The sequence below is a fragment of the Hakea prostrata genome, chromosome 9 (genome assembly GCF_041222555.1).
Source record: "Hakea prostrata isolate BN-2017 chromosome 9, UWA_Hpros_2, whole genome shotgun sequence".
NCBI lineage: Eukaryota > Viridiplantae > Streptophyta > Magnoliopsida > Proteales > Proteaceae > Hakea > Hakea prostrata.
This window is the reverse complement of record NC_142608.1, coordinates 61,794,617-61,925,022: the sequence shown is the minus strand read 5'-3', so window position 1 is coordinate 61,925,022 and position 130,406 is coordinate 61,794,617. Positions and strand designations below refer to the sequence as shown.

General features: G+C 37.4%; 8 protein-coding genes and 1 pseudogene across 9 annotated transcripts; 5 read left to right on the top strand and 4 right to left on the bottom strand.

Annotated features, from left to right (window-relative positions):
- Nucleotides 1-13,725: 13,725 nt before the first annotated feature.
- On the bottom strand, nucleotides 13,726-15,428 carry LOC149006025 (uncharacterized). The gene has a single exon (XM_089168503.1). It carries the CDS (start codon nucleotides 15,410-15,412, stop codon nucleotides 13,979-13,981), a length of 1,434 nt encoding a protein of 477 aa, XP_089024629.1. The 5' UTR covers nucleotides 15,413-15,428; the 3' UTR covers nucleotides 13,726-13,978.
- Nucleotides 15,429-18,007: 2,579 nt separating this feature from the next.
- Nucleotides 18,008-29,486, top strand: LOC149006024 (uncharacterized). The gene is made up of 7 exons (XM_089169148.1): nucleotides 18,008-18,115; nucleotides 19,237-19,463; nucleotides 22,107-22,189; nucleotides 26,719-26,805; nucleotides 27,805-27,953; nucleotides 28,061-28,192; nucleotides 29,170-29,486. The coding sequence occupies exons 2-7, from the start codon at nucleotides 19,316-19,318 to the stop codon at nucleotides 29,357-29,359; spliced, it is 789 nt and encodes a 262-aa protein (XP_089025274.1). The 5' UTR covers nucleotides 18,008-18,115; nucleotides 19,237-19,315; the 3' UTR covers nucleotides 29,360-29,486.
- Nucleotides 29,487-31,135: 1,649 nt separating this feature from the next.
- On the top strand, nucleotides 31,136-36,031 carry LOC149006023 (uncharacterized protein At4g15545-like). The gene is made up of 10 exons (XM_089169126.1): nucleotides 31,136-31,518; nucleotides 31,637-31,705; nucleotides 32,990-33,043; nucleotides 33,249-33,315; nucleotides 33,421-33,495; nucleotides 33,586-33,828; nucleotides 34,592-34,637; nucleotides 34,736-34,814; nucleotides 34,923-35,069; nucleotides 35,211-36,031. Exons 1-9 carry the CDS (start codon nucleotides 31,225-31,227, stop codon nucleotides 35,019-35,021), a joined length of 1,026 nt encoding a protein of 341 aa, XP_089025252.1. The 5' UTR covers nucleotides 31,136-31,224; the 3' UTR covers nucleotides 35,022-35,069; nucleotides 35,211-36,031.
- Nucleotides 36,032-36,099: 68 nt separating this feature from the next.
- Nucleotides 36,100-39,024, bottom strand: LOC149006022 (disease resistance protein RPM1-like). Its single transcript, XM_089169125.1, is given in 2 exon segments — nucleotides 36,100-37,429; nucleotides 37,432-39,024. Coding segments are annotated over 2 exon segments (2,760 nt in total). The 5' UTR covers nucleotides 38,999-39,024; the 3' UTR covers nucleotides 36,100-36,236.
- Nucleotides 39,025-40,345: 1,321 nt separating this feature from the next.
- On the top strand, nucleotides 40,346-41,690 carry LOC149006021 (photosystem I reaction center subunit III, chloroplastic pseudogene; annotated as a pseudogene).
- Nucleotides 41,691-46,709: 5,019 nt separating this feature from the next.
- ASML2 (activator of spomin::LUC2) lies at nucleotides 46,710-47,952 on the top strand. Its single transcript, XM_089167632.1, has 4 exons — nucleotides 46,710-47,063; nucleotides 47,167-47,310; nucleotides 47,396-47,548; nucleotides 47,678-47,952. Exons 1-4 carry the CDS (start codon nucleotides 46,752-46,754, stop codon nucleotides 47,786-47,788), a joined length of 720 nt encoding a protein of 239 aa, XP_089023758.1. The 5' UTR covers nucleotides 46,710-46,751; the 3' UTR covers nucleotides 47,789-47,952.
- An 11,364-nt stretch (nucleotides 47,953-59,316) lies between these two features.
- LOC149006019 (LOB domain-containing protein 4-like) lies at nucleotides 59,317-61,788 on the bottom strand. The gene is made up of 2 exons (XM_089168493.1): nucleotides 61,356-61,788; nucleotides 59,317-59,954 (listed from the first exon to the last, which is right to left on the bottom strand). Exons 1-2 carry the CDS (start codon nucleotides 61,530-61,532, stop codon nucleotides 59,628-59,630), a joined length of 504 nt encoding a protein of 167 aa, XP_089024619.1. The 5' UTR covers nucleotides 61,533-61,788; the 3' UTR covers nucleotides 59,317-59,627.
- A 10,981-nt stretch (nucleotides 61,789-72,769) lies between these two features.
- Nucleotides 72,770-74,149, bottom strand: LOC149006018 (uncharacterized). Its single transcript, XM_089168819.1, has 2 exons — nucleotides 74,008-74,149; nucleotides 72,770-73,908 (listed from the first exon to the last, which is right to left on the bottom strand). Exons 1-2 carry the CDS (start codon nucleotides 74,013-74,015, stop codon nucleotides 73,344-73,346), a joined length of 573 nt encoding a protein of 190 aa, XP_089024945.1. The 5' UTR covers nucleotides 74,016-74,149; the 3' UTR covers nucleotides 72,770-73,343.
- A 2,216-nt stretch (nucleotides 74,150-76,365) lies between these two features.
- LOC149006017 (proteasome assembly chaperone) lies at nucleotides 76,366-111,879 on the top strand. Of its 2 annotated transcripts, none has more exons than XM_089169654.1 (6): nucleotides 76,366-76,593; nucleotides 110,166-110,349; nucleotides 111,108-111,176; nucleotides 111,280-111,355; nucleotides 111,434-111,498; nucleotides 111,616-111,879. In XM_089169654.1, the coding sequence occupies exons 2-6, from the start codon at nucleotides 110,209-110,211 to the stop codon at nucleotides 111,697-111,699; spliced, it is 435 nt and encodes a 144-aa protein (XP_089025780.1). In that variant the 5' UTR covers nucleotides 76,366-76,593; nucleotides 110,166-110,208; the 3' UTR covers nucleotides 111,700-111,879. The 2 variants fall into 2 exon arrangements, with proteins under 2 accessions (XP_089025780.1, XP_089025781.1); XM_089169655.1 differs by having other exon boundaries at nucleotides 110,160-110,349.
- The last annotated feature ends 18,527 nt before the right edge of the window (nucleotides 111,880-130,406 follow it).

Below are 130,406 nucleotides of genomic sequence, written 5' to 3'. Positions count from 1 at the left end.
AGATCTAGAATGATCTAAATCTGCAATTGCTAGACCCGAGAGAAAACGAATCTAAAAACTTGAAACTTGAACTTGAAACTTGAACTTGAATTGCATTACATAAAAATTAAATCTAAACATTAATCTAGAAATTTAAAATCTCACAACTGCAAGCAAAGAAAACTAGAGAAAACATAAATAAATTGAAGAGAGAAGAAAGAATGCTTCTATTAAGCTCTAAGACACGTTCTCCTTTTATGGAGTAGGCTCTCCTTTTATAGAGTTTACATGAGATATGAAGCACGGCTGAATTTGAATAAAACTCAGGGTTTCTATCTGACTCATCCAATTAGGGTTTTGACGTACTAATCGCGCCGACTTAGAGAGATCAGATGCATAATCCCACCGTTGGATTTGAGGTTTAAGTAGTCGTGAAGCTCTCCTCCAAAAATCAGCACGATCGGACATCGGATGACCGTTCGATGAAGGGTTTGATCGAAACTGGACTGAGGCATTCAAAAACGGGATTTTTGCTTCATCCTTATCTGAATATAATTATTTTTCCTCTTTTTCTTTCTTTAATCAAATCCTAAATAGAAAATAAGATATTGAGGTATGCAATGACTCTTTTCCATCTGGACTCTCTCAATAATATCTCTCAGAGATTTGATTTAAAATCTCAGCCGTAGATCAAATTTGCCTTCTTTATCTCTTCAATATTTCGGAGTTGGCCCGTAATCACACATCTCTAGCCCATCATGCTCCAGATCAGGCCCATTTTCGCATTTGAGAATTTGAATGGACTTCTTGACGAGTAAAATAGCATGATTCAAGCCCAAAACTCCAAATATTTGCTTAAATCTTGAAAAGTCCTAAAATCTGCAAAAACAACATAAAACCCAAGGTAACTCCATTCTAAGTGTATAAAATGCATGCTTTATGCCTTAAGATTTCACACATAAATGTGTTCATCAGGCAGCATTTACGCATAGCACTAAAGTTGAACCCCTGCATAAAGAGATTTTGACATTCCTAGGCTGTGCTAGTGTTATCAAAAAAATAAAAGAAAAAAAAAACATTTATGCCATTTTCTATGATATCTCCAACTTTTTGAATATCATATGTAATTATTTATATTTTTTTCCTTAATTATTGGGCTAGGTAACCTGTACTATTGTTAAGCATGATCGGAAATTTATTGACTTGTTTCATGATTTAGCATATATGTAGATTATACCATTACATTCTAAAGACGGGAAAACATCATCTTTGTGCACATCTCTCTGCTATGCACAGCTGTGCAATTTTGTACCAAATGTTTGACTAAGAAAACAAAGCAAATACAAGACTATTGAGGATTTTAAAATTTTAAAATTAAGCTTTTAAGTTTAGTATTCTATTTGGTACAAAAGTTCACCGTTGTATAGTAGAGAGATGTACACAGCAAAGGGTTTTTTTCTTCTAGGCTGCATTGGTTTGCAAAAGTGGGGTGAAAAGAAAAAAACATGTGAGCTCCATGTGTAGTGGGGTCAGGGAAAATGAAAGGAAAATTAAGGGTTTTGTGGAAAAGTGATAGTTGTGAGTCTTACATTTTACTTTTCTACATTTTTTCACAAATTCCCACATATTTTGTGGGGTTTTGAAAAAGCTTAAGGTGAGATAGTTAGGTTGCCACCTCCTCAGAGACAAGTTTTTTTGATTGTCTCTCACTTTCCCACCCCAAACAACCAAACAATTTATACTTTGATTGCATTTGTTTGCAAAGGTGGGGAGGGAAAAAAATGGTGAAAAAAAAAACATGTGGGCCTTATGGGTAGTGGGGTGAGGGAGAAAGAAAAGGAAAGGAAATGGTTTGGTGGAAAAGGGATAGAGGGTTTTGTGGAAAAGTGATAGTAGTGGGTTCCACTTTTTATTTTTTCAAACTTTTTTACAAAATTCTACCAAATTTATAGGATTTTAAAAAGCCTTAGGGTGAGAAAGTTGGGTTGCCATTTCTCTCACTTTCCCACTCCAAGCAACCAAACAATATACACGTTTAGGAAAATATAAAAAATTTGTTTTTTTAACAATTTTCCCACTCCACCTTTATTTCAGCAAACAAATGCATCATTTTAAAATTTAAAGGAAAAGTAAGAAAATTTTGCATGTTTCAATAATTTTCCCACCCTACCTTTGTTCCAACAAACAAACGCAACCCTAAAGAATTGTTGCTCTATTATTGTCGAATTTAACTTAAAAGCTCATTCAGTCACAATTTTCGGCCAAAAAAAAAAAAAGGATTTACCCCATTGTTCAACACCTTGATTTACAACACTGATGATTCTTGTTAAGGTAATTATATTACAAATTCTAAAAAATACAAAAAATGAAATTGCAACACAATTGAAAAATGAAAATCCTTAGCTAATCCAAAGAGCTTAATGTTGCAATTGAACAAACCACCAATCAATGAGGTTGAGTCACACTTCAAGTTTTGTCTTTAAAGTAATTGATGCACCCTACTACCAAGGGTTCTTTGCACCACTAAGGGTTCTTCGCACCACTACCTCCAAGATAAAGCAACATCTAACTAGAAGATGAGGTAGTTTTTCTAGTCCCTTCAAGGAGCCAAAAGCTAGAGTACAACACTTACACAAACTCAAAGCAAATACACTTTTAAAATAAGTAACAAATAATATAAGTGTGAGGAGTGTCTCTATTGCACACCACATGCAAGGAAGGGATGGTTGGGTTTATATAGACCCAAACCTCACCTTACACCCATTGAGATTCTCAAGGCAATGAATTGGATTTAATCCATTCAATAACCTTAACCTCATTCATGATAATGTCCATAAATGGTCATGAAATTGAAATGAGGATTAAAGGTTAAGAATTAGAATTCAAGTAAGCCCACCACATCACCATGATCAAGACCTTTAAAACCCATGATCAATGTCATGAAGAGCTTCATAACCAAGGTAAAGAAGAGCCTCATTTACTCATGGGTCCCTTATTACCACCATTACCTCATGGGTCCCACACACTAACAAAACACTTAAATAAAAAAAATACAAAAACTAATTTTAAAACTTAATAAAGATTTAAAAAAAAAAACCTTACATTGATCCGTTGTTCTAAAAATCTAAAGCTTCAATTTGCTAGCCCCAGCCAAAAATCAAGACAGTCTATTTTCTCACACTTCGTTGTTCACATTTTACTGTAAATGCAGAGACTATCCAACCAGTCAAAATACTGAACAAAACTCTATTTAATGTTTTCTTTTTAACTACCAATAGGATTCAGTCCAGAATCCTTTGCAGTTGTTGCACTTGGTTCAATCAATAAGAGTACTGCACACATAATTTCCAAAAACTCTATTCAAACTCTACTGTTTAATTCAAATACAGAGCATATCACCTCTTCCCAACCAATTTCAGCTTTCCTGAACTTGGGTCCGGTAAACTATAGTTTTACTTTTACCAAGACTCTGCTTCCATGTAGGTTTCCCACCTAAGTAAGTTTCATTTGGCCCTCACAACATGTCAAGAGCCACTACTTACGACTCTTCAAGTGAAGTTGGGTCTGAAACAACCATTTGAATGAGATGTGCTACCTCAAAATGACCTGGATTCAAATCTATATCTAATTTCTATTTTGGTGAATTTCGGCAAAATAACCGATATATCGACGAAATTCATGATATATTTTCAATTTTTTCGATATTTTGGAGATTTTTCGCGATTCTATATCAGAATCTTTGAAGTCAATAGACAATCTTACCAATTATGTCCTAATTATTCAAGCCTCAAAAGGCAATGTACCAAATGTGGTTAGTGAGGAGAATTTACGTATAATAATTCTTGGAAATAATTCAAATTATAAAGACATTTTATAGTAAAATCTTCAAGATAACGAGCAATCTTACCAATTATATTCAAATAATTTAGACCTTAAAAGTAAACGTGCCAAATGTGGTTAGTGAAGAGTATATACATCAACAAATTTATGGAAACAATTTAAATTATAAAGGAATCCTATGATGAAATCTTCAAGGTCAACATTAATCTTTCAAACTATGTCCGAATGATTTAGGCCTTACAAGGTAACATGTTAAATGTAACTAAAAATGATAATTTAAATGGAATAATTTATAAGAAATAATTCAAATTTATTAAATATTGGGATCAAATTAAGGTACACCAAATTTGACCAAAAATACTCCCTAAAATGGGGTCGAAATCTGCATATTTTTAGGTAAATTCTTGCCGAAATTTCAGTGAGATTTCGCCAGTTCACCCGATTCGCCAAGTAGCGAACCGGTGAACTGGAACGAAAAAATCGCAGCTTGCTTCATTCAATATGGGCTTCCAAAGTTTTGTAGTTCCCTTTCGGTTCGCCGTTCCTCTTTTTTATTTTTCTTTCTTGAATCTTCTTGTGTTTTTTTCCAGCCGCTTTAGTAGATATACCCATTTGGAACTGAAAAATGAGTTCAGGTGAGAGTAAACGCAGGGAGTCTATTTGAAAATTTGAAAAAAATTAAGTGAGGTTTGATAAAAAAATTAAAGAAACAAATTATACTTTTCTTCATCCCATGAGCAAAATGACAACCTCTTTTTGACATTTTTGCCGCCATGTTTCCATTTCCACGTGGCGGTGCCATGAGGGTGATCTCAAGAAAAAGTCACTTTTGGAAAGCATTCGCCAACTCATTTATTCGAAGTTCATTGAACTAGGTTAAAACAAGATGCATCAAAACGGAAGGTTCATTCCGGTTTGGTGGTTCAAGAAAATATGAGATAACATAAGGCCCTTAGTTCCTGGATGTGGTGAGCTGAGATCCGATTTGAGAAGTAGCTTTTCGGGCGCTTTTTGATCCATCATGTCGTGGACGATAACTTAAAGTCTTAAACCATCAAAACTGTTTTTTGAACGTGCTCAATTAATGCGTTGACGGTTATGTAGTAAGTCGCAACTTTTACGTAACCCGAGACGCCACCCAACATTCGCCCAACAACATAACATTATGAGGAAGGTAGCACGTTGCATTTATAGCAGGCGTTGATCCAAAATGATCTGGTGCGTCCATTCAAAAATTACCATGGTATAAATTAAGTGCCTACGTCTTCACCAGTTCTTATTTTTACCTCCCAATCGTTGATTTTCTCTTTTACTCTTTTATAGAACTTTGTCTTTTATGATTGTTGCCTCTATTTCATTGGCAAGCTCTCCCAAGTACAATTCCCATGTTTTTTTTTTTTTTTTTTTGTAAATCCAATTCCCATGTTATTAAGATGACTGTTACTCTTTGTTTTTGATAACAAGACTACTAAGGAAAGGGCGCCTAGGACAAAGAGAAAAGAATTTAAAACCAAGGAGCAGATCCCGAGGGCATCTTCCCAACCTCCCTAATGAGTCCTAAGAATCCGCAAGGATACAATGGACAAAGGCAAAACGCCAATTTGGTTGATCCCAGTCTTGTTATTCACTGTTCATAACCGCGTTCGTCTTCACCACACTGAGTTAGTCTGTTTCTTTATTTCTCATAACCGTCTTTATTTTTTTCTTTTCCGTGTCTTTGTTCTGATCGCTTTGCTTTGCGATTGAGTGGCACCTCATTTAATCTGATTTGGTCTTTTCGTTGAGAAGGCGAATGATAGTTTTGAAATCTTCAAATATGATCGATCTTACTTCCAGCGTCACCTTTGCAGAACACCGATGAAACAAAAGCGACATCTGAGAACACCGATAAAACGAAAGTGGCATCTGAGGACCCATCTGCATCGTAAACACCAAAATGAAATGACCATAAAGTATCAGGAGCCAATATGCATAATTAACATCCTATTTCTCATTATTCAATCTATTATATACACTAGTAACCAAATGATTATTATTTATAATTCATAACCTATTATCATAATCAATCATAAATATGTTACAAACATAAATATAAATTATGCCTAATAGGGCCTTAGTTAATTCTAATATAACAATACTTCGAAATTATAGTTTATAATAAAAATAACACATCAAGAACCACCTAAATATGTGTATTGAAATACATTAGATTTTGTAATTGAAGGATTTGGATAATCTTCAACTCATTAAAAATAAATGGTTTAGTTTTGTTTATATATATAAAAATTTACCTAATATTTTTTTCTTATTGGTTAGTAGTATTCAATTGCCTCAGTATATCAAACTTATTATTCAAAAATGATAAATTGAAATTCATTGTATTAAAAAATAACTAAATACATAAAATAACTAGAGACAATAGCCACAAACATTCCGAATGTTCATGTGAATTTTGTATGCTTATTTATTATCTACAATCATGCATAATGTATTTCTAAATAAAAATAAAAATAAATTCAAATACACTAACAATTGGCAAAAAAATATAGATACCCTAAAAATATATCAAATTAGCATAGCTACCCTAAAATGTCTCTCCATTTTTTACAATGGTACACTTCTTTTGCAAATTCTGTTGAGTCATGGTTAGATTATAACTCTTACATTATCTTTAATTTTTTATGACTTTACAATATTGTCTCTAAAAAAATCATAAGTTTCATCTTATTTCTATTTCCTCAATTTGTTATTTTATATTATAAGATATATAATAATATAATTTTGGGGTATCTATGCTTTTCACCAATTTATTGGAGAGTCCCTAAAATTTTTCCAACAAAAAATCATGTATAATGAGCAAATAGTCTAAACACGTGATACTATTAAATACTCTTTAAACATGTGATACCATTTTTAATAAACATTACGATTTTAAACATTTCAAGTGCCACTACTCAGGACTCTGCAAGCGATGTTGGGTCTGAAACAACCATTTGAATGAGATGAGCTACTCAAAATGACCTAGATTCAAATCTATGTGATCAAGTCATGTTTGAGGTTTTGGGCGGATATTTGGTTGATGGAATCAAGAACCTGCAAGTTCTTATTTTTCTTTATAGGTTATTTTTTGCCGTTGGAAAACCCTAGAATACATATAAAGTAGGGACTTGTTTAGGATTTTGGGATTGGAATCCTTGCCTTTGCATTGTAAAGGGTTTGAAGCAAAATAATGTTCCTGAGTTGTCATTACGGATGAAATATTTGAATCAGAATTGTTGTGTTTGTGCTTGTGCAAGCAAGTATTGAAGCATACAAGGTGTTCCTAATCTGTAAATTAACATCCTATTTTTGTTATTTAATATATTATATACACTATTAACCAAACGATTATTATTTATAATTCATAACCTACTATCATAATCAATTATTCATAAATATGTTATAAACATAAATATAAATTATGCCAAATAATGCTTAGTTAATTCTAATATAACAATACTTTCAAAATTATAGTTTATAATAAAAAAAAAATCACATCAAGAACCACCTAAATATGTGTATTAAAATACATGAGATTTAATCTTTATCATCAAAAAATAAAAAATGCATAAGATTTTGTAATTGAAGGATTTGGATAATCTCCAACTCTTAAAAATAAATGGACTTATTTAATTCATATTGTTATAAAAATATATATATAAATTTACCTAATATTTTTTCTTATAGGTTAGTAGCATTTCAATTGCCTCCAGTATATCAAACTTATTCTTCAGAAATGATAAATTGAAATTCATTGTGTTAAAATATAACTAAATAAATAAAATTACTAGAGACAATAGCCACAAACATTCCGAATGTCCATGCAGATTTTGTATGATTATTTATTATCTACAATCATGCATAATGTATTTCTAAATAAATAATTTTAAATACACTAACAATTGGCAAAATATATAGATATCTCAAAAAATATATCAAATTAGCATGGATACCCTAAAATATTTCTTAATGGTACATTTCATTAGCAAATTCTATTAAGTCATGGTTAGATCATAACTCCTACATTACCTTTAATTTTTTTATGACTTTACAATATTGCCCCTAAAAAAATCATAAGTTTCATCTTATTTCTATTTCCATAAATTCCATCTATTTCCTCAATTTGTTGTTTTATATTATAAGATATGGAATAATACGATGAAGGTTATACTCATCTTTTTCTTTAACTAATTAACATTTCTAACGGAAAGGAGGTGTGTATTGTAAATTTGGCATAGTTTCAGGGTATCTATGCTTTTCGCCAATTAAATTGGAGTGTCCCTGAAATTTTTTTGAACAAAAAATCATGCACAATGAACAAAATAATCTAAAATCACTCTGAAAAAATAAAAAATAAACGAAGTACTCTTAAATGCTTCATGTGATTACCATTTTTAATAAACATCACAATTTTAAACATTTCATTGTGTTTGTATAGGAAAAGGGGGGGGGGGGGTTGCCAATTTGGTATAGTTTCAAGGTATCTATGCTTTTCGTTAATTATATTGGGGTGTCCCTAAAGTTTTCTCAATAAAAAATCATGCATAATGAGCAAAGTAGTTCTAAATCATCATGAAAAATAAATAAAAAATGAAGTACTCTAAAATACTTCACATGATTAGCATTTTTGATAAACATTGCAATTTTAAATATTTATTCATGTTCATTTAATTCACTTGTGTTTTTTTTTTCCTTGGAAATAATTCACATGTATTTTTTTTTTCGGTTAGCATAATTCACTTGTATTCACTACTTCACATTATAACCTTAGAAATATTATTTGCATTCATAATACTTCAAATAACCTTATAACTAATGACCACCTACGAGTATTACTTGGGACTGGTTTGTCTAGTTGAGACCTTACCCAACCTAACTTTGATAAATTTTATCAAATGTTCATACTCCATATACAGAATATTATGAAATCTATTATTAATTTCATACATAAATTTGGAAACTAATTAAATATATATATATATTTTTTGTATAAATTAATGAGTAAGTCATAAACATAAATATAAATTATGCTAAAGAGAGCCTAATTTAATTACATCATGGATAATATCCCTAGATTGGAACATGATATTTATATCCAGGCCCATAAGAACATTAAAAAGGCCCAAACAGTTAGTTTGGATTTCCACCGAGTTAAGCTATTGTTCTTTGGCCCATAAAATTGCCACTCGTACTGCATAGGCCTCACCGGATTTTTACCAGGTCCATTTCTAAAAAAAAAAAAAGAGTAGACTATCCATTTCTCTCTGGATGAAGGACACATGTCTTTAGTTACATCCAAGTAAGATTTCAAAGATATATATATATATATATATATATATATATATATATATATATATATATATATATATAATTTTAATTTAATATGAACCTTTGGGTTTTACTGATAGACATATGTCATTCTTGACAAGGAAATGATGATCAATTTCTGAATAAAATTCCAAGCTTTACCTGTCAAATTGAGGGTAGAGACATTGGTTCAGGGCAAGCAACAACAAGTTTTTTTTTTGGTATTTGAGGTTCATCCGGGCCAGATTGCGTGCACCTTGATTACATCCTCAGGGGGGACGCTTGTCTTCCGCAAGGGTCGAACCCATGACCTTTCCACTAAGAAGTATGGATCTTACCACTCTACCAACCCTGCATTGACAAGCGACAACAAGTTCTTCACCCTAAATCCCACTAAAGCCGATTCCACCATTGCTTGAATAGAACAGAGCCACTTAATTTCAGGGGCAAATATTGATATTTTACACATAAAAGAAAATAAGAAAAGAAATTCAATAAATTGGAAAGCCCACATTCCCCTATAAAAAGGGCACTTAAACAAATGCACCACATACAAGCTTGTCTTCACGTGGTAGAAAAAAGAGGGCAATTTTCTTAATGGCTTCTTGCTCTATTGGGTCAAAGAGTTGTTGAAGTAATTGGGCGTTTCAAGTCCTGTTGACAAGGTCAACAAGGTCTTCAACTTAATGGATTTGACCATGTGAAGGCTTGTGCGAAGTAATTTGGTGTTGAGGTAGGTTGCTTTTGTTTGTGGGAATAAAGGTCGGGTGAGAAAAAAGAAGTGAGAGTAATTTGTTTGGTTGATGGGGTGAGAAAGCTGAAGACAAACTTTATTGTTAGCTGGAGAAAAAGAAGCTTGTCTGGTGAAGTGACATGCTAACTTTTACACTTGTGTCTTTTTAAAACCCTACAAAATATTTGAAATTTTATGAGAAAGTGTAAAAAATTAAACAGTGAGACCCATGTTTAACACTTTTCTATAAAATCTATTCATTTCCTTTCCTTCTCTTTCACCCCATTACACATGGGGTCCACATATTTTTTCTCTCACCTGAGTCACCTCACCTTTGCAAACAAATATAGCTGTAGGGGAAGGAACCTGGTTGGCCTCCCATATGGGAATGTAATCACCTCTCTACCCACTCGCCAAACATGACCAACTTGAATAATCTTGAGGCTCATCCACACACTTCTCCAAACCCATGAAGGGTAATTAGACACTCTAACTTGAAGGAACATTTTGGATTTCTTCCATTTAAGTGCTCGGTGCACCCAACTTTCTCTTCTCACAATTCACCAGATATATACCACCCCAGACCCACCTGTGTTAGGTGGACTATGAGAAAAAAAGTTGGGTACAATCTGCAGAGGATCTCAACAAAAGAAGGATTTGAATTTGCTACCAAGGATCACCTTGAAGGAAACCATTGGTAGTAAATGGCCTGCATAAAAAGTTTTTGACATCCCTAGAGCACCTATGATATTATTACCAAAAACACAAGGAAAGACAAAAAAAATCTATGCTATTTTCTTTGATATCTCCAACTTTTTGAATATCATCTGTATTTATTTATTTCCCCCCGCCCCCTCAACATTAGAGCTTTATTATTATCGAATTTAATAAAAATGTAGAGAATATTTATACGGTAACTTAAGAAAGTTTTTCATGTTTTTCATGTGCTATGAAGAAAACATTTGAAAATTGTTTGGTAAACAAGTTTGATTTTTTTTTTTTTTTTTGGTAAACTGCACTTCATTTAGAGAATTAAAAGAAATACAAACACACCTGCATGAATACACAAGGTTCAAATCGAACCAAGGAGCTGCAAAAGACCAAACTGTCGTACATGCAATGGACAGGGTCAGCCAGGGTAAGGGTTGGGGCAAGCCCAAAGTGGATCACGTCCACAAAACCCTTAGAACAAGAGCACAAAAAAAGCACCAACACCCTCAAAGGGGGACATACTACACGCCTCAAGGGCGGACATAACACCCTCATAGGGGGACAAAATACACGCCTCAATGGCGGACATAACACCCTCATAGGGGGACATATTACACGCCTCAAGGGCGGACCCAAAACTCCTACAGTTGTAACAATGGTAGTAGCAAAAGTGCGGATAAAGGTCGGGCCTCCCATCCAACAATGCGCATATCAAGCTCGACGCAGAAAAACTTGTTCCCAAGGCTGGAGTTGTTCTGCGATGTGCACCAAGTAAATGCTGTAACCAAAGGAGCTGTGAAAAAAAAAAAAAAAAAAAAAAAAACAATGGACAGGTGATAAGTCTAGTTCAAAAAACAATGATTGCCTTCTTGGGACTCCACTTTCCTTGTAATAACCAACCAAGACAATAGAGAGCAATAAGGTAAATGAGGAGGCGATGGGAGACCGCATCCTGACCTAAAGAAACCTTATTACGGGTTGTGCTTCAGTGCTGCGCATTAATGGTGAAGTCAATGGTCGATATTGAAATCTCGACAATCCGTCTCGGTGTAAAAATACTTCGAGACGGACGGTTGAGATCGAAATTTCGGTCGAGATTTCGATCTCGACCGTCCGTTGCATATGCTGCGCATTAAATGCGCAACATACAAGTCACAACGCCCTATTATATTCTGACGGATTCATATAATATCCTATCAATTTTTGAACGGATTCAGTTGGATTTGGATGATAATCGGATATTTATTTTATTAATTAAGTAGATTCTTCTATACAAGCATGTATACAGATTGAATATAAGTTTTTAATTACCTATTGACATTTTTACCATTTTATTTGTGATGTTAGATTTGAAATTTAAGAACTTAGCAATTTTTGTAGTCATGGTAGAAAGTCTATAAAAATAGTCACATATCTCAAATAAAAAAAATTATAGAATCAAGAAAAATAAATCAAAATGAGTAACTTAATCGGATAATTTATCAAACGGATAATAACTGGTAAGAAAGGGGTATACTATATCCGCATCTTATTAATCAGACGGATTCGATACTGCGAAATGGATGCGAATGCGAATTTGGGAGCGGATTTCAGTTATCCATTTACACCCCTACCTAAGATGAGGAGTCCAAGTCATATCGATAAGACGGGCTCAAAAATTAATTGGCATAATAAGTTGTAGGAAGTAATGGGGACACCATGGAATCAAAATCGATTTCAGGTATTCAAGATCATATAGCAAGTAATACAAATAACATTAAAGATGAAAAAAATCTCCTGTTGTGCACAGCAGTGCACATTTTATACCAATTTACCAAATAATAGGTTGAGATTTAAAGCTTGATTTTAAATTTGAAAAGTCCAAAATAGCATTGTAATTTCTTTATTTTCTCAGCCAGATATTTGGCATATATGTACAACCATGCACAACAGATGACATTTTTCAATTAAAGACCCAAGAGAGTTTAAATAGCTGCCTATTATGAAACTCACAAAAGTAATAGTAGACCCCACGCAGGAGGTGGAGAGTTTACAGCTAGGGACCCTGCCCATGTATGGTTAACCCATTGACATTGAAAGAAGAGGTGGAGAGCAGGAGAGGAGTACCTTTTACTAATGACGCTAACTTGACTGAAAGAACATTATTAAGAATGCGCCTGAAGGAAATCTTATGCATAAATAAAAATTTTAATTGATTACCCAAAAAAAATTTTTAATTTTTCAGAAAAATTTCCAACCTTAGATGAAATTTGGCTTGGTTGTATGTGTGGTAAATAACATATAGATATATATATTTTTTGAGTATAGGTACACATTTTTTTTTTATGTATTCTGAGTACTTCCATGGTATTCAAAAAATTAAAAAAAATAATAAAATAATCCATGGTCTAGAATAACGACAATTATTGTTACAATGCTCCAAAAATTAGTACATGATCTTACTGAAATGAGTCTAGTGAGGGTAGATTTAGATTCTTACGTGTATTTACATACCTTTTCATTAGTCAGGTGTTGATAATGGGTTTGCCGAGTAAATTGATGAAATTGAAACGTTACTAAATTTCAATGAGAAAGTTTCGGTTGATTATGCCTATAGAGACGCCAATGCTACTACCATTGGATTTCGATGATGTCTCTAATGTTAATGAGATCTTTGGTATTCTTTTCAAATCTTTCTTTAAAGTTAGAGCTCTGTTCCTTTGAATAGTTTTTCCTTTTCTTTGGTCCTTCACCTTGCTCATGTACCTAAAAAATAAAATATTCCACTGAGATCCTACCTCATCCAAATTTGACTATCTATGACTAAAGATATCATTTGCTACTTACTCTCCCTACTTGAGCTCAAAGTACTCAACTAGTTTGACCGGACTCTATTATCAAAAAACAGGTAAACAATCTAAAAATCTATATAAGGAAGATGAAGAGCTAGAAAGAGGTAAGTAAGAGTTGAGGCTTCATTCCTTAGCTTGGAGATCTACTTATTCCTTCTCCCAAATTGATCTCTTGCTAATTTGCTTGTCAGAGGTGCTTGTCAGAGGTATATCTAGCATGTTTGTGCAGGTCAGCATGCTCGAGCGATCAAGGATGATTTTTGCTGCAACAGTCTTATACTTAAATTATATGTGAAAACTTATCTCCTGAAAACGTAGTCAAATACACGAAACTGACCTTGGTGAAAAATCATACATATCTCTAAACCATTATATATATATATATATATAGTAGTTGCCACGTGGCAAATACACTAACAAGTTGTTACATGCACAGTTACAAGAGTCCTAAGGTGGCTTAGCCGTCACAACCTCTTACGGAAAAGGAAAATTAATGGAAAACAAACCGAATTTATTACAATTGTGCTTCTATAATTTCCTAAGCTTTGCATGGAGATAGTGGCGAGCCACATAGACAGTCATTGCCGACAAACGCCGATGCCGGAAACTTGTTCGCCGGAATCTTACCACACAGATGATTATAACTCACATCCAACTCATCCAGCTGTGAAATACTCGCCGGAACTTTCCCAAACATCTGATTTCGAGACAAATTCAAGTATTTCAGCGTTTTGGGCATTTTCAGACTATCCATCTTGAACTTCAATTGATTCCCAGAGGCCCAGAATCCGACCAAATAATTTGTGCTGTTCAACAAATGCACTGGACTGCCTGTGATTTCATTGTCTGATAGATCGATGTAGTCGTAGAAATAGGTCTCTGTTGGCTTCCAGTCGTCTAATTTCATCTTGATCCCACACCCAGCAAGCTTGAGAGAGTAAATAATGGTGGAGGAAGTGACCCATTTCGGAATCTGACTTAGGTTGAACTTGTTATAAGACAGATCGAGTGACTCGATCCCTTTCACGTACATTTCAGGAAAAGGATCAACAAGTTGATTATGAGAGAGGTCGAGGTTGAAGATCTTAGTGAGATTCTTGAAACTTTGGGGCACAACACCAGAGAATCTGTTCCTGGAGAGATCAAGTGTGTCTAACTGTTTGAAATTGGAAAGGAAATTTGGAATCTTGCCTGAAAGTTTATTGTGACCTAACTCAAGGTAGCTAAGCTTTGGTGCTAGATATGAAATTGAAGCCGGAATCTCGCCGGAAAATTGGTTGCGTGAGAGATTTAAGATTCGGAGATTGGTCAAAGAGGAAAAAAAATCTGGGATTTTTCCTGAAAGACTATTCCGTTCGAGACTTAGGTAGGTTAGGCTCTTGAGCTGCCGGATTCCGTTAGGAATTTCGCCGTAAAAAAGATTGCCGGCGAGTTTGAGCTGAGTCAACTGGGTGAGTTGAGAAATCGAGCTTGGGATCCGACCCGAAAACCGATTTCCGGAAAAACTAAAAGCACCCAGTTGAGATAACCGACTCAAGTTACTGGGTAGAGGACCCGAAAGTTTGTTGTTTTCAATGTAGACATATAACAACTTGGGAAGGTTAAAGAGTACCTTTGGGAAACCTCCAGTGATGTTTTTGAGGTCTTGGAAATAAATTCCATCCAGGTTTTGAACCTTTGATAGGGATGAAGAGATTGTGCCCGAAAGGTAGCTTTTCGGGTTGTCGGTTTGCCCGTATAGAGAGATAGTAGTGACCCGGTTGTTCTCTCGGCAATTGACCCCGTTCCATGTACAGCAATCGGTACCGGATTTCCAGGAGGCGAGAATGCCCGATGGGTCTTCGGTAATGCCAGATTTGAAACCTAATAATCCAGCTTCATCATCCACGTGGCATGATGCGGAGGTTACAAGTAAGCAATGGTGTGAGAAGAGGGAGAGGAGAAGAAGAAGAAGCGCCGAAGAGTATTTCATGATTTTCCGCTTGGTGAGAGACTGATAGAAGTGAGATGGGTGACGATTCGTCGCCTATTTATAGTTTTCAGAGGAGAAGAGATTGTTTAGTAGATAGAGTTGAATATCTGATAGTGGTAGGCAGACTGATAGTGTGAGAAGGTTGACCGAAGACTTATCTGTTAAACAGGCTGGACACCGGAGGTGGCGACTAGAGAGCCGTTGTGGATAAGGGTCAAGGGAGTCGGCTAAGGGATGCACGCACGGACGCGGCTCTGTGGCTGGATTTTTTACTATTTTTCGTGCCCTCTATTTAGCATCTGCTCTCAACAGTTGAGATTGAAATCTCGATTGACCAAAATCTTAGTTGAGATTTCGATCTCGACCGTTAGCAGTACAGTAAGTAGAACTCGTTTAATCTCTAAGAGTTCAAATGTGAGAACCAATGAGAGGGTCCTAATTGTAATCTCTTGATCTACATTTGTGTAAATCGGCTGATGGTTGTTATGTGATCAATGGGTACTGAATTGAATCAGTTCAATATGGGATAAATTAAATGATTTGATTCAGTTTGTTTCATTAGCTTCGAAGAATTTAATGCACTGATTAAGTACTTAATGTTTGATATCAGAGCTAACACCATGTCAATGATTTAAATAAAAAAAATGACGAGTTAAGAGAGAGGTTGTCTGAAATAAAATTATTCATACATTAAATTGGATTCCAATAATGGTGGTGATACAGATAACTCTCTCGGGTGATGACTTTCAAAATGCTTTGAAAGCGATGATTATCTTCGTCACCATTAAGCGTGAGAATGGAAAACACAAAAGCGAATGCGCAGATGGTGCTTCGAAGAATGGACATACACTTAACCCCTTCTCATGCACAGAGCAACAGCAAAAGTGTGAAGCAGGTATCCGATGGGCATTCTCTTCACTCTTCTTGGCCCTCGCTCTGTCTATGAGACCCGCATCCCTAAGACCGCCACCCTTGACACCTTCATCTCCCATGGGGCCTGGTCCCCTACCCCCCCCCCAACCCTAGTCTCACACATGTTTGGAATTCTTTCCCCCTATCTTGAACCTCCCCCATGATACTACCATTTGGTCCCCCTCGCCATCCAAATCCTTCACCACTTCCTCAGCATGGAGCTTTCTCCAATGTCCCCACCCCCTGTCCCCTGGTTCCATTTGGTTTGGTTCAAAGGTCACATTCCCCGCTATTCTCTCACCCTTTGGAGAGCTCTTAACCATGCTCTCCCTACCCAGTATTTCCTCATTAGCCTCCATATCCCACCAACCCTAATTGTACCATTTGCTGGAGTGGTTCTGAGGACATTGACCACCTTTTCTTCTCCTGCCCCTTTTCCTGTCCCCTTTGGGATAGAGCCCTTGCATCAATTTGGACTTGCTTAAGATGCTTGCACGGGTTTGTTCGTGATTGGTCTTGAATCTCTAGGAACTTTACTGGTCACTCCATTTGTGATTGCCTTGGCATGCTAGTCTTCAGTGCTGCCATCCATCACAATTTGGTGGGAGCGCAACCTGCGAAGATGGCATGAAACTAGTATCTACTCACTATTATGACCTAAATTATACGACACCCACTTTCAAAATTACAAGTTATCCATAGTTAAGATTTTTATTTTTATCTTTTAAGACTTAATTGAATTACATAATTCATTTGTGGTTTTGTGCATGAATGAACTTCAACAAAGTTCATGAATTCAAGGTTGGTCTAATAATTGATGGTCAATGATCATTTTCATGGATTTAGTTCTTTTTTTCTTTTTCTTTTTTAATGTAAACCATTTTTTTTTGTTCTTTTTGTTTTGGGGAGTTGGTGAGTTGATATTATGGGGGATGGGGGAGATATTACTAATATATATGCCGCCGGATGGGTGCGAACCCAAGACCTCCCCCATGAGAGTATGAGTTGTTAATTGTTCAACTAACCTACCATTGGCTCGTATAAGTAATATTCCCCACCCCCTAATATTTTAGTTATGAGTATAAGAGTAATAGAATTTGACATAATTTTAGGATGTAAATATTTTTGTTGTCAATTATACTGAGGTGTTGCCGAAATTTTAAGGGCAAATTATATATAAACTCTAGGTATTTGCAATTAATTATATTTACTATCCTGAATTACAAGTGCTCCTTACTGTTTAAGCAAAACTTTCCATTTATAGTGTTTCAATTTTAAAGGGTAATTTTCATCTGGACCCCCTGAGATTTGGTCCAAGTCACTTTTAGTCCAGTTTAAGTTTTCTTTTGCATATGGCTCCCTTGTAGTTTCAATAAATGATTAAATAAGGACAAGTTAAACAGAAACTGTTAATTTGTCACAAATTTAATTAAATTAACAGTTTCTGTTTAATTTGTCCTTATTTAATCATTTATTAAAACTACAGGGAGCCATATGCAAAAGAAAACTTAAACTGGACTAAAAGTGACTTGGACCAAACCTCAGGGGTACAGATGAAAATTACCCAATTTCAAAAGTAAGAGGTATCTTTAATTGATTTTTTTTAAGAGTATTAAATGTAATTGATTGCAAATACACCATGCGTAACTTGCCTAAACTTTAAACATGCAAAAAAAAAAAAAAAAAAAACTAACTACAGTGTTCGAACTTGTCCGTTTTCAGATCCATCTCGGCCGGGACTTCGAGACTCAAAACCCTAGTTGGCCAGCAAGTCTTCCTTCTCTCTCCATTGTAAGTCATTTCTCAACTTTTATGGTCTCTGTTGGCTAGTGTTTGATTACTTGGGTGCTCGATTTATGGAAATTAAAACCCCAATATTTTCCTTACGTTGCTCTGTGATTTTTGTTCAATGACCGTTCCGAATACGCTGAAGGAATAGAAGAGAAGAATGGAATAGAAATGGGATTTTTGTTTGAATCTTAGGAACTTTGAAATTGATCTCTCGAGCCAAAATTCATAGATTATAGGGGAACCCATGAAGGATTCATAGAGGAATTAGATACTTATATTTCAGCTTTCGTATGGGAGATTGGTTTGCTGATCTGTTCCACATTTGTAGAAGCTTCTGATTTTATAATCCATCTCGAGATCTTTCTCTTTGGACTTAACACAACCGCAAATGGGTTCAAGAAAGGGAAGTAACATTAGGAATTTTCTTGAATTCAGATTATGGTTGTGCAAGTCCAAAGTCTTCCTGAAGCCAGAGTTTCAAAATCTGCTAACAAGGCTTATTTCTTACCTTAAACTTTTCTGCTGGTTCCCAAAGTTTTACTGAACTCAGATTATGGTAAAGAAACCTGAGCTAAACTTTAGACTTTCAGATACAACTATAAGTGTGTTTAGTTTAGTCGAGGAAATATTAAACCGTCCGATTATATCAGTCCTGGTTGATGTTTAATTTAATAAGAATGCATTTAATCAATTTGAGTTTTGTCAAAACTTTGGAAAACACATTTTAGAGATACAACAATTTTTTTTAATCTCAAAAGAGATCTTTCAGACATGTGCATTCATGATGAATAAGAGAGTTACAACTTTGGAAACTGTCATGTGGACATGTGTGTCGTTTGTAGAATCTGATATGCATAACCTCTGACTCACAGTGCACTTAAGCTTAACCCAATGAATTCTAGACACTTAATACGATTGTTACAAAGGTTTTAACATGGTTAAGCACTTATGCCTCTTCCCACTTGATGCAGTTCGGGTAGATTTATGACATTGCTTTCTTTTCTCACATCTCTGTGATTTTGAATTTTATTTTATTATTATATTTTTTTAACATTTTAGCTGCTGATAGCCAAATGTGTATTAATTACTATTTTTGTCTCTTATGGCATGATTACCTCCAGAACACCAGTTGTTTCACGGTGACTATCTGTCTTCTTTTGGCCATTGATTGCACCATTTCAAAATACAGAAAGTAGGCAAATGGAAGGGATGGAAAAATGGACAGATTGGACAGATCAACTGCAACAATGGCTATCTCAAGTGGAGCACTGGATTCACCAGATTCCTGCTTCGCAGCTGTATGTTGCTGTTGGAGTTCTATTTCTAACATCTGTTATTCTGTTATTATGTAAGTATCTTCTACCACATAACTTCATGTCTTTAAATGCTTGCTGCGTGCTTATAGCAAAAGAAAGGGTTGTACGTAATAACTGGAAAATGTACTTGTTGGAGAGGAAGCTTGTTGCCTTGAAGAGGTGTTAGGGGGGGGGGGGGGAAGAAAAATGAAAAGGAAGGAAATGGTTGATTGGGTCATAGAAGTTCCCTTTTAAATTTTATCAGAAGCCCAGCCCAGTTTCCACGTGCTGATTCTTTATTCTCGTAGGACCTTTTTCTTTTTTTTGGAGGCGGGGGGTGGGGTGGGGGAGGGTCTCTTGATAATATTTACTGTATAGTATGTGACCATCTTCTTGAACTGTATGCTTCTAATTTATATTTACAGTTAAAAGTGATAAAAGGTGAAAATTTAGTAGTTCTTGAGGTTTTATTGGGTAATTTCTGCAAGTTAGTGATGGTTTATTTTTGATGATTTATTTGGCATGGCATGCTTTAAACCCAGGTTGTTCAAATGGTCGGTTGATGCCTGCATGTTTGGGTGCTCAAGGCAAACTGTTGACTTGTCCATTTGAAAACATGTCATTTAGTTTTTATAACAGGAATATCATTGATATGATTTTTATTCAGGAAAAGAACCATAAAATGCAATTTAATGTCTGATATGAAACATCAACGCTACCTCAGAAGTGGAACACAATATTAATGCATGCTGAAAAATTCCACTTGATAAAATTGAACAATGGCAGTTCTCTTTTTATTTTTGATTGCCAAAAGTAGCACAAAGCATAATGTTGAAGATTGGAGAGAATATTACTCTCTCTCATGTGACACAGTCCTTCTTTATCTTTAATATAGTGGGGAATCTATAATGGATAAAAGAGCAAAGTACCCCTATAAAACTATGAGTCAGTACTACCCTTGTACCCATTTACAGCACCCCCCTGCAAGTTAGTGCATAGATGTCAGTATGTCCAACTTGGAAATAGTCGAATGAAAAGTTCCATCACTTAGCTCCCCTGTGGATGCATCATCTAACTGACCATGAGAAGGAACAAGTGAAACACAAATTAGATCATACTCAGTCTTCTCCTTGATAAAGTGAGTCTATGTGTTTTTATCCTATCATCTTGAATGAGATTTTCAGCAATGCTGACGGTGGATTTGCAATCACAGTAGAGCATTATAGGAAGAGTAACATAGACAGTTAAAACTAAGTAGAAGTCCATGAAGCCATAGGGTTTCACAAATGCCATGTTTGATAACACGAAACTTGGCTTCAGCAGTAGAGCAAGCCACAGCAGCATGCTTCTTACTCCTAAAGTAACCAGATTACCTCCCACTAAAGTATTGTAACCTGTGCCAGCTCAATCGACATCAATAAAAGTCTCAACTGGAAGATAATCATGAGGAGAAAAGAATCCATGGCCTGGAGCAGACATCTAGGAATATAAAATACGGCTAATTGCCTCCGTATGTGTGGAATATGGTTCATACCATTTAATGACGTACAAGTCTGACTGCATGGGCATTGTTCAGACAGTTATGGACTGACTGCATGGGCATTGTTCAGACAGTTATGGACAAGGTAAATCAGTTGGAGAATCCAGCTTGATATCTTCCCTTATCCACAGGTTCACCTTCTTTCTTTGTAGATGGATGTTTGCATTGGAAGGATAAATTATAATCTAAGCAAAAAAAAAATGTATGAAGAAGAATAAAATAAAGTCCATCTTAAAGAAAAATACATGATATCCAAGCATATTACCCCAATATTAAGTGTGTTTCATATACATAGACTCAAACCATAAACTATAGGAACTGTAGGCACCATGTAACTGGGAATTATTTTGTATTGTTTCACAAAAAGCTCATCTAGTCTGCTACCACTATTTGGGTCTTGTTATGAACTCCGTGTTACAGAAACCATGACTTTGGAGTTGACAAAGTAAAAGATAATAAGTTTTTGAAAAAATGTGCAAGGTTCCTATTCGTGCTGTTTAGAGGGTGTATCCGGACTCGCACATGTTTGCTACATGGCTAGTCAAGCGTGGACAATGATCCATGGCTAGAAAGACCATGTTCTCTCCACACATATCAAGTTTCAGCCAAGTCCAATTGTTTAAGTGGTTAATAAAGCTTCCAGGACTATGGTGGGTGCTTGCTTACAAATGGGCTGCTGAGTGCTAGGAAAGATCGTATAATGCAAGGTATTTTCAGGTTTAGGTCTGCAATTGGAGACTTGCTATTCTGAACCTCTAGTGGTGGGATGGCCAAATCACCTTTGGAGATGTCACAGACTCACAATTGGTTGATAGTGTGTAGATTCTCATCTGAACCTACTTGTCTTGGAAACCTGTCTCCCCCCCCCCCCCCCCCAACGGGAGGGGAAAAAAAGGAAGCATGGTTTCATTTTATTCAGTGTTAAATATGGAAGAGTGTACTTAGAATGAACCAGCATTTATGAAAATTAAATGAATGATACCGAATAGTAAAATAAGAGTTATGGTAAAGTTTTATTTAGATAGGAATGTTAGATTTATTTGATGTGGCATATTAAATTGCTTCAACATGGCCAGATTTTGGTAAACTTTTCTGCCCCTTGATGAAGAAGAGGAAATTTGGTACTAATCTAAGTCTCGTTGCTTTCTTAATGCAGTTGGCCTGTTCAGGAGAACGAAATCCAATACCATTGTGCTTGCTGGTCTGAGTGGCAGTGGAAAAACTATTCTGTTTTACCAGGTTAGCTCTTAGATTATTAGTTTCACTTGTTGGGTGCATCAGTGTCTGCTATTATTATGTATTTTTTCAATCCTTATATCTGAATGCAGGCTTTCTAGATTTTGTTGTCCAATCTGTTTTCTGCCAACTATTTTATGACACTGAATGATATATGAATGGAGTCATGGTTGTTGAAACTTGAAACTTGAAGAAACAGGTACAGGCATGTCCTTGTCCAAAACAGGTTTGCTTTTGTGTTTGAAAGAGCTTTAACTGAGGTGGCTGTCCTTCTGTAGATGGTGTAATTGAAGACTTGAATTGGGGCTATAATATCTCTCTCTCTCTCTCTATATATATGTATAGGGATAGACTGCAGAAAGTACAGTTATACAGCACATGATAAGTTACACCAACAAAAGTAGAAGGCAAATGTCAAGAAACCCACAAAATGAATTGATCAGTGAGGTGAAGACCCAGTGTAGGAAAATACAAAGGGTTAACTCATCAGCTAAAAGTTACCAGAATGCATCCTTTTTATGAGGAAAATTTTCCCCTGAGAGTACAGAGATCTTGCTGTCTTTAGCAAATGCTCGTATCCTGAATCCACTGGAGAAGGCTTAAAGTCATTCTATGATCAGCATAAAGTTCTCTATGATCACTAAGTCCGCTTTTGATGACCACCATGACTTCAGTGTGTCAGTTGCGTCTTTTAAAGGTCCTGGAACATACCACAACTGCCTTGGATTCCCAACTGAACTCTCGTCAACATTGTAAGTGTAATGGTATTTGGAGACTTTGGGCAAAAAAAGAAAAGGTATTTGGAGACTTTAGAGTCTGCATATGTCAATAGGGTAAACCAAACAGCCCAGAGGGTTTGATGACAACCATGACTTCAGTGTGTGTCAGTCACATCTTTTAAAGGTCCTGGAACATACCACATCTGCCTTGGATTCCCAACTGAACGGTCATCAACATTTTAAGTGTAATGGTATTTGGAGACTTTGGGCCCAAAAAAAAGAGGTATTTGGAGAATTGAGAGTTCGCATATGTCAATAGGTTGAGGTATCAAAACCAAACAGCCCAGAGGCTGCGTCGTCTCACAAAGTAAGTAGCAGAGATGCCCTGAAGCATCTATTCAGTGAATGCCAACTTAATTGTCTTTGATGTCATAGTTTCTATGATATTATGAGAAAATCTGTTTCACTATTTAAACATTTTTTGATTCAATAACCCTCTGTACTTAACTTTCTCTATGGGGGCATGTGGTTGTTGTGCATGGCTGACATGAATTTCTACTAAAAGACTGGTAATGTAACCTAAATTGAATGAGGGCCAATCTTCCAAGATCTGTGAATTAGGGTTAACTCCTGCCCCTAAATTGCCAAGTTCAATTGTGGCTGTAGAGGTGATCTCCGAGTGGCGACCCCTAAGGTTTTGTGTGAATAACCTCTGAATCCTTTGGTTAGTGTTGTGGGATTGTAATTGGTTGATATGGGGGTACTTTTGGATTGATTTGGTGTGTATAGGGGATATCTCAAGTAATAGGGGGTAGGGGAAGAACTTGAGATAGCCTAAGGGGATCCAATGTTAATGAAGTGGGATGAAATTTTATCAAGTATAGAGTTAGTTGCCTAGTAGGTGCTCACCAAGTTACCATCAAATTTTGGTGGACAAACTTGGAGATACGTAGGATCTTGATATTGGAGGGAAAATTGGATATCTAATTCAAGAATTCATCTAATTTGGGTTTTGACTTGGTAGTTTTGGCTGAAAAGGGAATTGAAGGTAGGGGCTGTTGTGATGGTATGATGGCTGAATTTGGATGAAAGTGGTAGTGGCTTGTTAAGTGATAGGTTCATTGGAGGATGCCATGTAGAGGAGATAGAGGGTTACCATAACCAACTGCTTGGTGGGTTATAAAGGAGGGGGGGGGGGGTGGAGGGGTTAAGAGGAAAGGTATCAGTTGGTTTTTGAGTGTTTTGGGCAGCGCTTGGCTGAGGGGCAACAATGTTGTTGGTAGGGGGTGACTAGCACCATCAAAACCCATGTATCTTTCATATTTTTAGGTCATGCTTTACTAGTCTAGATAAGAGGTTCCTATCAAATTGGTGGCAGAGCGCATTTTGATCTGAGGGAAGGAAGATGGAGATTGGATCGTCCATATTTTCTAGTGAAGAGTGTGGATTCATGGCTCGAGGATGTTACATTCTTTTGTTTGAAACAGGAGATTGGTTATGGATACCGATTGGGGGGTGGCTCTCCAACACCTCGAATGGGATGGCTTGGATTGTGTGTTCTGGAAAAGTTGGCCAGAGTTTGATTGAACAAGCTTCAAAGATGCTCTGCAACTCGACTTTTGAGAAGGGAAGATAGTCGCGGGGGGGGGGGCATTGAACTTCTAAAACCAGAGGACATAGAGCAAGAAGAGTGCGTCGTAGGAATTGGAGTGGAATCTAAGTATTCGACCACTATCGTGGACCCCACAAATGAAAGGAGGTTACCAAAAGTTCCTACCACAGGTGAGAAATTCTTGTTTAGTCAAGGAGGAAAAATCTTTAGAGGCAATCTCATCTAAACTGGTGCACGACAACATATTGGACGCAACATGGAGAGTTATCAAATTGGTAGCTCCACAAGAAGAGTCGGAGAGGCACCATTGATTCAAGGGAGAGATTGGCAGGGTAGAGCTAGCTCCGACAAAGCCTTCTTGGGCGAAGGCGGCTGAGGTAAGGTATTGCCGGTCATAGTGTCGGTGATGGGGGGTTCTGTATGGCGACGTGGGGACAATTAATCTATAAACTCCGACATCCTTGTGCCCACGATCAAGAAAAGGTGGTGGCTACAGGATTGGTAGAGAGGATGGGGGGAAATTAGGGTTATTATTACAAACATTGTTTGGGAAGGACTTTTCGAGTAGCGTTTTCTGTTGGACTGGAGGCTGAGGTCTAAACCAGGGTTGGGTTAATCACTGCCCCAACTCTAGGTTGCTTGATGCATTTGGCCCAACATAGTAAAACCAAGAAGTGGGGCTTAAAGGGCCCAACTAAAACACACCCACTTATGAAGCGGGATTTGGCTTGTGAAAGAGGGTCACATTTGGGCTCTAATAAAAATTGGTATCCATGCAAGCAGAGACCCTGAAGTTATGAACCATTTGTTAAACCTCATGATGGGGTTATTTTTGAAAATCAATTGTTTCTTCTTCTTCTTCTTCCCCCCATCTCATTGAGCCGGTTTGCGAACCCAAACCAAAGGGAGCCGAAAGCGGTGGCGAAGGAGGTGACTTCAACTCCAGTGGTGGTGGTGGGGCTTGTTACCATCTAAGTCGACCTTGGAGGGAGGATTGGCAATGACGGCTTCACCAAGAGTTCCAATCCTAGGGAGCTCTCGACATTTTCCTTGATATAGGGATTCCGGCCGGGTAAAAATTTCCCTTACTTGTGGATCCATTCTTGAAGATATGCATGCAGGAGCGTTGTGGCTACTTTGTTCCGGAAGGAACAAGGGTTCTTGGTCTTGAAAGAGTAGTAGATGAATTCGTTTTGCAGGTGACATACATGGTTCAGTTAGAGACCCAGTCCTAGGTAGGTCAGCTCCAAACCTGATTTTATGGATCAGTAGTGCAGTTTAGGATATTTTTTACTCAATGGAATATTTTATCTGTTATTAGTGTCAGCTGTATAGGGTTGCCAGTTTAAATTAGGTTGGAACTCTTTTTTGTATTTTTCAAAAGCAGACAAAAAGCAACTATTGCCTTTGGCAATCTATTTTTGAAACTATTGGCACTCCTACGACTTATTTACACTTCACAACCAGGCGGTTTTGCATATGTAGGTTTTGTTTTTGTTGCAATGACCATCTGTAGTTGTTAATTCCACTGGATTTTTGACTTGTTAGCTTTCACATGATGATGCTGATAAAACATACGAATGGTTCTATTTTAGCGTAGATAAGTCATGGATTGGGTTACATATGTATTTGGCCTTTGATCCAATGAGTTTTCTTCGAATTGGGCCTATATTATGGGTCGGAGGTGAATACAAGATGTACTTTACTAGTTAGTTTTGCTGGAGTCGTATTCTTCATTCTATCTATTGTTAAGTATTTTAACTATTCTGTATTGTGTTCCTCTGAGTCCAGCCTTATCTTAAGCTGCTTTGTTTGTTTGTTTTTATTTATTTATCTATTTTTATTTATATTTTATAATTTTATTTTTTATAATCTTAATCACTATCATTTTCTTACAATTTTTCATTTTGACACCAAATTTATATTTCATTCCATAATTTATTTTGGACAAAATTTGCCAAACTATTTTCATTATTGACAAATAATGAATTCTTGTACTTATTTCTTTTAAATAGGCATAATAGAGAATGAGAATACCAAAAAGAGCCTTAATGTCCTCATCACCCTGAAATATCGTTGTATACTGTACTTATCAATGTTAGTTATTTTGTATATTATTTCTTATTCCTGTCATATATGTGTTTATGTTAACATTTTGATCTATTATTCTGAAATGGCTATTTAACTTGTTACCATGCCAGCTTCGGGATGGCTCTTCCCATCAAGGTACTGTTACATCAATGGAGCCAAACGAGGACAGTTTTGTGCTTCATTCAGAGTCTTCTAAGGTAAAGAAGTGTCTTCTTTTTGGGTAAAGTATTTCATGGACATTGTTGTACTGTTGAAATTTGGAAAATTTGTTCAGTGATATTCTATGATCCTTGATGGCTAATTTTTGTGTAGGCATTTGTATGAAGTCTCAGTGATATTATGACAACCTTCTGCATGTTGGGCCAAAAAAAAGACAACTTTCTGCATGCTGTTAGTTCTCAAATAATTCATGGATTTTATCCAAAAGATCAAGCAGTTAATGTCCACACCTTGTGTTCTGTGATGGAAGATGAGACCCTCCTGGATCTTCTTTGTAGCAATTTGATTTAATTGCTTGTCTGTGGCCATCTGTTTGGAGTATTTGTCGAAGTCTAAGTCTTGTGGATAACTTCAGCCTGACAGAGTTAACTGCAAGGACTCTTTGATGATTATATTCAGATACCATGACTAATTATACCCCTATAGACGGCCAGATTAGGCCTTACAATTTGGCACATAACAAATAAAACCCAAAGAATGAAAAGCACTTGTCCTGAAGAACAGGACCAGTTTTTGGACTGACTCTGCATCAGTAACACATGATTTAATATAGTTACACTCATCCTTATATGTATCTCCCAGAGTTTACCAAATAACTGTTGTAGTCTGTTGGCACATATGAAGTGTATGTATTCTTATGCAGAATGGCCAGGGAATGATGATTCCCTGAAGGACAATTGTTCATTGATATCTCTGCCCATGTTGATCTGTATATTGACTTTCAAAACCCTATGTTATCGACTACCTTATCAAATTATGATGTGCCCGTTATTCCTTATCACTTGTCCTGAAGGGAATGTCTGCTAGATTATCAATGTTTTCTTACTTTCCTCAAGGGTGAAAATTTCAAAACTGTCTTTTTCTTCTGTCTGTATGATTGCTCTTCCAGTAGAAAATAATTGATTAGTTTTTATTCTATATAAATGATAAGTAAACTAGTCTCAGCAGATGATTAATAGTTCTTGTCTCATGTGCAGAAGGGAAAAATGAAGCCTGTTCATGTAGTTGATGTTCCTGGGCATTCACGACTTCGACCCAAGCTTGATGAATACTTGCCTCAGACTGTTGGCCTTATTTTTGTTGTGGATGCTGTGGAGTTTTTACCAACTTGCCGTGCAGCTGCAGAGTACTAAAAGCTACAGCTTTGTGGTTCTAGCTATGCATTTTTTATGTACATAAATTTATACGTCTCTGTTCATGACAGTAAACATTTGTACTTTTTGAATGTCACAGGTACCTATATGATATCTTGACCAAGGCAAGCATTGTTAAGAGGAAAATCCCTGTACTCATACTATGCAACAAGACAGACAAAGTGACAGCACATACCAAGGAATTCATCAGGAAACAACTTGAAAAGGAGATGTAAGATCATTGCTTTTTCATTTGAACTTACTTAGCAATGTCAATCTGGTAATCTCTCTCTTTTGACCATGATATCCTGAAGGCAGCTACATAAGACTAAACTAGTCACCTCAATAATCACTTATGTGGCAGCTATCTCTCGTTACAAGGTCATCAGTCTTTAATGCTACACATACTTACATCCAGGATGGGAAACAACTGGCAAATGAAATGTGTGTTTTTCTGTGTTGGTATAGCATTGCTGTAGTCCTTAATGACCTGAGCTTTTTAGAATAAGAGGTTGTAATATGGTATCTAACCAGGAGGTTGGGTGTTGGATCCCTGGTAAGCGCAAGGCTATGTTCCCTACACTGTCTGCCCATTGGGGTGTCGTGCATAGCTTTGTGTCTGTGGTTTCCGCTTTTCTGTTGGAAGGGGGAGCTTTTACTTTACATTGAGCTTTTGCGATAAGCAGTTGTGACAGTAAAATTTAGGTTCCCCTTATTTTGAAGGGTGAGCAAGACAGAACAGGGTTATCTGCACAAATTGCTTTTTAACTGTACTAAGTTTATGCGATGGGGAACGAGCATGAAGTTACCTCAGATCCGATGTGATTGATAATTAGCTTGTGTTCCAGCAAAATTGGTAGATACAATGCCTTCCTGTGGTTGGTCTTAGAATTACTATTCTGTAGTTTGATATATTCTGATACACAAAACAAGTTATTATTTCGCGAGTAAAATTTGTTGTGGATGATCGTCTTCAGTTGTTATTCAAAATGGTAGGGTCTAGGGTGGTGTGAGAGCCTGCCTTCTAACTGTCTTGTAACACAGCCACCACCACACCTTTCCCTTTTTTATGTGTTGTTCTTTTTGTTTGTTTGTTTGTTTTTCTTCGGGGGAGAGTGGCTGAAGAAATACAATTTCATTACTTAAGTGGTTCTGATTAGTCTTCTGTGTGGTTGTTGATAAATCAATACATCTTATGTTATCCTACAGAGACAAGCTACGGACATCAAGAACTGCTATATCCGATGCTGACATTTCTAATGAATTTACGCTTGGTGTGACTGGAGAGGCATTTACATTCTCTCATTGTTATAACAAGGTGACACTTGCAGAAGCTTCAGGTCTGACCAGTGATATAGTGCAAGTTGAGCAGTTCATTCGGGAACACGTCAAGCCATAGAAGTGCTAATTTGCAAGCCTTGTGAATTTTTATGCTCTCTTAAAGAGTCTTTCTGGTTCAGCCTCCTTGAGTTGCCATTCCAGATGAAATAGCCCTTTGGGCTTGTCAAAGATTGTAGAAGTAGAAACCAAGATTGGTGGTCAACTGATTTCCTTGCTGGCCTCTTGTCTTTCAGCCATGACATGGAAGCCTCTTTGTTAGGTTATTAAGAAATGTGGTTTCAGTTTTATGTAGTTATTCATATTGTAAATCTCGTAGGATTGTTTTCTAAGTGGATTATGTCTTTTGAACTTCTTGATCATTTACAAAGAGAACGTATAGCATAGACGTAATTTGTTTTTTGGATTGAATAAAGAATTCATTAACCAGAGGAAACTTCTTGATCATTTACAATCGCCATGTCATAATCCTAGATACAAATTACAGGGAATTGTAGGAAATGATAATTGTTATTGATGTAAATCCAGTGTTGATTAGCCTACATTGTATTGTGCCTTTGTTTTTGGGCAGAATTATAACCCAATTAGGAATTAAATCTAATAAATTTTTAAAATTAAACCTCAAGAAAAGAGGAGACATGGACTTGACTTCTTAGTGGAGAAACCTGATTTCTCGGTGGAGAGGTCGTGGGTTCAACCCCCTCCTGGTGGCATATGTAATATCCCTAACCCCTCCCTAACCCCGATATATAAAAGCACTTTTGTTAAAAATAAAAAAAAAAAAAAAAAAAAAAGAAAGAAAGAAAGAAAGAAAGGGAGACGTGAAATTGAGAGAAATTTAAGGGATTCATTAGATTCAACTTTTAGTTGAGTTTTAATTGTTATCGTATAGCGATCAAAATTTGCCACTTGGACCCAATACTAGGTAAGACTCGGGCTTAGTAAAAGACTTAAATAAACTAAAGATCCTCAGATTGGAATGATGGGGTCTTTATATAAGAGTTTTGATCACCTTCTCATTGGGGGAGAACAATGTGCCCCTTTGACACTTTTCCACAACACGATGATAGTATGACTTATATGAGACCCATTGAAGGTATCGCCTATGATTTATTTTATTAATTCATTGGTGTGCCACACCACTATTGTGTAGTGCAGTAGCATAAGGGGAGCACAAGCAAGGTGATTTGGACTCCTCAAATCAGCTCTCCTCTACTAGGTCCGGCATGGGTTGTCACTTGCCACCTCAAATGTGAATTTATATTTATATTCCCCTAAAAGCTTGAAGAAGGTCCCAAGCGTTTGATTGTTCGATTCAAGTGATACCTTAGTTGGTCCAGAATGTTGTGAGATAGCTTCAGGGGCTTGAGAAGAGAACCTGAGTGAGATTAGAGCCTAGCAGTTGGATCATCTCCTCTTACGGTAGTACAACCACAAATTATGTGGGGACAACAAGTAAAAACTAATAAAAAAATTTAAAAAAGTAAACCCCATCACCCTAACCTTGTGGTCCTCCTATAATTCTTGGTCAACAGCCATCGGGAGAGCACAGAGATCCGGACTCCAGTTTCCATGGGTTTCATAAATGCCTCAAAACTTCTCTCATGTAATGTTAGAACTTCTAGATGATAGATCCATGCTTAGCCCAATAACCTAAGTTCATGGGCTTCGTGGTTGGACCATGGGCCAACGATGGTGGACCGAGTCTCATAGCCTACAATCAAAATCAATTACCCTGCTTCTTGGAGGGAAAGTTGTTCAAAAATTTTCACGTGGATTTAATTCGAATATTTAACACGTTTTATCTGAATTTTGAAGTCGTCAGATCTTAGTAATCTTCCTACAAGTCAATCTTGCTTCTGGGTTTGTTGGAATTCGCTTTTTTTTGCAAATTCGGTTTTTTGCCCTAACTAAGCGAAGAAGAAGATGACCCAAACAAGCAGCTATGGTAGTAGCGGAAGTGACACAGATTTCAATTTACCTGATGAGATCTTATCAGTGATTCCAACAGATCCATATGACCAGCTCGATTTAGCGAGGAAGATCACGTCGATGGCGATTGCGTCTAGGGTGTCGAAGCTTGAGATAGATTCTGGTCGGTTGAGGCAGAAGATTTTGGAGAAGGATCGGTTGATTGTTGAGCTTGAAGAGAAGATTTTAAGGCTGGAGGAGACTTTTCGGGATTCTGAGGAGCGCTTGAGGATTGCCTTGGAGGGGAACGTAAGGGTTTTTTTTTTTTAAAATTATTATTATTATTTTTTATATTTATATTTGGTTTCTGGTTTTAACGGAATGGGAAATTGAATCGGTGAGGTTTGGTTGTTTGTCTTCTATACAGGCTAAACTATCACAGGAGCGAGATTCTCTAGCTTTGACCACGAGGAAACTGAACCGAGATTTATCCAAGGTTGGATTTTTAATTTGGGTTTTCTGGAACCTGAGATCTTGAAATAGCGATACTTCTTAATTCTTCTTGTCAATAGGTCATAATTATCCAACTTAACTCAAAAAAAAGCCCTTTCCGGAAAAATGCGGTTAGCGCAATGTTTTCCGTTCTGTCATTTTACTCGTATTTAAGGTCATTCTAGTTGTCACGCGTAGCTCATTCATATATTTTCATTACCTTTTTCTATGTCAATATAGCTCATGTGTTGAAGAATATGATCTTCAGAGCTGAATTGTTATCAAATTTATTTGGAACGATTGCTATGCTATTGGGAAAACCCTGGTCTCAACAACGGTTTATCAATTACTTTGGAGCTAAAAGGGGCTAACATGACTCCTTTAATTTGAGTATAGCTGCTCACAACTATTTAAAGTCTGTGTGACCAGTATATTCTAGGTACAGGGTAATAAAACATATTTATTTTGATGTTGTCCAATCTTTGGAATGTTATGGGTGAAACTCTGGGAAAGAATATTTATTTGTGTTGATTAGTCTGATCTTTGGAATGCTTGCTAAGCATAAATTGATAACTTTTTTTTCTTGCTATTTTATTTTTTTATTCTTGAGTTGGAGATTCTAAATCAACGGAAACTGAACAAATACTGATGGTTGACTAGAAAGCAAAGGTGTGATGATTGGAGGAAGATATTATAAGAAGATGATTGAATTGGCGATTCATGATTTCATGGGTCTTCAAAATTTTTTGCAAGTGCATATTTTACTTGTCTTTTAAGCAACCTTCTATGGCAATCAGTTCTGCAACACTTACCAATTTCCTTTGAACATCATACAAGATTATGTATGATGGCAATGGAAACAAAAATATCAAAGCATGCTGCTGCAAAGTAGTAAAACCAAGGTTTACGATTTTCTGGCCCCCCAAAAATCCTGAAGTGTCTGCAAGCAGTGAAGGCAGAGACCTTTCCATGGTTCTGGTTAAACTGGCTGGTCTTTTGATGGGTTGGAGTTATTATTTCTTGGTTGAAATTGTAGAGAACCAACGACTGATTTAGCATTGCTGCTTTTGCATTCTTTCCATCAATACGGACGATATGGTAGTTAACTATTAGTGGTATATATGTCATGCATATTTTGTTTTCTAACCAGGATTAATTATCTATTTGATCATTCATGGCTTTTAATATCCTTTCTTTCTTTGGATCTGTAACACTGATCCTTCATTTCAGTTAGTCCCCCCCCCTCTCATTCTATTTAAAATTGACTAAATCTTTCATGTTTTTGCAGTTGGAGACATTCAAACGGCAGTTAATGCAATCTCTCAGTGAGGATAATTCATCTGTAAGATTACTGAATTAGTCTGTCACTTATAAAGTCTGGTCTGCATGTGTGTGTGTTTGTGTGTCTGCAAGAGTGTGGATGTGGATGGGTTGTATACATTGTTCTATGCATGTCTTTTGATCCCTATATGATTTGATTTATTTCTATGTCATATTATGCTTCAGAATATTAGATCAAAAGTTTGAGTTCTCTCATTTTGTTTTAGGAGCAAGCTGAGACTGTTGATATTGGAACGTGTGACCAGTTGGTTGCTAAACCTTATTCCTTCAAGGGTATGTTTACATGATGAATCTTTTATTCACTACAATATTTTTAGTGTTGTCATTATATATGTGGCTCTGCATATATAGTTTTGTTGATGCCATCTTCTGCTTCAGATGATGCAATGAATAGGTACATGACAAAAAATGTTGTTAGTGGCTCTACAGAGATGGGGAGCATGAACGAAGATGGTATGCTGGTAGACTTAATGTTAGTTGAACAATGTTGTTGAAATAATCTTTCTTACTCATCTATTTCTCATGCTGACTTCTGGTATGCAGCCAACAGGTATGCCAGGAACAAATACTCTTTGACTCCATATATCACACCACGCTTTACTCCTACTGGAACACCAACACCAATCTCACCAGGTTACTCTGCTGCTGGATCTCCAAAGATGACATCTGGCACAACTTCACCCAAAAAATACCACCTTGATAGAAGATCTACGTTTTCATCATGGTACCCATCAAGCCAGCAGTCCTCTGCTGCAAGCTCCCCACCTAGAGGAGGTCCATTGCCAGGTTTCTTACAACTTAAATTTTATATTCTTGTTACATCTGCTCTTGCTGTCATCATTGCATTTGAAAAGCTGCTATATAAATAATTGCAACTTTCTGCATTTGTAGGGTAGGGAAACATAACATTTGATGTCATGAAAAATGCTAAAGCAAAGTTCTTTGGTTCAAGGGGTGAGCCTTGGCAGTTGGCACAATGGTTGGTGGACCACAGTTGTAGCCTAATGTCAAGGTATCGGAGCAGTCTCTTGGCAAAGATTGCTGGGGTAAGACCATGTAGGAAAAATTGCCCCTCCGGACTTTGCTTGTGTAGAAGCCTTATGCACCGGCTTCACCCAAATTTCTTTGGTTCCTAGAACGTATGCTCATCAGTATTTCCAGTGCTACATGGTCATTTGCCCTCTGGAACGATCATGGCCAAACTACATGGTCCTGATGCTTGTTATGATCTAGACTTCTGATCATTTAACTTACTTTGAATGGTTAACACTAGATATAATACTAGTGGCACTTCAAGAAGCACTTGGTAGGATCATATATTTGGGTTATCTATGTGGTCTCTTTTGAGTACATACCCTGTCCCAGATGTACCTCATTAATTGGACGCGCTTCATTAAAAACCACAATAAGAAAATGGTATTCATGCCAGTGTTGCTAACTTATTATTCCGTCCTGTTCTTCCTTTACCATTTGTGGTCTATGTATCATACCTGGTTGGACTCCCCCCCTCTTGCATCTAATTACTTTGTATTTGGCTTGTACAACTTAGGACGAACTCCTCGAATTGATGGCAAAGAGTTCTTCAGGCAAGCCAGGTCAGTTTTCATGTCCAGTTTTCTGATGGATAACATTAAATGAAAATGATTTGTGGTTCTGAAGATTTTATTATTTTTATGTATTCTAATCCATCCAGGAGTCGTCTTTCATATGAGCAATTCAAAGCATTTCTAGCCAACATTAAGGAGCTTAATGCTCATAAACAATCACGAGAGGTATTCAGCCGTTTGAGTCATCCATCTGCAAGTCCCTTCTTTTCCTCAGTTAATTGTTTCTACTTTTGGATATTGGCTGAACAAAGCAATTGTTACTCTTCCATTCAGGAAACCTTAAAGAAGGCAGAAGAGATATTTGGAACAGATAATCAAGACCTTTACTTATCTTTCCAAGGGTTGATTAGCCGCAGCACACATCAGAACTGACGTGCATTTCTCAGAGATTGTTCATGGATCATGAATTCATGATATTAGGTATTCTCATCTCTTTTCTTTCTTGCCATTGGAATTTGTCAATTTTCTTATGTTCATATTTTAAGCTTTTATTTTATGAAGTACAGTTTGTAATTGTTGGATGGTGATCTTGATTGTCGAAATTCTGGTGGAATCTTGTAGTTGAGAATTGAGATGCTACTGGTGGGCTTCAAAAAGAAGTGGCGCTCCTTGACAGTTGACCCGACCGACACCTGCCTCTTGCCTGACTGGGTCATCTAATACATTGTCTGGTCTTCAGCATGGGAGAAGTCAGATTGTGTATTAAAATGGTTGGCATCAGCAAGGGTTGTGGATCTGATGGACAAAGTGTGGTCCATTGATTTAGCTCAAACCAGTTTAGCTTCCCCCAACATACTGTGCAAACCTTCTTGATAGTCTAGTTCAAATCTTTGTATTATGATTGACACTTCTTATTTTGTATGAAGGTTGGGGGAAATTTTCAGCTCAAGCTTTTTCGTTTCTTCCATTGTTCCTCAAAATTGCGCATCTGGTGCCTTTTACCTTGATAATTGCACTCATTCCCTTGCTTTTAGTTTCTCAAAGTCAAAGCAGAAAGAAATTTTACCTAAATGGTCTTAGTTGTTTCTTTGATCTTGAGGATTCTTTGTTAGTAATGACACCTACAATTAAATGGGGGCTCTGTTGATTAAATTTCTCCATAATGAACTCCTTATTCTGAAGATTTGAGACCTGAGGTCTTGGATTATTCAGTTTTACAGTTTATATCGGGATCTCATTCCGCATGCGTTTAATGTCCCTCCATGTTTCTTTGTCTTGATTGGGTTGTTATTGTGGTTGGCCGGTGATGTTTCATAATCAGATCTATACTTGGCTTTGTAAGATTATAGGTTGTAGAGGGTAACTTCTGACAAGAGATTTTGAGTAAATAGAATGTAAAGAAATGTCAACAAATTTCCCAACAATATGCCAGCATGATCATGTTGAACTCTGGAAAATGGTTGAGGTGTACTTAAACCGCTTGCCGATGCAAGATATGGTTTGGCTTGCATTACCACATTCCATTTTGTAGAGGTTTTACCACTGCAGAGAGTAATTTCACAAAAGATGAAACATTCAGGGGAGCTGTTACTGCAGATATTAATACATTTCTTGTTTCTACACTTACTAATCTATGAATCTCTCAAATCATTTTAGGTTTTGAACAAGCCAGCTTCCATTACTGTCATAAGCATGCTTGATTGTTGGAATGTGCTGAATTTTCCAGCCATCATCTCTTGGATTTTTCACTCTTTCCACGAATCTAAGGGGCATATCCCACAAACGTAGCTCTTCTAGATTGCATAGGTTTTCAACACCAAGTGGTAACATCTCCAGTACTGCACATTCTGTGATTTCTAATGTTCTAAGCATAGGCATTGACCCTTCAGCTAGTCTGACCAACTTCAAATGTTTCAGTTGTTGGATGCCCAATTTCGTGAGTCTTTGAAAGCCTCCAGCTTTGCAACAGAGTTCTTCTCCATCATAGGCTTCTCGAAGATCAAGATATACCAAGTTAGGCAACTCTTGAAGGATCATGAGTGGATCTTCATTCAGTCTAGAATACTGTAATCGTAACTCAAGTAGGTGTGGAAGTGACATAACCCAGCCTGGCAAGGTCGTTAAATGACCTTTGAGATATAGATGTTGAAGCAGTGGTGGAGGAGATGACAGAGATTCTAGCTGAAGAAGTTGGGCATCTTCAGAAATCACATGAAAAGAGGTTAGGTGCTTCAACTTCTCCAGAGAATAGCACAAATTCACCCCATCTTCTCTTCTTAGTTTTGAAATGCCCAACCTCCTTAGCTGTGTTAACCTTCCTAACTCAATCAGTTGATCACTGTCACGGTTCACTTCAATGAATGACAAGATCTCCAGATTCATCAGTCTCCCTATCCCAGATGGCATAATCATTCCATGAGTAGTCGCAAAGAATTTTGAAGATCCAAAACAGTAATGGAAAATACAGATTTGGCGGAGATTTGATAATTTTAAGATTCCAGAGGGTAAGGTGGACACCTCAGTGTCTTGAAGATCTAGTACTTCTAGCTTCCTGAGCCTCCTGAAAGACTTTGGGAGCGTTTTTATCATTGTGTTCCGCAAGTTCAAATACCTCAGATGAATCAGTTTCAACAGTTCGATGGGAAATTCATGAAATGGTGCATGTTCAAACTCCAACACCCTCAAAAACTTGAAGCCTTGGAAGAATGAATGTTCAAAAGAATAAGAAGATCCATTAGACACAAAGACTAACAAGGAACGGAGGCTCGGGAATTTTGTACCAGGTGAGAAGTTCTTCAATGTAGCATGGATTGACAATCTGCGTACTTTCTCATGTATCACATGTGTTCTTCCCCAACCACTCTGCAAAAGTTTTCTTCATTTGACTTTAACAGAACAATTTCTCTCATGAGATCATGAAGTCGTAAAGTTCTTACCTTGTTAACCTCATCGAACTGCACAACTTGAATCAAGCTCCTACTTATGAGCTCATTAAGATAGCACTCTGCAACCTCTTCAGCTGTGAGGCCTTGTATCTCTTCTATGAATCCTTCTGCTACCCACAATCTGATCAACCTGTCTCTCATGATAAGGTGATCCTCTGGGAAAAGACTTAGATACAGGTAACAATGTTTAAGGTAGTATGGCAAGTGATTGTAACCTGACATAAGCACTCTCCCTAGGCTCTCTAGTTTATGATCATTTCTCATTTCTGAACCAAGGCTATTGTGAACCTTTTTCCATTCTGTTACTGTCTTCTCCTTCCTTAGCAGCAATCCACCTATTGCTGCAATTGCTAGTGGCAAACCACCACACTTCTTCAAGATACTTTGAGAGAGCTCCTCCAGCTCCTGGGGACAACTATTCACCCTATTGTTTGATCCAAAGGCTTTCATACAAAACAGAGACCAAGCTTCCTCATCATTTAGAGGTTGAAGGTTATACACATGATTTGTAATTCCTATCGATGCGGCTACCTCACTCACGCGTGTTGTTAATATGATTCTACTTTCACAGTTACAATCAGGAAATGCATATCTTATTGCTTCCCAAGCATTAGCATTCCATATATCATCAAAAACAATCACATACCTCTTTAAATACAGATGGTTCTTGAGGGCCTGAATCAATTCTTCATCACTCATCCTGTCCAAGCCTTCAGGAGTTGCTTCTTTTCTTGCTTCTAGAAATCCTCTGAGTGCAGTGTGCAGAAGCTCTCCAGTTGAGAATGACTTGGAGATGGTAATCCAAGCGTGGCAATCAAAGTGTCTCTTAATGGCTTGGCTATCATAGACCTTCTTTACAAGTGTGGTCTTTCCTAACCCTCCCATTCCTACCACAGAGACAACTGTTAGCCTTGATTCACCTTCCATCAACCAATGATTCAGTAAATCTCTAGGCTTTTCAATTCCAACAAGCTCAGCTTCATCAATGCAAAGAGAAGACAATTTGAAATCATGCCATCCATTCAAGGTTGCATCTGCACTGCTTCTTTCTTCGATCCTATCGAAAGCATATACTCTTCTTCGTTCGGATATGGCTTTTACTCGTCGCTTGAGATCATTAATCTGAACTGCTAGACCATGGCGTGCTTTCAATTGCTTAACATGACGAAGGAGATTCGAAACAGAATGGATGAACCCTCTCCCATGAGCATTGGCTAGGCAAAGCATGAACTTGTCTAGGACATCTTCCATATCATAAGCCAGATCCCTGACTTGATTCACCCAGGTCTTTACACTCAAATCACTCTCACTTCTCCTATCAGCATCCAATAGGAAAGATCTGATGATCTCTAATTCGTCCTTAATCTCATTGACCTCTTGATGAATTCCTCCCAGCAACTGAATTTCTCCTTGAAGGAGGAAAGCCAACTTCTCCAACAAAAATTTCACTGCCAATAGAGCCATTCTTGCAGATCTTTAGCTTCTCTGTAAGTCCTTCCCACAAATCCCAGTTTTAACAAGTTTCTTAAAGGAACTTTCCTTGAGGGTTCGGATCCGTTGACTTGGTTTCTTAATTTACGTGTATGAAGCTTCATTGAATGTTCCAATCCATTGACTTAAGTTGTTCTCATTTTATTAGTTTTGAAAAGGAAAAATCTGTCCATCCCTCCCAATTTACATTAATTTCTCTCTGTTTCATTATAAAATCATCCTCGAACCATTCCAAATGTTTCCATTTCCACCTTATCAACTGAAGAACCAACGAAGAAGAAGAAAGAAAGAAGTTCTGCTACTAGCTGTTGCTCATCTTCCAAGAAAAATTTACGCATGGTCCACTTAATGAGGCCTAAATTATTGTTGGGTCTCTTTAGTGCGAAAAATTATGTCCGAGTTCCAAATCAACTAACACCATCTCAAACAGTTAACCTCATTTGAATTTCAAATCTAAAAGGACCAAAATACCCTCAACTTGTAGCTGTGGAGGTACAAAGGTCGAATTGAGGACTACCTTAGCCTTACTACCTCTATATGATGCCTACTAGTTACAGATGATATCCATTCAATAGTTGGACGAACTTATATATAAGAATCCATTGGACATATGAGATTTGGACTCCAAGATTCAAGGGCGTATCCTTTTTTTATTGGAGTTGAGATCTTCTTCTTCTATAGGTAGATGATTGTGCTCCTTTCACACCCCTCCACCACATGTTTAGGAGGAAGATCAAGCTCTCCCCACTTGTGGACCGCTTTATCAATGTTTAGAGCGAACCACCTCTCAAACATGTAGTGAAAGGGTATGAGGGGAGTAAAACTCTCTTCCCATCAGGGTGGAGGATTTGAATTCTTTTCATTGACCTAATCCATCACCTTGAAGTGAACTGACCTGATTTTTCCAATTGCCACCTCAGTTTGATGTAAATCAATGTTGTATTTGGTCTTCTAGTTCTCATGTGGCCGTCAGCAGACACAAGTCCAGGGGCTTGACTTTAGTGTTGCACAATTAATGTGCAGCATTGTGCTGTGATCGGTTGGGACCATCTGTTTGTCAAAAGTGTGGGAAACACACTTTTTGAAAATGGATGATCGAGGAGATCTTGATCATTCGCTACAAGTGTTGTGCAACACTCAAGCAATTTCCCCAGTCCAATGCCACGAAAATTTTTTTTTTTTGAATTATTCAATAATGGAAGAGAGAGAGGAAATCTCAACAACCAAACACCCCCAACCAATCAATACCACACAACTCATACACTCAACACCTCTCTTATCTTCAACCCCCTCCATTCCCATCCCCACAAAATCTAAAAACCACACCTCACACGGTCTCCTCTGCCATCCCCCTCTGCAACTCTAACAGGAAAAAAAAGAATGTCTCTCACCATACCCGCAAGCTTCACCAAATCTATCTCCAAACCTCAAACCGACTTCACTTCCAAAACCATCTCCAAATCCATCCTCTGCTCAACCTCAGATGACTCCTCACCTCCACCACCTTCATCACAACCTCTCAAATCCTTCTCTGCAGCCCTAGCACTCTCTTCCATTCTTCTCTCCTCCACCGTGGCGGCGCCACTCCCGGCTTCCGCCGACATCGCCGGACTAACTCCATGCAAAGAATCCAAGCAATTTGCCAAACGTGAGAAGCAACAGCTCAAGAAACTTGAATCAGCCATGAAACCGTATGCCCCAGATTCAGCTCCTGCATTGGCACTCAAAGCCACCATGGAGAAGACCAAACGTAGGTTTGACAATTATGGTAAACAAGGTCTCTTATGTGGAACAGATGGGTTGCCTCACTTGATAGTGAGTGGTGATCAGAGGCACTGGGGTGAGTTCATCACACCTGGGATCTTGTTCTTGTACATTGCTGGGTGGATCGGGTGGGTGGGTCGGAGCTACCTGATTGCGATCCGAGATGAAAAGAAACCGACCCAAAAGGAAATCATCATTGATGTTCCATTGGCAAATAGATTGCTGTGCAGAGGGTTCATCTGGCCTGTGGCAGCTTACAGAGAATACTTGAACGGTGATCTTGTCGTCGAAGATGCTGACGTCACCGTCGTGTAGAAGGTATCTTTGTATATATCTTCGGTTCCTCAACCCTCGTAGAGGATAGCATTTTTTCTTACGCCTCTACACATGTAGGAAAGGGTTTGCTTTGTCAGTGTTCAGTGATTGACCAGTGGTGAACCCTCCTAAATGTATGATGAACAGATCTTCAAAAGTAGAGGATCTAATACATTTCGAACTCCATTTTATCCATGGGGAGAGAGGGGAGGTGGTGTTAGTGGAAAAATCATTATATTTTATAATTGAACTTTAATTTGTACTTATATGCAAATTTTTTTCTTTCTTTTAAGATATGTGACATAGGTTTTTCTTATTTTCACACCAAATGCTCTATGGTCACAATTATTTGTTGTGGGATTGGCAAACTGATCCAGAGGTAGGATGAATTGAGAACTGAAATAATTAAAAAAGGGAATAAATTTTTCACTAGTGATCAGTTTTTTCTTTTTCAAGAAGATTCGACAAGGGTAAATATGTCTTTTTAATTTACCCTATAAAGGGGATGTAGTAGCCCATTAATGATTAAATTGTCCATACACCCAAGCCCAGTCCATTGTAATTCATTCTCGATGCCACATTCATGTCTGTTTAGATTTCAACGTCTATCTCAATTAGAAAAAGGTTTAATAAGGATAAACATGTCTTTTTATATTTAAAACTAGTGGTGTTAGCTATACCGACATGATTGTAAGAGAATAATTTCAAGGGATATAAACATAATAGTTTGCAAATCCAGGTGATGCATATGAATTTGCTCCGAATGAAAACCCTAAACCCACATCCACTGATGTGAGTTAAATCAAATTTATGTTCTTAAAATGTAGGCTATCAGATTATTTACGATCTAGCAGTATGTATAGCTGGTGATATTTTTGGATAATCTTATTTATTATAAACCCTAGTTTCTCTATATAGATTAGTTAGAGGGCAATAAACTGAGTATTCCAAACTCGATGCCTAGGGCATAATGCTTTAAATAAACTTGTGCATAAGCCTAAAACCCTAATGATATACACAAGAAACTAACCGAACAAGAATGATAACTCTGAATGTAAAGCTACAACTTGAAGGCTTCAATTCCTAAATGAGTCTGGCGCTACACATGAAAGTTTTATCAAGTTTAATTCTTTTTTCATTTTTCTTTTTGGGTTAATGAAATCTTAACCTCGTACTTAAGATTGGATTTAATAACTAATCCTTAAGGATGTCTGTTAAGTAATGAATCTACTTTCTTTTCTACGGAGACTGGCTTTTTAAATTTTGACCAACTTGCATCTTAAAGGATAGTACGTGTTGGACAAAGACTAGACAGAGCTCATGAAGATATGAACCCAAGAGAACCTCTGTCGTGTAAGAATATTTCCAGAAGAGAAGAAAGCAGCAACAGCATAATCTGTAGCGATCTTATGCTGAGAAGTGAGAACTACTTTTAATTAGAACTGAGATTCATTTCTGGGCAACATGCATCCACATGAGCTCAAGTGAAGAGGAAACCCACTTGAGGAATCTTGTCAGGCTTGGGATTGCATTCTCTTTCTCTTTGGGTTTCTTTCTTTGACTCTTGTAGATCAAATGGAACAAACTTTCCTCCTAACATGAAAATTAACTATGGGTTATATTACAAATAGCATTTTCAATTGCTGGGTTTTATAATTTCAATAAATAATCAATCAACTAAAAGTTAATGCACAAGTAAGTTCTGAGAGAACAGGTTTCTCATACAGGTTTAAACCCAACAATTTTTATTGAAGACTGTTTTGATATCTTGACCTTAGGCTAACACTATAGTCTTAAAAATTAACACATAATTAGATGAGTTCTACCACTAGTAATGTCTATCTTTTTGTTTACTGTCTCATCCAAACTTGAATTATCATTGGTTCATGGGACAAATATTTAACCCGAAACCCTAATTGGTACAATGATTTAGATCGTTTATGTCCAGTGGCCTAACGCCTTCTGTTTTTTGGCTGTTGGATGAATGTCATGTGAATTAGTTAAGTTTAGACCATTAAGAGTTTAAGTTGTAGTTTTTTATACATGTATAAAATCAGATGTTATGAGTTTAAATAATCTACAGTTCACACAACCTTCATCAACCGACTAGAAGCAAAAGAAGAACATGAAAACTGTACTTAAGAGTATCTATGTCCCCTGACACAAACCAAAGCCTGACACAAACCAAAGGTGCCCTTATACTGATGTAAGGGAAGGAGTAATAAAAAGGGCATAGAATTTTCTAACAGAAAAGAAAAAAAAAGGGCATAGAATTGAAGTTAAATTGACTGGATAACTGTGAATGAAATGAAAAGAAAAATTCTTATCACAAGAAGTGATCTTTGCCTATAGGTAGCTAGACACGTAGGGGTTATTTTGTTTTGTTTGGTTAGTAGGGCAGTTGTGTTTTCCTCTGGTTATAGGTGAACCCATAGCACCTGATGCCAAGTGTTCAAAACAAAATATTCCACCAATCTGATTTGGTTTTACCTTTTGAAGCAAATGGTTAGATAACAAGAAATTTTGGTGCTCCAAGAATCAAACTGCCCTTCTCCCCATGACCCTTTTATTGAAACTTTAATTTGTCATAATCTCTAAGTGATAGAACTGAACAAATCAATTTGATTAGGGATTGTTTAGTAATGAAGCTTGTGTTTTACCACAAGACATACTTGAACAGCTCTCATAACACCCATGGTCCAACCATCTGGTCTAGCTGTTTAGTATCATTCGGGCCAACCTTCAACATGCCCAAATTAATCCGTAAACTTTTGAACCTAGTTACTAAATCTGCATCTAAATTTGCATCAACCAGGAAAATTAATGGTCAAACCATCTAATGCAAGTGTTGGTGTTGAATCTTTCAAGATAGTCGATTGCACCAAACGAGATTGTTTTGATCCGAACTAGTTAGATCTTCAATTGCTTGCAAATAACCTGAAAAAGAACGTTAGAAACGGAGCCAATCTGCTTGATCGGCGTTCTGTCTCCGACGATCAAGTCAGTTGAGTGCTGTTGAATGAAAAAAAAACTAGAATTCCTAGAAACCCTAGGTTCAAAAGACTAGAAAACGGGAGAGTTGCAGGCGGGGTTGTCTCAAATGAAGTGTCTTACCTCTGTGTTCATATTTCTTGTACTTATAGACATTTGACCTTGCCTTGGTTTCATTTGATCCGTCGGATATTTAGTTCTCATTTGATGGTCATGATTTAATCTGAGCATGATATGTAACCCAATATTGATAAATGACTAGACCGCTGGCTGACCTGATATGAACCGGTAGATAGGTAATTTTATCCATAATAGCGACAAATTAAAATCCCGGTTTATGCTCAAATCAATTGACTCATACTGGATCAACCAGCAACCAAACCGGGTCAGTTTTTGGTTCAGGTTTGATAATTCATTACTTTGGTTAACATCTTTGATCAAACCTCTATCATTTTTTTTTGGGCAAGGATAAAACCTCTATCTGAGGTGACTATAAATGTCATTTCACCTAGGAACTTCAAAATGCGAGTCATTTCAACCTAGACTCTCAAAGTGGCTTCAAAGCTGCAAGGGATACTGATTGTAGTGCAAGTCTCAGCCCAAAATCTAGCAACCCATGTGTTAGATTCTAAAAATATTTAGAAGGTCTCATCATAGATTTGTTGTTCTTTTTTAAGTTCGTTAAAATTTTAGGGTGAAAAACTAATGCTGCCTAGTTGTATTTGCTTTTACATTCCAACATGAGAAAATACAAATTGATTTTCTTCACTAATACCATATCTATTAGAGAGAATACTAAAATATTACGAACATAAATACAAATAAATTGAGAAAACACAAAATTTTAACATCGTTCATACATTAACACGGTACTAAATAAACAAACAAAGAAGAAAAGCTTTCACTATGTATGATGAAGATTATAATGAAGATATTTCAAGCAATTAGCTAGAATGACATTCAACACCATAAGGGGAAAATATCATCTTACAATGGTCAAATAGGAGAACATCGGCTACATATTTATAGATTTTAATTGCGTAAATAGGTCGGCCTATTGATGCAAGCCCTCTACTTTCATTTCAGATCCCACGTGTTGAGTTATTTGGATCACCTACTAAAATATGTCAATGTAGCTTATCTTTAAAGTCAGGTATAAAAATTCAATTCACCAATATCTTATGTGTATACTCTCATTGATTTTGTGCTAATAAAAAGACTACACAATCACATAATACTCTCTTAAGTTATGAGTCCTCAATGCCACCAAACCTGTCTTCTTAGGGTTTCTTTATTTATTTATTTTTATCTTTTTTTCATTTAAATCTTTAAGCTTCCTATGTTTAAATGTAAAAAGGTTTCTTTGTTTTGTTTTGTTTTTTTTTTTTTTTAAAAAGAAAGGAAAAAACAGTTTTTACTTCAGTAGTATAAATTTTTTTCCTCTACACTTAGCTTATATTTCTACCCTATGTACAAATGGTTGATTGATGTAATAGGCGCTTTTTCTGCTATAGGGAGAATCCCTTGACCTGGGTCAAAAAAGAAATGATCTATTAGAAAAGAGGGGGGGGGGGGGGCGGTGTTGGGGTTGTCAATCACTAAAAAGAGCTTCACTTTTATCCCAACAAGCAGTAGCATAAGCAGCTCACTAAAGCCCTTTTGTGAAAGACTGCCCTGATTCGATCTAGACAAGCAAGTGGATCCAGTACTGTGGTCTGTAGCTTAAGCCATCTACTTTAACAGTATTCTTTGATTCATCATCTAATCAGTTACAAAGATCAGGTGTCTATAGGCCTAGGGATGTGGAAAGGAATCGAAAGAAGAGGAGGAGGTGTAGAGAGATAGATGTTAAAATCTAAGACCTTCATAGTGGTGGTTTTATCTACCATCTCTATGTAGCAAGATCACTAGAGGCAGAACTACCCTAGAGCCAAGGGGGCCATGGCCTCCTCTCCCTCGATTTTTTCTTAAATTGCTTAGAGAAATCTATCTAGTCCTCTTTCCAGATGTAAAATATCAGCACTTGACCCCACGTCTGTTTCTGATCTTTTGAAATTTCCCTAGAAAGATCCATTTGGCCCTCTTTCAATTCTATGTGTGAAATACTGGTACTTTACCCTCTTTTCATATCATTTCATCATTTGACCCCCCCAATGTTAAATCATGGTTCGTCCTTGAGGACCACTACGCTAGAAGCACGTCCACCTCTTAAAAAATGGTTTGCATGCATTAGGGCTTGTAAACTAGAAACCCTCTGTACTATAGGTTCTATGATGGCCTCTAGATGAGTGATTCCCAGAATGTCTTGAACATCTATCCTTATGTAGGCTAAACAAAGCTAGCAAATGGTTAATAATGTGGATTAGTGATGCTTAAGCCATTAACAGTACTGGTACACAAGTTGCTGCCCAACGTTACAGAAAGCTAATGGTTGGGGAACCCTAACCAGTGAATGGGTGTCTTGGCTACAAAAGCTTCACAAGGACCTAATTATGCCCCAAGGACCCACCATAGCACAACTATAGTAAACCATGCATAATAGTTATTTCCATAGCCTATATATATTTCCTGCCAAGACCCTCACACACATACAGGAAAACTTCTGACCCATCCACAAAATAAACACAAACCAACACAACTTTAATTTCTGTCTTCAATGGCTTCAGCTCCTGAATTTTATTCTGACTATACTTTCTCCACTGGATTCTGTGGGACCTTGCCTTACATTCCGGTGCAAAATGTAGCCGGCGACGTAATGCTGGGGGAAGAAACCTTTCCCTTCTTTGGAAACGAAGCAATCAAGCCTGAAACTTACACCATATCACCATTACTGGGGCTGTCATACCAAGAACAGCTCGGTGTTCCAGCTCTAGATGTCACCGAACATGGTGGTCTACATCAATTTCATATAGGATCTGAAGCTGGATATAGACAACTGATCTCAGATTTCAAGCCTGTCTGTGCTTTGGTATAGATCTCCACGGCCTTAATCTCTGTGGAATTATTGGATCATGAACACGGATGTGTTTGTTATTGCTTCTTCTAGTTATTGATCCTTTTAATTTTTTTAGGGAGTTCAAGACAATTCATGTTCATCAGCGACAGAAGATGAATCAAATGTAAAAGTTGGTCGATACACAGTGGAAGAAAGGAAGAAACGAATACTCAAGTACTTGAAGAAGAAAACTAGAAGGAACTTCAACAAAACCATTAAGGTAAGCTCCAGAGATTAATTTTCCTCAGAAATTAAAATCCTTAGCATGTTAAGCAAAGAGTGATTAATTTAGATATACATTACAGTATGCTTGTCGAAAAACCTTAGCCGATAGGAGGGTTCGAGTTCGAGGGAGGTTTGCGAGGAACAGTGAATTGAATGAAGCATGCCAAGAAGCCCCAGTCATGCAAAGCAGCAACTGTGGATATGAAGTAGGAGGCTGTGATGACGGTGAACAGGTACTTTTTTCCCCCCTTCCACATATAGGAAGAAGCGTATTTTTTTTATACTCATGTTTGATGACTATTCTTTGATGACCAAGTGACCATTTTGATCAAACTTTTTCTGCAACTGGGTTGTGTTTGCAGATCGATCTTAAAGGGGAGGAATGGATGCAAGAGGCTGTGGCAAGTTTCATGTACTTACCCATTTTCACTGATAGCCTTGGGGAGATAGTGTCAAATGGAAATTGGAGTTAGAACTCTCATGAGAGAGATAATTGCTGTCTTTCTCTAGTTCCTTAATCAAACTGGGATACATTTGATATTCCAAGAGTGATTGTATTTGTTAATGATTAGAAATATTAATCATAAGTACTAGAATAACATATTTTGTTTTAGAGTATGTTGCAATGCTTGCAGACACTGAAAAAGTATCTAATGCATGAACTCGTGCTTGTGTATTCCAATATGAAGGTTATAATATGTTGCACTGCTTGCATGTACTAAAAAAAGTATCTAATGCATAAGCTCGTGCTTGTGTATTCCAATATAAAGGTTATAATAATAGAGAGACTATTTCTCGACTAAACTAAACTTATAACAATTGAAATATATGAAGTAGGTCTACATGGCTTGTAGTGTAAAGAATCTGGAACTACTAACCGGGTGAAGTTGGGGGAATAGATCTAAAGTCATAGAATGAAGCACCAAATGCTTGGGCTCATGCTTTCTTGTAATACTGATATGAAGGTTATAAGGTATGCATGTCTTAAACTTGTGTCATAAGAAGAATATTTCTCGACTGAAACTCACTCTACTAGTTCATTATGTGTCTTGTGAAATATATGGAGTGGATCCATAAGGTTTGCAGTGTGAAGAGCCCGAATCTGCTAACCCATATGCATGGTGAAGCCTATGAGAACCTAAAACTTTTGTACTTCAAAAAGGGATCGAAGATACAAGATTTTTCTCTACTGGGCAACATCAATCGAAGGTATAAACAATAAAGGAGAAACTATTCCTTAGGTCTCAATTATTTCACTTGAAAGAAAGATGCTAAGAATTGTCAAAGGATGTAGTTCTTCTTATCTTATTCTATTCCTCTAAGAAACCCAAGTACAACCAGAGCCAAACAAGAACAATCCAAAATAGTATTATACAGATATGAAGATCAAATCATGTCTCAAGCCTCTCAACCAATAAAATGGCAAAGATAAGTGTAATTAGGGTTTCTGGAGCCATTGATCTGATGTCGCATAAATTACATGGAAGTGGGACATGATGCTACCATAACCTTATCCCTAAAAGCATATGTTATGATAATGGTACTGTTAACTATGGAATCTCCCACATGGTAACTTCGTTGGTACCTCAAAAAGGCTTTTTAATGGCCCCTCTCTTATCTTGCAATTAATAAGCTAACTCTCCAGTTTTGCAGAAGAAATTAAAAGAATCACAGACATGCAATTTAGGTAGTTCAGTAAAATTGTTTTTAGTTATGGTATAATGAGATTTATTTCGTTAACAATATATGGTTGCAAGTCAGTCATGTATATATCTCTTCTTGTTCAGTGAATTGTCATACTATCTGGGGGAAATTTTTTTTTGTTACACTATAAAAGTTACAAGTATCTTCCTCTTCAGGTTGTAATTCTTACGCAACCTCTTGTGTTGTTCTTCTCCTACCCTTTACTAATAACCCACATGGCAATGTTCTATACTTTCTTTTTCTTGACCACTTTTGGTGGAACTTCCTTGGTGCTCTCTTCCAAACTTTTTTGGCATGGAAAGAAATTGAGATTGTAAGATTTACAACAAAATGAGATGGTGAACTCCACCAAACTTTGAAACAATTTTAAAGCCTGATGCAAGGAAGTCAGTCAGGCGATTTTTTTTTTGATTTGAAACACCTGCAACAGTAGGAGAGAGAGAGAGAGAAAAGAAAAGAAAAGAAAAGAAAAAAAAAAGGCATCAGATGTAGGGCATGCTAGCTAGTCCCTATAGTTCAAAAGTATTGAATATAACATAAAAGATAATTGCATCATTGAATTTTCCTAAAAATAATAAAAAATGACAATTGATATATTTTCTTTTGAATATTATTACTAGATATAGGTTAAATAAGTTTTTCTTCTTCTGGTGATCAAATCGTGGACTTGGAAATAGTATCTAATGTAGAATAAACTAACTTTTGTTTGTACGTTTATTGAGAAACAAGACGGAAATATTCTTATACAAATATACAAATTGTTTGTTGTCATGAGAATAAAAGCTTTTCCTTTTCTTTCCTTCTTTTATTTTTATTATTATTTTTTAAAGTTTTTTTTTTTTAGTATTTGAAACTGGAAACATATAGACTTCATTTATCTTGACATAATATTTTACCTGAAAAATCCTCTAAGGTGGATTTTACTTCATGAAAGTAAAAGTTTTAAATGTTAGAAAACTTTTCTAATATTTTTTTCATTATAAAACAAAAAATGGAATACTTTTTTGAACATGTAAAATTCCATATTCCAATGTTAATGAATATAGAATTTCATCAATAAAAATAAATTAATGAGTAATAAATGGGATATATATGATGTCGGAAAGATTAGAAAAGTAGGAGGTAACACAAGTGAATACCCAAGATAGGACATTCACCAGGAAATCGACCCAATGAACGAGCAAAACTAGAAGAACTCCTTCTCCAAAAGCCAAAGGCCAAACTCAATTTTATTCCAATAACTTGTCAAATTCATTCACAATAGAAAACTTAAATAGAAGTGCATTGGAACATCCTCCTATGCTTAGGCAATTTTCAAAAACCCTTGAAAATGATCACCTAATTTGACTAGATAATCTTTACAACAAATAATGACTCTTTAAAACTATAAATGGCAATTACAAGACATTGAAAGTATGAAGAGTTAGTATGTCCTTAAGATATGCTAGTGCCAATGTAATTGAAAGTGGAGAAGTGGCCTTGAGAACGGAGTAGAGCTAGGATTCTCGTCTAGATAAGTAGATTAGACCGCTTCACCAACTTCCTCTAAGAAAAGCAAATGACCCATTGTTTGTTGCATTAAAAATAGACTTTTAGAGCTTTCCATCTATCTAAAAATATCGTGCTAGTTCCTTCTATATTCACACAGATTTGAATTCAAAGTTGATCCGAAACTACTGAATATGCAGTGACTTACTGTTTCTAGATGTTTTCTTTAGGTTTTTTGACCTAGTGGGCTATTTTGTTGGGCTTTTGGTACTACTCCAGCATCAATATATTCTTGGAATGATAAATAAAGAATTTTATTTTATGACCAGCTCTAGAACAATTATTTTTCAACAAGGAAAATCCTTATGTTTTCGATAAATTCAACTCTTAGGTTTTATCTAGCTAGGGATTGAACATATAATTATTCTTTTCATATTTATGATAGGAAAATTTTCTAATCATAGTTTAGTCTTTGTTAAGAGCCATGAGTTACGGTCAGAGAGACACATTTTGGGTGATTGAGAGAGAGAGACTCATTTTTACATGGTTCGGTTGATCTCTGCAACTTACGTCTACGGAAATATGACTTGCTTTCTTAAGATTGCTTGTAGTTCATATTATGTATTTATAGTTACAAGAGTCATGTTCAACATTAATCTTGGGACTCTAACTCTAGAGTTTGAATTACTCAAGTTATCTATTTGTGTTTGGTATAAACTATGTCTCTTGTGTGTTTGAGTGCAACTCTGAGTTTGATCCACTTGTGGATAAGATGTAGTCTGCTGGAGTCTTTTGAGTAGTTGAGTTTGAGTCTAGTTCTTGAAGTCTTGCACGCATGGAGGTAGTTGAGTTTGAGTGGAGTTCTTGAAGCTTTGCACGCATGGAGTAGTGGTGGCTAGGGCAACCCTAGATTCGGCTAGGGTTGCTAGTGATTTTCATGTTTTGCCCTCAGACTATGAAAGACCATTATTCTCTTTAACACGCCCCCTCAAACTCAAGGGCAGAGATGAGACCTTGAGGTTGAACAAAAGAGTACTAAACCGTTGATGCGATAGAGGCTTTGTGAAGATATCTGCAAGCTGATCCTTAGTAATTAGATACTGAACTTGGATCTTGGCAACCTTATCCCAAACAAAATGAAAATCAATCTCCACGTATTTAGTCCGTGCATGGAAGACAGGCTGTAAGATATGTAGCCCCTTCATTATCACACCAAAGAATAGGAGTAGAAGGCAGATAAACCATTAACTATGTTAACAAAGATTGTAACCAAGTGAGTTCAGCAGCCACATTAGCTAGGGCTCGATATTCTGCCTTAGTACTAGAGCGAGCTACAGTTTGTTGCTTCTTAGAACTCCAAGAGATAAGATTGCAACCCAAAAAGATAGCGTAACCACCAGTATATTTTCAATCATCAGGACAACCGGCTTAGTCAACATCAGAGAAAGCATATAAAGAATTTAAAGATCGATGATTAATAAAAAAGCCATTAGAGAAAGTTCCTTGTAGGTAGTGTAAGATGCTCTTGATGGCAGACCAATGATCAACAGTGGAAGAGTGCATGAATTGACAAACTTTATTGACTGCAAATTAAATATTAGGCCGAGTCATAGTTGCATACTGAAGAGCACCAACGATGCTCCGATAGAGAGTAGGATCCACCATTAATTCACCTGTAAACTTACTGAGTTTGTCAGTGGTGGAGGCAAGAGTAGAGACTGGTTTGCAAGCAGACATATTTGTCCCTTAAGAAGATCTTGAATATACTGATGTTGAGAGAGATGAAGCCATCATGAGATCGAGTGACAGACATGCCCAGAATATAATAAAGAAAGCCCAAGTCCTTTAGGGCAAAAACATAGCCAAGATTACTGAGGAATTAGGCCAATAAAGCATCAGAATAATATCATCGACATATAATAGAATAAACATATACTACCAATAGATCCACGAAAAATAAATAAAGATGTGTCAATTTTAGAGCCAATAAACCCATATTCAACAAGAAAGGAGGTAAGTCGGTTGAACCAAGCATGAGGAGCCTTTTTTAAACCATAAAGAGACCAGTGAAGTTTGCAAACATGGTTAGGATGAAGGGAGTTAGTGAAGCCAGGTGGTTGTTTCATATATACAGTTTCATGCAAAAACCCATGAAGGAAGGCATTTTGAATATCCAGTTGGTGAATAGATCAAGACCGTAAAACTGCAAGAGCCAAGACTTGCCAAATGATAGTTGGTTTGACAACCGGGCTAAAGGTTTCATGATAGTCAAGGCCTTCTTGTTGATTAAAAACCTTAGCCACTAAGCGGGCTTTGTATCTTTCAATAGAACCATTTGCCTTTCGCTTGAATCGAAAAACCTATTTACATCCAATGACATTATGAGAAGGAGGAACAAGAGACCAAGTACCATTATTCAAAAGTGTAGTGAATTCTTCATCCATAGCCTTCCGCCAGTGAGGGTATTTGTTGGCAATAGTAAAGGAAGTAGGTTTAAAGTGGGTGTGATTAATTTGGGTAAGAAGATCCCTAGGGTTTATTTTTGATCTAATGATCATGGGATGAGTGTTTTGTGAAGGTTGGGAAGTGATGGGTGGTAGAGTGGTCTGAGAGTCAAAGGGTAGGTCAACAACTAGATGAACAGGAGAGAGAGACTTGGCCAAGGAGGTGAGGAGGGAGAGGATTTAGCCAAGGGGGTGGGGGAAACCCTAGAAACGTGGGACTAAGAGAAGAGGCCACAGGGGAGGAGGTGTGAGACTCAATGGGAGAAGTAGGGGTGAAGGATTCTCTAGGAGAGTTCAGTTGAGGTGGGGCTCCTAAAATTGAGGGAATGGGGGTAGGGTTTCCCACTAAAGGTGGAGGCCCTAAAATGGAGGGAAGTGGTGGGGTAGGGGAGGGAGTTACCTCAGTAGCAAGGAAAAGTAATCTTCTTTCGTCAAATACAACATGTTGAGAAATAAGGAGTTTTCTAGTAATAAGATTAAAACACTTGTATCATTTATTTCGAGAACTGTATCCCAAGAAGACATGTAGTTTAGACCAAAATTCCAACCTGTATTTATTATACGGTCTCAAACATGGATAACATGCACAACAAAAAATCCTCAAAGAGTCATAATTAGGCTGAACTTTAAACAATTTGAAATATGGAGAGGAATTTTCAGCACTGGAATAGGCAAACGATAAATTAGAAAAGCTACAATTTCAAAGGCATGCATCCAAAACTTTTTAGGGCAAGAAGCATATGCTAATAAAGTCAATCCAGTTTCTTTAAGATTGACTGTAATACGTATTATATATTTACAGTTATAAGATTCTTGCTCAACATTAATCTTGGACTCTAACTCTAGAGTTTGAATTACTAAAGTTATCTATTTGTGTTTGGTATGAAACATGTCTCTTGTGTGTTTGAGTGCAACTCTGAGTCTGACCCATTTGTGGATAAGATGTAATTTGTTGGAGTCTCTTGATTAGTTGAGTTTGAGTATGGTTCTTGAAGTCTTGCACGCATGGAGGTAGTTAAGTTTGAGTGGAGTTCTTGAAGCCTTGCACGCATGGAATAGTGGTGGCTAAGGCAACCCTAGATTCTGCTAGGGTTGATTGTGATTTTCATGATTTGCCCTCAGACTGCAAAAGACCATTATTATCCTTAACGGTCTTGAATCGAAGGGCATTAAAATATGAAAATTATGATTATATAGAGAGGAGAGTAGAAGAGTTCCAAAAGAGTCTGAAGTTAGAATTAACTAAAGTCAAGATGGAAGTTTCTTTAAACTTGAGATTAATTACTCTTTCTCTCTATTACTTGGAGACCATGAAAAAACACTGGAAAATTAGAGGTATGACATGTTTGAAATCTCAAAGAGGCAACCTCTCTCTCTAGGTCATATATATATATATATATATATTTGCCTCTCTTTTAAATTCTTGCAATAGGAAAATTTCCAATTTCATATGCTACATGTTTGGTCCAAATCAAACCCTACCAAATGTAAACATTCTAAAACCCTCAAATTGACCTAGAAAAGTGGCATGGAGGAAACAAATTTGTACATGCTACTGATAACAACAGCTAGTTTGATTTCCTATTATTTTGGATTACTAGTCCAAATATGGCTTAGGAATTTCAAAATTTCTACAATTGATAGTCAACCTGAACATGGCAAAAGAAAGATAAAGAGGTGTCTTATCATCAGTCTTCATATACTTATTTATTATTTCTTTCTCATCATTTTCCTGATAAAGGATTGCCATAAGGGGGTCACAAGCACACATTCCTTCGTTCGTAAGAAACCACTATACTAAAGTGAATATAGCATTCTTCTTATCATGAACATTAGCCTCTACAGTGTAGGTGAATATAGTTGATGCAAGAATATAGGTGTTGAAAATTATCTTTCAAAGTTTATCCCAAAAAAGATGAAAATTATCTTTCAAATGAGAGTTTTTACAAAGATGAACATCAAAAAATCACCAAATAGAATAGAAATAAGTCAAGACAATACAGATTTACACATCTACGAGCAAAATAAAAGAATTTTCACCATATACCATAGAAGACAACAATCAAAATCTTTCAAAAGGAGAAGAACAGTATAAATTTTAACCCAAAACCCTAAATTAAAAATCCTCAAATCTCACAAATCACAATGAAATAAATTGATCTATTGGGTCAGGTGGTATTGTATCACGAGGCTTTATCCCTGCACTTCCACTTCGAAAGATATCAGGTCATTTGAATCCCATCAAAATATGTCAAACGTATTAATTTTAGAAACTGAATATAAGAACTCTAGAGGTCCACAAACAGCTTTAGTTTTATTCTCACAAGATAAATAGTTTATCAGATAATGTTAGTATCGAGGACTTCACTGGTGCAACAGAACTGACCACTGTGTGGTTCTTGATCCTCTTAAAAAGGCAGTAAACGCTTTTATCAATTCAAATCCAACTGATGATCGATCAAAAGGACTTGCAGATAGATTTGTCGGTGATGATCATGATCAACAGGACTTAGCAGAAAACTGAGGGAACCATTTCTCTATCAATCGCTAGCTAAATTTGGTGATTGAAAGTTGAAACCTAATTACTGATGGAACGCTCAATTAGTCAATTATTTTATCGCCTTTCGGTGAGAATTTACTAGTAGTTTAATGATTCATCATTTGTCAAACGATATTTTCAAGATAAGGAGATCAAGAAAAGAAAATCTATAGTTTCTCTGAAGCAGTCGGAGCTTTTGCTAATGACTTTTGTGGTTAGTTTTCTAGAACTTTGACCTACTCTATTTGTTGGATGGGAAAGGAAATCATACCTTCTGTTTAGAGATAAAAAGGAAAGAAGTGATGTTCCATCGCCAAGTTTTCTCTTGGATCATGATGTACTCTAATGGCTACATTCATGCTTTTCCTTAAGCCATTCCATGGATACAAGAAAGGAAATGTTATGCTGTAAATGTCAATCCCTCTATTGTCAATTCTTGGTGAAATGATCGGTGAATCATAGTTGTAGTAGTCCAAGATCAAGATATGGGAATAACTTCAAAGCAAAAAATTGCTGAGGGTAAGGTTGCTTAGGAAAATTGTTTTCTTGGGTTCTACTTATGCGAAAATCTTTGGTACTAAGTTTACCTTTATTGTCAATCACCTGTTATTTATTTTTTCAAATCAGATTATTGTCTAGCTAGAACCGCAAAGCCCCTAGAATTTAAAAAGAACTATAAAAAAAAGGAGACATGTTGAGATTTACCCTAGCCTGAAAAGAGTCTAGCTCGGTCTAATAAAATAATATACACTCAAGGTTGGTAGAATGGTAAAGACCTTCACAATATTCTCTTCATGAGGCCATGGATTCCGAGGTCAAGGAAATGTTAGACCATATTGCAAATGATGGGAACAAAGTCTTCCTCACGAGGGAATAACTCAAAGATAATGCGAGGGTGGTGCTAGGAAATCTTCGGTTGCTTCCGCGATGAACCTTTTAGACCAAATTATAAAAAATTAAAAAAAAAAGAAGAAAAAGGGGGGTGTGCGCCCCGAACAAACAACATACACTTCCCCAACACACTCAACTCCATTTTTGAATCGTAAAGACTAGCTTTATCCTCGATCAATATTTTCTTTATATTTTGAGGAATCCAAAAGGAATATACATTATTTGCTTCAAATTGCATTTGGACTATAAGGAACGATTTGGGGGATCTTCTACCCGTGAGGTCAAAGGAATTTATCATGCTTATACCTCTCCACCACACGTTTATGAGGAGGCATATCTTTGGGTTCACCTTGTCAATGCTCAGAGAAAAAAAAGTGGTGGAATTGAGCACAATTCTCTACCCGTGAGGTTCATGATCTCAACTCATAAGAAACACTATCCCCAACACCATTCCTATAGAAATGCAATGCTTCATTATTTGCCAATTGCGATTACATAAGTTAGTCCATGAATCATTGTATGCTTAAAGGACTCTACACATCTTAATTTCCAAAGTTACTCCAAAATAAACAAGGAATGTTAGTTCAAAATTCTAGTAAAATTAACAAAATGTCATCTAGAGATGAATGCAAAATAATACATATATACTTAAAATAATAATAAAGAAAAATTGCAACTAGGAGAAAAAGTGATAGGAATTGTAAGTAGTCAGATAATACATAATTTCTTGTATCATATGGTTTCAAGTTTTTGAGTCTTTCTATTGCAATTTCAGAGCATTAGGTGAGGGAGTAAATCAACTAAAATGAGTGGCTACAAAATTTTTCTTTCTTTGGACCAACCAATAATGGGTTCATGACTTTTGGGCCGGGCTACAAAGATCAATCCAACCTAAATTATGGTTAAGGCACCTTATTGCACCTTCCTCTTTGATTGATGGTTCAATGCCAAAACGAGTTGGACATTAATACAGCTAGCAGTGAATCCAAAATCGGAAATCTTAAAAAAGAGAACCTTACAGATTTGGTATAACAATTTCTTGCAGAATAAGAGAGCTCACCAACCAGATATAATTAGTTTTCTTTCACCTATCATTCTTCATGGGTCCTTCTTGTTCTTTCCTTTCGATTTGATTCCAGTGTTAACCAGACAAGCAGGTTCACTCGGTGTAAGTCAGATCTAATCAATCCCCATCAGTTAAACACATCACAATGTTTGATTTGATTACAAGCAATTTTCTGATCTTTCCCCTTCAAAATATGAGAGAAAATCGTTGAGTGGTTGTGAATTACCGGGCTTGGCCAACTCTATAATATAAGGACCGAAACGTTGGCCCCTTGAAAAATCATCCAATCATTTTCTAGAGAGCAACCTACGTGTCCGCACCTAAAAAACAGAGGCCTTTAAACAATGACATTCCATATTATCTTTGGAAAACACATTTTAATTCCATTATAATGGTTTTAATACCAATTATTGGGGATACAGATGCACAACCATAAATGAAGAAGAATGCAAGCAACACACATATGAGGAATTTGACTTAGTTCGACAAAACCATGCCTACATTCACTAGAGAGATTTTTATTTTTATTTTATTTTTATTTGTTTATTTTTATTTTTTTTTTTGGGTTTGCCTACCCCGGTTTATAAACCGGTGGTTTGCCTCCAATTCTTACCCTGGCTGTGGTGGGTGAGTCTCCCAACGGGGATTTTTTGCATCCACAAGGATTCGATAACCTTGTTTAAGCAAACCAAGCTGCTTACCACTTGGACCAACCCCGTAATTAGAATTTTTAATCCAACACAGTATTTTGACCAAAACTCACACTACTCTAATCCCCGATAACCAGGGCTTTTCTTTGTTTGAACCGCCGAATTCTTATCCCCGGAATGGGTTTCCCAATCCATGTTTGGGGGGGGGGGGGGTGGTGGTTTGAAAATGAACTTTGCTTGGGTGTTGCGTAATAAATGCACAATACCATCCAACCTACGGTCAAGATCAAAACTTGTGGTTAAGACGAAATCTCCACCACTCATTTTATAGTTAAAATTATCAAAAAGACGTTCATTTATGCGAAAGGAGGCAAAACGAGTGCTCGAGATTTCATTTCAACTACAAGTTTCTATCTGGACCATAGGTTGCATGGTGTTAAGGCAACACTGAAGCATTTCTATTTGAAAAAACCTAATTTTCCTCTCACCCATTCTCTTTCTTTTTCCCTATTTTTCATAAGGGTATTTAGACAATCTCATATAAATCAAAGCACAGTTTTGGGATTCAAAAAAATGATGGTTTAATGATATTCATCAATAGATTGGATTAATGTGTCCAATGAAAGTCCAACTTTAGGATATCCTTAGTTTTCAAAGTTCAAAAGATGCTGCGTCAATGTTTAAAGGCCTATTTTTGGAGTACCTGAGCAATTTGAAAAACAGTTAAATTTGTATTGACTAGTTATCAATCCGAACCTAATCCAAACCTACTAAATAAAACGTAGACTAAATGGGTTGTGTTTTTGTTGACTTATCAAGTTGTTCTTAGAAATTAAGGATAAAGGGACTTCTAGTTCTACCTATAAACCAAACACCCCACCCCACCCCCAAAAAAAAAAAAAATAAATAAATAAATAAACAAAAATAGAGAGAGAAGAAGAAGAAGAATAGACTCTAAGTTGAGAAAGCATTCTGAACCCAATTCTTTCATAATCTATTCTGAGAATCATTACAAACACAACACTTATTTGCATAGGTATCAATAGTAGTAGAAGAAGAAGAATAGACTCTAGGTTGAGAAAGCATTCTGAACCCAATTCTTTCATAATCTATTCTGAGAATCATTACAAACACAAAACTTATTTGCATAGGTATCAATAGTAAAATCATCCCTTAATAGAGAAAAACCATCACCACAAAGTAATGGAGATACAACAAAACTCCCAAGGAAAATCTTCACTTACAGTAGCTATGTAATACCTCATGTCCATGTTAAATATATTTACAATATTGTTATATGATACTACTAATAGGATCACTGTCACAAGGAAAAGTATTGTAAGGAAGTATATGAGATCTGGGGGGTGAGAAAAAAAAGGGAATTCCAAGTAAAAAAAGGCAATCCAAGAAGAAGAAGGAGAAGGAAAAAGAAAAGCCAATAGTAGTGTAGAAAGATGACTTGCTCCTATACTAACATGACCACAACGACTCCCCTATATTGGTCTGATCAACCATATCCATAGCAAAGAAAGATTTGTTATGTTGGTTCATTAACTTTGATGATGGAGAGGCACTATCACTTGAATTTCCAGTGAGATTTGATGTCGAAGCTGCCTGTTGCATTCTCATTTGGACCACCTCAGCCTGTGCTAAGGCTAACTGGGTTTGAAGGACATCAACCTGTTGCTGTAGTGATGAAATGGCACCCACACAACCATATACAGGATCTCTAACCCTTGCATTTGCTTCGTAAACCATGCTACTGACAGCATCACCACGTTGGTGTGCTGGTAATTCCTGCAAAGTATCCCAACCCAACAGAATTAGGTCTAGTAACCATACCATCCATGCCATAATTAGCAAAACAAATAGATGATCTCATTGGAAATTTCATGTAGGATTTAGGTCCTAGCCTTAATCTAAGAATGACATCGGAGCTGATGTAATGATTACATCATTATAATTTAACTTAAAGTGCAAACCCTAATAACACTTTTAACTTTTCTGTCAGTTACATGGTATCAACCTCTGCTTTGGACTTATTAAGGGAACAAGTCTCTATCATTGAGGTCCCATTTCTAAAGAGACAATTCAAGTGATCCATTAGCACTTCTTTTTGAAAATTTACATAAAAGGTTAAACATTTGCCTCTTTTTTTCTTTGTAAAAGAAGTTGCAATAGTGGAAAAGTAGAAATCTATTCATTTTTTGGATCAAAATCAGTTGATATAACCTTTTGTTTATCTCCTTAAACGGATCAAACTACCAAAGTAGAATATAAGCCATTCTAGAACCCCTGAAGATACCTTCAACTATGATCAAAATGGTAGATACAAGTCACTTTTATGCATGGAAGGAATCACCCTGATGTATTAAAAGCAGAGAAGCCCTCCACCATTCTTTCCTTTGGAAAGTAGCTCTCATATTTTTATCATAAAAGTGAGAATGGAACTATTTGAGGTGTTTGAAATGACTTAAGACACAGAAGGATCTCTGCTTTCTTAAGCAATTATAAAGGGAAATCTTATCTCGAGTGCATTTTCTCCAAGAGACTAACTTTTGACAGATCAGGGAGGCTCAATTGAGAATTCTGATGGTGAACAGTGAATATAAAAGAAAGTAGGAATTTGGTACCAAAATTCAACTAATGGGAAGTGAGATTTATGCTTCTTTGGTTTAACTACTACATGTTTGTGTAATTTCAAAGGCAAGTAGAAAGAGAACCACAGTCTGCTATGGTCACATCAACAGCTTTGTAAGTCATTGTATTAGTCTTCTAGCAAATAGTAGAAATTTGGTATTCCCAGTACTATTAGGCTTAGATCACTTAGCTATAGTTCTTCCTATTTCGATTTAGTGATCCATGGTCCTACTGTGCTCTTAATTCAGAGACCCATATGAAGAAATTCCGAAGTACCAAAATACTGAAAGATACATTGTCATACATAGACAGCCATCCCTAAAAACCATGTCAGACAGAGTGATACAGCCCTGCATTCACTAAAATAAACCCAGATCAACATAATCTGAAAGACCCATTATTAATACAGAGACAGACACACACACACACACACAGAGAGAGAGAGAGAGAGAGAGAATCCAGTATTAGCCAGAGAAGAAAAGAATATAATATAAAAGGTCCATTATCATAAAATTGCCAATTATGCATTAATGTCTAGAGAGAGAAAGTAAGCTGAACCTGTAACATCTTGTTGACATTGCTAGCACCAAACACCTTGTGGACATTAGCAAACTTCTGTGGCTCATCAGCTGGGAAGTAAGGGGCAAAGACACAATCTTGGGCACACCTCCTTCTAAGAAGCTTGCAGGCAGCACAAGGTGATGCTGCCCCTTGTTTCCTGCCTGCCTCCTTCATGTTGTCTAAAAGGGCAGTCAAGATCTCTTCTATACAGAATGGCTTATCCTACCAGTGTAGAGCACTGTGCCTTTAGAAAGACAGAAAATTGCAGTACTGGGTAAGTAGTAATAGTGGTGGTAGCAGTACTAGTGGATTTTAGTGGAAGGTGGAGAAGAAGATACTACAGGTGTAGAACAGAGAGGGGAACAAAGAAACAAGAAAATTAGAATTAACAATAAAGAAGATAGTAGAGGAAGAAAAGGAAGAAAAGGAAGAAAAGGAAGAATAGAAGAGACTGAGGAGTGGAGGGGGGAAAGAGTGATGGCTTGATAGGTATTATATAACTATTTTGGAGAGGATCTATGTGGGTCCTACAAAAGGACTTTAGATTGCTAGACAAATCCATCGCTATTGACAAGATCTTATGTTGTAACCAATTTATTATATTGTTCAATATAATTTCTTCTACTTTGTATTTATTATTTTCCCCAAAAGATACCATGCAATGGATCTTCCATTGTTAATTTATTTCTAAGTATAATAATATTTCCCTCTGTTAGACTTTTCTTTTTCTTCTTTTTCCTACTATTTCCTTCCTTTTATTTGCCTTTGGTTCAATTCAACTTGGTTTACCTCCGTAAGGCTTGCTTGACAAGGCTACTCTTGTTTGTTTTCTTGGGAAGAAAAAGGGTTTAATCTGCTAGTCTTTTAAGGTTCATCTTCATTCAGTGTATATAGTTAATGTTTCCATATAGTATAAAATGTTCTTAGCCCCAACTGAAGAAAATGGACAAAATATATAAAGGTCAATAATGAAACCTAAATATATTCAATTTCTTAATTTAGACTAAAATGTAGATTTAATTCCTCTGGTAAGATGTCCACATTGATTACAATTCGGTCATAATCTTGGGTATCAGCTAGATCAATGTCTTAATCAGACACCAAGTAGATTTGTTTTTTCTTATTTCAATCATCCACAATTATTATTGATCGAAAGTACATACAAAGCTGGCTGCCACAAGGTCCAAATCGTCCTTAAAGACAAGTCTAATACATTGGTTTTGATATATAACTAGTCATATCAATCTCACAAGCTTACCATCTTAGATTTTCAATATTTTCTTGTTTTAGCAGTGAAATTTTTTTAAAAGCAATTATCAAAGACATGGGTAGGAGTGAAAACTCATAGAGGGAGTTCTCTTCGTGTGAAAATTTCAGTAATATTAGATTTGTAGGAAACCCCAGATAGATTGGAAGAGTTAAGAGGTGAGGCCTTAAAAGGCCAAAATTTCTAGGTTTCGATCGAAACATGGTATTTCTAAGCAAAAGTCACATGTCATGTGTTGGTTGAAACTATTGAAGCTATTCAAAACTTGTCAAAACTAATTAAGCTGCTCAAAACTAAACAAAAACTAGATAGTGAAGAGTTCAAGACATGATCGAAACCACGATATCTCTATCCCGGTCGAAGCCAGACCATGGTCTTGAACCATGAGTAGAAATATTAGTCACATAGGATTGATATCATGGCAAAGTAACCTCAGTTGTAACAGCAAGGAAGACTAGGTAAATGATGAGAGACAAAGGAGGAGAGATGATTTGAACCAAGAAGTACATTTGATACCAATTCTCAAATACTTTACATGCATATGTTGAATGGCATCTTCTTCACACTGCATCCTATGGTTTAAAAAACTATCCTTCTAGCTGTTTATTAAAGGAGAAGATGTGGTTGGAGATAACATCACAAACTAACAAAGAATGACTGCATAAGCATATCTTCTTGAATAGCAAAGTTGATGAAGAGATAGCTATGGGAGATCTTGGTAGACTTCAGCAAATCTTTTGGAAGGCTACCTTTGGAATATTTAGTTTCTATAATAGTAATAGTTTCTTAATTTAACTAACACCACTATTATTAGAGTAATGGATAATGGTTCAGTTTAATGACTTTCCACTCCAAGATATTGGTTGTTCTTGTGAAAAAACTTCATAAATATTCCATTAATGAATAAAATATACATGTTGACAATGAGATGATTGGGTATCTATTAACACCTATGAAATTATATACATGTTGGTGGTGCTAAGACCAAATGACTGATTGACATTATAGTTACCGAAGCTTTCTGTATACATGGGAGAGCTTTAGTGCAGAATCAAAAGCTTGATTGCTTTTAGACTAAAAACCCAACATAATCATGGATCAAATTTTGGTTTTAGTGTATGTATCTTGACATGATAGTGTCACAACTCCCCCACTGTGTTTTCATCATATTATGCCATTTTTCTTTTGTAAATCTTTGAGGTTCTCTCTCTCTCCCACACACACACATAGTTAAGTGTTCCATTTGTGCTCTTGAACATAATGGCTACTTTATGGGTCTCTCCGTTTTTCTTTGTCAATACTCAGTACATGAAGACTGACTCTCTCTCTCTCTCTCTCTCTCATATTGGTGTTTACCATGTCTTCTTCTTCTCTCTTGATAATAATCCTCTGGTTGAGGTTGCCAGTGTGGTTAACATGAAAATAGTCAACTGCGTAAGGTTTAAGCTGGTCGCGCAGCTGTGCAGGCTTGTGGACAAAACGGTCGGCAAGTTTGGACACTTTGTCGATTTATAAAAATAAGTCTCTCTATGACCATACTTATAAATTTGGGCAAGAGATCATTCTGTCCTTGCCTGGTTGTGTAAAACATGAACCACTATGGGGTCAATGAGAATGCATGCAAGGAATCTGATTAACAATAAATTCTTGTGGCCCAATGGCTGGCGATGAAAGCATGGGATAGGATATGATATGACCTAGCTAGAAGTGGAAGGTCAGTTTCGAGGTTTCAGGTAGAAAAATGGATAGGTTGTAACTCAGTTCATCTTCTTCCTCATAGTGAAAGACCATGTATAACTATACGACCATGGGCGTAACCTTTGGGTGAACCACGTGAAAACCTGTACCGTGTATGCACTTTTTGCATTGTCTTTCTAAGAAAAAAAAAATAGGCAACTACGAGCATAATTAACTCGAGGTAGAAACTTAAGAATCAAGTCTCCGACAAGATCTAATGCAATACAGCCAAGGGTTGAGAGATTTGAAGCAAACCCAAGTCTTCTTGTTCCTCATCTCTTGTAGAATCCCACCACACCACCACCCCAGGACAAAGAGGAAGAAACTAGACATTTGGGATGGGAAAAGGGAGTGCTATAATGTTGTCATTTATTGGTAGGATATTGAAATTCCTTTTTAGGGAGTACTTCTTGTCTCTCTCCTCTTTGACATCCTTTAACATTGTCCCTACTCCCTCACCATGTAGGTCCTTGTGATGTATTCTTTTTACGATTTGCCCTTTAGTAGAACTGAATCAAGGTTGAAGGTTTGATCTGGGTCAATCTAACCTACTATTCCAACCCAATTCTATAATCTTATGACTTTAGAAAATGTTTGAATAAAAAATGAAACAACAATATAAAATTATGCATTGTTTCATTGTTTTTGTCCAACAAAATAAGATATTCAAATTGCTTTAATCACAAATCATGGTATCGTTTATGCAAGTTTTTTAATAGAGATACAGAAAATGAATCATAAATTGATCCATAGGAGATTACAACCCTTGAAATCTTAATTTGAATGCATATTTCCACCTTTGAAAATGAAACAATTTCCCTCTTTGGTCAGTGATGAAACTGAAGGAAGTAAAGAAAGGTCTAAGATTTTGAAAAACCAAGGGAAAACAAGAACTGAAAATTAAATCAAAACAAAGTGTCCATCTTCATTAAAAAAAAAAATTGCATTTCATACCTTAAGTAGCATTCCTATAAAAAGTGCTTCTTTTAATTAAAAACGAAAGAAGATAACAAGCTATCTCGGCTGAGGGGGAGCACATAATCTAATTTCAGATTTGGGGAGAAAGCTTAGCCCCACCTTATACAGCTACCTCATGAGGACTAAAACGCGTATTTTTCTTGTCACGAAAAGCCAATCTAAGGGCCCCAAAGTGCACTCACTAGAAAAGGTTGATGATGACTAGGATACTTGTGATTTCGCCCGTGATCACGTTCTGATGTGGTTTTTCAAGTTAGCATTGTGTGATTGATGTATTCCTTTAAACCTCCAAGGAAGATTCTATCTAAGACAATCATACGACAAGTCTATGATGCAAGGTGCAAAGCGTTGGAATGTTAAGAAGTGTCATATAGATAAACTCAGTGTAGCAAAAATGAAAATGTTAACATGAATAAGTGGCAAAACTATAAATGATAACGTAATGACTGATCATGTTAGAGCAAGTCGAGGAGTAGTTCAAATAAATGACAACCTACAAAGAGGTTGATTGAGTTAGCATGGTCACATTCAATAGAGGCCTTCAAATGCCTTTTAAAGATAATTGTTTTAATCAAGATTGGAGGAATTAGAAGAACTGGAGGCAAATGCCGTAGTCCTAAGATAAACTTACGAGAAATGTGAGAAAGGATATACATAGTTTAGACATTGTATAGTTATATCTAGTATGGCCTCAAATGCAATTGATTGGAAGACAAGGATCAATATAGCTGAAAATGACTGAATTTGAGAATCATAATTGATACCAAAAAGGCCCTTAAGTGATACAAGACTTTTAATCTATTATACTCTCACGCAAGGTTTAAAGTATCGATATCAAGTATCGCAGCTGTCAGGTGATTTTAAGAGACGTATTGTCCTGTATCGAGTATTTTATCGTTCTGGGTAATGTATTTCATTGTAATTCAATTGAGAGATGTATCAAGATGTATTGTATCGGTTTGGTCAAATATGGATACGTATCAGCTAGTATCTTATGGTATTGTGGGATACTTTAAACCTTGCTCTCACATCAGTTATAAAATATCCTTGATGTATCTCTTCATCTAATGTCTTTAAGATTTTGGGTTAGACATCCAAATTATATTTCATGTGTTAATATTAGTTTTACTTACATTTACATGAATAGGTAGTTTTTCCTTTTCTAGTAACAATGAACTTTGTTTCACTATGACAATTAAAAACATTAACTTTAGAGAGATGTCATCTCATTTGAACTTTTCTTCTCCATATTAATCTATAAAAACAAATGCTAGCTTCTAAGTGGTTAAGCTTGGGTTGTGTCTTGCCCATGTAAGATCTTGCCTAGAGCTTGAGATACACAAAAACAGAATCTCATGTGATGAAAGTGACATAGAAAGCTCACAGAGCTGTTAACAATAGAAAAGAGGTGAGTAGATGTGGATTGATTAGAAAGATGAAAAATTACAAAATGGATACATGAATTAAAAATGTGGTTAGTGGACATGGTTGGCTAATGGAAAAGCTCATATTGAATGGTTTCATTTGGATGGTTTCATGTGGAGGGAATATCTTTGTAGGCAGGTAACATCATCGCGATTAAGTGTCTTGATGCATAAGCAAATATATTCAGGACCCACTCCCCATTAAGATACAATTAATAAAGTCATTTAGACTAATTTATTTTCTTAATTAATCAATTGAGTGTTACAGCTCTAAGAACCTTGTGAAACCATTAAGAATTTCTTGCTCAATCAAATGAATCTTATAGACTATTTTATTTGTCAAGTGTTTCTTTCTTCTTAAACAAACAATAAAAATAGTGTGATGAGTTTGAATCAAATAGATTAATTCAAAATATCATATCTTGTAATTGGTAAGTTTGTCTATTATTTTTGTCGAGATCTCGTTGTGCCGACAAACAATTTCGTATCTATGTGAATGAATAACCAGTTTGAATCTATGCATGTTAGTGAACTAATTAGAGGACAATTTGAATACCTTTAATCCAATTTTAGCCCTAATCCATCTCTCTCCAGGGGTTACTAGGCATGTGGATGGGATTATCTTGATAACTCTATGATTAGTTTGACTTTAGAAATCTCTTGTTCTTGGTGGGTTTTTCTCCAAGAAATTCAAAAGGAGGAGGCTCCAGAAACATCTCCCTTTATTTAGTTAGTTGAACCAAAGATGGTTGTTTAGTTAATTTGTTTTTTAAAATTAATGGGTTTTCTTCACTTATTAGGTATAATCTGTCCTTTTAGAGCAATAATCCATTTGGTTGGAAGAGCTAGCAAATGGAAGTGGCACTGCAAAGCAGACATCTTAAGTGCTCTAAGGTCACAAGCCTTTTTATTTAAAATATAAAGTTTTATGGAACATTAATGGACTCTTGTCACCATTCTTTGCAATCCAATTCTCACTACAAACAAGCACGCATGGCCAACAAGAAAACCATATATCCTTGTCAAAGAGGAGGAAAAAAGGCTAGTGGAGACTAGTGGAGATGAGTGGAGAGAGTTTTACACATAATAGATGACTTCCAAGATGTGGTGGTATCTCTTGTATGATTCTTAATTCTGATATACAACATTTTTAAGATTCAACCACTGTGTTCTTTCTAATTCTTGTAATGATAGCCATTAAATCTTTAAAATACTGCCTAAGTGTTTCTATTCTCTAAGAACCCATGAGGTTCCCATGATGGATTGCAATATTTATTAGGCCATGCAGAAGGAATATACAGTAATCACTAAGAGCTTTGCTTGTTAAACACTCTTCATGGCTTAACATGAATGAGTTTTACTCGCAGACCCTATAGTGGGGTGGTCACAATTACTCCCATTCATCCACCATTGTCTTTTAGTCAAACACTTCCTTTCTATTAACCTTTTCATGATCCAACATGATGGCTTTGCATTAGATTTTATTAAGCATGAGAGTTAATTTACTAACAAAAATAATTAAAGAAACCAACTCACCTCTAAAAGTAGAAGATTAACCTATATAATTCCAATGGAATGCTCACATCTCATTATAACACTCTGACATTAAACTTAAGACAAAAATCTCAAATCTTACAATAACTCTATAAGAGAACATAGGTATATTCATAAAATTTTATCGGATGTATGGGTTGACAGATATGATTGGATCGTATCATCCAAACTCTCTATATCCATCATGTATCTTATAAACTGTATCATTTGAATCATCTACTAAAATATATCAATATGAATCCATGAATTCAGATCAAACATAATACTTTCTTTTCTTCTTTGGTTTATTCACCTTAAATAAGTTTTCAAGATAACATGTGAGCTGTGGAAGAAGGAGAGAAAGAGGACAAGTTGGACTTTCTTGAACAATCTAGAGAAAGAAGATGTTAAGAGGAAGAGAGAGAGAAAGAAATAGAAACTTCAGGAGTGATAGAACATCAATTGATGGGAAAGCTTAAGAGAGGGCGCCACGAAAAGGTTTCACAAGCGTAATATTCACACAAAGAAGAAGAAAAGAAAAGAAAAAGCACACTTTTTTCGTTAAATCTTATGGAGGGAGACAGATTCTTAGTGCATCTTGGCGCCTGTATGCGTGAGCGGGAAAAACAGTCAAAAAAAAAAAAAAAAAAATGGAAAACATCAGAACAGCTAGTTGAAATGAATGATGCATTTTCATGGTTTTTTTTTTGTTTTTTTTTTTGTTTTGGTAATGTATCTCCATAGTTTCATACTTTCATATATAATAAAAATAATAATAGAATAGCTTCTCGATTGGTTCCTCCTCAAATGGATACTTTAGTTGGGTGGGGGCGACAAAGAAGTGGTGGAAGATATACTATAAATTGAGTCTAGATCATCGCCCCATCTGATGCTCTTATGATATTTTTTCACTATATAATAGTGGTGGACTTATTTATAAGTAATGAAAAAACCTAAGATAAAATTAATGGTAGGTCCCATTTGCGCTCCCACCCCGTATTATGTGGTTCAAAAGCGTCCCTTAGTGATCCGGAATATATCAAACTAGTGGGGTCAAGTTCAATCTCCAATCATAATTCGCTGAAAAGGGTGACGATTTTGATTTGTTATTTTGATATTGAACAGGGTTGTCGTCAGGTCGCTTGGATCTTCAATTAAATATCTTCGTTAGTCTTTACCTTGATATTGATTTTGTCGAGCGAAGTGATCAAGACATTTAATCTTAATCCTAGCTCTGTTCTTGACTTTAGACCTTAATCCTCACATTAATAATGAAATGAAATTTTAATTTTGGCCGAACTTACACAGTTTCAACTGATCATTAAATCTCTTTTCGTATGATTCGGCAAAGCTTATGGACTACAATTGGGAAAGGATGGCCCCATCTAGTACTAGAATCGGATTGCCTTTCCATGGTCCGGTTACTACAAGATCTTTCCCTTTCGGTGCCGGTAGCATTGATAGCGGTGATCTCTTATATCAAGCAAATGGCTATATATGATATATCCCTTTCATGTAGTTTTTGTTTTATCTCCAAGGAGGCCGATCGAGTGACACATTCTCAGGCCAAGGAAGCCCTAACATGCGAGGCGGCAATGGATTTTCATATTTCCACTATCTGGGTGAGGGAGGTTGTTCCTCAATCTGAGTCTGAGTCTCCTTCTGAAAATGAGTTTTCTACCAACAAAAAGGAAAATCTTTCTTTGGTAGGAACTTGATCATTAATCCATATGATATAAAAACTTATACTAATCTAGCTTATGGCAAATAAAAATTGTGTCAGATTTTAATATACTCTATTGTCATGAAGACTCTCAACTTATCACGGAGGATTGAATAGTCACATTCCAACCCTAAAACCTTAAAAAAAAAGCACTGAATTTTTATTTGTTGTAGTTGTAGCTTGCAGCTAACGGACCTGATTGCACCACGTGCAAAGTCAACTGTTTGACGATGTTAAGTAAACTAGAGGGATGCATATGCACATATAACTTTTTCTTTTTTACATTCAAGTATTTAATATTTTACGAAATTACAAAACCAAACTCTGGCTCTACTCTCCGCCCAACATGACAATTACCACAACTTTCTTGCTCAGAACCACGGTGGTGCCACCAGAAGAGACATGGCTGCCATTGTCTCAGCTAGGATGTTTGGTGCCCGTGTGAATGGCATGGGGTCATCAACATTATTGATTTCATTCTTTATTCCATTATATCACAAAATAATCAGTGAAAGAAAAAAAAATGTTAAGGGTTTTTATCAAATTGAGTTAAACTTTTAACCCTTCTTATTACTATCAAATGATTCTATTTATTTTTCAGCAACAATTGGAGTTTTGAATTTCCAAATTTTGAATCAACTGGAAGATTATTATATGATTCTAAGTTCTTATTGCTGACTCTTCAAGATAAGATTTGAATGATTAAGGTGAATCATGAATAGCCACAGCTGCGATCATCACCCAAGTGATCACTTTCTAGAGGTGGTGTCTTTTTTTGGTAACACAGAAGTGGTGCTAAATTCAAATAGAAATGTTTACGTGAGTTGTGGAAGAGGGAGAGAAAGAAGACAAGTTGGACTTTCTTGGCCCCTAGAGAAAGAAGATGTTTCTTATTGAAAAAAAAAATGTCAAGAGAGACAAAATAAATCCTACCAAAACAAGAGAGAAAATAAAATAGAAATTTCGTGAGTGGGAATGTTAACAGATGGACAATCTTTAGAGAAGGCGTCACGAGAAGGCTTAAGGCTTAACAAGCATATTTTTTTCGCTAAAAGGATCATTATATTAAGCGAAGAAGAAATATTAAAAATACATCAATTAGTACCTTACGAGAATCAACCTCTCTTACCCGCAATAATTGTTGCCCCCAATGCACCCTTCTTCACTGGTTCCTACTCAGATTAGAAAACCACTAACTCATAAAACGAAATCTAGAATGTCTAAAGGCATCCACATAAAGTTCATTAAGGATTGAAGTTGACCAAGGAATGTTAATATCAAAAGTTCCTGTTCTAGCTGCCAAATTTGCCAAAAAATATGTTATTGTATTAGTTTCACGATAGCAATGTGAAATCTTCCAATCTATAGTCATCAAATATTCTTGTAACTCTCTCCATAAATGAAAGATATATCAATGTATTTTCTTAACAAGCGTATTATTCACACATAGATAGCAAAAAAATAAAATACTAATTTCATTAAATCTTACGTAGGGAAAGAAAGATTTTTACTGCATTTTTGTGCTTCTTTGCAAAAGCAAGAAGAAGAGTAAAAAAAAATGGAAAGGATAAATATTACTTATCTCGTCTCTTAGTTAACCAAATGAAACTTAAATCCCCTCTTAGTTGGATAATATTACTTACCTCCTCTCTTACTTGTTAAAGTTATCAAATACCTATTTCTTTTGGTAGGAGCTGATCATTAATCCATACGATATAAAAACTTACTAATCTAGCTTATGGCCAAATAAACATTATGTGAGATTTTAACCCACTCCCTTGCCATGAAGACCCTCAAATTATCATAGAAGATGACCTAGATACTGAAAAAAAAGATTTATTAAATTTATTCCTTACCAAAAAATGTTCAAATGGGTAACGAAAAGTTAAAAAAAAATAAAATAAAAAATAAATAAAAAATTCAACAGCTCTATTCTGGAAAAATAAAGTTGTTTAAGAAATTCATCCGAAATAGCTTGTGCGCACCTTGTGCGGGATTCACATCCTCTGTAATTCCCTGCAATTCTCATAATTCCCTGCAATTCCCATCTAGGATTGTGATTGTGACATGTGGCATTAAGTAATCCTACAATCACCCAATGCAAACTAAATCTGATTTTTATTTATACCCACCCATATTTTCCTCTCTCCTCTCTCCTCTCTCTTCGAAAATTTAGGAATTATTTATAAATATCCCTGAATCTCTACGATCTTCTCGTCTCTCACTCTCTCGACTCTTCTATGCTCACGGCTCTCTCATCTCTTTTCACAAAATTGGAAAAAAGCCCTGAAATTGCAGCGATTCTCTCTCCTCAGCGATTAGTTGTGGCGAAGTGATACTGTGTCAAAGCAACGTTTTGCCCCTGTTGAAGAAACCATCCATGGAAGGATTTCTGGTTTGATACACTTGAGATCACTGGGAGCTTAGATGCTTTCTCTGCTTCTTTGTAAAGATCTTCAAGTGCTGGCCAAAAAAAAAAAAAAAAATACAGATCTCTAAGTCCTGCTCGTGTAGATGTAAGTTTATTGTTTTTATCATCAACAACAGATGATGTGTATATGAGACTCATCTGTACAACTAATTGCAAAGCTTTTCGTCGCCTCATTTAAATTAATCTTCAATTCAACCTCTATCTTCGCTGCAATTCTAGGGTATTCTAAATTTCGTGAGGAGAGAGAGGACAGAGCCGTGAGCATAGAAGAGAGAAAACTATTGCAAACCGGGCTTTTTTTTTCTTCTGAATTTTGTGAAGAGACAGGTGAGAACCATGAGCATAAAAGGGAGAGTGAGCAAAGAGAAGATCGCATAGATTCAGGGATTTTTCTAAATTTTACGAAGAGAGGAGAGAGGAAAATATCGATGGGTTTATATAAAAAACATATTTAGTTTGAATTGGATGACCATAGGATTACTTAATGCCACATGGCACAATCATAGATGGGAATTGTAGGAAAGGGAATTACAGAGGATGTGAATCCCCTTATGGGCACCTTGACTACATTCTCGGGGAAAGCTTTGTCGTCCACAAGAGTCAAACTCATGACCTCTTCTCCACTGAAAAGTATGAATCTTACCACCCTACCAATTAGTAGTCTTTTTTTTTCCTTTTGGTAAACAATTAGTAGTCTTTGTTAACTACTTGGTTATCGAACTACACTCTTTAAATTAAATCTAACCAAATCCAATAAATGAAAAAAAAAAAAACCATTATCACGTCATTAAAGTCATAAATAACACTAAATTACAATTATAATACACAAAATTCACTTAAAAACGTTACAAAAATCAGAAACCTTTTGTTGTTCTTGGGTAGATCTCAATAGCTAGTGTGTAAAAGCATAAACAGCAGTTGAAATATACACCAGAAGTGCAGTAGATACCAGTGTAACCAGAGTAACTACTGAATTCACAGCATACTTACTACCACAAGAAAGCAATCCCAACCTGATCTCAATCACATTCACCATCGATAACACCAAGAACAAACAACCCATCACTGACCCAACTGCAGATCCCAACATTCCAAATCTCAGAAGCTTCAAATTTATATGAGCCCTAAATGCTTCATTTACATCCTTGCTGTTGAGCAAATTAATGGCCAATTTCAATCCCTGAGCTACCAAACTTGAGAAAAGAAAGAAACTGAAAGAAACAACCTCAAAAGCTATGAGACGTTTAGCAACATCAAGACCTGCATCACAAGCTCCCTTGTTTTCTAAGCTTCGTTGGCCTGGTGTGGCTAGAGACAAACCCACGAAGACTGCTATGGTGAAGAGTGAGTTCACGTTTACAAGGCCGTCTAGAGCTGTGACATGAACGCTTGTTGAAGATAAATAGGAGCTAGATGAGGATGATGCAGGTCTGTATTGTTTTGGGAATATCTCAGATCTGGAAAATTTTCAGTTACAAAAAATAATGGTTTGGATTAGATCGAACATGAGAGAAAGAGATAGAGAAATAGAAAGAGAGAAGTGGTTGAGAACTTACTCATCCATGATCGGATCTTCTTCTGCAGCTGCTGTGATTCTTGCTTAACAAGAAAAGAGAAAATGGAGAGGAAAGCGGTTCTGTGTGTCACAGAGAAACCGAGACGAAAGAAGGAAGAAGGTAAAGGTGATGAACAGTAAGATATTTTATTCTTTTAGTCTATTGGGTTGAAATTTTTGAAGAGATATAGTGTGAAAATTAATTAAAAATAAAAGAATTTTGTCGGTTACTATGTAATTTAATACAGTATGGTGAAGTGGAGTCTCCAACTTTTGGAAGGAAAAAGAAAATTTTGGGGTCACCCCCAAAGTTACACCCGAAAAGTAATTGTTAATAATATTAATATAATATTTTATATACGGTAGGTTTTATTGATTGTATTATACCTGATTTAGTTTTCTTATTTGGTCTAATATAAACAATATATGGTTTACTAAAACTTTGATATGGACGGGTTATTGTGAGCTAATTGTGACTTTTAGATCTTGATAGACGATCTAATGTGTTTGTCTATATAAATGATGCTAAGTTCCATTGAGAGGAATTTAGAAAAGAAAATTCTAGTATCAAATTGATTATAGACTCAATTTCACAGTCGTTCCTAGTGGGAGACTAAAGAAAAGATACAGTTGAGATTTATTTTAACAATAATACCACCAGTTATAAGAGGAAAATATATCAATGACACTCCTAGTTGTTGGAAATTCAAAATTAATTATTGATGTAATTTTAAAAAAAACAAGAGCACTTTTAAACTAAAAGAAAAAACCCTAAGCTTGACTCGTTTTCTTCTTTCTCAACCATTTGCAACTGTTTATCTTTTTTATGATCTTCTTCCCTTAAGATTGATGATGATATTGGAAATGGATAAATAAAAACTAATTGAGATTAACAATGTTAGTAATAGGGGTTTGATCGATAAATTGGGTAACTAAGGGGTCGCAATAATCTAAGGAGGTAACTCAAGGGTGGCGCTGAAAATTTTCCAAAAAAAATAGAAAATTTTCAACCCACCCCTTGAGATATCCTTAAAATTCCCTGAATTATCTAACTTATCAACCAAACCCCCATAGGGTTCTTACCAAAAATAGAAACCTAGGTGAAAATATTATCAAAGACATCCGTATTGTAGGAAAAATCACAAATTATTGATATAAGCAAGTTAAATATTTCCAAACGACAAAAAAAACCTTGAGACGAAAATATTATGCTAGACTTGTTTCTTTGTCTTTTCCTGCCCTCTATGACTTCTTCCTCTACTAATCATAAATTCTCACAAAATTTGGGAGATATTATTCAAAATAATGTTTTTGCATTTAGGATGTGGGGGTAACATTAAAAATATATAAAAACTAACTGAGAGAGACCAATGGTGTTGGTGGTAAAGACTCTGATTGACATTGGATAAGTAAAGAGAGGTTTTAATATTAAGTTGTAAATAAAGGGTGGGACTGAAAATTTCTTAAAAATTGGATTAGATGTGGGGGGGGGGGGGGGGGGGGGGGTAGAATTGTAATTGCATTTCTAAATACAACGATGCATAGTACAATATATCGCCCCGAATTTCAGCGAATTTTGGCTTGTTCAGTGGTAACCGAAATTTTTTTAAGAGCGAAATCGAAATAGGCCAAAAATTACCGAAATCTCGGCGATATTTCACAATATATCGCCGAATCAATCGATATATTGCAAAAATCTCAAATTTTTACACTATTTTGGCAATTTCTATTGATTTTTAGGCAATTTCTTTTGCAATTCTATAGTGGAATTTTAGGGTCAATGAATAATCTTACCAATTTTGTCCCAATGCTTGAAGACTCAAAAGGCAATGAGCCAACTATGATTAGGGATGAGAATTTACATAGAATAATTTCTAGAAATAATTCAAATTATATCCCAGTGATTTAGGCATTAAAAGGCAACGTGCCATATGTGGTTAAAGGAAGAGTATATTCAAGAAAGAATTTATGAAAAAAATTTAAATTATAAAAGGATTTTGTAATGGAGTTTTCAAGGTCAACGAATCATCTTTTTAATTATGTCCGAATGATTTAGGTCCCAAAATGTAACATATTAAATGTGAATAGGAAGGAATATTTACATGGAAGAATTTATAAAAAATAATTTAAATTTATCAAATATTAACATCAAATTAGGATAGACACAAAATTTAGACCCAAAATATCCCAAATGAGGGGTCGAAATCTGCTGAAACCAAGGCAAAATTTGGCCGCGGTTCGGCTGGTTTGCCAAGTAGTAGTGAACCGGGTGAAATTTCGAACCCGAACCATGAACCATCATCTATTTAGCTGATAATTGTATAAATTCATTTCTACGAAAATGAAAAATTTACACAAAATCATTTGCCAAATTGTAAAAAATAGGATTTCCATCAATCCACAAATCATTTTCTTCTGTTATTAAAAAGCTTCGATCCTACCGGAAGCGATTCCTCTTCTTCATCTTCTTCCCCGTCTCTGTGACACGCTTCATGTTCTCCGTCGCAAATTGCAGCTGCATCTCTTCTCCATCCTTCTCGGCGTAACCTTGTGGTGGAATTCTGAGAAGCAGAGCAGTTAATTGAAGGTGAGTTGAATAAATCATATGGATTATTTAAGATTCTCTCTGTTCACGGCTTCATAATGAAGCAAATGTGAAAGTCTTAAGGCTTGTGGTGAAACTTGTATGCTGTAGGGTTGCTCTAATTGGGAATAGATGAGGCTTTTCTAGAAATTTTCTGTGTCACCTGTGCAGCAGAAACACCCAAATGTTCCCAATATTCAACATTTGATCTTATTTGTTGTAGTTATAACTTGCATAACTATTATAATCTTGCATTTCGTAACTATTATAGTTTTGGGTTTATAGTTACAGGACTTGTAAAGAGAAACTGTACAGTGCAGCCATTAGCAATCACTCAAATTTGCTACAATCCTTTGCTTTACTTAGTGGCTGTCAAAAGAATCTCATCATTCACACAGATTTTGGCGAGACATTAGCAAACCCAATCCAAATCCAGGGAAAATCTATGCATTGTTTAACTGAAACAACCAACACGAAGGAAAACAAATATGAGTTAGCTATATTAGAGGGAGATTTTCCATCTCTGGGGATACCCAAATTTTAAGAAATGAATAATGTTAGGACCTGGTTTCCATCATTTTAAACAGAGCCAAATGGAGTCCTACAAGAAAAAGCCACATGAATTGGGAAAGAGATTTCAGATTTCAATTCCTTTATTTGCAGTGTTCAAGTCATTGGATGTATGTTGCGATCTAATATAATAGAAGAGAAATTAAGAGGAAAGAGAACAGAGAGTGAGAAACGTGAGAGAGAAGTTAGGTAATATTTTTCATATCCTTATCTCATTCATCCGAGTGCTTTAATAGGAACAACAATCAGTTACAGGAATCGTCTAGAATGCTTCTATTACCTGAATATCCAAGATTACCCTTATCTTATAGTATAGTCTTCCCATCTTACCCTTTGAGAATTATAGTATTTATTTCACATAGTCCTTTAGGAACAGTGGGGTTTTTGGAGTACGTGAAGAGTGCCTTGGAACCTGATGTATGGTGGGTCCCATAGAAGTTGTAACATTACCTTCATCTGCAGCTCCGACTTCGTCCTCGAAGCGGAAATTAGGAAATTGAGAGCGCAGGCAGCTCAAATCCTCCCAAGTTGCCTCCTCCTGCGGAAGATTTGCCCACTGAATCAAGGCTTGATGCACGGTATTACCTCTCCGGAAGAGTGTTCGTCGCTGAAGAACAGCTAAGGGAAGCAACGGATGTGCAGGAGTGATGGGTAAAGGGTCAGCAGAGGGTGATGCTCCCAGATAGGGTTTTAAAACAGATACATGAAAGACGTTATGGATCTGAGAGTTGGAAGGTAGGGCGAGGCGATACGCAACTTTGCCGATGCGTTCAAGCACCTGATAAGGCCCGAAGAAACGTCGACCAAGCTTTTGATTTCGGTCGCGAGGTCCGGCGGTAAGGTTGAAGACGCACTAGAACCCACATACCAGGTTGGTACTCGGTGTTGATCGACTGCCGATTAGCTTGGTGACGCATTCGATCCTGAGCACGCTGTAAATGAAATTTCAAGTCACGGAGTATCCGGTTACGGTCTTGCAGGGTGTCGTCAACGGCAGCGTTGGTAGCTGTGCTGGGCACATAATGGATTAATGCCGGTGGTGGTCGACCGTAAACTGCCTCAAAGGGAGTCGAAGCTATTGCCGAGTGGAATGAGGTATTATAGGAAAACTCTGCCCAAGGAAGATAGATAGTCCAGCGATGGGGCTCGTCACTAACAAAGCAACGCAAATACATTTCAAGACCGCGATTGACAACCTCGGTTTGGCCGCGCTCGTGGATGGTAGCGAAGACATGGCCAGCTGTGTACCACGCGTCGGAAGAGCTCCGCCAGAACGAGCTTAGAAATAAGGGATCACGATCACTGACCAATGTTTTAGGTATACCATGGAGCTTCACAACATTATTCAAAAATGCTTCGGCAACCTCTGATGGTGAAATGGCTAGATAAGGGTGTGAAGTGCGCATATTGGACAAGCGGCGACCACAACCATGATTGATGTACCATCGAAGGAGGTAACCCCACAATGAAACCACGAGATCTCCCAAAACGCTCGGAATGGGGAGGGGTTGCAACAAGCCGGCCGGAGGCGAGTGACTCATTGTTGGCAGTGGACTGGGCAACAAAGTGTTTGGCAGCCTCACGCATTCCTCCAATAAACGAGGAGAGGCCCAGGCGAAAAACCCACAGCCACCACAAGGAGTTGAATGATACTCTTCAAGAAATTGGTGACAGTGGGGATGCCGGATCTAAAACCAAGCGGTGACGATGAAAAATGAGTCCGCTCAATCAAACGCAGGGTAATCTCCGGCTGGTTAATGTCATAGAGTTGTTGTAGTTCACAGAATGCAATATCTCGCACCAAGTAAGAAATCGGCCCAGAATCCCATAAACAACCCCACCGATAGAGCACGCGCACAATTATCCACCAGTTTGTAAGAGATTTCAAATGTATATCCCAGAGTTTGCTAAACGATGGCGGGCGGCACACACGAGTTACCAACCGGAGGCTCTCGGTCCGTGCAATGTAAAACTTGTGTCCGAGTAGGTCGAGCCATCCAATTGCGTGTGATTGCGATCTCACGAACATAAGTAGAAGCTCCTGTAATTGCGAGATAATACTAAAAAATGCAAGGGCGAACCGGAGAGTACAGCGCCAACCAACTCCGAAGCATCGCCAATAGTGAAAGGTTTAGTAAAACCGGTAACGCAAAGGGGTGCCAGTGAGTCGCCTAACTCAAAAAGCACGGAGCAACTCGGTCCAACAATACGATCCCTTGGTTAAATTGGTTAATGGACCACAAGAGCAGATATCCCGATAAACTTCGGTAGTAGCCGGTGAGCCCAAGGAAGGCCCGTACCTCACGAAACAGTGGGTATGGGCCATGAAAATAGCAGTAATCCGATCCACAGATAAACCAGATGGACACCACATGTCCCAAAATCCAATGGAGGCGCCCAAAGTCGCACTTGGTTCTTAGCAAAAAGTGATGGGCGAAGTACTCCCAAGACAACCCGTAGATGGGCTAGGTGTCGGTCCAATCACGGCTATAGACCAAGAGGTCATAAAAAAACCAACAAAAACTTGCGAAGATAGGGCAAGACACTATCAGATTCCCGAAATGAGCCGAGCGGTGGTGAGCCCAAAAGGCATCACCAAAAACATAGTGACCCTCATGTGTCCAAATGCAGGTGGACATCCTCAACTCGAACTCTAATTTGATGATAAACGAACGGAGATCTAGCAGAAAAATACCGGCCCAATAATCGCAAAGATCTCACAATAGTGGGTATAGGAAAGCGATCACGACCGCACCGCAGAGGGCCCGATAATCACACGAAACGCCACTCCATCACGCAACTAATAATACAGGTGAAGAAAATGGGCACGGGCCGAATTATACCGCGTAACATACTCTCCACTGTCGTCAACTCCGGAAGTGAGGATATCCGCAGGGCCGGACACTAACGGGGGCTGCACCAGGCGAGGTAGATAGCATGGTCTCGAGAGCGGAGGAGGAAGCCGGGTAGGCTCTCAAAGACTGCTGCACTGTAAAACGTCAAGATCGGGCCTCGATCCGGAGTTGCAATTGGCCCATATCCAAGTCCAATAAAGAGTTCAACACATGTGGCGAGACGCTCTTTAACTCATGGAAATTAAATGGGCTGGAGGATGTTGGGTCGCCCGTAGTTCAAACCCTGCCCGGCTGTTCAAATTTCATGTTAACGACTATAGTCAAAAATCACCGGTCCCAAAGTGGTTAACCATTGGACCCCTAAGATCAAATCGCACCACCCAAAGGGAATACATAAGCATCAATGGTCAGCTGGTAAGATTGAATACAAAGAGGTAATTCACGACTAGCCCTTCACAAGCAATGTTCCACCAATCATGACGGACATCGGCGGTTGTTCGACTTACACCCTAGTAGAACGCGCTCACGCCGGAGGAAATGTTGGTGCGCCACTATCAACCAATATCGGTGAAGCCCGAATATTCTTCCGGTGAATCGAAGAGTTGTCGGTGTGGTATCCACATCGAGTGGAAGGAGAGTTACGAGCCCGACACTATCTCATCTCAATCGATGGTTCTGAATCAAGTCGGGGTCCACCGGATCACCAGCATCATAATCCAAAACAAGAGGTGACGAGTCACACCGATGTCCGGGAAAAACCCCGCGCAATTGAAACAGAGGCCGGACGGCTGCGCACCACTCGGAATCGTTGATTGGTAATGCAGTAGATGCGGTAGTGCGGACGCAGAAATTGGTGTTGGAGATGGAGTTGGAAGTAATGGTGGTACTGAAACGGAAGAAGCGAAATGTGAGCGTGCGCCGAAGTCGCCCGAGCCAAGTCCAACGGCCCCGTCAACAACGGCCGAGTGCTCTCACCTGCAAGATCGTCAATCCCACACAAAACAACTACAAGAACGACGTTGGAATTCCAGATATCCGGAGCCAAGGCCAAAGCGCGAGATATCAGCCACCGAGTGATGCACAACAATCTCCCGATGATCCTCATAATCGGAAGGACCAAACCGATCAGAGCCAAAACAGCTCCCACGGGATTGTTTGTATACATCCACCGAACCATCCCCCAACCATATGGAATGAAGAAATACGACCCCGAGCGCCGGAGTTAAATGTAGATCAAAAAATCGCCAATAGATCCAGCCGACGGATCGATCCCGATAAATTTTGGAAAATCAAGGCGAACCGTTCGAGTTGGATTCCAGTGGAATCCGGCCGTGAGCGAATGAAGCAGAACTTGGTGAACTTCAATGGCATAGATCGTCGACACAGTTCAAGACGACCATCCATATTGGAGATCCGCATAACCGAGCGAAGCCCCCACCGCGGAAGTGTGAGAGAAGCAATGAGCACGTCCAGATATGTGCCGGCGCGAGCGAACGAATCTCGCCCCGCCAGATAACCGGCAGGCGGACCACGATCTAATATAATAGAAGAGAAATTAAGAGGAAAGAGAACAAGAGTGAGAAACGGAGAGAGAAGTTAGGTAATATTCATATCCTATCCACATCCGAGTGCTTAAAGGAACAACAACAGACAGGAACGCAGAATGCATACCGAATATCCAAGATACCCTTATCTTATAGTATAGTCTCCCATCTACCCTTGAGAATTATAGTATTTATTCACATAGTCCTTTAGGAACAGTGGGGTTTTTGGAGTACGTGAAGAGTGCCTTGGAACCTGATGTATGGTGGGTCCCATAGAAGTTGTAACAATGTATGTCTGTTAGGATACATCTTGTCTTCTGAGTTTCATGGATTATATGATGGTGTTGTGTAGGTTTCTTTTTGATTAAAAGAGTTGTTTATATATTTTAATTTTTTTTTTTTTTTTTTATTAGGTTGTGATGTCTACTATATAAGTTTGTATTATTGCTACTAGAGCAGCTGTATTTCACACTTATTAAATACTTAAGTATCACTGCTGTGTGTATTTTATTGCGGCTGACTTTTGGAAAAGAATCTATTTAGCTGTATAATTTTCGTACGTATCCATCCCCCGTATGATTGCTGGTCTCAGACTTACTATAGTGTAACCAAGCTAAAACAGGTAGAATTGATGCATTGTCAGTTAGGATATACCCAGTGCCATAACAGTGACAAAGTCTTAGCTGAATACAAAAGTTTATGACACTTATCTTGTTCTAGTAATTAAGAACCAGTGATGTAATTCAACAACAAGATGGTAAAAGAAATCATCTTAATTGATTCTGCTCCTCTTTGCATTAAAAACAATGAAAAAAAGAAGAAAAAAAAGACAAAAAAAAAAAAAAGAACAAAAAAAGAGTCACTGTTGTTCACTCTTACAAGTTGGATTCCAAATTTTTAGTTGTTAAAACACATAAATTTCATAGAAATGTGTGCATCTTCAAAAAAGTAGGGGTGGGGGATCACAAATGGCTTTTGTAACCATTTTTTCTCACTGTTGCCATTGTCAATGATAATACTTCAAGAGTTATGAGCTGAGTGAGGAGAGAGAAAAAAACAATGAGCATACATTGAGAATTCATCTCTTCTTAGAGTGAGATATATCCATGGGTCATTCATTCAATTTAAAGACAGTGTTGTCTCTACATTTTCATTGGGAATATTAAGGGGGGATGGTATTGTTAGAAGTTTAAAGCTTTGGCTTTTCCTTCCTTGGATAGGGAGCTGAAAGAGCCATTGCAGATCATACCTTTTTATGTTCAGTATAGAATTCTTAAGTATCAACGGTCTGAATCCATGAAACCTTCTAAAGTATGACTGGTTTTCCATTTCACATCCTCCAACAAATAAGTTTGTTAGGGATGGTGGATGAAGTTATGAAAAAAAAAGAAAAAAAAAAGAAAAAAAGAGAGAGAACAGAAAACAGCTGAAATGCGTTTGGTAAACTGGTTCATTTTTGTGTGCTAGAAAAACGGACGGGTGGTAAATGTAGCTGGAAAGCCATGTTTTGCAAAACAAGTTTTACTTGTTTTTTCATTCCAAAAACAGTTTTAACAAAACTGTGCCCAATAAACCCAACAAAATTGTGCCCGATAATCCCAATACCCCAAACCTCTCGTGCGAGATTTCCTCTCAATGATTTGTCTGCAACTCGAGGTCTCTCGTGTCAATGTGCTCGTGTAACCTCCTGGATCTTCTTCTCCTTTCTAATCTCATCGCAAAATTCCTTTTAGAACTTCAAATCTCATCCGTTGACACCTCATTGCAACTTGAGGCGAGATAGTGTTGTTTGATCTTTTTTTCATTTCACCTGGGGTAAGGTTTGAGACATTCTTCCTCTGATTTAGGTTATAAATATGAGGATGCTTTATTATTTTTCACGAGCCCTTCTAATTTAGGTGACATGAATCAAAATGATAGAAAGCTCCACTTTATACATTTTTTTTTTTCATGTATAAGAATTTCGATCTAATTCTTAATTTCTGAGTTTGTAAATTATTGATGTAAAATGGAGCTTATGAACATTATCTTTGAGAAATCAGTATTCCAGATTTATCGAAGATTGCCCATTACCTGTTCGATGAATTACTCCTTACACTTCTAATTACCTCTTCTACTTTGCTTGAATAATCTATCAATCTCTAGTGTCTTCTTATCAAAGATTGCCCAGCACCTCTTTGAAACTCATTGTGATTAGCCTAAGAATAAAAGAAATAAGAAAAACTGTGAACTCATTAATTCTGTTGGCTTCCGTTGGATCAAAAAAAGTACTGGAAGACTACCCTGAAGCACTAATTCATGATTACTGATTGACAGCTTCAGCAGCAGCCAGCCATGGATGTTGCTCTCTGTTTTCGCTCTGGGCAGGCTTCTTTATATTCTCCTTAAATTGTTTTTTTCCTTTTTATTTTTATTTTTTTTGAACTTGTTTCTTTGTAAAATTACATGTAGTTCATGTAATTGATTCTTTATACATACTTGAGTTCCCCCCCTCCACTGCTTCTTTTGATTCTTTCAGTTCTTTAGTCATGGCTCTGTTTTCATATTGGTGGGGCTGATGGGTTATGATTTCAAGATTAGCCATTCTGGAGTTACAGCACTATTTAAACAAAATCCTTTAGAAAACCTTGTCGATGTCACAGTTGAAAACATGGATTAATTCTGCAAGGAAGAAACATTATTGAATATGTTGCAATGCATGGCAGCTTCTAATTGCACATTCTTTTGTAGTTCATTGAATCGCAGGTGGAGACTACTATGTTGCGACTGTTGTTGTTGGGACTTTTGTTTTTTCTTCTCTGTTTCAGTTTAACTAATGTATGGATCCCTTCCCCCCCACTTCTCGAGAGTATGTTTGGATACTCCGATCCACTATTCTTTGGATATTTTTCTCCCCATCTGAATGAGACCAGTAAATCTGTTGTGAAGTCCCCATTGCTTTTATAAATTTGAAATATGATAAATGTAGTTGGTACCTTTTTATATCCTTCGTCGTGTCTTGCTCTTGTGCTTTTTCTGGAGCTTCTCTCATCAATTAGTCTCCTTCATTCTAGCCTGGTTTTATCTGCTCCCCATCCAACTCAAATGAGCACACTTCCATATTTCTGGTTTCCAACTGGGCTCCATATTTTCTTTCAAATGCATCTTGACACTGTGAAGTTTCAAATGTATCATGGTTACTGTTGCTGCACAATCCTGTTCGTCCCTTTAGCCGGTTGAACCTGCAAAGATGAGCTCGACCGTGGAAGTCGAGTTTTCACCTCCGACGATCTAGTTAGAAATCCGACTAAGGAAGGCAAGAAAGTAATGAACAATAATAATACGAATAGTGATGGCTTTATTCAGCGTACCTTTCTCTTATGCTCCCTTACTTTTTTATAGATTTTCTATGTATGAGTTTGAGTGAGACTCAAACCCTAGTTAGGTTGTGATTTGACTCTTAGTCATTGAGTCCTACTCAAACACGAGTAGTTGAGTCGTGACTTAATACTATTTCTTTGGCTAGAATCTTATTCAGATTTACCTTGTTATTCATCCTTTGTACTTATTCGACTGACCTTGACTTGGTTTGTCTAACGCGATCCGAGTTGGTCGGACTAGGCTCAAACCAAACTGGTTTGATTCCGATCTGGTCGGACTGGGCTTAAACCGGACTGGTTTAAGCTTATTTATTTATTTTTTCCTTATCATAAGTTCCCAGTCTCTGAAGTCCGAGCTTTCTCTTGTTCGGGCTTTAGAGATTTGGTGACCGAACACATTTTAGCCTCCGACCAGTATAACTTTGGATTTTTACAATATCCAGACTGATTTTGGGAGATCTTCAAGCCTGACGTCATCATGACAGATGCAGTTTCGTGAAACGTGTATTGACGGCGCACGACTTTTGGAGGTTCCACCTTTATGGACACGTGGCCTTGTATTGATGGTCTTTAATAATGACCTTTTGGAGTTAAAAAACCTGAGAAGATTAACCGTTTACACTTCCAGATTATCAGCGCCAGATTGGAATCTTCAGAAGAGATCTTGTGTAGGATCGTTGGATGTGGAGGTCTTTAAAGCCATTAGATTAGGAGTTTTTTTATACTTTTCCTCTTTTTATCTCTTAGATTTGGATATTTAGGAAGTGTATATAAATCTGTCCTTCCTTTTCCATTTCTACTTTTTACTGTGCTTACTGTTGTGTCTGTGGAGAAGACGAAAGTTGCAGATTTTCTAAAGTGCTTTTTTTCGACCTTCATAGGAGCTCTTTCTTCGATTCCTGTCACAAGTAAGTTCGTCTTCCCTCCTGGTTATTTCCATCTATTTTATTCTTCATTTGGTGTTGTATTCTGAGTGTGCTTTCCCCTTTCTGTTTTTTATTTTCCTTGGGCTTTGCTTGTCAGTTCTTTCATTTCTGCAACTCTAGCCTTAGTATAGACTTCTTGTTCGTGATGGGTGTTAAGAGGAAAGCTTCTAGGCCCTCTAGATCTTCCCCTATCCCCCCTCTTCTGGGAGCTCTTCTGTTCGTTCTGAGAACAGTGGAGCTTCTTCTTCTGGGTACAGTGACACAGAGAGTGACACTGAAATTGACCCGACCTTGTCTCCTGGTACTCGTCCAAACCTACTTAGTGATGCTGAATTGACTTCATTAAGTATTCGTAGTCGGTTTAGTACGAACAGGACACGTTGGCTGCTTAAGCTTTCTTCTTCAGCCTTAGCTCTTGAGAAAAGTCGTCCTAGGACTTCCGAACACATAGATTTCGACCCTAGCACTTCGGGTCCAGTTTTTATCCGTCCGAGTTGACCGAAAATGATTTGAAGGAAATCCGAGCTCGGTACTCCATTCCTGATGGCTTCATACTGAGGGTTCCTTCTTTCCATGATCGGGCTCACCGACCTTCTCCTGGTGAGTTTGCAGTGTATGAAGATGCCTTTGTCAGTGGTTTTAGACTTCCTGTGCACCCAATTTTTTCTGATATGCTTAATCATTTTGGGATGTGTCCAGGGATGTTGGCGCCAACTAGTTGGCGCAACATAATTTGTTTCTGGGGATTTTGCAAACCAGTCTGAGGTCGGTGTTATTCCGACCTTACCTTTATTCCTTTAATTTTTTATGTATAAAAAACAAGAACAAAGTCGTTGGTTCTATCTCTCCAAACGAACTTCTCTGCAAACTGGGTGGGAGGGTAACTTTGTAGGATCAGGTACTCTTCCAACCAATACCAAGGGTTGGAGGTCTCGGTACTTCTTTGTTCGGTCCCCTTCTTTCCCCAGCTTTCCGACCTCCTGGCCCAAACAACCTAGGGAGGATTCAAATGCCATTCCTCCTTTTTCTCATTCCGAACATGAAGTAAGGGATCGAATTCGGATGATCCCCATTGAAGATCGGAACTTGCTTGCTGTGAATGGATATTGTCCGGAATATCCGAATATCCTTCATTACTGGGGGTTTTTGATTGGTAAGAAGAGTTTTCTTCTTTTTGTCTATTTGTTTCTTTATCATTTTTATAATTCCAAGTTATCTTACTCGGGAAAATGATGCAGTGATGCTCGGAGAGGATGACTTTGAGGAGGTCGCTGCTACTATGCAGCAAGTGGAGGCAAAACATCCAACTAAGTCGGATAAGGCTTCAACTAGTCCTGTCTCTTCCCCCAAGGGAAAGGCAGTTAGGGTCCGAAAGGAGAAACCTGGTGACCTGCCTCCCCGCCCTTCGAAGAAAACGTCCAGCTCGGAGAAAGCTTCGGATTCCGAGCCTCCTCCCCCTTTGGGAGATGATGTGTCTTTTAAAGACATTCCCAGGTCGGAGGCTGGAGCTTCAGAGCCATCCAACATTCTTCGACCTGATTGGTCGTTGGATGCTAGCTCCTCGGTATTTGAGGGAACTTCCTCTGTCATCTCCCGAGTTGCTAATGAGTGGATGTCCGGAGTGCTTCTTCCTGCTGACATGGCTTATCTGGAGAATTTTGGTCGTCTCAAAGCTCATGCTATTACTGTTAGGCAAGTGATTTCCCTGCTTTTTTGAAAATTTCATCCCTTTGGGAATTGTATCTTTAACCAGTTTTTCTCTTGGTTATAGGATGGCTTGCGCTATGGTTCAATCCGTAGGTCAGAGTATTCACTCAGCTCGGGAGGATTATTTTGCGTTGCAGAAATCCGAGCAACGCATTAAGGATTTGGAAAAAGAAGCATCATCTTTGAAGACGAGCAAGGATTCTTTGATTGCTCGGGAGGGCCGATCTTCTCAGCGAGGTTGCTGCTTTGAAGGGGAGAAATGAGGCTATGGAACTTGAAAAAACTTCTCTTCAAACTAGCCTGGAAGAAACCCAAGGCTCCTTAGTCGGAAAAGATGTGAGATCTCTAGCCTCCGAGCTAAGTTAGAGAGCTCGGATCACCAAGTGGCGAAGCTGATGAAAGCAGTTGAGGAGAAAGCTCCTTGTGTTTTCGAAGATATCCCCAACGAGCTTCGCTTTGAGGTGATCAAGAGGTGGGTCAGGACATCCAGCTGTAAGAAGTTCATGGCCAAAGTAGCTGAGCCCGGGTATATTTATGCCCGGCGTCATGCCTACCAGGGTATCATAGCAGCTTTCAAAGACTTGGATTTGGAACGATTTCAAGATTTGATCGATCCTGGAATCTATGACGACCTTAAGATTCCCCGTCCTTCCTGGTGTGCTTCCCAAGCAAGGTTTCCTAAGCCGCAACCGGTTGAAGTGGCTGAGTTTCTAGATTCTAATTGGGATCCTTTGCCCGAGGTTGGTAGCTCGGGAACCTCCACTTCGAAGAATGTGTCTTGTCTGAAGAAGCCAGATAGTAAATCTTAGCCTATCTTCCTGTAAACCTTGCTTATTAACGTCCTTGAGCTTTTTTAAGATGATCCTTTTTGTATGGATAACACTTTTTTGTTTGGAATGAAATATTTATTTTAATCTCCAAAGATGTTTTTGGTCAATCGTTATTCCTTTCTTTCCAAGCATTATCTTCTTGTGCTCGAGGAACTTTTACTTACCAACCTTAGTAGGTCAGTTGCCTAAGTGGCTTAGGACTTTTGTGCCTAAGTTGCTTAGGGCCTTTGTTACCGACCTTAGTAGGTCGGTTTGCCTAAGTGACTTAGGGCTTTTGGTGCCTAAGTTGCTTAGGGCTTCGTGCCTAAGTGATTTAGGGCTTTTGTGCCTAAGTGATTTAGGGCTTTTGTGCCTAAGTGCTTAGGGCTTATGTGCCTAAGTTGCTTAGGGCTTATGTGCCTAAGTGACTTAGGGCTTTTGTTACCGACCTTAGTAGGTCGGTTTGCCTAAGTGACTTAGGGCTTTTGGTGCCTAAGTTGCTTAGGGCTTCTGTGCCTAAGTGACATAGGGCTTTTGTGCCTAAGTGACTTAAGGCTTTTGTGCCTAAGTTGCTTAGGGCTTCTGTGCCTAAGTGACATAGGGCTTTTGTGCCTAAGTTGCTTAGGGCTTCTGTGCCTAAGTGACTTAGGGCTTTTGGTGCCTAAGTTGTTTTAGGGCTTTTGTGCCTAAGTTGCTTAGGGCTTCTGTGCCTAAGTGGCATAGGGCTTTTATGCCTAAGTGATTGAGGGCTTTTGGTGCCTAAGTTGTTTTTAGGGTTTTTGTGCCTAAGTGACTTAGGGCTTTTGTTCTAGACCTTAGTAGGTCGGTTTATGAATTTTAGTTTCTGTCAGTACTCCTGTGATCATCTTAGCTAAGTATGCTAGCTTGAGCTGATATGTAGAAACTTCAAAAACTTTATTCAATGGAAAAACTTCGAAATGTCTGAATCACAAACTACTGTGTGTATCTAAACAATTTAAAGACAAAAACTGAAATAAAATTCCAAAATTTGTTGAGGATTTTATACTATTGATAGTATTTCCTCAAGTTGTTTGAATTCCAGGTCCGAGGTATTAGTTGGCCGGTCTTTGGATCTCGCAGCTTGTATGCTCCCGAGGCGACTTGTTGTACTATAATGTACGGTCCTTCCCAGTTTGGAGCAAGCTTTCCTTGATTTGTGGGATTAGAAGCAGATGATTTGCGGAGGACCAAATCTCCAGCGAGATACTGTCGTAGTTTAACCCTTGCATTGTAGTGTGTTGCAATGCGTCTTTGGTATTCCTCCAATCGATATTGTGCTTTATCTCTGACTTCCTCAATGAAGTCTATGTTTGCCCTCATTCCTTCGATGTTAGCTTCCTCATTGAATTCTTCTTCTCTGATAGATCCGACCTTAACCTCTACGGGAATCTGAGCTTCGACTCCATATGCTAGTCGGAATGGAGATTCATCGGTGGTCGTCCTGGCAGTAGTTCGGTAAGACCAGAGTACTTTAGACAACTCTTCTACCCATCTGCCTTTAGATTGGTCCAATCTTTTCTTTAATCCTTCCAGCATGGATCTATTAGTAACTTCTACTTAGCCATTGCTCTGTGGATATGCTACAGAAGACCAACGGTGCTCTATGCCTTGCTCTTTATAGAATCGTTCGAATTCAACATTTTCGAACTGTTTACCGTGGTCGGGGACAATGATTTTTGGGATACCATACCGATACATGATATTATGCGTGACAAATTTTTTCATCTGCTCGGTATTGATGGATGCTAGTGCTTCAGCCTCCACCCATTTAGTAAAGTAATCGACCGCCACCACCAGGTACTCTCTGCTTCCTGTGGCCTTTGGTAGTTTTCCTACCAGGTCTATCCCCCATCTAGCGAATGGAATCAGAGAGAGAGTTGATGTCAGAGGCATTGCGGGAGCATGAGGTATGTTGGCGTGTGCCTGACACTTGTCACATTTGCGGATGTGAGCCTTTGAATCTTGTTGTAGTGTGGGCCAATAGTATCCTTGCCTTATTACCTTGTCTGCTAAGGCTGTGGCTCCTATATGGCCTCCACAGTTTCCTTCATGAATTTCTTTTAGGATGACAGCTGCCTCAGGAGCCCCTACACATCGTAACAATGGTCGGGTGAGAGACTTTTTGTATAACTTGTCATTTCTGACAGTGTATCTGACTGCTCTTTGCTTTATATTTCTAGCTTCTTTTGGATCTTCTGATAGTAAATCACTTTCTAGATAATTGATTATTGGAGTCATCCAACTGTGCTCGGTCTGTATGTGCATCTGGTCGGTCAAATTGATGCTCGGAAACTGTAGCTTTTCCATATATTCGACCGGGTCAGCTTCCATCTCATCCGTAGCCAACCTAGATAAGGCATCTACCTGCTCATTTTCTGCTCTAGGGACTTGTTGGATTTGGATGTCTTTAAAGAATTGTCTGTATTGGTTGACCATGGTCAGATATTTAGTCATCCTCTTTTCTTTTGCTTCATATAGCCCGTTCACTTGGTTCACAATTAGTTGTGAGTCACTTCTAACTTTGATGTTCTGAATGTCAAGGGCTTTTGCTATACGAAGACTTGCTATTAGTGCTTCATATTCTGCTTTATTGTTTGAGGCCTTGAATTGGAAGCGTAGTGCATACCGTATTTGGAATCCTCCTGGGTTGATTAGGAGCAATCTCGCTCCACTCCCCTGTGCGTTGCTAGAACCATCCACTGAAAGTATCCATCTTTTGATGCTTTCGGAAGTGGCCTCTTCTTCTTGCCCATGCCTTGGTTCAGAAGATTCAAGGATGAAATCAGCCAGGACCTGTGCTTTAATAGCTGGTCTTGGTCGGAACTCTATTTGATGCTCGCTTAGCTCAACTGCCCATGATACCAGTCTTCCGGCCAGGTCTGGTCGGTGCAGTATATTCTTCAAGGGAAAATTTGTTAATATTGCAATAGGATGTGATTGAAAATATGGTCTCAGTTTCCTGGCTGCTATGACCAGGGCCAAAGCTTGCTTGTCCACTTCTGGATATCTTGTTTCAGCATCAAGGAGCACGTGGCTCACATAGTAAACTGGGTTTTGCTGTTTTCCTTCATCTTGCACTAGTACTGCCATAACAGCCAGGGGCGAAGTTGCCAAGTAGACGATCAATTCCTTTCCTGTGGTCGGTCGTACGAGCAAGGGTGGAGTAGTTAGCTTTTCTTTTAGATGTTCGAAAGCTTGTTGACACCTCGCTCCATTCTGGTACTCCCTTTTTGGAAATATTTTTAAGGCTTGAAAGAAAGGTGAACATCTCTCTCCTGACCGGGCTATGAACCTGTTTAAGGCTGCTACCCGACCAGTGAGACTTTGTATTTCCTTGATGCTTTTTGGTGGTTTCATCTCTTGTATGGCTTTTATCTATTGGATTCTATTAGGAGTCTAATAAGAGTTTGTATAGGAGTTAAATTAGAGTTTGCATTCATGTAAACTTTTATTCCTTGTAATATTCTACTTTCCATTTATTTATAAATAGAGGGCTTGAGGTCATTGATCAAAAAAGCCATTCCGCCAAACATTGTATTTCAACATGGCATCCGAGCCTAAATTCGATTTGGGAAGCGACCTACCTTCTTCTTCTCGATTTTTTCAAACCATCGCCAATCTTCGTCATGCGTTTTCAGACTATCTTGGTCGCCAACCGAAACAGAAAAAAAAAAGAAGAAAGAAGAAGACGACGATTGATTCCAGAACGAAACGAAAAAAGAAAAAAGAAAGAAGACGCGACGTCGCCTCGATTCAATGAATAAGAACGAAAACAGAGGAAAGTAGAAGAGAAGAAGAGAAGAAGAAATCGCAACTTCGCGCAACAACTCACTCAGCCTTGCAATTTTTTCTGTCTGATTCTTCATCTGCAGCCTGCGATTCTGAAGCTTGGTTAGTCATCTGAAACCTTCAATTGGGGTTTTGCTATTAAGGTTCTTCGACTAGGGCTGTTCTCCTTAAGCCTGCGTTTGAGAAATCGACTCTTCATCTGAGGTAATTCGATTAGCCCAAATAAAATACATATTTGAGGGTTATTTTGGTAAATTTGCTTTACAGGGACTTATATGTAAATTTGTATAAGTTATGAGATTTATTTGCAAATTCCGTTTTTTCAAGGACATATTTGTCATTACCGAAAAAAAAAAAGAAAAAAAAAAGAGGTAGATCTGTTTGGGTTGTTTGGCTATTGCATTCTGCGACATTTCTGTTACTTCGAAAGGGTGAAGACTGAAGAACTGCAGATTGTCAACATGACAACTATTGAAGGTACAGCATTGACCACTGCTTCCTCTACTACCCATACCAACACCTACCTTGCTACTTCAGGTAAAACCTTTACAAGCTTTCAAGCTTCTTGAGTTTCTACTCCTTGGATCATTGATACGGGAGCTACTAATCATATGACGGGTTTATCCTCCTCTTTCTCACAATATTCTCCAACTTCTGGAAAGGATAAAGTTCAAATTGCTGATGGATCCTATTCTTCCATTGCTGGAAAAGGGACCATTCAGCATTCTCCATCACTTTCTTTGTCTAAAGTTTTACATGTTCCCTCTTTCTCTACTAACTTGCTCTCTATCAGTAGTTTTACACATGACTTGAATTGTAAAGTAACTTTTTTCCCATCTTATTGTGTCTTCCAGGATCTGGTCACGGGGAAGGAGATTGGACGTGGTAAACTAGACAATGGACTTTATTTGCTTGAGCCGATTGGAGAATCTACGCCTGCTTTGACTACATCTTCTAATCCGGTCCATTCGGTAATATTAGACCTTCATCAGTGGCACTGTAGGCTAGGTCACCCCCCTCTAGGAACTCTTAAGAAAATATTTCCTGATTTGGTTTCTTCTTATAATGAAAATAATTTTTTTTGTGAAGCTTGCATTTTTGCAAAACAGACTCGTTCTACTTATTTACCTTCTCTTCATAATAGAAAACCTATTCCTTTTATGCTAATTCAACCGATGTGTGGGGTCCCCGCCGACGTGTGTCTATTATTGGCCATAGGTACTTTGTTACTTTTATTGATTGTCACCTCGTTCTACATGCATTTATCTTTTAAAACAAAAAAATGAGGTTTTCCGATGTTTTCGTGACTTTTATAATATGATTAAAACTCGGTTCAATGCCACCGTGAAGATCCTTCGCAGTGACAATGGCATGAGTATATTGATGGTGAATTTCAAAGATATCTCTCTCGATTCGGCATAATACATCGACCGATGCGTTGATACGGCTGCCCAAAATGGGGTTGCCGAAAGGAAGAATCGGCATCTCTTAGAGATAGCCCGTTCCATTATGATTTTTATAAATGTCCCTGACCAATACTGGAGTGACGCTATTCTCACTGCTACTTACCTTATGAATAGGATGCCCAATAGGATACTTGGTTTTAAATGTCCTAATGAGATTCTTCAGGAGCCTCTTCTTTTGTTATTCCCCCAAAGATTTTTGGATGTGTGTGTTATGCGAATCAAGCACCGGAGTAAGCAGCTCCGCGGCCACGTTGCATATTTTTGGGGTATTCCGCACCGAAAGGGTACAAATGTTATCATCCGCCTTCCAGGAAAACCATTGTATCCATGGATGTAATTTTTAATGAGTCTTGCCCTTACTATACACCTCTCCAGGGGGAGAGTCCTAGAGGAGAGGTGTTCTTTCCGACTATAGATCTTCCTATCACACACAACACAACTAAGAGTCCCGAAGAGTTTCCGCCGTGGGGAGACTTTGGCGGATACCCGAGGACTCTAATCCTCCCCTTCGATTTCGAACCATGTGAAGAACCTAGCGTGGGGAGACCACTCTTGTGAGACACACTGTTGGGGTCTTTCAAAACCAGATTGACCAAAATAAGGAGGTGAAGACTTATCGGAGGAAGAAATACAACCGGCTAAGCGGTGGAGAAAGGTGATACGTTACCACTTTAGTCTCCCGCTCCGAATCGGATTCTACCGAGGTATCTTCTTCCAATCTTCCTATTGCTGCTAGAAAAGGAGTCGGATCTTGTACTCAACATCCCATAGCTAAATATGTTCTTATAACTCTTTGTCCGACTCCTACCGTGCTTTTATATCCTCTCCGTCATCCGTATCGCTCCTAAAAGTTGGCGGGAAGCTTATCCCGATAAGAGATGGAAGGAAGCTATGGTAGAGGAAATGCAGGCAATGAAGAAAATGACACTTGGGAGCTGATTACACTTCCTCCAGGAAAAAACCAGTGGGCTGCAAATGGGTATTTGTGGTTAAACAAAATATGGATGGATCAGTGAACAAGTTGAAAGCTAGACTAGTTGCAAAGGGGTTTACCCGGACCTATGGGATTGATTATCGGGGAGACCTTTGCCCCTGTTGCGAAACTAAATACCGTCGAGTTCCGTTGTCCGTAGTCGTGAACAAACACCGGAACTTGCACCAACTAGACGTAAAGAATGCCTTCTTACATGGGGAGTTAGCGAGAAGAGGTCTATATGGAAATCCCACATGGTTTTTCCGATGACAATCTGCAGGGAAAGTCCGTCGGTTGAAGAGGTCAATATATGGGTTAAAACAGTCTCCTAGATCGTTGGTTTGGACGCCTTCAAGGCAATGACTTCTATTGGGTACAAGCAAAGCAATGCTGATCATACACTATTTGTCAAGAAGTCAGGTACTAACATCACATTTCTTAGCAGAGAATTTGAAATTAAAGATCTAGGGAAATTACAGTATTTCTTAGGGATTGAGGTGGCTCGATCAAATAAAGGTATATTCCTATCCCAAAGAAAGTATGTCTTAGATCTATTATCAGAAGTGGGAATGTTGGGGTGCAAAGCAGTTGATACCCCTATTGAAGCTGGAGCTAAACTTAAAGAAAAAGAGGGAGAACCAGTGGACAAAGGAAGATACCAAAGGCTGGTAGGGAAGCTTATTTACTTGTCCCACACCAGGCCAGACATCGCTTATGCTGTAGGGATAGTGAGCCAATTCATGCATGATCCATATTTAGCTCATATGAAGGTTGTTACCAGAATACTACAGTATTTGAAGGGAACTCCTTGAAAAAGGAGTACTTCTATCACCCACTGATAATCTAAAAGTAGAAGCATACACTGATGCAGACTGGGCTGGATCTCCAGACAGGAAGTCAATTTCAGGTTACTGTATCTTTGTTGGAGGTAATCTAGTTACTTGGAGAAGTAAGAAACAGAATGTGGTAGCTTTAACTAGTACCGAAGCTGAATATAGAGCTATGGTTCGTGGAATTTGTGAGCTACTATGGTTGAAAGGCTTGCTGCAAGATATTTGAGTTCAAGTTCCAAACCCTATGATGTTATATTGTGACAACAAGTCTGCTATTAGTATTGCTAATAATCCAGTGCAACATGATCGAACTAAACACATTGAAATTGACAGGTTTTTTGTCAAAGGAAAGTTGGAATAAGGGCTTATCTGCATGCCTTTTGTAAGATCTAAAGACCAAGTAGCAGATGTTTTCACTAAGGGTTTGAAAGAAAGAGATTTCCTTCCTATTGTAGGCAAGTTGGGCATGACTAATATCTATGCCTCAACTTGAGGGGGAGTGTTGGATTCTATTAGGAGTCTAATAAGAGTTTGTATAGGAGTTAAATTAGAGTTTGCATTCATGTAAACTTCTATTCCTTGTAATATTCTACTTTCCACTTATTTATAAATAGAGGGCTTGAGATCATTGATCAAAAAGCCATTCTTGCCAAACATTGTATTTCAACAAAAGGCATGCAGATTAGGATTGTTTTTTGTGGTTTCATCTCTTGTATGGCTTTTATCTTCTCAGGATTAGCCTCTATTCCTCTTTGGGATACCATGAACCCCAAAATTTTTCCTGAAGATACTCCAAAAGCGCATTTCTCTGGGTTGAGCTTCATTTGTATGCTCGGAGTACCTAAAAAACTTCTGCTAGGTCTTTTAGATGGTTGGATTGAGATGTGCTCTTTATCAGCATGTCATCAACGTATACCTCCATATTCCTGCCTATCTGCTGCTCGAAAATTTTGTTGACTGCTCACTGGTAGGCTGCCCCAGCATTTTTTAGACCAAAGGGCATTACTTAGTAGTAGTAACTATCCTTGTCTGTCATGAATGCTGTGTGTTTCTGGTCGTCTGGGTTCATCAAGATTTGGTTGTATCCTGAATAGGCGTCCATGAAACTAAGCATCTCGTGCCCGACTGTTGCATCGATGAGCAGGTCTATCCTTAGAGGATAACAATCCTTTGGACAGGCTTTGTTGAGGTCGGTATAGTTTGTGCACATTCTCCATTTTCCGGTTGCCTTCTTTACCATTACCACATTGGCCAACCAAGTTGGGTGGTCGATAGGTTTAATGAATCCGGATTGCTTCAGCTTCTGAGCCTCTGAGCCTCTGTTCGGATGGCCTCATGCTTTTCTAAAGAAAAATTTCTTCTTTTTTGTATTATTGGAATTGCCTGAGGGTCAATATTTAACCTGTGCTCGGCTACTTTTCTGTCAATTCCGGGCATGTCTTCGGCCGACCATGCAAAGACGTCAGTATTTTTCTGTAAAAGGCTGGTTAGACTATTTTTGAACTCTTCTTCTTGTTCTGCTCCAATCATGGTTTCGTGATCTTTCCTTGAATTCAGCATAATCTTTTCTAATTTTTCTACTGGTTCGGCTCTTTGCATGTTTTCTTCATCACGATCATCTCTGACTTCGACAGCCATGGTAGAGCTTGTTTTTACTCGCTTTCTCATGTAATTGGCGTAGCTTTACTTGCTTCCTTTTTGGTCGGCGGAACATTCTCCTATTCCCTTTTTTGTTGGGAATTTCATCTTCATGTGTAAGGATGATACTACCGCCTCTAGGGTACAAAGGGTTGGTCGTCCTAAGATCATATTATAAGTTGACAAATCTCGGACGACCATAAAATTTGTTTGGATGACCCTGTCTCTGGGGTGCTTACGAAGATCTAATCTGATGGTACCCTCTGCTCGGGTTGAGGTTCCTGTAAAACCATATAAGTGCGTTCCACAGGGGATCAACATTTTCTCGTCTAGCTGTAATTTATGGAAAGCTTCCAAGGACAAGATATCTGCTGATGACCCTGTATTTATTAGGACTCTATGGACCTCTGTTCCGGCCAGTGTGACTTTGATGACAAGGGCATCGTCGTGGGGAGTGTTTATCCCCTGTTTATCTTTGGATGAGAAGGTGATAGGTTCTGAAGTGATCTTCTCATCTGGTTTCTCAAGCTCGGCATTCCCCACATACCGTGCTTTTCTTTTGGCTTGTCTTCTTGACTCCTCAGTTGGGCCACGGAACACGGTAAATATTGGTGGTCGTTTCTGATTGTCTCCTCCTTCACGTGGTCGGGACTTGTTTTGGCGTTCTTCTCTGCTTGGAGATCTATGCCTCTTCCTACCCCCTTCTATTTGCTTTTTATCAGGCTGGGTAGGTTGGAGGTATTTCACCAGCCGCCCTTGATCGATGATTCTGTCAATTTCCTCTTTTAGTTGTCGACAGTCATCTGTCCAGTGTCCGTGATCTTTGTGGAAGTCGCAATATTTGCTTTTGTCCCGATTTCCTAGACGAGAATGTAGCTTTTCGGGCCGCTGGAGAATTCTTCGATTTTTAATCTGCATTAGGATTTCCGATCTCCTCATGGCCGGTAGCCTTTCCTGTTCAGGTCGACCATCCCTGGTCGGGTTTATGGTCGGTCTTCTGACATGTTGGTACTTTTCTTTGTATGTTCTTGTCTCCATGGTTGGATGCTCCTTTCGAGATTCAATTGTTTCTGATATCTCCGCTTGCTTGTGGCATCGTTCACGGAGATCGTCATATGTTTCAGGCATGTCATTCAAAAGTCTCTCAAGTAGGCCTTCATGGCTGAGTCCTGGTACAAGGCGTGGAAGGCTATCTTTTCATCCAGATTTTCAATCTGCCTGGTCAGTTTATTGAATATCTCAAGGAAATCTCTAATGGACTCCGTTCGCCCTTGTTTTATAGCGAACAAGGTTTCTTCTCTCTTTTTGGTTTCTACTCCGCTTTGGAAATGCAATAAGAAAGTCCGACCTAGATGTTCGAAACTTTTTATTGTGCCACGGGGCAAAGCTTGGTACCAATCTAATGCAGCTCCAGTCAATGATGCTGGGAAACTGCGGCATATAGCTGCTTCATTGTGTCTAGAAGTAGACATGACAGACTTATAGTGGGTGATGTGATGTTTAGGACACTTCGATCCGTCGTACGCCTTGAAGGTCGGACATTTGAAACCTATTGGCATCTCTGCTTCCAAGACACTTTTGATGAAAGGGTCCTCCTTTAAGACGGCGTATAGCTCTTCTTTTCCAAGCTTTAGCGTTTTTTTGACTGTTTCGTCAAGGTCGGTGATGCGCTTATTCATCTCGTCATCCCGCTTCTTTGAACCATTATGATTCTTTTTGTCCTTTGAGGGTTTTGCTGGATTTGAGCTGCTTCCTCGATCTCCGTCGTCGTCGACCGGAGGATTCTTTTCTGGAATAACCTCTTTCAAGGTTCGAGATTTTGCCAGCTCTTTTTGAGATTGTTGAGGTATCTGGTCGATCACGGGTGGTCGGTCACGTCTGCTCCCCTCAGGACTTTTTTGTTTTTTTCTGAGAATCGCTTCGGGAGCAATTACGTGTTGCATGGCCATCCTGATCAAGGATGAGATTGCTTTTCTCATCTCAACTTGTTCCTTTTGAACTTCGACAATTTGATACGTTGTCGCGTATTGATTTGCTTGAGTGTCTGGAAGAATTGGAGGATCTTGCTGAATCTGGAGTTCGGGAATTTTTTCCATTCCAACCTGGTCGACCTCCTTTTCTCCGCCAGACACCTCTTTGATTACCAAACCTGATCTCGTCTTCATAATAGCTTTTTGATCAAGTTCCCACAGACGGCGCCAATTGTTGCTGCACAATCCTGTTCGTCCCTTTAGCCGATTGAACTTGCAAAGATGAGCTCGACCGTGGAGGTCGAGTTTTCACCTCCGACGATCTAGTTAGAAATCCGACTAAGGAAGGCAAGAAAGTAATGAACAATAATTATACGAATAGTGTTGGCTTTATTCAGCGTACCTTTCTCTTATGCTCCCTTACCTTTTTATAGATTTTCTATGTATGAGTTTGAGTGAGACTCAAACCCTAGTTAGGTTGTGATCTGACTCTTAGTCATTGAGTCCTACTCAAACACGAGTAGTTGAGTCGTGACTGAATATTATTTCTTTGGCTAGAATCTTATTCAGATTTACCTTGTTATTCAGCCTTTGTACTTATTCGATTGACCTTGACTTGGTCGGTCTAACGCGATCCGAGCTGGTCGGACTAGGCTCAAACCAAACTGGTTTGATTCCGATCTGGTCGGACTGGGCTTAAACTGGACTGGTTTAAGCTTATTTATTTTTTCCTTATCAGTTACATTTTGAGCTCTGACCAAGTCAGATTTAGTAAATGATGAGCTTCATGCTTGAAGGCTGATTCTCGTAATCTGTTGTTAGTTAATTAACCAGGTTGAATGAAGTAGTTGGTGGGATGATGAAATTCTATTTTTTAAGGTGAAATTACTTTCATTTCACACCCTGATGTGGGTGAATATAGTCCACGAACTTGTGAACCTTTTGACTGATTGTAGAATTATTTGAATTATTCTGCATGATTGCAATAGTCATTAATGAAATGTCTATAGATTCATCAGGGGTTATTTCATTGTTACTGAGCTGAAATCTGTTTTTTTTTTTTTTTTTTTAATTTTTATCTTTTAAGACTAGTTCTTTCTTACCTGATGCAATAATGTCTTTGCATAAAAGAATGAGGGATTTTATTTTGTTGGAAATGGCAGTCTGAACACATGGCTAGTTAATTCTGTTCTTTGTGACTTTATTTTGGTTTTTCCTGCTACTTCTGAGACACTGATATATTACAACTTGGCCATCAGATTTTATTACAAGTTTGAAGTGATAAATCTATTCGAAGGACCCTAGCCTCTATTAAATTAGTTGGTAGAATTCCATGGAGCATTTTATACTTAAGATTCAGGACAAATTAGCATAGCTTTGGAATGATATTGTTTATTACATATTGATAGGACTCCGATCTCAAAAACGATGAATAAATTGACTCACAACGATAATAGCAACACTGAATCTAATAATCTCCAGACAAAACACACTACTAGCAGTAGGTGAATCCTATGACTACCCAAGAGCAATAGCTCTCACCTAAACTTCCCCAATAACTCAAAAAACTGTCTCTTCTACTCTTCCTTCCCCCTATTTATAGCAATTACGTTCCTACAGTATTAATGAACAGAATCATCCCAATTCAAATAGGACTCTTCAAATCTAATCCTAAAAAGTAATTCGAATAGGACTCTTCGAATCTAATCCTAAAAAGTAACCTAAATGTAATATGACTCTTCAAATCTTCCAATCGTTTCCTTCCCTAGATTTTAGGGATTTGCTTTCCACGCTGTCGAGTGTAGACTCGTGATACAGGGGGCTTATGAATACTCCCCTCCAACGGTTTCACCTTGCCCTCAAGGTGAAAATCTGAAAAGTGGGACTGCATCTCGTCACAAGTTTCCCAAGTATTTTCACAGGAGGCAGTCCTTTCCATTGAATCAAAACTTCCAAAACCCCCTGGGCAGAGAAGGGAATGCTGAGCAATTGTTCTGGTGTGGGATGTAACTCGCCATTCTCTCGCAAACATTAGGGAAGAGGCTAGGGGACCATGTGTTGACCAACTGCTGGTTTCAACTACGAAACGTGGAACACAGGGTGGATGCGAGTCCCCTCTGGTAACTGTAACCGATAAGCCGCGGGGCCCACTTGCTCTATGATTTGGTATGGCCCGTAGAAATGATGGCTTAGCTTTTCGTTTGGGCGGTTGGCAAGTTTCTGAAAACGATAAGGCTGGAGCTTAAGAAAGACCTCATCCCCCACCCTGTAGTGCACCTCCCGGCGATTGGGATCAGCGGTGGCGCGCATCCGTTCTTGGGCCACCCGAAGATTAGATTTGAGATCATCCATACTCGATTTCGCTCACGAAGGAACACATCAACATCATCAACCTTGGATCGGCCATCTTCCCAACGCAAAAGTGAAGGCGGTTCATGGCCATATACAATCTGGAATGGAGACATTTTAGTGGCTGAATTGAATGTCGTGTTGTACCAATACTCCGCCCAAGGTAACCAATTAATCCAATCCTTTGGTTGGCAAGCACAGAAACAGCGTAAGTAAATTTCAAGGTTGCGATTCACTACTTCTGTTTGGCCATCGGTTTGTGGATGATAGGCGCTGCTATACTTCAGGTGGGTGCCTGCTAGCTTGAATAACTCCATCCATAAGTGACTAAGGAAGACACGATCGCGATCTGAGACAATGGATCGCGAAAATCCATGCAAGCGGATAACTTCCCTAGTGAATGATGCAGCCACTTCATTAGCAGAGTAAGGGTGTGAAAGAGCAAGGAAATGGGCGTATTTGGTGAGACGATCCACTACCACCAGCACTGTGTCCCCGCCTTTAGTCTTGGGTAAGCCGCCAATAAAATCCATACTAATATCCTCCCAAATGCGTTTCGGAATTGGCAACAGTTGAAGGAGACCTGCGGGTTTCATAACCAAGTATTTACTGTGCTGACAGGCATCACAACTAGCCACAAAGTCTTGAACAACAGCTTTAATTCCCACCCAATAGACCACAGCCGTCAATCGCTTGTAGGTCCGCAGAAACCCTGAATGCCCACCAACTGGGGTGGAGTGATATTCGGACAATAATTTGGGAATTAGGGGGGATCCTTCAGGGATGACTAACCTGTTTTTATAGAGTAGTGTTCCTTTTGTTGGAGATGATAGTTAGGATAGTCTTGGGATCCTTTTAGCAAGGCCTGAATAATTTTTTGGTAACGCTCTGAGGCGTGAACTGCCGTATCTAAACCCTCACTTTCCTGCCAAGTTGCTGTTGTCATAGAGAGAAGCTGCTTATCATCCTCTGACCGTCGCGAGAGAGCGTCGGCGGCTTTGTTTTCGCTGCCCGGTCGATACAATATCTCAAAATCAAATCCCAAAAGCTTTAAGACCCACTTTTGTTGATCAGTAGACACAATGCGTTGTTCCAGCAAATATTTCAGACTCTTTTGATCAGTTCGTACTTTGAAATGTCTCCCCATCAAGTAGTGACGCCATTTCTGGATAGCTAGCACAATTGCCATTAGTTCTTTCTCATAGACCGACTTGGTTTGTGCGCGAGGGGACAACACGTGGCTCCAGTAGGCAATGGGGTGGCCATCTTGCATCAAAACCGCACCCAGCCCAAAACCTGAAGCATCAGTCTCCACAAAAAACTCCTTTGTGCAATCTGGCATAACCAATACTGGAACGGTTGTCATTGCTGTCTTGAGGGCGTTAAACGTCGTTGTTGCCTCTTTACTCCACTGAAATGCATATTTCCTCAATAAGTTAGTAAGCGGAGCAACAATCTTTCCATAATCTTGGACGAATCTGCAGTAATGCCCGGTTAAACCTAAAAACCCTCGCAAGGTTTTAAGATTGGCGGGTTGGGGCCATTACACCATGCACTTGATCTTTCGTGGATCCACAGCAACTCCGTCTTTAGATATGATGTGCCTTAAATACTCTAGTGTAGCAACCCCAAACATGCATTTTTTTCGGTTGACAACGAGGTGGTGTTATGTGAGAAGTATAAAGGTGGTTCGCAAATGACCCACATGTTCCTCCATGGTCCTGCTATACACCAAGATATCGTAAAAAAACACCAAAATAAAATTTCGCAAATTTTGTTCTCGAAATACCTCATTTATGAGTGATTGAAATGTGGCCGGAGCATTCGAAAGCCCAAATGGCATCACCAGGAACTCGTAATGCCCATTATGGGTACGAAAAGCCGTCTTTTCCTCATCACCTTCCGCCATTCTGATCTGGTGGTATCCTGCTCTTAGATCAAGTTTGGTGAACACTGTGGCTCCGCCCAACTCATCCAACAGTTCGTCAATTGCGGGAATGGGGAACTTGTCAGGAACTGTGAGTTTATTCAGGGCACGATAATCCACGCAGAAACGCCATCCGCCATCCTTCTTTCGAACCAACAATAGTGGAGTGGTGTAAGGACTCACACTAGGCCATTCCAATCCTGCTGTTAACATTTCTTGTACCAACCTTTCGACCTTGTTCTTTTGAGAGTGTGGGTAACGATAGGGTCGAATATTAGGTGGGTTACTTTTCTCAGCTTGCCGTATCCTGTGGTCTTGCTTCCTTCTTGGTGGCAGTTCAGTTGGTTCAGCAAATAGTTGAGCAAAGTCGGTTAATAAATTTGATACTGCTGTACTCTGGTGTACCTCTATATCGTCTTCGTCGGGATGCTGAGGCTACAGCTAGTAGCCATCACCGCCTGCTTGAATAGAATGTAGCACACTTTTCAATGTTGTTTCCAATCGCAGCAAAGTCGGATCCCCATTTAGTTTCACGGGTCGTCCTTGCCACTCAAAGTTCATGGTTCTCAAACGCCAATTACTACGTACCTCCCCGAGTGTTTGCAACCATTCTACGCCCAAGATTATATCAATGCTACCCAAATTGAAAGGGTAAAAATTTCGTACAAAGACCTCACCGCCCAACTATATCGGAATCTATTGACAGATCCCCGCACCTTTGCTAATTGTTCCATCGCCCAAAGCAACCTGAAATTTTGTTTTCTGGATTACCAATCCCAATGGCTCCACCAACTTTTGAGCGACGAAATTGTGCATTGCACCACAATCGATCAAAACGATGACTTCACAGCCATTTATCTGTCTCGTTAGTTTCAGGGTATGTGGTGAATCAATTCCCACCAAAGAAGTATGTGAGAGTTCCGTCTCAATCACTGGCTCCATTTTGACTGTCGTATTGTCGTCATCGATCACTCCTTCCGCTGCTGCAATGTCTGGATTATCATCGTCGTGGAGTAACAACAACCTTAGTTGCTTCAGAGGGCATCGGTGGCTTTTGGAGTATGGAGCGTCACACCTGAAACATACCCCTTTTTCCATTTTATCTTTGATTTCTTCTTGGGATAGCCATCGTGAGCGTCTTGAGTTCACCGTCGCCGCTATGGTTGCAGGTCGAGATTGTGAATAGGAAGACGAGGGTTCACTTCTTTGGTTTGGGCGAACCGAGCTGTTAAAGCTTTGGTTCATTCCGGTTCCTTGAACTGTACTAGTTCCTCTAATATTGGTATTGGGTGGGCTGAAGTTAATAAAATGTGAGGTTAAATTTTGGGCCGATTGAGTGGGCTGGGCCAAAAAAGATTTCTTATTTTTCCCCACTCTATTTTTGTCCTCCACGTCTTGGGCCAGGTCCATTATTTGGCCCAAATTGGTGAGGCCAAATAATCGTACCTCCGCCCTCACTTCTTCGTTTAAACCAGCAAAAAACACCCCTTTCAACCATTCTTCATCTACCGCTCCAGCTGCCACTGCTAATTTCTCAAACCCTTCTCTATATGCTGCAAACGTCCCACTTTGCTTATGATTAATCAACGCTTCTTGGGGAGTCTTCAGTTGTGCTGAGTTAAATTGATGGATCATCGATTCTTTCAAGTTTCTCCACGATGACAATTGCTGCTGCAATTCTCGGAAGCGTATCCATCCCAGTGCCGCACCTTCAAAACAAAGAGTTGCAGTTTTGAGTTTCTCTACATCGCTCAGTTTGTATGGGTCAAAGTACCTCTTAGCCCGTGCGATCCACCCCATCGGATCTTCCCCCATGAAAATCGGCATCTCAAGATGTCTAGGAAGAAGTCTCTCGATTTCTCTGGTTCGATCGTTCGTTCCGCTGTAATCTGGAGTTCCTTCGTTTTCATTCACCTTCGGCATTAAGGTATGCATCTCTGCTGATTTTCCTTTCAACAGCATGACTCTTAATTCCTCTCTGAAATCATCATTCGCCTTTTCTCCTTTTTCTATGTGTTGTTCCAACCAACTTGACCTTGAATCTCTTTCACGATACTTTCCAATTCCTCTACCCTCTGCTTCATTCGGCTCTTTACCATTCCCCTGGAATCGATGGCTCTGATGCCAAATTGATAGGACCCCGATCTAAAAAACAATGAATAAATTGACTCACAACGATAATAGCAACACTGAATCAAATAATCTCCAGACAAAACACACTACTAGCAGTAGGTGAATCCTACGACTACCCAAGAGCAATAGCTCTCACCTAAACTTCCCCAATAACTCAAAAAACTGTCTCTTCTACACTTCCTTCCCCCTATTTATAGCAATTACGTTCCTACAGTATTAATTAACAGAATCATCCCAATTCGAATAGGACTCTTCAAATCTAATCCTAAAAAGTAACTCGAATAGGACTCTTCGAATCTAATCCTAAAAAGTAACCTAAATGTAATATGACTCTTCAAATCTTCCAATTGTTTCCTTCCCTAGATTTTAGGGATTTGCTTTCCATCGCTGTCGAGTGTAGACTCGTGATACAAGGGGCTTATCACATATTCTGATTGAATGGGGTCTTTAAAAGAGGGAGTGAATTTAAGGTTTTGGATTTTCCCCTCTTATTCTGCTGTGATGGTTGTTTTGTGGTTATTAGTGTCAATGAACTGCTGCTGCTGCTGCTGTGCTCTATAGTTTTGGCTTCACTGTTCGTTCTTTCCTTATGCCTGGATTTCTTTTTGTTAGTTGGTCTTGAGGCTTATGGATGTGTATCAATCTGTCCTAGGTCTTAATACGAAGACACTTTTTCCATTGTATTGTGTTCTGGTAATTTGTGTTGGGATTAATCCCATTAAATATTGGACCATACCCCGAATACGTATTGCTAATGTGTCTCAATTTTTCGTTGTGTTCCATGGGATCATGTCTAATAGCTTTATTTAGTTGTTATTTCTCTTCCTTATTGTAGTAATTAAACTTTGTAGGTTTAGGTAGTTTTTATTTTTACTTTTGCATTCAAATTAGTTTTGACTAGTAGACTGCCTACTAAGAGTCTGATAAGAACCCACGAATCGAATGCAAAATTGATATTATTTAATTGATAGAATAACGAAGAACAATGATAAACTGGTTACAATGGTGCCAGTCACCCCCACAGCACAATGCTGCCCCTCAGCCTACGCTGCTCAAACATTCGCATAAAAATCCTTTTTCTTACTGCTCACATCTTACCCCTATTTGTAACCCCTAATCAACCCTAATCTCCCAAAATCTCTCTTATTTAGTAGTAAATATTCTGCAATATTCTAACTGTCCCCAAATCTCTTTTATTCGGTAATAAATATTCTACAATATCCAAATCCTTCTTATTCAGTAGTAAATATTCTGCAATATTCGGCAATATTTTGCAAATTATTCTCTATTCAGCAACCTCCTTCTCAGGTTCAGATCTGATTGCTTTCTCTATTCAACAACCTCCTTCTTAGGATCATATGGATTGCCTTCTTTAGCTGTTGTTTGCCAAATCCAGCTTTCTTCTTGTGCTTGCGAGAATACACATGAGATATGAGGGGCCTATCAATACTCCCCTCCAACAATCTCACCTTGTGCTCAAGGTGAAAATCATGAAATTGGTTATTTGCCACATCGTAGTCCTCCCAAGTATTTTCACATGGTGGCAGTCCTTTCCACTTAAGCAACACTGCTAACACCCCTTGAGGAACAGTGTTGTTCCATAAATGCCCACAAGAGTTTTGCTTTGTCAATGGGTTATTTCCTAATTGGGCAACTATTGACAACACCCAAAACAAAACTGTTGGGCTGGGCCTGAAATTAAAACTGGTAAGGGGCCCATAACTGAATTCCTGATTAGTTAACCCATAATTCAAACAAGTGGGCTGTGGGTATTTTGAAGTAACTGGGCTTCCCATAGCCTGCTTCGCTGTTTTTAAAAACTAATCCACATGAAGTGACCAGACCAGGGTTAGTGGTCCAACCACCACCCGGTTCAAGCCTTTCATCTTCCTCTCTACTGCTGCAATCCCAACTCCAAATTCCTTATTTGTTGCTGCTGATTGTGATATTTCCTTCCTCTTCATTATTGCAAACAATCCAAAAAAATCATTAAAAGATTTCACCATCAAATCTAATCGGTTAACCACATCTTGGAGATCTCCCTTACAACAACAACAACAACAACAACAAAAGCCCCCAACAAATGGGGCCGGCACAGGACGCCCTCCAATGGCCAGGCCACAGGTACAGGCCTAAGCTATACATATCCTTCTCACCACTCTCCAAGGTTATCTTAGGTCTACCCCTAGCTCTTCTAGTTCCTTCAATATGGATTATATCACTTCTCCGAACAGGAGCATTTATAGGTCTCCGTTGAACGTGGCCGTGCCACCTCAAATTATTTTGCAATCGCACCCACGTTGCACCAGAATTTTGCTAGAATTCAAGCTGTTTCATCTCCAATGGTGGCGACGACTCCCCTTCCATCGCTACCACTATCATCCATGGTGGTTTCGCCGGAGTTCTTGCTTCCCAATCGTCCACCTTACTTTCTATCCGGAAAGCCTCTGTGCCCCCCTCCTATGTTTCTTCTCTTCTCTTTCTTTAGTGGAAAACTCAAATAAACCTTCCATGCCATTGTTTTGATTATCGGCGCAAGCCTGAACATGTTTGAAATTAATCACGGCTTCATCTGCAATTTTCGCCTTTGTTGATCCGCTTCCTCTTCCTTGTGATTGTATAGCATGGTTGTCTTCACTAACGCTGATCACTATTTCAGGATTGTGCGAACTCAAAATTCGTTTTGATTCTTTGCCATAACCAAAATCTATTTTAATGGCTTCTTGGAAACTCACCCAAGTAAATTCGACCAAGAACTATCATACACCCAATCCAACACATCTCCTTTCAAATGTTGGAGAACCACACTCAACCTTCTCTCCTCCTCAATTTGGTGTTCCCAATAGAATAACAACACTTCAAGAAGCCATTCTTGCACATTGCCTTGCCCGGAAAACATGGACAATCCGGTGTCCATCTATTCCCACAGATCGTCATTGCTCTGATACCAATTTGATAAAAACCCACGAATCGAATGCAAAACTGATATTATTTAATTGATAGAATAACAAAAACAATGATAAACTGGTTACAATGGTGCCAGTCACCCCCACAGCCAAATGCTGTCCCTCAGCCTACTGCTGCCCAAACACTCACATAAAAATCCTTTTTTTTACTACTCACATCTTACCCCTATTTATAACCCCTAATCAACCCTAATCTCCCAAAATCTCTCTCATTCAGTAGTAAATATTCTGCAATATTCTGCCTGTCTCCAAATCTCTCTTGTTAAGTAATAAATATTTTGCAATATCCAAATTCCTCTTGTTCAGGAGTAAATATTCTGCAATATCCAAATCCCTCTTATTCAGAAAATATTCGGCAATATTTTGCAAATCATTCTCTATTCAGCTACCTCCTTCTCAGGATCAGATTTGATTGCTTTCTCTATTCAACAACCTCCTTCTCAGGACCATATCTAATTGCCTTCCCTAGCTGTTGTTTGCCAAATCCAGCTTTTTTCTTGTGCTTGCGAGAATACACATGAGATATGAGGGGCCTATTAGAGTCATTCCCTTTTTATAAACTACTAATGACGCATGTGCATAAGCACGTGTGATGTGTTCTCGAATATAAATTTTTCTTTTTGTGCAATTTTTTTTTTGATTTTTATGTTTTTTTTCTTTTTTTAAGTTGATTTTTATATCAATTAATGATAATTATTATATTATTCTATTAATAAATATTGTGTTTATGAGTTATAATTACAATTTTGGACATTATTCTTAAATGATTTAAAAATCAAATGATTTGAATAGGCAAGGGTATTTTGGGAAAGAGAAATGTAGGCAGAAAATAAGATGACAATAAGAAGCTCATGGCAACATTACGCAGGCAACGTATTAATTCATATTGTATTAATTTGTCCCAAGAATTATATTTATTAGGATATGAATGTAACCAACATATTAGCTCACCAACAATATATTCTGAAGGTAATTGTACTTGAATACTAGTATGACTTCTCAGTTTTCACCTCTACTGCGTCATTTCAGTTGAAGAAGAAGCCTGGAGAAACCAATAAGCAAGTTGAAGTCACTATATAATGTTCCCAAGTAAGAAGTGCTAAATCTTACTTGGTGATCAAGCAACTTAAAGGAGTGTACAGATTCAATACTAACTTTTACATTACATTCATATTTTTAGTCTAATTGAATAGAATTTCGATGTCTGAGGCTAAGAAAATATGGCCTTGAACATTTCTCCATCCCTCAGTTCCATGCCTGATATAGTGAAGGAACGGTTTGATTATAGAAATTTGATTTTAAAAGTCAACACACCATGATTAAGTCCAACAGTAGCCCCTAATGTTAAAACAAATAAGTCAGTCAAAAGGTAGCAACATCCGTTAGAGCTGTGTGGTAGGCAAGGCTCCATGTAGTTGACCCAATTTCTAATGCTTATTTTTTGGTATAAAACCTGCTGTCCATCTGAGTCCACTTTCCTTTTTATCCAAAAAGGTACATTTGAGTTTGTGACTGCTTCTTACTGTCCAGAATTTTCTGTCAAACAGTTTTCCTGTCTTTAACTTTGTTTGATATTATTATGTACATATTTTATGATCTTAAACTTGAAGATAAAGTCATGCAAGTCCCAGTTGCAATGCAAAAATTTCTTGGAAAAAAGAAAGCCTCAGCCATCGGAGGGTTGAATTAATTCCATTGTTGATCTGGCCATGATGACTGATGAAATTGGAATAGTTGCAGGTTGGTTGATGGTGTTGCACCTGCCAAAATCCTAAGAAAGGAAATGACCAGTGTTGCTAGTACTTCAGTTGGTCCTCTTGATAGTCCACAAGTAGTTGATGACGATGGTCCACAGATCAACTGTTTCACTGAGGATATTCATGATGTAACTTTCCATTTTCAGATAATACGGCTCAAGAAGCAGGTGAGAATCCATAATATAGAGTTAAGTTGTTGGGTTTTACAATTGATAGAGATTCCTTCACATTCAGCCAACGCAAAAATGGTGTCCATAGGATATTGCACAACAGGGGGATGGGGGTATATAATTAACCTTTCTTATAAATTGAGGGAAGAAATTTATGGCCATTGATGGCTGTACGGTTTATTGATGGCGTGATGGAAAAAATGTTCTCCTACCATTAATTGAGGGAAGAGATTTATGGCCATTGTTGGCTGTACGGTTTATTGATGGTGTGATGGAAAAAATGTTCTCCTACTATTAATTTTACATAATCTTCCTGTGCTTTTAAGGTGACTAATGTTGTGTAAATTTGCAGTTTTTCAGTTAATGCCTCACAATAAAATATATTTATTCTTGTAGGGGAAAATGCCTCCCAACCCGGGGTGTTTCCTTTGCCCTCTCACATAAGTATTTCTTAATATTATATCATCTTTTCCTAAAAAATGAATAAAATATTACACCGTGAGATGGTGGAGAAGAACACCATAGGCTCAGAGAACCCTTCCCCACTTCTTTATTACTTGAGCTTGTTCACCCTCAGTTCAGTTTGCCAATCATAGAACAAAAGAAAGCGAAGCTTGGAGGTTTATTGGAAGCTACGCTTGTTTTGTAGGTGCAGAATGCCACGTTGTGTCAATTGTGCCTACATCGTACAGCTAGTTGAGATACTTTTGTGTGTCCTCACTGTATTTACTAAATAGCAGTAATGTTGACTGTAGATTTATGCATGGATTGGATGCAACACTGCCAAATTTGGGCATTTATATGCAGCTGCACTTACCCGACCTGTAAGTTGGCTGTTTTTTTATCGTCTTTCTTTAGCCATTCCCTTAACAAATTGTTTGAGTTAGAATGATATCCTTTGTGCTCAGTATTTGATGATCCACGCAGAGCAATACAGTGAGTGTAACATCAATACTTGGAGGTACCTCTGATAACACAGGGTCAAGCATTGCTCGGCGACTAGGTAAACTTAAATGTCCTAAATTTGTTGAGAGTACTTTTCTTCTTATGTGGGCTTATATTGTTCTACCAATCTCTTCAGTTTTAAAGACTGGTCTCAGTGTGATCGTCGCTTGCAACATTCCAAAGAACAGTCCCATGCTTGAGGTCTCTCTCTCTCTCTCACACACACACACAGACACATATATCTCAGAAATCTTTGAAGCTTTACGTATATTGCCTAAGAATTGCTCCTTTTTTTTTTTTTTTATTATTTTTGCTTAGGCGGATGCAGAGAGAAAGTTAATAGAGAAGCTGACAGCTCTTGGTTACACTATTTCAAAATCTCAGGGATTGGCCCTCACATAGCCTATGTGTCTTTAGGAGTTTCTTTGGCAAACATACATGTTGGTTATTGAGGCCAAACGTACAGATGACATATTATGTACCATTTTTTATTTGAAATGCAGTAATTTCCAATCTGTGGACTGCATTCTGTACTTCAGATTAAATTTGAAAATTACTGACCATTTCCAATCTTTTTGCTCTTGCTTATCTGTTGTATATTTTGATGTAGCCCGTGAGCTTTTCCTACAGGTGGACTTCGCTGGAGATTACTTGCTAACAGTGAATTTGGTCGGCCAATTCTGAAGGGCATAGTTCTAGGTATGATACATGAATATGTATTGAATATAGTGTGATCTCCAGCAAAGAAGTGCTTTTGAATCAGAAAAGCCCCAAAAGCTGCTGTACAACTTTCAGGGCAAGTTGATTAAATTTGTGGTCTCTTGTGTCAGTGCATATACATACCACACTTAAACCCACGGCCTAGAATGCTGAGTTTAGATTGAGGGTAGAGAATAATCCTATCTTGATCTCCCCTCGCGAAGGGCTTCATTTTATTACTGTTCAGAAGTGGGTCCCTTCTTAAATATGTGGAGTTCATTTTATCAGTGTTCAAAAGTGGGTTCCTTCATAAATATGTGGAAAGAGTTGTAGGTTCTAGAATGTTTAGAATTTTTAGCTCATTTGTTCCCTTGATAATTTAAATTAAAGTTCAAATAACGTATGCATTCCCTGAGTTTGCATATTGTTATGCTTACACCTCTTAAAATTTGTTCTATTGCATTTATGTCTCTTATGTTTCAAATTGTATATCAAACACATCTCTTGTATCTTTCAAATTTCTAAACTATCTTCCTTTACTCTCAAACCTGGTCTGAGTTTCAAGGTATAAAAAAAAAAAAAATAATAAAAAAAAAACGAAGAAGAGATAAAACAACAACCATGATTGACTTTTAATTATCTTTTTTGAATTGTTATCGCTTATCGCTTATATGAAGATTCAGTATTGGTAATTATGTATCTTTTTATATTTTAAAATTTGCGGTGTTTTATCCAGAAAAAGAAGAAGAGGTTTTTACGTGTAAGTCCCTATAGTGACTATAAACTAATGTTGAGCCTTCTTAATGCGATATATTAGGTGTGAGTCCTAACTAAACTAACATTATTAACTGTTAAGTGTATTCAAATTTCAAATCTGGAAGAACCAAAATATCCTTAAGGTAATTTAATACAATGTGTTATGACTAAAATGCTCTTTAACCATTTACAATAATTTTTAAACTATATATTAATTAACTTTTTTAGAAAATATATTAATTAATTAACTCTTTTTTTTATTATTAAGTGTTAATTAATATGTAATTTTAAAAATTAAAAAAAATATATTGTGATTTGTGAATAGTTAAAGGACATTTTAGTTATAACAAATCGCATTAAATAACTTGAAAGAAGAAGAAAGAGAGTTAAAAGTGATTGGTTTAAGAAAACACTTGTAATATAATAAATTTTAAAGGGTGTAAATGCAACAGCTTGTAACCTAGAGGGTGTATATATAACTTGTTATATATTAAATAATCTTTTTGGAATGGGATAAACAGGGGAAGGGCAATTAAAGAGGAAAAGATTTTGAAGTTGAGAAACCGTTGCATATAATTTAAATATAAGGTAGGCTTCATCTTTAGTTCCAACGGGATTCAAACTCTTGACTTTATACTATGAGGCGTTGAACTTTTTTCAATTGAGCAGTTTCTCAAAGTTTGATGAAATATATAATCATAGGGATAGTACTTGAATAAAGAATGACTTTATAGTATCATATTCATATATAAAAGAAACATGCAATCAGAGATGAGATATGCACGATCGTATGATGTGTTATGATACAACTATCATTAAAGAGTACATTTCCCTAAAAATAAATCTTAGCCTTGATTTAAGGGATTTGTAATTGGGATATAGTGAGCTTGAGATAGATCAGCATAATCACAATAGTAGAGAACCATGAGCAAGATCAAGGTGACAAAAATTTTCTACTTATCCTTATAATACTAGCCAAGTCAAGCGTGTGAAACTGGAAATAAGGGGTCGAATAATTAAAGCTTAATATACTAAGGCTCTTTTTGGTATCAATTTTCATTCAATTTTTCACGCTATTAAAAGAAATCAATCCTAAAATTATTTTTTTAATCAAAAATGAAATTTTATTTGATAATTATTGTATAGAATAAATCATGGAATAAAAAATATGTTTGATAAGTGAACAGTTACAAGTAGTAATGCATATGTTTCAAATGAAATGCAATCCAGTTAACGAATGTAAGAGAGAAATAAGCCGAGAGATGTATGCTGTTTTTTTTTTTTTTTTTTGGGGGGGGGGGGGGGGGAGGTCGATCGAGTAATTACAATATATATCTATATCAGATTGGAGAGGGTCACTAGAGGCAGAAAGGATGAGAGGTAGAGAGGATGAATGTGGATTTCTTGGTGGATTGAGAAAAACCAGCCAGCAAAAAGTTTGTGCAAGAATTAAGGGCCTATTTGGTTACATGAATTTAGGGATATAAAATGAAATGAGATTTAAGATCTATAGATTCATGGCTCAAAAAATTAATTGCTTGGTTTGCCGCAAATCTCTCGAAGTTCGTAGATTTTTGTTGGATTATTTTGTCTGAATCCACAATTTCATTCATTTTTATATTTAGCCTGGAATCCATGAATGTCACCCAATAGCAAGAATGGCTTAGTTCATGTTTTAAGGCAAAAAAGTGAAATCCCCAAATTTCATGAATCCAAGATGTTTTACAACCAAATAAGTATAAGTATAAATCTTCGAGTCATGAATCCAGGGATTCCAAATATTTGGATTCAGATAACTAAACAGGCCCTAACTTCATAAACAATATACTTAAATGTGCAACGTCTGAACCAAGTAGTCAAGTCATGGATCTGTATAACCAAATCTAGGGTTTACGAGGGAATATGATAAAATCTCTTTAAGCATTTGTATCGCCGTTTCAAAATTGGATTGGAACTAAATTTGTTTAACCCCATCGAGTGAGCTTTGAGAATCCCGACTTCAATAGCTTTAAGCTTTGCTTGTATATGATGTTATACTCTTAAGCCTGCCCACATTCGTAAATATCGCATTCCCTTCCTAGTCACACTCAATCACACTGTATCTTGTGAGTTACCGTGATGACACCCCCTCACCCCCCCCCCCAAAAAAAAAATAAATCCAAGAAAGGGGTCTCACTTAGACTTGTAAACGGATTGGATTCGGCTCGGATACATCAATATCCAAATCCGAGTCCAATTAGCAAAACAGCTATCCAAATCCAAATTTGAATCTAGCAAAAATTTAAAGAAGGCATTTGAATTTGAATCCGGAACTTTATCAGATATCCGATAATAATCTGATCCGATAAACTATCCGATTAATGATTGGTGATTGTTATTTATTATTATTATTCCCGATTTCCAATTTCCGGTTACCGAATCCAATTATCATCCATTTTTTAGAGAAAAGTGTTGAATACTTTACTCTAACAGCCAATTATCCGGTTACTGATTACCAGTTTTTGGGATAAAATCTTATCTTGATATTATCCTATCCGATAAAGAATTATCCGAATCTAAATTCGGTTGTTTAGCGGATGGATACACATGTTTTCCGGTAAGAAAAATTCCGTTACGAACACCCTTAACGAATAAAAATGCAAATTTGGAGACGAATTTCGTTATCCATTTACTAGTCTAGGTTTGAGAACTTAGTTTGTCAGAGATTTCAAGATGAACAATATTTTTAACTGGAATTGATTCTTTTGAATAGTCAACAATAATCAACACCAATATCCTCCTTGTAGTTTTATTTATGTGTATTTGAATTTTCAGAGCAAGCTAGGATGTTTATTCTTCAACAACGAGACTAGTTCACTATATAACTAAAAACCCATGAAGAAACTAGTGTATCCAAGGGAAAAACAACACTGGTGTGGGTTCTTTTTTGGTGTGACCATACAAGCCATCTTGTCTGGCGTGCCAAAAACAGGTATTATCGCATCTAGGTCTATCTCTATTTGCTTCGAACACAATAAAATGGCCATATCTTTGGTTTCCCCAGACCATATCACAGTCGAAGAGTGTAGTACTGAAGAAGTTAATATGAAAACTCCAACGCTTACCCTCCCCCATATGCAGCCACTGCTCACCCAGATCATCATCTCTGGATTTACAGTGAATACTCAGCATGATGCCGTCTCCAAGTTCGTTGATCACTTCAAAATGGTATTCAGAATTAACTTCAACGTCTTCAGTAGAAGACTCTGCAAGGATCATGGGAGCCATAGCCACCACAAGAAGGAGAAGTGAAAAGCAGGCTTTGATGATCATCTTAATAGATCTTGTTGTTCCTTCTAGCTTTTCCACCCTGATCAATAAGATTAAGGCAGTGATCTATGGATCTTATACTCTCAAAAAAGAATAGGTAGCAACACCCTTAAATAATGAACTAAGGCTAGCTTGCTCTCCTTTACATGGAAATGATATTATCTAACAAATTAAGCTGTACAAGATTTCATTCCTTTTGGTTAAAACTTAGATAAAGTTTGAGGGTCTGTAAATAGTGACTTCATCATCAACAGCTCAATGCTTTCTCATGTATTCACTATACACTGCTGGCTCATTAACTTTGGATGCCAAGAATCTTTATTTTTGTCAGCTTCTCAAAATCAACCGCTGGTTAATGATCCATTCTGATTCTTCTTAGTCACTCACATATAAATCACCTTGATTGATTTCCATATTCAAATTTAAAATTTCCATTTCTCTGAAAAAATTCTTCGTCAATGGTAATACTAAAAAGGAAAAAAAGATTATTTGAATCAGAATCCGATTATTGATTGGTGATTGCCATTTTTTATTATTATTTTTGATTACCGATTAATGGTTTCAGAATTCGATTATCAGGCATTTTTTAGAGAAAAATGTTTCATACTTTACTCTAACAGCCGATTATTCGGTTACTGACTACTAGTTTCCGAATCCGATTATTATCCTTTAAAGAGAAAAGAAAATATTGAATACTTTACTCTATCCAGATAAATTTTTATCAGGATATTATCCTATCCGTTAAAAAATTATTTGAATCAGAATCCGGTTGCTTAGCGAATGGATACAAATATTTTATGTAAGTAAATTTTCAGATATGGACACCCTTAAAAGAATACAAATGCAATTTTGAAGACAAATATATATATATATATATTTTTTTTTGATAATTATTGTCCAGAATAAATCATAGAATAAAAATATGTTTGATAAATGAATAGTTACAAGTAGTTATGCATATGTTTCGAATGAAATGCAATCTAGTTAACGAATGTAAGAGAGAAATAAGCGGAGAGAGATGTATGTAATTACATAATCAGAAAAATTGAGTAATTACAATATATATTATTTCTTTCCATTGGCATCACTCTATATCAGATAGGAGAGGGCCACTAGGAGGCAGAAAGGGTGAGAGGCAGAGAGGATGAATGTGGTTTTTTTGGGTGGATTGAGAAAAACCAGCCAGCAAAAAGTTTGTGCATGAATTAACGGCCTATTTGGTTACACGAATCTGGGGATATGAAATGAAATGATATTTCAAATCTATGGATTCATGGCTCACAAAATTAATTGCTTGGTTTGCCGCAAATCTCTCAAAGTTTGTAGATTTTTGTTGGATTAGTCCTTGTGAACCCGCAAATTTCATTCATTTTATATTTAGCATGGAATCCATGAATATCACCCAATAGCAAGAATGACTTAATTCATGTTTTTAGGCAAAAAAGTGAAATCCCCAGTTTTCATGAATCCAGGATGTTTTACAACCAAACAAGTATAAGTCTCCGAGTCATGAATCCAGGGATTTCAAATATCTGGATTCAGATAACTAAACATGCCCTAACTTCATGAACAGTATGCTCAAATGTGCAACGCTTGAACCAAGTAGCCAAGTCACGGATCTCTAGAACCAAATCTAGGCGTACGAGGGAATATGGTATACTCTTTAAACATTTGTATCGCCGTTTCAAAATTGGATTGGACCTAAATTTGTTTAACCCCATTGAGTGAGCTTTGCGAATCCTGACTTCAATAGCTTTAAGCTTTGCTTGTATAGGATGTTATTACTCTTAAGTCTGCCCACATTCGTGAGTATGGCATTCCCTTCCTAGTCACATCCATTACACTATATCTTCTGAGTTCACTGTGACCCCCCACAAAAAAAAAGTACAAGAAAGGGGTCTCACTTAGACCTGCAAACGGATTGGATTCGGCTCGGATACAACAATATCCAAATCCAAGTCCAATTAGCAAAAAAGCTATCCAAATCCGAATTTGAATCTAGCAAAAATTTAGAAAAGACATTTGAATTCGAATCCGGAACTTTATCAGACATCCGATAAACTATCCGATTAATGATTGGTGATTGTTATTTATTATTATTATTCCTGATTCCCAATTTCCGGTTTCCGGTTTCCGAAACCAATTATCATCCTTTTTTAGAGAAATTTGTTTAATACTTTACTCTAACTACCAATTATCCGGTTACCGATTACCAGTTTTCGGGATAAATTTTTATTTGGATATTATCCTATCCGATAAAGAATTATCCGAACCTAAATCCGGTTGCTTAGCAGACGGATACATATGTTTTCTTGTAAGAGAAATTCTGGATACAGACACCCTTAAACGAATAAAAATGGAAATTTGGAGACGAATTTCGGTTATCCATTTACTGGTCTAGGTTTTTTTTCGCTAAAAGGGTCATTTGTATTAAAAAGCGAAAAGAAAAATAACAAACATACTATCAAAGTGCCATCACTCAAACCGGCAACATCAGTTGCCCCCAAATACACCCAACCTCACTGAATCCAACTCAGATAATCATAGATAATGAATCAAAATCTGAAACGAGAGCGACCAACAGCCTCTAAATCAAGTTCTCTCCTTATCAATGCTATCCAGGGTATATTAACATCAGTTTGCTCTAACCTTCTTTTTCCTTAGGTGACCAGGCTTACGACGAAGAGAGCCACCCTCCACTTGATCAAGAAGAGAGCTTGAACGAAGAACTACTTCCAAAAGCTACTTCTCATCCATACTGGAGTGAACGACTAAATAAGAGCCTTCCGAACCATCCGAATTGAATTTACTGGTCTAGGTTTGAGAACTTGTTTGTCAGAGATTTCAAGATGAACACTATTTGTAATTGGAATTGATTCTTATGAATAGTCAACAATAATCAACACCAATATCCTCCTTGCAGTTTTATTTATGTGTATTTGAATTTTCAGAGCAAGCTAGGATGTTTATTCTTCAACAATGAGACTAGTTCACTATATAACCTAAAAACCCATCAAGAAACTAGTGTATCCAAGGGAAAAAGAACACTGGTGTGGTTTTTTTTTTGGTGTGACCATACAAGCCATCTTGTCTGGCGTGCCAAAAACAGGTATTATCGCATCTAGCTGTATCTCTATTTGCTTCGAACACAACAAAATGGCCATATCTTTGGTTTCCCCAGGTCATATCACAGTCGAAGAGTGTAGTACTGAAGAAGTTAATATGAAAACTCCAACGCTTACCCTCCCCCATATTCAGCCACTGCTCACCAAGATCATCATCTTTGGATTTACAGTGAATATGCAGCGGTATGCCAACTCCAAGTTCGTTGATTACTTCAAAATGGTATTCAGAATTAAATTCAACGTCTTCAGTAGAAGACTCTGCAAGGATCATGGGAGCCATAGCCACCACAAGAAGGAGAAGTGAAAAGTAGGCTTTGATGATCATCTTGATAGATCTTGTTGTTCCTTCTAGCTTTTCCACCCTGATCAATAAGGTTAAGGTGGTGATCTATGGATCTTATACTCTCAAAAAAGAATAGGTAGCAACACCCTTAAATAATGAACTAAGGCTAACTTGCTCTCCTTTACATGGAAATGATATTATCTAACAAATTAAGCTGTACAATATTTCATTCCTTTTGGTTAAAACTTAGATAAAGTTTGAGGGCTCTGTAAAAGGTGACTTCATCATCATCAGCTCAATGCTTTCTCATGTATTCACTGTACACGGCTGGCTCATAAACTTTGGATGCCAAGATCCTGTGTAAATCTTTATTTTTGTTAGCTTCTCAAAATCAGCCGCTGGCTAATGATCCATTCTGATTCTTCTTAGTCACTCACATATAAATCACCTTGATTGACTTCCATTTCTGTGATAAAAATCTTCGTCAATAGTAATACTAAAAAGGAAAAAAAGAAAGAAAGAAAAAGGCGACCAAAAAAGGAAAAAGATCTATATATAATGGTCACCTGCAACATTTCCAAGAACAGTTCCATGCTCTGTCTCTCTCGCGTACATGTATATCTCAGAGTTCTTTCAATCAGTGAACGGCATTCTGTACCTAAATTAAATTTTAAAATTGTTTCAATTTTTTTGCTGTTTTTTATCTGTCTTAAATATTGATGTAGCCTGTTAGCTTTTCCTATAGGGGACTTTGCTGGGGACTTTGCTGGCCTTAGATTGAAAAATGGGAATATTACTAGGTTTGATGCATAAATATGGAAATAAAGCGTCAAGTAATTAAATAGCACAAGCAGAATTTGGATGATAATTTTTCTATGCAGTTTTACCTCAACAATTTTTGTCGTAAGACTGTTTCGATACTTTGATCTTCGGGCTACAACTATAGTCCATCAACCATTACGTCAAGACTTGTCTCTGTTGGAAGAACTCAATGTTAAAAGCACCTTTTATCAAAATTGAAATTTTATTTGGTAATTGTTTTCTTGAACAAATCATGGGATGAAAAATATGTATGTTTAGTTATGTAATATTTTTCAAATGAGATGAAAATTGGTTAGAAAATCTAAGAGAGAAATAGCCAAATAGGTAGAGTTATGATGCTTTTATCTTATCCTTCCCCTCTTTTTTTCTCTCTTTAATTATTATAATTAAGGATTATTTTTTTTTCCCCTTTTTTTTTTTTTTTTTTTTTTTTATTTCCCCTTTTCTTTTTTTTTTCTTTTCTCCCCCCCCCCCTTTTGTTGTGTTGTTGGGGTGGGTTTTTTTTTTTTTTTTTTTTTTTTTTTTTATTATAAATAAAAAAAAACACAAAAAAAATTTTTTTTTTTTTTTTATTTTTTTCTTTTTTTTTTTTTTTTTTCTCCAAAACAAAAAAAAAAAAAAAAAAAAAAAAAAAAAAAAAAAAAAAAAACCCAAAAAAAAAAAAATCAGGTAACGATGAAGCCCTGTGGGGGGGCCCGAGGAGGGGGGGGGGAAGGAAGGGGTTATTTTCATAGTTTTTTCTTATTTTGAGATTTTTTAAAAAAATAGATTAAAAAGGGACTGTTATGATGCTTTTATCTTATCCTTCAGCTCATATGATCACACTTTAATAATAATAATTATTTACCCATAATAAACTAACATTTTATATTGCATTTGGTTTTGTAATTTTAAAGAATGCGGTTTCCAAAAGCATGACTCGCTCTGAGAATTATATTTTATCAGCTGGGTTTAAGTAAAAGTAACATAAAAGTTAAGTTTGAAATAATTTGAATAACCACTAACCCTAAGGACCTAAAGTAGATTATTATTAAACAAATATTTTTTAAGTGATAATACATGGATTTATTTTAGTATATCTCATGAATCTTATCTTATGAGGAAATATATCATGCTAGATATATATTGTCATATGAGGACATATATCATCTTAAGTAATATAACAGTTTTTTTTTTTAAATGGCCAAGAACTGTGTTTCACCATCACTAGAACTCCAACAGAGGGAATTGATTCAATGACCAAGATCTGTGTTTCACCATCACTAGAACTCCAACAGAGGGAATTGGTTCAATGGCCAAGAGCTGTGTTTCACCATCACTATAACTCCAATAGAGGGAATAATCAACATGCATGCACCAGTATCCTTCCTGCAGTTTCATTTATGTGAACATTAACTTTTCAGAACAAACCCTAGAGAGGGATTTCACCATCTAGCTGGAATTGATTCCTATGAATAGTCAACAATAATCAACACCAATATCCTCCCTGCAGTTTTATTTTGTATTTGAATTTCTAGAACAAGGTAGGATGTTTATTCTTCAACAAGAAAAAAAGCTAGAACAAGACTAGTCCAATATATAATTAAAAACCCATCAAGAAACTAGCGTGCCCAAGGATAATAGAACACTGGTGTGGGCTTCTTTTTTGTGTGACTGTACAAGCCATCTTGTCTCGAGTGCCAAAAGCAGGTATTAGTGCATCTACCTTCATCTCTATATGCTTTGAACACAACAAAATGGCCATATCTAGCATCTCCCCAGTACATATCACAGTAGAAGAGTGTAGTGTGCCAGACGTTAACTCCAAAATTCCAACGTTTGCTTTCGCCCATATTCAGCCAATGCTCACCAAGATCATCGTCTTTGGATTTACAGTGAATACCCAGCAGCATGCCATTCCCAAGTTCATTGATCACTTCAAAATGGTATGTAGGGTTTAAAGTAAAATCTTCGGAAGAAGATTCGACAAATATCGATCAAGGGAGTCATAGCCACCACAATGAGGAGAAGTGAATAGTAGGCTTTGATGATCATCTTGATTGATCTTTATGTTCCTTCTAGCTTCCACCCTGATCAATGAAGTTAAGGTGGAGATCTATGGATCTCATGCTCACAATGTATGGTACGTAGCACCCTTAAATAATGAACTAAGGCTAGCTTGCTCTGTTTCACATGGAACACAGAGAACAAAATTCCATCTAAACTTGCGAAATTTTCACCGAAATTTTCCATTTGGGGAATCTCGAAACGAAAAATTAGAGTACCAAAACATATCCTAAGTTTCGATCGAAACAGTCGAAATTTAATCGAAACTTGTTGAAACCTCGAAACTTGGTTCAACCTAGTTGGACCAGTTGGTTCATGAGAAAAAAAAAATTCCCAAATTCGTGAAAACCTGGGAAATTTCGTGAAAACTTGGAAAATTTCGTAGAAATCTGAGACTTTTTCCTGCAAGTTTTGTAGCTTTCCCAAATTTGTTTTTCTTTCATGTTTCCCCAAATACCACGAAAAATACCCCCCATTAGGACTTCCCTTTCCAAACTGCATATTCACTCAGACTGCTTATCTAGGCATTTCGATTACCATATTTATAAAGTTACAATTGTTAGTTACCTTGATAACCATAGGGATAAAATGTCATGGGATGTCTATTTTCATTGGTTGGAGGAGAGGATGTTACATGCATAGTACTACTCAGTTCACAGAATGGACTCATTCTTGGCACTAAGTTGTACATTCATTTTATTGTTAGTTACTTTATATTTGATGTTTTGAAGTTAGAAATTATATGTTGAATGTTATGTACTTAAGTAGTTAAGTTTATAGTGTACTTCTTGGACAACTCTACATTGATGTTACGTACATTGAATGATATCTCCAATAATTTTTTTAGCAAAATACAGCTAATGTGTTCTTTATATTCTAATTAGCTTAAATGTAGAGTTCCACTCTAAAATACTCCCTAAAACCTGTCGAAACTTGCAAGAAAAACTCTTAAGTTTCTTCAAAATTTTCTAGTTTCCCACCTAGGTTTCCCATTTTCACATGGTCAAAACTTGAGTTTTCCTCGAATTTTTTTTATTTTTATGCATGGAAGTGATATTTTCTAATTAATTAAGCTTAATCATCAATAGCTCAATGCTTTCTCATGCATTTACTATACATGGCTGGCTCATTTGGTGCCAAGATTAAAATGTGGGTTTTTTTTTTCCTACTTAAAATTGAGTATAATCTATGGGTCAGCCTATAGTGGTGCACTATTGTGCACAACAGAAGATATTTTTCCTAAGGGTGACTGTATGAATTGATTGTGTTTGAGTGTCCGCTCTCCATTTGGTTCCTTCTCAATTTTCTTAATCTTTGTTTTATTAATTTGTTTTCAAGTTACTAAAATCTCTATTGTTGCTTTGGAGAGTCAACGAACTAAGCATTACTTGAGTATGTGATCTTTGTGATCTTTTTTGAAACGTTTAATTTCTGCCTCAATTATTGATCCGCTAGGGTTATTGCTTTGCAATTTCAATTTGATTTTTGTGTTTCTTTTTTAAATAATTCATGATATACACAAATCTATTATTTTGTTTCTTGTGCTTACCTAGTTCTGTGTTAATTGGGTTTAGATAACAACAATATAAGTTGAGTATGAATTGAGTTTGAAATAACCCAAGAACTACAGACCCTAAAGGCTTAAAGTGGATTTTTTTTTTTTTTGGGATAAATCATGTTAAATTATTGTTATATGAGGATATATACCATTTAAAGTAATATGAAGTTTTTCTTTAAATGGCCAAGAACTGAGTTTCACCATCATTAGAAGTCCAAATCCAATATAGGTTTTGGGAGAGATTTCAAGATGAAAGAGGGGACTAACGATGAATACATTAAATGGCAATTAATGATGTTAGTTTGGATGTGACTCACACATAATATAATATGCTAAGGAGACCCAACATTAGATTATGGTCCACTAAGGGACTCACAAGTAAAAAACTATAAAAAAGAGTTAAAAATGGTTAGTATAAGGAGATATTGTATTATAATATATTTTAAAGGGCATAAATGCAATAGTTTGTAACCTAGGTGTATATATAATTTGTGATATATTAAATAATCTTTTTGGAATGGGATAGGTAGGGGAAGGGGTATTAAAGAGGAAAAGATTTTGGAGTTGGGAAACTGTTACATATAATTTAAATATAAGGTAGATATCACTTTGAGTTCCAACGGAATTCAGATCTCGACCTTATACTATGAGACGTTAATCTTTTTTCAATTGAACAGTTTCTTAAAGTTTTATACAATTATTACATAGATGATGTAGGTTATATTCCATGAAAATCACTTACATGGTTGAAGGAGAAAGATCCTTACTTGAATTCGCTTTCCTAAATATAAAATATCTGTAGCGGAATTAATTTGGATCCATGTCCTTGTTCCTTCACCAAAGCTCTACCGGTTTGATTACACAATCTCTAGGAAAGGGAGAATAAATTCCACAACCCAAATGCCGTAGAAGGATGGTATAAAGATCTAAAGCAAGGAGAAGGAAAATCTATACAAAGAAGACCCTTCTTGCGTTTTCTTAGAGGGAGAGAGAGAGAGAGAGAGAGAGAGAGAGAGAGAGTAAAGGAGCCGCGCACGAATTGTTCACACTCAAGTGCTGCGGTGGTTACAAATATATAACCCTATATTTTGTAACTGCCTAAAGTGATTTTCCAATTTTACCTTTGGGCATAAATTTAAATTAATAAATATTAAATCCCAACAAATGAAATATATAATCATAGGGATAGAGTTTCTTAATCCTACTTGAATAAAGAATGAATGTATAGTATCATAACTAAAAGAAATATGCAATCGGAAATGAGATATGCATGATTGTATGATGTGTTATGATAAGACTATCACTAAAGAGTACATTTCCTGAAAATAAGTCTTAGCCATTATATGCAATTGGAATACAAGGAGCCTGAGATAGATCAGCTTAATCACAACAGTAGAGAACCATGAGCAAGATCAAGGTGATAACAGTTTTCTACTTACCCTTGTGGTAGCAGCCATTAGAGGCGTGTGAAATTTGAAATAAGGGGTCAAATAATTAAAGCTTAATATACTACAGCTCCTTTTGGTATCAATTTTCATTCAAAATTTTGCGCAATTAAAAGAAATCAAATATTTTTTTATCAGAAATAAAATTTTATTTGATAATCATTGTCCATAATAAATCATGAAATAAAAAATATGTTTGATGAATGAATAGTTATTGGTAGTTATGCATATGTTTCAAATGAAATGCAATCTAGTTATCAAATCTAAGATAGAAACAAGTGGAGAGAGATGTACGTTGTTGTTGTTTATCTTCTTTTTTTTTGGAGGGGTCTCTTAGATAATCAGAGAAATAGATTAATTACAATACATATTATTTCTTCTCATTGGCATCACTCTATATCAGATCGGAGAGGGCCACTAGGAGGCAAAGAGGAAGAATGTGGATTTCTTGGGTGAATTGAGAAAAACCAGCTAGCAAGAAGTTTGTGCACGAATTAAGGGCCTATTTGGTTACATGAATCTAGGGATATGAAATGAAATGAGATTTCAAATCTATGGATTCATGGTCAAAAAGTTAATTGTTTGGTTTGCCTCAAATCTATCGAAGTTCGTATATTTTTGTCGGATTATTCCGCATGAATCCGCAAATTCCATTCATTTATATTTAGGATGGAATCCATTGGTTTCACCGTATTCTAAAAATGACTTAATTCATGTTTTTAAGCAAAAAAGTGAAATCCCTCAATTTTATGAATCTAAGAATGTTTTCAAATCCTTGAATTGATTCAGATAAGCTTACAGGCCCAAACTTCATGAACAATATGCTCAAATGTGCAACGCCTGAACCGAGTAGCCAAGTCATGGATCTCTAGAACCAAATCTAGGGCGTACAAGGGAATAGTGTAAAATATCTTTAATCGTTTGAATCGCGTTTCAAAGTTGGACCAAACCTAAATTTGTTTATCCCCATCCAGCGAGCGAGCTTTTTTTTATATATTTATATATTTTTATTTTAATTTTTATACTGGTGCTTTTTTTAATATTGGAAATTTAATGCCGTCAGCAAGGGTCAAACCCATGACCTCTCCACTGAGAAGTGTGGATCTTTGCTGTGCATAGCACTGCACTACTAGAGTTTGACACATGTCATATTCTTAATAAATGGTTCAGATTAGAAGGCTAGGTTTTAAGTGAAAGCACCCATTTTTATGATCCGTTTAAGCCAAAACACACTTGTATTGTAGAAGTAGAAAAATCGCCTTATAAACACAGGAAATAGCACAAACGAATCTCTAAAGACTCCATCTTCAACCTGTAGTTGTTCCTGGTAGCGTTTCTTAGCTTCAGGAAAGGGAGATGGAGCGAGATAACGAAAGATAGAGGAAAGGGATTGAGGGGGAAAACGATGGGGAATTTCATGTTGGGTTTTCAATTTTTAGAACTGGGTCTTATAAATGGGTGGATTTTGGCTAAAATGGGTCATTAAATGGGTCTCTTTCACTTATAACCCAACCTTATAATATGAGCCATTTATTAAGAATATGACATTTGTCAAAATGTGGTGTTGCACTGATATGCACAACAGAGAGATGTGTACAACAAATGATTTCCCCCTGCTTGTGAAGGATGTTATTACTCTTAAGCCTACCCACATTTGTGAATATGGCATTCCCTCTTGGTCACACCCAATCGCATTGTATCCTTTGAGTTCACCATGATGACACCCCCCCCCCCCACCCCCCACCAAAAAAAAAAAAACCAAGAAAGGGGTCTCACCTAGACCTATAAATGGATCGGATTCGGCTTAGATACACCAATATCCGAACCCGAATCTAGCATAAATTTAGAAAAGGCTTTCAAATTTGAATCTGGAACTTTATCGGCTATCTGACAATAATCCGATCAGATAAATTATCCAAAAGGCTTTCAAATTTGAATCTGGAACTTTATCGGATATCTTACAATAATCCGATCAGATAAATTATCCGATTATTGATTGGTGATTGTCATTTTTTATTATTATTTCTGATTACCTATTACTGGTTTCATAAGCCGATTATCAGCCATTTTTAGAGAAAAATGTTTAATACATTACTCTAACCGCCAATTATTCGGTTACGGACTACTAGTTTCGAATCGGATCATTATCCTTTAAAGATAAAAAAATATTGAATACTTTACTCTATGTAGATAAATTTTTATTAGGATATTATCCTATCCGTTAAAAAATTATTTGAATTAGAATCCGGTTGCTTAGCGAACGGATACAAATATTTTATGGTAAGAAATTTTTTTTATATATGGACACTCTTAAAGGAATACAAATGCAATTTGGAGACAAATTTTGGTTATCCATTTACTGATCTTGGTTTGAAAACTCGTTTGTGAAGATGAACAATATTTTATGAATAGTCAACAATAATCAACACCAATATCCTCCCTGCAGTTTTATTTATGGGTATTTGAATTTTCATGAGCAGCAAGGGTTTTTATTCTTCCATAACAAGTAGACTAGTTCACTATAAAATTAAAAACCCATAAAAAAAACTAGCTAGATTTCCCAAGGGAAAAAGAACACTGGTGTGGATTGTTGTTTGGTGTGACCATACAAGCCATCTTGTCTAGCGTGCCAAAAGCAGGTATTACTGCATCTATAAGTATCTCTATGTGCTTCGAACACAACAAAATGGCCATATTTAGTGTTTCCCCAGAACATATCACAGTAGAAGAGTGTAGTATTTGAGAAGTTAATTCCAAAACTCCAACGCTTACTCTCCCCCATATTCAGCCGCTGCTCACCAAGATCATCATCTTTGGATTTACAGTGAATAGTCAGCGGTATGCCAACCCCAAGTTCGTTGATCACTTCAAAATGGTATTGAGTGAAAGGTTCAAACTTTTCAGTTGGAGACTCTGCAAGGATCATGGGAGCCATAGCCACTGCAACAACAAGAAGTGAAAAGTAGGCTTTGATGATCATCTTGATAGATCTTGTTGTTCCTTCTAGCTTTTCCACCCTGATAAATAAGGTTAAAGTGGTGATCTATGGAACTTATACTCTAAATGTAAAGTACGTAGCAGTCCCTTAAATAATGAGCTAAGGCTAGTTTGGTCTCCTTTACATAAAGTTTGAGGGCTCTGTAAATGGTAACTTGATTGTCAACAGCTCAATGCTTTTTCATGTATTCACTGTACACGGCTGGCTCATTAACTTGGGTGCCAAGATCCTGTGTAAATCTTTATTTTTATGAGCTTCTCAAAATCATAGCTAATGATCCATTCTGACTCTTTTTAGTCCATCACATATAAATCACCTTGATTGATTTCCATATTCAAATTAAAATTTTCATTTATGTGAAAAAGAAATCTTCGTCAATGGTAATACTCAAAAGGAGAAGGAAGAAAAAAAATTTCTATATATATCTATCCTTGAAATCTCTTCAGTTTTAAAGACTGGTCTCACTGTAATTGTCGCTTGCAACATTCCCAAGAACAGTCCCCATGATTGAGGTCTCTCTCGTATATGTATATCTCAGAGTTCTGTCCATCCACTGAACTGCTTTGCGTTCCATACTTCAATTAAATTTGAAATTATTTCAATCTTTTAGGCTTTTAGCTCTTTTTTATCTGTCCTAAATGCTGATGTAGCTTGTTAGTGTTGCTTTAGGGGGCCTTTGCTGGCCAATTCAAACTGAGAAGTGGTAATGGTTCTAGGTATGATGCATAAATATGGAAATGAGGGGTTTAAGTAATTATATCCACAAGCAGAATTCAGAGGATAATTTTCTTATGCAGTTTTATTCTAATAATTTTTGTTGGGAGGCTATTTCGATGCTTTGATCTTCGAGCTATAACTATAATTCACCAACCATTAAGTCAAGGCTTGGGGAAAACATCATCTGCTGTGTATAGCGGTGCACATATATGCCAAATTATTGGCTGAGAAAACAAAAAACTATAAGGCTATTTTAAATTTAAAATCAAGCTTTAAATCTCAGCCAATAATTTGGCATATATGTGCACTGTTGTGCACAACAAAGGATTTTTTTTTCCCCAGAGCTTGTCCTCTGTTAAAAGAAATCAATGTTAAAAGTACTTTTTATCAAAATTGAAATTTTATTTAATAATTGATATCTTGAACAAATCATGCAATGAAAAATATGTATGTTAAGTAATATTTTTCAAATGAGATAGATGTTTTTTTCTAACATCTTAGAGTTATGATGCTTTTATTCTTATCTTTCAGGTCATATGATCACATACTCATTCAGGCTGCTTTAATAACAAGGATGATTTTTTTTACCCAAAACTTATATTGAAACTAAACTTTATATTGCATTTGCTTTTGTAATTTTGAGGAATGCGGTTTCCAAAAGCATGAATCTGATAATAATTATATTTTATCAGTTGGATTTACGTAAAAATAATATAGAAGTTGAGTTTGAAATAATTGAATAACCAACTAACCTTAAGGACCTAAAATAGATTATTATAAAATAAATATTTTTCAAGTGTTAATGCATGGATTTATTTGAGTATATCTCATGAATCTTATCTTATGAGGAAATATATTATGTTAGATTATTGCCATATGACGACATACCATCTTAAGTAATATAACATTTTTGTTTTTAAATGGCCAAGAACTGTGTTTCACCATCACCAGAACTCCAATAGAGGAAATTGATTCCTATGAATACTCAACAATGATCAACATGCACCAGTATCCTTCCTGCAGTTTCATTTCTGTGTATCTTAATTTTCAGAACAAACCCTAAAGAGAAATTTCACCATCTAGCTGGAATTGATTCCTATGAATAGTCAACAATAATCAACACCAACATCCTCCCTGCAGTTTTATTTTGTATCTGAATTTCTAGAACAAGCAAGGATGTTTATTCTTCAACAAGAACAAAAACATGCAACAAGAAGACTAGTTCAATATATAATTAAAAACCAATCAAGAAACTAGCGTGCCCAAGGATAATAGAACACTTGTGCAGGCTCCCTTTTTGTGTGACTATACAAGCCATCTTGTCTCGCATGCCAAAAGCAGGTATTAGTGC

Bases quoted from the DNA above. Each gene is read 5' to 3' on its own strand.
- ASML2 (XM_089167632.1), top strand. From the start codon at position 46,752: ATGGCTTCAGCTCCTGAATTTTATTCTGACTATACTTTCTCCACTGGA. The intron at 47,311-47,395 runs GTAAGCTCCAGA...TATACATTACAG, and splicing joins ACTTCAACAAAACCATTAAG to TATGCTTGTCGAAAAACCTT. The intron at 47,549-47,677 runs GTACTTTTTTCC...TTGTGTTTGCAG, and splicing joins GCTGTGATGACGGTGAACAG to ATCGATCTTAAAGGGGAGGA.
- LOC149006019 (XM_089168493.1), bottom strand. From the start codon at position 61,532: ATGAAGGAGGCAGGCAGGAAACAAGGGGCAGCATCACCTTGTGCTGCC. The intron at 59,955-61,355 runs GTTCAGCTTACT...GATACTTTGCAG, and splicing joins ATGTCAACAAGATGTTACAG to GAATTACCAGCACACCAACG.
- LOC149006025 (XM_089168503.1), bottom strand. From the start codon at position 15,412: ATGAAATACTCTTCGGCGCTTCTTCTTCTTCTCCTCTCCCTCTTCTCA.
- LOC149006017 (XM_089169654.1), top strand. From the start codon at position 110,209: ATGACCAGTGTTGCTAGTACTTCAGTTGGTCCTCTTGATAGTCCACAA. The intron at 110,350-111,107 runs GTGAGAATCCAT...TGTTGACTGTAG, and splicing joins TAATACGGCTCAAGAAGCAG to ATTTATGCATGGATTGGATG. The intron at 111,499-111,615 runs GTCTCTCTCTCT...ATTTTTGCTTAG, and splicing joins AGAACAGTCCCATGCTTGAG to GCGGATGCAGAGAGAAAGTT.
- LOC149006024 (XM_089169148.1), top strand. From the start codon at position 19,316: ATGGAAGGGATGGAAAAATGGACAGATTGGACAGATCAACTGCAACAA. The intron at 26,806-27,804 runs GTAAAGAAGTGT...TCTCATGTGCAG, and splicing joins TTCATTCAGAGTCTTCTAAG to AAGGGAAAAATGAAGCCTGT. The intron at 28,193-29,169 runs GTAAGATCATTG...GTTATCCTACAG, and splicing joins AAACAACTTGAAAAGGAGAT to AGACAAGCTACGGACATCAA.
- LOC149006023 (XM_089169126.1), top strand. From the start codon at position 31,225: ATGACCCAAACAAGCAGCTATGGTAGTAGCGGAAGTGACACAGATTTC. The intron at 33,316-33,420 runs GTATGTTTACAT...CTTCTGCTTCAG, and splicing joins TAAACCTTATTCCTTCAAGG to ATGATGCAATGAATAGGTAC. The intron at 34,638-34,735 runs GTCAGTTTTCAT...TAATCCATCCAG, and splicing joins GAGTTCTTCAGGCAAGCCAG to GAGTCGTCTTTCATATGAGC.